At 42.8% G+C, this 144,179-nt stretch overlaps 2 protein-coding genes, 1 non-coding gene and 4 pseudogenes across 4 annotated transcripts; 4 read left to right on the top strand and 3 right to left on the bottom strand.

The window, feature by feature from the left end:
- The first annotated feature begins 11,451 nt into the window (after positions 1-11,451).
- RRP7A (ribosomal RNA processing 7 homolog A) lies at positions 11,452-19,248 on the top strand. The gene is made up of 7 exons (XM_077169070.1): positions 11,452-11,539; positions 14,081-14,223; positions 15,237-15,362; positions 16,112-16,229; positions 16,741-16,838; positions 17,190-17,388; positions 18,725-19,248. The coding sequence occupies exons 1-7, from the start codon at positions 11,467-11,469 to the stop codon at positions 18,808-18,810; spliced, it is 843 nt and encodes a 280-aa protein (XP_077025185.1). The 5' UTR covers positions 11,452-11,466; the 3' UTR covers positions 18,811-19,248.
- On the bottom strand, positions 12,211-45,155 carry SERHL2 (serine hydrolase like 2). 2 transcript variants are annotated; one of them, XM_077169068.1, is made up of 12 exons: positions 45,070-45,155; positions 44,053-44,202; positions 43,838-43,951; positions 43,418-43,459; positions 42,988-43,007; positions 42,375-42,449; positions 40,839-40,948; positions 39,887-39,966; positions 29,377-29,411; positions 21,383-21,465; positions 20,603-20,699; positions 13,512-19,631 (listed from the first exon to the last, which is right to left on the bottom strand). In XM_077169068.1, the coding sequence occupies exons 1-12, from the start codon at positions 45,071-45,073 to the stop codon at positions 19,536-19,538; spliced, it is 906 nt and encodes a 301-aa protein (XP_077025183.1). In that variant the 5' UTR covers positions 45,074-45,155; the 3' UTR covers positions 13,512-19,535. The 2 variants fall into 2 exon arrangements, with proteins under 2 accessions (XP_077025184.1, XP_077025183.1); XM_077169069.1 differs by lacking the exons at positions 20,603-20,699; positions 21,383-21,465 and having other exon boundaries at positions 12,211-13,626.
- A 738-nt stretch (positions 45,156-45,893) lies between these two features.
- On the top strand, positions 45,894-50,265 carry LOC143690419 (heterogeneous nuclear ribonucleoprotein H2-like; annotated as a pseudogene).
- Positions 47,790-47,895, top strand: LOC143642989 (U6 spliceosomal RNA). Its single transcript, XR_013156046.1, has one exon. It is a non-coding gene; the product is annotated as a U6 spliceosomal RNA (small nuclear RNA).
- An 18,862-nt stretch (positions 50,266-69,127) lies between the features above and the next one.
- On the bottom strand, positions 69,128-118,754 carry LOC143690418 (protein downstream neighbor of Son pseudogene; annotated as a pseudogene).
- Positions 118,755-121,509: 2,755 nt separating this feature from the next.
- Positions 121,510-123,632, bottom strand: LOC143690417 (small ribosomal subunit protein uS2B pseudogene; annotated as a pseudogene).
- Positions 123,633-124,956: 1,324 nt separating this feature from the next.
- On the top strand, positions 124,957-126,797 carry LOC143689585 (fibroblast growth factor receptor substrate 2 pseudogene; annotated as a pseudogene).
- The last annotated feature ends 17,382 nt before the right edge of the window (positions 126,798-144,179 follow it).

The raw sequence follows: 144,179 nt of genomic DNA, 5'->3' as shown, positions 1-144,179 counted from the left end.
ACCTTCCTGGCAACGTGGGACAGAAATCCTAGAATGAGCTGAGACTCAGCATCAAGGGATTAGGAAAACCTTCTCGACTGTGTTAGTTAGATTCAGTTGTCAACTTGGCCAGGTGAGCATACCTAGTCTTGTTGCTACGGACATAAGCCAATGGTACGTGAACCTCATCTGTTGCTAATTACATCTGCAGTCAGTTAGGAGGCGTGTCTGCTGCAATGAGTGACGTTTGACTTAATTGGCTGGTGCTTAAATGAGAGATCACAACATAGCACAGCTAAGCAGCTTGGCATTTCTCATCTCAGCACTAGCAGCTCAGCCCAGGCCTTTGGAGATGCAGAAAAAAGTCACCCTGGGGAAAGTTGTTGGAACCCAGGGGCCTGGAGAGAAGACCAGCAGAAACCATCTTGTGCCTTCCATGTAAGAAAGAACCTCAGTGGAAAGTTAGCTACCTTTCCTCTGAAGAACCAACAAAATAAATCCCCTTTTATTAAAAGCCAATCCGTCTCTGGTGTGTTGCATTCTGGCAGCTCGCAAACCAGAACATCGACCAAAAGGGGGAAGAGTGAAATGAGACAAAATAAAGTGTCAATGGCTGAGAGATTCCAAACAGAGTCAAGAGGTTATCCTGGAGGTTATTCTTACACATTAAATAGATATCACCTTGTTAATCAAGATGTAACAGAGAGGCTGGAGGGAACTGCCTGAAAATGTGGAGCTGTGTTCCAGTAGCCATGTTTCTTGAAGATGATTGTATAATAATATAGCTTTCACAATGTGACTGTGTGATCGTGAAAACCTTGTGTCTGATGCTCCTTTTATCTACCTTGTCAACAGACAAGTAGAACATAGGGAATAAAAATAAATAATAAGGGGAACAAATGTTAAAATAAATTTAGTTTGAGGGCCACGGTGGCTCAGCAGGCAAGAATGCTTGCCTGCCATGCCAGAGGACCGGGGTTCGATTCCCGGTGCCACCCATGTAAAAAACAAAAAATAAATAAATAATTAAAAATAAAATAAATTTAGTTTGAAATGCTAGTGATCAATGAAAAAGAGGGGTAAGGGGTATGGTATAAATGATTTTTTCCCCTGTTTTCTTTTTATTTCTTTTTCTGAATAGATGTAAATGTTCCAAGAAATGATCATGATGATGAATATGCAACTATGTGATGATATTGTGAATTACTGACTATATATGTAGAATGGAATGGTCAAAAGTTAAGAATGTTTGCATTTGGTGTTTTTTGGTGTTTAAACAAAATAATAAAAAAATAAAAATAAAAATAAAAAAAGTCAGGCCAATGCTTCCCTGACCAGACAACTGCATAATCACTTGGCCAAGTTGATACCAGAACCTATATTATAATATATATATAATTATACATCAGGATCATATGGGCTTTATTCCAGGGATTCAAGGCTGGTTCAATATTCAAAAATGTAATCCATCATACTAACAGACTAGAGAGGAACAATTACTTGATCATATTAACTGATGCAAAAAAAAAGCATTTGACAAAATTCAACACCTATTCATGACAAAAAAAAAAAACTCAGAAAACTAGAATAATAGAGAGGAATTTCCTCAGATTGATATAGGGATCTACAAAAAGCACGTAGCTAACATCATACCCTGAGAGATGGAATACTTCCCCCTCTCCCAAGATTGAGAACAAGGTACGGATGTCCACCAGCACCACTGTTAATCAATATAGGACTCAAAGCTCTAGACAGTGTAATGAAGCAAGAAAAGGGAAACAAAAGGCATACAGATCAGCAAGGAAGTTAGTAACTGTCCCTACCTGGAGATTACATGATGGCCTGTGTAGAAAATCCCAAGGACTCTAAAAAACAAAACAAAACTCCTAGAACTAAAAAGTAAGATCAGTAAGCTTGTAGAACTGAAAATGAATATACAAAAATCAATCCTATTTGTATATACTAGTGTGGTAGTTTGAAGCTGTTTGTATCCCAGAAAAACATGTTCTTAAATCTAATCCATTCCTGTGGATGCAAACCCATTTTAAGTTGGGCCTTCTGATGAGGTGACCTACCTTAATCAGAATGGGTCTTAATCCTTTTACAGGAATCCTTTATAAATGGATGAATACAGAGAAAGAGAGCGAGAGAGAGAACCATGAGCAAGAAGCTGAAAGCAATGAAACTTGGAAGAGTAGGTAGACACCAGAAGATGTTGCCATGTGCCGACCATGAATCTCATAGTCAACAAAATTATGTTTCAAAAGATATTTAAAGCAAGTCAATAGAAATGTCCAATCTAAGGCACCCAGGGAGAGTTACCTTGATTCAGGCAGGCCGATGAAATTCAGGTTCTTTCTCTCAAGTGGAACGGCACATAGCAAACACACTTATGGGTTTCTCTCTCGGCTGGAAGGGCACATGGCGAACATGGCATCATTTGCTAGCTTCCTCTCCAGCTCCTGGGGAGGCATTTTCCTTCGTCATTTCCAAAAGTCACTGGCTGGTGGACTCTCTGCTTCGTGGTTCTGCGGCGTTCTCTGCTGTGGCTTTCTTGTGGCTCTGTTGTTCTTCTGATCTCTCTGAATCTCTTACTTCCTCCAAAATAGTTCCTGTTTTATAGGATCCCAGGAAACTACTCAAGACCCACCTGGAATGGGTGGATTAGGTGTCTCCACCTAATCCAGTTTAACAACCACTCTTGATTGAGTCACATCTCCAGGGAGATGATCTAATTACAGTTTCAAGCATACAGTACTGAATAGGGATTAGAAGAAATGGCTGCCTTTACAAAATGGATTAGGATTAAAACATGGCTTTTCTAGGGTACATACATTTTTTCATTTCTTCCTCATTTTTGAAGGACAATTTTGCTGGATATAGAATTCTTGGTTGGCATTTTTCTTTTAGTAATTTAAATATATCATCCCACTGTCTTCTTGCCTCCATGGTTTCTGCTGAGAAATCTACGCATGGTCTTATAGGATTTCCCTTGTATGTGATGGATTGCTTTTTTCTTGCTACTTTCAATCTCTTTCTCTTTGATATCTGACATTCTGATTAGTAAGTGTCTTGGAGTACATCTATTTGGATCTATTCTCTTTCAGGTATCTGTAATTTTAAGTCTTTCATAAGAGTTGGGAAATTTTCAGTGATAATTTCCTCCATTAGTTTTTCTCCTCGTTTGCTCTTCTCTTCTCCTTCTGGGACACCCACAACACAAATATTCATGCACTTCATATTGTCATTCAATTCCCTGAGTCCCTGCTCATATTTTTCCATTTTTTTCCCTATAATTTCTGTTTCTTGTCTGATTTCAGATGTCCCATCCTCCAGTTCACTAATCCTATCTTCTGCCTCTCAAAATCTAACATTGTAGGTTTCCATTTTTTTTTTATCTCTTCTACTGTGCCTTTCATTCCCATAAGTTCTGTGATTTGTTTTTTCAGACTTTTGATTTTTTCTTTTTGTTCACCCAATGCCTTCTTTATATCCTACCTCAACTCATTGATTTGATTTTTGATGAGATTTTCCATGTCTGTTTGAACATCCTGAATTAGTTGTTTCAACTCCTGTACCTCATTTGAATTGTTGGTTTGTTCCTTTGACTGGGCCTTATCTTCAATTTTCCTAGTGTGATTTATTATTTTTTGCTGGTGTCTAGGCATTTAATTACCTTAATTAGTTTATTCTGGAGATTGCTTTCACTTCTTTTACCTAGGGTTTTCTTGCTGGATGAATTTGCTGTCTATCTGTTCTTTGACATTCATTTCAGCTTTTTCTGGACTTCTAGCTTAAGTTTTGTTTAACAGAGGAGAATTTTTCAGCTCTTGTTTTCTTGTTTCTTGCCCTGCCTATATGGTGCCTTTCCCCCCACACACACCCTGAGGAGGGTCTACTTAGGTATTATAGACCCCAGCCAGATTTTCCCAGACCAAACTGGCCTTCTATCAAGAGGAAAGAGTCACCTGCGTCGGTTTTCCCTGAGGGTGAGACCCAGCAGGTTGAAAGGCTTTCCTGTGAAGTCTCTGGACTCTGTTTTTCTTATCCTGCCCAGTATGTGGCACTTGTCTGCCTGCAGGTCCCACCAGCATAAGATGATGCGGTGCCTTTAACTTTGGCAGACTCTCCCTGCTGGGGGCGTGGTGGAGACAGAGGAGAGGTTGTAGGCTGGTTTTAATGGCTTCAAATTACCAAGCCTCTGAATTCCTTGAGGGAGGGATTCCACCTGGATAGGGCTTCACCCCTCCCCTGGGGAAGGCACAGGCTCCAGATAAGCCCCCAAAAGAGCTCACTTCTGCCTAGGCCTGGGGCAGTTGCAGCCTGAAAAGTCCTGCCGCTGTATCCAAAGGCGGTCAAGCCTTTGTAGAAACACAGCCACAAAAACCTGTTTCTTTTTTTTTTTTTTTTCTTTTCCCATCAGCCCTGCCCTCTTGGCGCCGGGATGACAGTGAGCAACCTCCGTTTTGACCAGGTTCACCTGAACTGGGGGCCTATTTTTAGTAGTCCGAATTTGTTCATTAATTCCACAATTGGCATTTGGTTGGGCTCAGACCCTGCTGCTGGTAAAGTCTCTTTCCTTTCCCCTCTGGGAAGCAGCCTGTGGGGGAGGAGCACCAGCCGCTGTGGCTTGGGGAACTCATGGTTCTGGGGGTTCACAGCCGGCCCAGCTGGTCCAGACTGGGGTACGCTGTGTGTCCAATCACTGATGTGGCCCAGGAGCTGTTCTGTACTGTTCCTGGTTATTTAGTAGCAGTTCTGGAGGACAAACTAAATCACGCACATTGCTAAGCTGCTATCTTGGCCGGCAAACCTACATACATCCTTTCAAACCAGCACAAGTATCTTTACAAATTCCTGTGAATCTATAGTTATTTCAAAATACCTTTATTATTATTATTATTAAAGAGATGTTAGAGCAGAAGCGCCAATTTAAGGTGTAAAATCTTCCAACCTATCTTCGAGAGTCCCTGGTGCTAACCAGTTTTGCCTATTTCCCATAAGGACAAGCCCAGGCTGAGGAACCTTTTTGGGGAACGGTGACTTGAATGAGCAGTGTCAATCAACAACCTTAAGGCTTGGTCCTCATTAGAGCATTTCTTTGCAGGGTAATTAAAAATGCTAAACAGGGAGGATTACTATAATTTGGATGTTTCTTACACTGATTTGGTTGTCTGCAAGCTGCTTTTGTGTGCAGGGCAAGTTCTGGGACAGTGAGCCCGAGACAAGTGTCTGATTCAGTTGTTCAGGCTGTCATCAGGTAACTGCACACACACGTGCCCTTCTGTGCGCATAGGGGTTACTCTGCTCCCTCTGGAGCCAGGAGCTGGGACCCACACTGAGAGTGCAGATTGGTACCACACCAAGCTGGGGAAGGGGTGGGGAAGGGTATCACGAGGTTTTCCTACTATTTTTAAATTGACTTTTATTTGATTTGACACTTGCTCAGTTACTGAAATCCTTTAAATGTTTTCTGGAGCTCTGAGAAAGATGGCTCTGTCAGCTTTATTTATTTATTTATTTATTAAAAAAAAATTAACAAACAAAAACATTAACATATATACATATGTTAATATATAATATACATATATAATGTATATAATATATACATATATATACACATTACTACATATATAATCAGTAATTCTTAATTTCATCACATAGTTGCATATTCATCATTTCTTAGAACATTTGCATCGATTTAGAAAAAGAAATAAAAAGACAACAGAAAAAGAAATAAAACGATAACAGAGAAAAAAAAAGATTATACATGCCATACCCCTTACCTCTCGCTTTCATTTATCACTAGCATTTCAAACTAAATTTATTTTAACATTTGTTCCCCCTATTATTTATTTTTATTCCATATGTTCTACTCGTCTGTTGATATGGTAGATAAAAGGAGCATCAGACACAAGGTTTTCACAATTAGAGTCACATTGTGAGGCTCTATCAGTTTTTGCTAGCTGTTAGAAGATTTTGTGGTGAAATGGAACCCTGCCATCTTGGTTGACCAGAAGTCCTCTCAATTATTTTATAGGTTTGTTTCTTTATATTTAAACTTATGAACCATTTGGAGCTTATTTTAGTACCTGATGGGGCAGGAATCCAGTTTAGCCCTTTTCCAGGTGGCTACCAGTTGTCTCAATACCTTTCATTAAAAAGTCCTTTACATCCACTCATTTGCGATGGTGCTTTTATCACATGCTACAATGACAGGTGTATTGGGGTCAATACCTGGACTTTTCACTTCGATTCATTGGTCTGATGTATCAGTACCATGCTGTAATAGTTTCAATGTCTGGTAAGGCCATTTCTCCACATTGCTTTTCTTTTTTAGAGTCTTCCTGGATAGTTTCACTTATTTATTTTTCTGTGTGAATATGAGTTTATCTGCTCCCTGGGGAGAAAATCCTGTTGTTATTTTTATTGGAATTGCTTATAAGTGAATTTAGGGAAAACTGACAACCTTATGATGCCAAGACTCCTTACCATGGAACATGGTGTATCTTTCCATATTTTCAAGTCTACTTTTGTGTCCTTGAGGAGTGGTTTTAAAATTCTCTTTTTACAGGTATTCAAGAATTTTGTTAAGTTTGTTTCTAGGGTCTTTGCTTTCATTGTCTTTTTTTTTTTTTTTTTTAACTATTGTTGGGTATTTTTTGTTTTGCATATATGAAAGCTACTACAATTTTGTAGCTTGTAACTTTATAGAATTCTATTATTGCTTGTAGCAGCTTTCTTGGGTTTTCTTGGTTTCCAAGTCTACAGTCAATGGCTCCCTAGTCCATTGTTCTTAGCTTTCAGCTCCATTCCGAGTTCTCCTTTCTTTTCCATGAGAAACTGCCTGTGTTTTCAACTGACTAGCTTTCTCTGCCTGCTGTCTGTAGCAAGTTGAGGGCTCTTCTAGTTTGCTAGCTGCTGGACTGCAACACACCAGAGACGATTGGCTTTTAATAAAAGAGGATTTAATTCGTTAGTTCTTCAGAGGAAAGGCAACTAACTTTCAACTGAGGTTTTTTTCTTATGTGGGAAGGCACAGGGTGATCTCTGTTGGTCTTCTCTCCAGGCCTCTGGGTTCCAACAACTTTCCCTGGGCTGATTTCTTTCTGCATCTCCAAAGTCCTGGGCTGAGCTGCTTTGGCTGTGCTATGGTGAGTTTCTCATTTAAGCACCAGCCAATTAATTCAAATATCATTCACTGCAGCAGGCACGCCTCCTAGCCGACTGCAGATGTAATCAGCAACAGATGAGGTTCACATGCCATCGGCTCATGTCCACAGCAATGGAACTAGGCACCTTCACCTGGCCAAGTTGACAACTGAATCTAACTACCACAGGGGCAGAGTCCTCTTTTCATTCTACATGTTTCTTGCCCTTTAGTTCAAGCTGATGGCACTTTCTTAAGTACAATTCTCATAAAAACTTTTGGGGTTTCTATGAAACTGGGGTTCACTCCATGACTTCAAAGCCTTGTGCAGCTCCTCTGAGACAACTGCTTTAAGCCCTTAGATGATCTTTTATCTAGCTGAGTGGATCTAGGAGGCATTGCCTTAAATTGTTTGAGGTTCTTAACAAGGTCATATAGTCTTACCCTGATCCCTCTTCATACTGATGCCCATGTCTTACGGGTCTGCTTTTGATTTGATTGCTGTTTCTTGATTTCTAATTACTTGGAGAATATTTTTCTAGGGGAGACTATTCAGGGACCTCTATATTTCCTTTAAATTCTGCTTGAAAACAGAACAGTTCTTTCTTTAGTTCCCCTATCATTTGCAATGTCTTATACACTGTTACCAGAATCTAATTGGTACTTACAATATTCCGCCTGGAAATCTCCTTAGTTCATTAGGGACATTTTTTCACTCTTCCATAATCCTGTAGATGACAATGTTCTGCCACTACATAATATGAGTCACTCCTTTTCCAGCTTCCTTCCCTCCCTGCTCTTTCCGCTTCCATTAATCATCCTCTTGTAGTGTTTCTAGCCCTCTGCTCATAAAGCCAGTGCCACAAGTTTTAGGCTTTTGATATAGCCACTTTCTACTGCTGGTTCCAATTTGTGTGTTAGTTATCTATTGCTGCATAACAAACCACCCCAGAACTTAGCTTTGCCCAATTTCCTGACCCATGAAATCATTAATTAGAATAAAATGGGTATTGTTTCTAGCAATTAATTTTTTGGGGCAATTTGTCTCACTTGATAGCTGGTGAGAACACATGGCATGCAGAATCATCACAACCATTAAGACACATCTATTCTGCATTGGGATGGAGCCTTGGCAGGGAAGGGGATGCACTGGCTTAGGCAGTATCTCTAACATCTGAGATATATTAGGGGAATGGCAATTATAAGGAAAGTGGGGTTGGCTGATTGTTGTAATGTGGCATCTATATGTTGAAGGAAGAAAACAGTGGGCTCCGAGAGCCAACTATCAACTCACGGCACAGTGTGAGTCAGAACTCCTGTTTAAACAGACTCATGTCCTGCAGCCAGAGGGCAGCCTTCTGGCCAAGGTCCTGAACCTGACTGTAAGTGCAGTGGCATCCTGAACAAGCCCTGCTACAGCTCTACAAAATACTATACTCAGGTCAAGGTCACAGAAGGAAAGGCGTGGGATAATGAGACCTAAGAGGGAAACATCTGGGTAGACCGACTTGAGAATCTTGGACCCCTAGATTTCCAGGAACCCTCTGAGCCAGCAAAAGTGGCCCACTCCCCCTTGCTAGAGGGTAGCACTTTCCTCTTCTTTCCTGTTTCATGATCTGCCCCCACTTTTCCTCGTCACTTCTAGACAAACAACTAAGATCAAGTCTCCCCATGGCCCAACTGGGGAGAGGAGAAGAGAGAAACAGCTCACCCAAATCACTGCAGAAGCTAACCAGTATGTACCAGCAGGAATAAGGAGAACATGCCTAAGGATGATCTTCAAGTTCTGGAGTGGAGGGAGTGGAATATAAAGTGGGGAAAGGAAGGGTTTATAAATATGGAGCCACTGTCCCATGACTTGGGGCATAACATTCTGGCAAGGACACCTGGGGCCAGTCCTGATACACTACTGAGATGGCTCTTTGAAGGGTAAAGAAACAGTGGGCTCCAGTGAAGGAGATGGAGATAACAGAACTATCTCGGTCGGATATCGAGGAAGATGTCAAAGGCTCAGAGAGGTGGGCGTTCCAACACAGATTTATTATGTAAGACCGGAGAACCCAGGGGACTGTGCCTCCCCACAAGAGCCACAAGAGACTTCCTTCATGAAAGCAGTAATGAATGCACCAGCAAAGGGCAATGGCATCACTGAAAAGCTCAGTGTGGGTGTCCTCTGAAGTCAGGGCTGAAGAGGGGACATACTGCCATGGATCTGGGCTCACAAGGGTCAGCAGGATAACAGGATTCCAAAGAGCAGAAGTCCAGTTGATGTAAATCCAAGGACAGGAGCAAAGCCACTGTGGAAGCCAGGGAGCTCAGACCTCCATGGTTCCGAGATGATGGCTAGTACACCATGATATTTCCAGGGCCCAGAGACACAGGGGCAACCATGACACTGCTTGACTTTCATCATCAAAAAAAGATCAAAAGTAAATGAGCGGGGGGGCTAATGCCAGCTGCTAATGGAAAAATCTGTCCCTCCTCAGTTTCCAGGTCTAGGTTAGCCCTTGGACTCAGAGTTCACCAACTGACAGGGAGGCTGAGTCCCATCTCAGTAGTATATTGGGACTGGTCCCAGATGTCCTTGCCAGAATGTTATGCTCCAAGTCATGAGACAGTGGCTTCCTATCTATAAACCCGTCCTTAACCCACCTTATATTCCACTCCCTTCATTCAAGCACCTCAAGATCATTCTCAGGCATGTTCTTCTTATTCCTGCTGGTACATACTAGTTAGTCTGTGCAGCAATTTTGGGAGGTATCTTTCCTCTCTTCTTCCCAGCTATCTCTTTCCTCTTCTCTACTCTATAATGCCACAGCAAGTATTTGCAGTGGTAATTGCCCCAAGTGGACCTACAGCCATTTTCAAGAACAGCTGTGCACTGGGAAAGGGGACTACTTAATATTTTAAGGGTTATTGGATACAGGGTCTGAGCTGACACTGACATGGGAACCAAAAAATGCCATTGTGACCCCTGTGGGTTTCTGGAGGCCGGACAAATGGAGCCCTAGGACCTCCCCTCTTCTACATGCACTCGCTGGAGAGCTCACCCTCTTTCACACCATTTAATGCTCAGTATCCACAGCCAGCTCCCAGATGTCCTTCCCCAGACCAGACTCCTCCTCTGATCTCCAATCTCACATCTGCCTGCCTGCCGACATCTCCCCTGAAATGTCCAATAGGCACTTCGATGTGGCCCACATTGAATGCCCAATCTGCCCACTCTTCACCATCCTGAGCCTGTTTCCCCTACCATCTTCCCATGTCAGTAAATGACACCACCATCTTTCTAGTTGCTCAGATCAAAACCCTGGCAGTAGTCTTGGATCTCTCTCTCACAACACATGAAATCTGTCAGCATATCCTCTTGGAATTCTTCAGAGCATACCCAGAATCCGCCCACATCTCACCACCTCCACTGCCACTCCCTTGGTGACCAAGCCAACATCTCTCCTCTGGATTATTGAGCTGGAGTCCTTGCAGTTGCCCTCACCCACCCACAGTCTAACTACCACACAGCAGCCAGAGTAATATTACTTGCACATCACTCTTCTCTGCTCAGAATGCCACAACAGCCCCCACTACACTCAGAGCAACAGCTAAAGTGCCTCTGATCTACCAGATCCCACGGGATCTACCAATCCTCTCCCCCCACCCCCTTCCCTTGATGTCTCCTGTGGCTCACTGTGCTACAGCCACCCCCGCCTGCTTGCTATTCCTCTCTACATCAGGCAGGCTCAGCCTCAGGACGTTTGCATCTGTTATTCTCTGGGCCCAGAATACTCTTCTCTCAGGTACTTGAGGGCCCTGTGTCACCTCAATGAGGCCTTCACCCTGTTTAAAATTGCAGGCCCCCGGCCCTCTTCCCTCATTTTTCACTTCGCACTTACTAATGCATATGCTTTATATTTTGCTTCTTTTTATGCTTTATATTTTGCTTCTTTATGTGTTTATCATCTCTCTGGGTTAATCTTTGCTCTCTCGTTGGAGTAGAATTGCCGGTAAGGCAGGATTTTGTTTCATGGCCCAGGATAGTGCCTTGAGCACTCACCGGTACTTGTGGATGAATGAAGGTGAACTGAATGAACGAACGAACGAATGGAAAGTTTGAGTTCACATCCGTGATCCGCCCTCTGCCAATGTGGGCATTTCCTCTGACATTCACGTCCTGCCTTTTTTCCGAGTAAACCAAGGCTGAGTCGAAGACCTCTGAGGACGTAGAGGCAGGTCCAGACCTGAGGGGGCGTGGCGCCTACGCAGCACGTCGTCATAGAAACACGCCGGCTCTCAGCGCCGCACGACAGCTCCCAGCTGCCCCCGCGACTTCCGTTGGCAAGATGGTGGCCCGCAAGAGGAGGCGTGCGGCCGGAGCCTCTGAGGAGGGGATCCCGAGCCCGCCGGGCTATTCAGGTGGGGGACCCGGGCTTCGGGGCCGGGGCCGGACAGACTTAGTCCGGGAGTGGCTTGGGATCGGCGAGCGGGGGTGGCCGGGGCCCCGGTAGAGGCTATGCGAGTGGGCGTGAGACCCGAGCCTCGGCGGGTGGTGAGTTCCCTGGGACGCCCAGGATCCGCGCAGCGCCCTTTTTCCGTCTGTCCACAGTCTCCTGGGGCGAGAGTGTCGCCATTTATACTCCCCCTAGGGGTGTCTCTGTTTCCGTCTGTCTTAACTCCCGGGGCGAATACATCTCGGACACGCTCCCTCTTGGGTGAGTCCATCTTTGTCCACCTCAGGGCGAGTCTGTCTCAGTCTACGGCCCTCCCCCCACCCCACCCCCGCCCCGGGATGTGCCTCTCCTTGTTCCCACTCCTCGTGCGAGCTCATTTCTGTGCACAGTCCCCCTGCACACTTCCCCCCCAGGCGATCCCATCCACTTCTCATCACGACCGCCATCGGCTCTCAACTGGGCTGTCAGGTACCCTTCTCATTGGTTCTCTTGTTTCTACATTTGTCCCGCCTTCTCCTCTCCCTCCGGATGCCAGAATGTTCTTTATACAGTTTTTTTTCTCTGTGGCCCAACATGTTTTGGTGCTCGCTGGTATCTCTGCCCTCATCTCCTTCCACAGTCCCACCTCCTTATAAACTCCAGCCTCCATTCCTCTGAAGTACCAAGCTCCTTCCAGCCATAGGGTTATTTAAAAAAAATATTTTTATTGTAAAACTTAACAGACATATATTCTTGACATAAAAAACATTCCCTACATGGTGTACAATTAGTGACTCACAATGCCATCACATAGTTGTGTATTCCACAGGGTTTTTGTACTTGCTGTGCTTTCTTCCTGAAATAGCACTGTTCCTAACTGTTGCCAGGTTTCATGCCATTTTGGTCCTGGCTTTAATGCCACTTCCTCAAAGAGGCCAATTCCTATGGTCTATCTAAATAAGGCCTCTGCCTCTCCCCCCTTCTCCATAGACTAACTTTCTCCTGTATGTTTCGCTTATAGTTTATATTTGATACCGTCTTGTTAAACGCTCATTGTTTCTCTTCTCTCCATTACAACTCCTGAGTGCGCGGGGGCACTGCAGCTGTATCCCCAATGAAACAGTTCTTAACTGTGAGGATTATAAATTTGTGGGAATGCCACAATTAACCAAATAAACACAGAAACATAGACTTCCTGACCGTGGGGGGAAATGTGTAGACACAGATCAGGTGGCTCTATCTTGGTGCATGGAGATGGGGGTGACAGGTTAAGACTTTCCTGAGGGAGTGAAGTTAAGCTAAACCCTGAAGAATGGGTGGAGGGAAGAGGGTTGGTGTGCCAGGTAGAGGAAACAGCTTGTGTGAGGCCCAGGAGTAGGAAGAAGGAAGGAAGTCTTATTGGAGAAATAGAAAGATAAAGCCAGAGTGGTCAGTGTCTAGAGTGCCAGTGAGAAAGGAATAAGAAGAGACCCAGAGGTGGGCAGAGGCCAGATCAGGCAGGACTTCAGTGACCCTGGTGTTCACCCCAAGAGCAGCAGGAAGCTACTGGGGGGAAGGTTTGAGATTCCCCCTCCTAGTGCTTCACACCTGTAATAATTGCCTACCTGTGTGTTCTAGTTTGCTAGCTGCTGGAATGCAATATACCAGAAATGGAATGGCTTTTAAAAGGGGGAATTTAATAAGTTGCAAGTTTATAATTCTGAGTCCACAAAAATGTTCTAATTAAAGCAATGCTATTTAAATGTCCAATCTAAGGCCTCGGGGAAGATACCGTGGTTCAAGAAGGCTGATGACATTCGGTGTTTCTCTCTCATATGGAAGGACACATGGCAAACAAGGCAGCATCTGCTAGCTTTCTGTCCAGGCTTCTTGCTTCACGAAGCTCCCTGGGAGGTGCTCTCCTCCTTCATCTCCAAAGGTCGCTGGCTGGTGGACTCTGTGGTTCTCTCGTCATCCTTTCATGGTTCTGTGGCTCTTGTTCTCAAAAGGCATTCTCTCCAAAAATGTCTCCTTTTTTATAGGATCCCAGTAGCTAACAAGACTTTTGTAGAATTGGTGGAGCCACATCTCCATCTAATTGAGTTTAATACACACGATTGATTGAGGCACATCATGATTGACTGATTGTGGAGATAGCCTAATTAAGTTTCCAAACTATAATACTGAATAGGGATTAGGAGAAACCATTGCTTCCACAAGATTGATCAGGATTAAAGCATGGCTTTCCTAGGGTACATAAATCCTTTCAAACTAGCATACTGTGGTCTACCCTTTCCCCTGTTCAGGAGATTGTTCGTTCTCTCTCATAGCCTATAGCACATTACATAGTCCTTGCCTAGAGGAGGGTTTAGTGTAGGATGAATAGACAGAGAGATGGACAAATGGAATAGAAACAGACATGAAGAAAAGGATCTGTGTGAAGGCCCAGCTGGCTCAGCTGGCTCAGCTGAGGGTGTCTCTTGTGGGCCTCAGCGTAACCTGAACCTGATGCTCATGCCACCCCTCCCCTACCCCACTTCCCTTTCAGCCATTCCAATCAAGTTTTCTGAAAAGCAACAGGCCTGTCATTACCTCTACATGAGAGAGCACAGAGTTCGAGAAGACACCAAGTCTACCTGGCCTCAGAAGCGAACCCTTTTTGTCCTCAATGTGCCACCATACTGCACTGAGGTGAGTTGGCTTGGGGGGGTCTCCAAGCAGAGCCTGCCTTTGTCTCTCAAGGGCCCCCCACCAAGTCCTTTGTGATGAGATGGGAGTAACTAACAGAAGCATAGAACCTTTTAAATTCAGTAAGTACCATTAAATTTACAGGAGGAGAAAAGCTGAAAGAAACTAAGGGAACTGCTGGAATCTAGGTAGTTTTTAAAAAGAATTCTTATGTTCTAAAAATTCCTCTTAAGTTAGAGAGAGAGGAGGAGCATCCCAGCAGATCCACTGACCAGCCAGATTGAGAAACAGAATGTCACCTGTACCCCAAAAATCCCCACATGCTCCTTCCCCGATGCTGATTCTAATAGCAGAGCTTTAACCCTATATATATTTTTTTTATCCTGGAGGTTATTCTTTTTTTTTTTTATTAATTAAAAAAAATTAACTAACACAACATTTAGAAATCATTCCATTCTACAACCCTATTTAAATGGCTGATTAAAGTAGTAAAACTTAATTGAATGTCTCAAAAAATAACACCAAAAAATATCCCCATCTAGACTTATAACTTTTTTTTTTTTTTTAACATTTAAAACCTAATCCTATTTTAGGGATCATTCTCCCAGAGACATTGATAGGTAAAGTCTATTCTTTCAGCAAAGTGGTCTCAAATTAGAAATCCCTTTTAGGAACAAACCGAATACCATGGGCACATGATTGGCTCAAGGCCTTTTCACAGAGCCAAAGAGGCCATAGTTGAGTTCAGTGGGGTACTCATCTCTGCATCCCTGAGCCCCTGGCCAGTGGCAGTGTGGCCTCCGCCCCCTCCCCCCCCCAGCTTTTTACATGAAAACTCACAAGGTTATTTTTGGGTGCCCATGGGAGGGCAGGAGTGTTGTCCTCCCTGTTATCCATGAGGACACAGTAAGAGGAGGTGGCAGCTCGCCCTGGCCCTCCCTGTATGCACTGGTTGGGTGGATGTGGTTTCCGGGGAAGGCCCCACAGGCGCTCACACCGTGCTCCCAACTTCACAGGAGTGCCTGGCCCGCCTCCTCTCTCCTTGTGGCCTCATCCGGTCCTTGGAGTTGCAGGAGAAGCCTTTTCTTGCTGAGGGCCCACAGGAGCCAAAGTCAACGTTCTTCCACCCCACGCCTGTTCCGGTAAGCCTCCTGGTACCTGGACTCTGTGAGTTGAGGGTGTGTGTGGGGGGGTGGGGGATGTGAGCAGCGTTCCCAGAGTGTGCAGGGGAGATTTTGTGAGGGGTTGGTTGTGGCGGTTGTAGAGCACTCCCTGCAGCCTTGGGTCTTGGTCTGTGGAGGGTCTTGGGGAGTGTGGCTGTCAGGTCAAACAGTCTTCACTTCTTTCCCCCACGTCCTTTAATTTCCTATCTGGCTTTTTCCATCATATCGAGTAAAGTGCAGACTATCTCTGCTCGCAGACCATCTCTGCTTGCAGCCCTGAAGGGCCTCCCGGAGCTCCCTGCCTGCTTCCCCAAAAAGTAGATTCTCAAGCACATTGGCTTCAGGTCTCAAGAGTGCTGGCCTTGGCACCTCCCCATGGCGCAGTGGAGTCTGAACCAGAGCATGTTCCCTGTGTGTCCACACCTGTTCCCTAGCTCTGTGAAGCCTGGTCTTACCACCCTGTCCTGTCCCAGGGTGAGCACCCTTTTTCATTGAGTCCCTCTCATACCTGAAGAAAGGCCCCTGTGCACCTTATCCCTCCCTGGGAAAGACGTGGGAGCAGGTGCCACTGCTAGCAGCAGTTGAATAACTAGGAAAGTGTCTGTCTTTCACCTGAGGGGCTCAGGAGCAGCCTTACACTATCTCCCTTGATCCAGCAACAGGTTAGGGCATGGCAAGTGTGGCATAGGGATGGTGGGGAGGCCATCTACACTGTCTCTCTCCCCCAGGGGTTCCGAGTAGCCTATGTGGTGTTCCAGAAGGCCGGTGGAGTGACTGCTGCCTTGGCCCTGAAGGGCCCTTTGCTGGTCTCGACAGAGAGTCATCCTGTGAAAACTGGCATTCACAGTTAGTACCACTGGTGGCCAGTACCTCCTTCCTGGGTCTGGAGTTGGCGGGAAAGCTTTATAGGGCAGTCTCTGACAATGTCATGAGCTGTGTCCATTTCTTTTTTTTTTATTATTATTTTTTAACATGGGCAGGCACCAGGAATCGAACCTGGGTCCTCGGGCATGGCAGGCAAGCATTCTTACCTGCTGAGCCACCGTGGCCCGCCCTGTGTCCACTTCTTGTGAGTAGCATGTGCAAGGCCTGAATGGGCCTGTGGCTGTGTCAGGAACATATAGCCTGCCAGGCTGTGTCAGGAACATATAGGGAAATGCTAGCCTGAACCTTTGGCATCAAGTGGCTCAGGCCTGTGGGATGCAGGGATGTAAGGGCCCACCTTCCTGTCACTAGAATCTTCCTTAGCACCAGGAAGGAGGCCCCTGCAGTCCTATGTAAGAAGATTCCCTTCTGGCAGTGGGTCCTGGGGTGGGGCCTGAGGATGCCCTGCCTCCCCTTGTTCCTTCTCCCTCAGAGTGGATCAGTGACTATGCAGACTCAGTGCTGGACCCTGAGGCCCTGAGGGTTGAAGTAGACACATTCATGGAGGCGTACGATAAGAGGGTGGCCGAGGTAGGAGATTTTGGAACCCAGTCACCTGCTGTGGCAGTGGGGCAGGTGCCTCTGGGCATTGTTGTGTGGTCCCCGGGGTAGGAATGGGCACTCTGTGGAGCACAGGCTCATGCTCCCTCTTACCCTGCTGAATCCTGGGCCACCTGGTGGTTTGGCATTGACCCTTCAAATCATCTCTGGGGAACAGCTGGCCAGAGGGTGGAAGAGGAGGCAGTGCTAATGCATCTGTGCACCCAGAGAGGGTATCCAGGGAGGCTCTCCCTGTGCGGGAGGGAAAAGAGCCTTGACAGGAGGAAGAGGCAGCTTCTGGAGCAGGGAGCCTACCTGTCAGCAGGCTCATTTTCCTTGCAGGAAGAGACTAAGGCTAAGGAAGAGGAGGGCATCCCTGATGAAGAGGGCTGGGTGAAGGTGACCCGCCGTGGCCGGCGGCCTGTGCTCCCCCGGACGGAAGCGGCCAGCCTGCGGGTACTGGAGAGGGAGAAACGGAAGCGTGCCCGCAAGGAGCTGCTCAACTTCTATGCCTGGCAGCACCGTGAGACCAAGATGGAGCGTAAGCGACTGCCCCCCAAAGTCCTGCCCTTGGCCCCACTGCCACAGCCCAGGTGGCTCTGTTGAGGGTAGCATTTATGCAGTGAGGCTTGCTGGGGTATCACCCATGGGCGAGGTTGGGGCTGTCAGCTATATGTTGGGGTCCAGTGCAGGAGTCCAGACCTGGGTAGAGTGTGGGGCTCAGAGGGCTTCAAAGTGTGGACGCTGGGGTCAGCAGCCTTGGGGGAGGGAGTCTCCTCCAGCACAGGCCTCCCAACAGGCTTGGGGGTTAGGATCCCAGCCTGACAGCATCCCCTGCTCCCCAGAGGGCCCCTGGGTTATTTAGAGCCTGCAGAGGCAACTGGGATGGTGCCCATCTACAGGTCCCCTGAAGGGTTAGTGCTGAAATCTGGCTACTGCCCAGCTGTGTGTGTGTGTGTGTGTGCATGCACATGAGTGTGCATTTGTGTGTGTGGGGGGTTGGGAGCTGTGTGGGCCGTGCAGTAGGGTGGGCAAGTGTGTTGAGATTGTGCCGTGGAGAGCGCTCCCACCTATGAGCCCCCGTTGGCCCATGTGGTAATCATGCTGAGAATCTGTCACCACGGGCCTGAGAAGGTCCTGGCCCAGGCGTGGTGTGGGAGAGCTCTGAACAGGCCCTGAAACCCCCAGTCTCCTGGCTCTCTTGCCTGCTTACCAGTCCTCCACACAACCTGTCTACCCTTGGCACCCTCACCTCTCCTTTTTGCCCCTTTCTCTAGATCCTGGGCTTACCCGACAGCAGGTCCCCATCAGCTTTCCTGGACTCCAGACCCCCACATACCCCTGACATGGGTCATTCTGTGACCAGGGCCTTGGCCTGGTTCTTAGTGCTCCTGGGGGTGGAAGCTCTTCCCTCTTTTTTGAGGTCCTCCAGGCAGGGCTTGTCCAGGGATTGCTGGGACAGTTTGGGTGGGGGGAGGGAGAGGCACCCCAGGGAGGTCCTCTGGCAACCCCCAAAGCCTTCACCTTGGTGGATGGTGTAAGGGAGCAAGTGCCTCTGTGCTTTCTCTGCATTTTTTCCTTTTCCTGGTGGATTTTCTGTCTCAAAACTCAGACATGCCATCTTCTCCCATGCTAGCATCCTGGCCTCCTCTGCTTGTTTGGAGTCTAGTTCCATTTGCTCACAGTACTCCAAGTATTTCCCCAAATAGAGCCAGGAGAACCTGAGTCTCCTGAGCTGAGAATGGGGAAGACTGGTCTGAGGGTAGCAGCAGGGTGGCCCAGCAGTGTCTGGAGTGGGTGGAGGACAACAGGGCAAACTTCAGATGGGAAGCCAGAGGTACCTTCTGACCTGACCCCCGATTCCCCTCACCTCCCAGATCTAGCACAATTGCGCAAGAAATTTGAGGAGGACAAGCAGAGAATTGAACTGATGCGGGCCCAGCGCAAATTCCGACCCTACTGAGCAGTCCTGGCCTGTGGCCTCCAGGGAGAGAGGAGGAGTAAAGGAATGGAGATGTCTGGCCAGTGGGAAGATGTGGGCCGGGCAGAGCCTGAAGCATTCACCTCTGGATGGGTGTGCCCTGGCAAGTGGACACTGTGCTAAGGACTCCTGGGCTGAACAGTCTGATCTCTGAGGGCACATGGGCTAGAAGCAGAGGACACTCACCTTTGGTTCTTGTGCTTTGGGCACTCCTAGGGGCCTAGGGCTGGTGAGGCTGACCAGTGTGAGGTCATGGCCCTCAGGAAGCCCTCTGCCCAGGAAGTGACCCCACCTGGTCTCTCATTGCCAGCTTGTCTGTAATCTTTCCTCACAAGGGGATCAGTCTGCGAGGGAAATGATGATGTGTTTGTGATATTCTCCCCTTTCCTCAATGGAAAAGCCTTGCTGGCAGTGAAACAGCCTCAGAGCAGTGCATTTTATTTTTTATCTAGCTACCCAAGTCCCTGGGCTGCAGCTCCTCTGTACCAGCACAGCCAGCTCACTTCAGATTATTAGTCACAAAAGAAGCAACTCCCAAATCCAGCCACAACCTCCCTCTTGAAGTCACAAAGCTGAAGACAGAACTTCAGCCACCTCCTAACTGGCCATGGGTTTTCTGCCAGCCCACGCTGAACTTTCAGGACCTGTGAGAGCTTGTCTTCAGTGCCTGGCTCTGCTGGGGCTGCGAGTTAGGAGCCTGGGCTCTCCTAGCTCTTTAAGAAGGTGCTAATGATGGGAGCCACGTGGTGGGGTGCATTCATGTGGATGTAGTGATTGCCGGGGAACTCCACAAACTGGTACCGCTGGAGAAAGAGAGCAACATGGGGAGTGGGCCTTGGGGAAGGTGCTGCCCCCCTCCTCAGCCAAGGGGAGAGAGAGCACCAAGGCTCCCCTGGGAAGGTGACTAACATACTTTTCCCACACAGCCTCAGCTCTGAGCTGGTGACAAAGGCCTGGTTGGGAGGGTTATGTCCAAACGTGGAATGCTAGGCAAGGCCTCAGTAGGGGTTCAAGGTTTTTCTGGGCTGTGAAGCCGTAAAGTGAGGCTGGGAAGGGTTGGAGAACACTGAGCTGGCCTGGCCTCAGCATGGAAGGGGTTGGCAGTCCAGTGCCTACTGATTCTGAGCATAGATGTTCAGCTTCCTTGGAAGGAGAATAGGGTGGGACCTTGTACCTCACACTTCAGGAGGGCAAACTGACTTTCCAGCCTGGCCCGGCCTCAGGGAGAGAACTGCCAGGCTTGGCTCCCATCTGCCCCCCTGGCCACAAACAGGTTCCTCGCTCAGGCTCTCCAAGTTTGGTAGTTTGTTATGGAATGGTACCAAGAAGTCTACAGAGAAGTATCGGGTTTATGGGTAGATGATCCTAAAAGGCCATATATTTTTAGGGGCCAAGTCACACCCCCTTCCCCAAGCCCCAGCCACCACCACTCCTGATGGGACTGGCTATCCATAGGCAGTATGAGGCAGCAAGAGGACCAGCTAAGATGTGGGCCTTACAGAACAGTGGGGCCACTTTTGGCCAGGTTAGTCTTGGTTCTGGGGTGTACATAAGAACAGAGATGCTCTCCATTTCCTGCGGTCTGGTTTACATATGACCTCAGGGGAACAGGGGCTGACCCCAGGGGGACAGTTTGGCCTGGCAGCTCCTGGGGGTCACTTGGTCCCATACTGGGTTGATGTTGGACCAGGAGCCAGCTCAGAGTTCAGGAAAGGAAATGGGTGAAGGGGTACCCTCATGCCACCTCCTGTACCCCTGCACCCAGTGCTCTTACCTCTTTTAGGATAGATTTCAGTATGCCAGTCATAAAAAGCATGGGCTCCCTGTTATCATCGTTGACTCTTCTCACATCGTAATACCCTTGAAGTGCTCTTGAAAGCAAGTAGCCAGGCTTATTTTAGGACAGCCTCCTTGTAATACTCTTCCATCCTGCCATGCCCTTCCACCCTGCCCTGGGCACTCAGCCTCCTGAAGAGACCAGGCCTAGGGTCCCTCCATGCTCCCCCAGCCAGGCCCTTTCTGACTCAATTCAGGGTCTGTCCATCAACTATTAACTAGGCCCCTCACAGGGCTCCCCAGGGGGCCAGGCACTGGTAGAGGACTTCCATGCAGCCCTGTGGCCTGCCCAGTCGCACAGCCAGCAGGTGGCAGAGCCAGAACCTGGGTGGGATCAAGTCTGAGCTCCCACCCCCTTGCTGGGGACACTGCCTGCCCCTGTGCTCTGTACCAGAGCCACAGACATGCCCCTGGAAAGTCACCGTTCCTGTCTTGTGAAGGTCACAGAGCAGGGTGAATGTAATGGAGTGGGGTCTGAGCCACAATAAGGGGTGTACCCCGTGTATGCCATGGGGTCCCCAAGCAGCAGGGCTGCCTCTGACCAGGTGCTGGAGGCAAGAGCAGAGGAGGAACTGCAGAGGGCCCCTGGCTGCCCCTGCTTTCCTGCAGTGCCCTCCTCTGCTGCCCAAGTCCTCCCGTCCAAGAAAGGTCACGCCACTGGGAGCCTCCAAATGGGGGCATCTCCTGGGGATCCCCAGGTCTGAAGCCTCAGGCTTACTTGATGAGCAGGACTCGGGCCTGCAGCTTCCTGATGGAGTGCACGAACAGCTCCCTGCTGATGAACTCAAAGCAGTGCTCTGGCTGCAGAGAGACAGACCATGATGTCACGCCAGGAGGCACCTGGCCCTCCTGGTGCCACGGCTACCATCTTCACCCCAGGGTGGAGCTCCACTTCCTCAGCAAAGGCCCTTGGGCTTTTCTCCCAAACCTCTTCTCTCTTCCTTCTGCCCCAGGGCTGCTCAGCCAGGCTGCATTTCCCAGCGCCCCTTAGACCAGGTGAGGCCAGGAGACTAAATCCAGGCTTGGATTTGGAGCTGAGGTGAGCCCCACCTACACACATCCCCTTTCCCGGCCCCCAGGCCTCCCGGCCTCCAGGCCGCCCAGCCCCAGGCCCTGACTTTTCACCAAGCAGAGCCTTGCTGTCTCTGCTGGACTGTTCCCACGAGAAAGAAATACACTTTGACATTGCTTGGCTGCAGGGCAGAGTCGGTGCTCCATAGTGGTCCTGGCCCCAGCTGGCCCCCCATGGTGCCCATCACCCTGTCTCATTAGTCTTACTATTAACATGTCTAGGTCAGTGCCTAGGTAACCGCCAGCTGGTGCAAAATGCACACTGGATTTTGACGATGGTGTGGAGAAAATATAAAATAACTCAGTGATCGTTTTTGTATCGATTACATGTTGAAATGACACTTTGGATCTACTGAGCTAAAATATAACTAATTTCACCTGCTTCTTTTTGTGTCTTCATGTGGCTTTGAGAGAGTGTAAAATGGCACATGCAGTGCCCCTAATATGTCCTCTGGACCGCAGGCTCTGTGGGCGAGGGCTCAGATGTACAGTGCCCAGCATGGGGCAGTAACACAGGAGAAGCTCAATAATACATGTTAAGTGGATTGACTCGTTAGGTCGGGCCCACACCCCACACCATCGTGGAGAATATCAAACGTCCACGGGCGCACCCAGCTGTGGTCACTAAACTGCCAAAGTTCAGTGTCCTGAATCTACCCCAGTCAGCCCCTGCTTCCCAAACTAAAATGACCTTGGGTGCTATTCCGGGAACACAGATCTGCGATGCCTGATGAACTTGGGAAAGAGGAGAGCTAGTTTCCCAAGGACCCAGGCGTGTCAGCAAGGGAGAACAGGGAAGCAAGGCAGCCCCGTCCACAAGGCACCTGGGTCCGTGCCTGCATGTGGGAGGGGCTTATTTGGTACGGTCTTCCCCCAAAATAGTCTCCCTTAAAATTCACATCCATCCAGAACCTCACCATATGACCTTACCCGGAATGAAGGTTTTTACAGATGAAATGAAGATGAGGATGGAGGAGAGATCATACTGGGCAGGGTGGGCCTTACTCCAACAGGGGGTTCTTATAGGAGACCCGGGGGAGAGACACAGAGGAAAAGGCCACGTGGTGACGGAGGCAGGGATGAGCCCAGGAGTGCCAAGGACAGCGATGGGCACCAGAGGCCAGGAGAGAGGCCGGAGGTGGGTCAGCCCTCCTGGTACTCGATTTTGGACTTCTGGGCTGCAGCACTGAGAGAGCTCGGTGTCGTGGAATAAGCTCCAGGCCCTGTGGTCCTTTGTTGCAGCTGCCCAGGAGATGACTGTGCTTGGGCACTGGCGCTAATGCTTGTATTAAAAGTAAGTGCTTTCTGGAGGAGGGGGTAGAGGTTTGGAAAGGCTGAGTAATTGTGTGGCAGGCAGCCGGTGACAGGAGATGGCGTCAGCACCCAAAGCCAGGCCTGGGCTTCCAGGCTAGCTTTACCCACTTGGAGCTTTGCTTTATTACCCAGTCCTGGCCAGGAGCTCACCTGCGGGCTTGGTCGGATCTCAACTAGAGTAAGTCTGGGCCCCTGAGGCACGGGCGGAGAGGCACCCACTGCCCCGTGCCTCCACAAGACAGCGTGAGTCTGAGCTTTGCAACAATTTCCTGAAAGGCGACAATGTGGAGCTCTTTTTGCCCAGAAGGTGTATAAGTGACAGCTGCGGAATGTGCCCTTCTCTCTCTTTTCATCTTCTCTTTTTTTCACTCTTCCTCTACATCTCTCTCTCTCTTTAGCTTCTTTTCCTGGTCCACCTTTATTCCCAGATCATTTTTTTTTTTTTAAATTAAGGTGTAATTTACAGCAAAGCCCACAGATCTGGTGGCTTTTACACCTGGATACAGCCCCGTGACATTGTGCAGAGCTCGGCACGAAGCCCAGCTGGGGCCCACAGGACCCCTTGTGCTCCTGCTGCTCAACCCTCTCCCAGGAGACTGCTATTCTGACCGCTATCCCCAACAAAGTAACTCTCCCTGTTTCTGAACTTCATAAAAATGAATCCTATGTGCGGACTCTTTAGTTCCTGTCTTCTTTTGCTCCGTAAGTGTGTCTGTGAGATTCTTCCAAGTTGAGGCATGTAAAATAGTTCCTTATTTTTCACATATTGTGTAGTATTCCATTCTGTGAATACATGACAGTTTATACATTCTATTGCTGATGGACCTTTGGGTTATTCCCAGGGTGGGAGGCTATTAGGAATGGAGCTACTGTGCACTTTCCCATATACGTCCCTGGTGAACACAGCACCCATTTCTGCTGGGCATGGATCTGGGAGTGGAGGTGCTGGGTCAGAGGGATTGCATTCCGTTTTCCAAAATGGCTGTATCACTTTACACTTCCACCTGCAGCGTGTGAGAGTACTGCTTGCCCCAAGTCCCTGCTGAGATTGGTGGGGTCAGGCCTTTCAGTTTTACCTATTAGTGTAGGGAGGGAGATGCAGAGGTAGTTGCTGGATATGGATTTGCATTTCCCTGATAACTAATGATGAGCGCCTTTCAGGCACACTGGCCATTTTCATAGCTCTTTCAGGAAATGCATGCTCCAGTCTTTTGCAGGATTTTCAAAATGAGGTTGTCAGTCTTTTTCTTATTGATTTTGTAGGAGTATGGGTATGAGGCCTTTAGCAAACCTATGCATTCAAATAACTTCACTCATTTCGTGGCTTGCCTTTCATTCTCTTAATGTTGTCTTTGTTTTGTTTTTAAAGAGTATTTATTTATTTATTCTTTTTGGGGGGCTGCATGGTCTGGGAATCGAACCTGGGTCTCCTGCATGGAAGCGAGCATTCTACCAGACCTGTGCACTTAAGACGTGTTTCTTTTTAGTTACAAAATATATATTACAGTGCTATGAAAAAATATATATATAACAAAAAATCATTTTAACCATTTAAGTGAACAATTCTTTGACAGTAAGTATATTGACAGTACTTCATAGCTTTCACCACTGTTTCCAGACTCTTTCCATCATTCCAAACTAAAACTCATATTCATTTAGTAATAACTTCTCATTCCCCTACCCCACCCCCAACACCTGGTAACCACTATTCAGCTTTCTCTATATATGAATCTGCTTATCTAAGTATTTCAGATAAGAGAAATCATACAATATTTGTCCTTGTGTCTGGCTTATTTCACTCAACACGATGTCTTCAAAGTTCCCCAGCACTTCACTTCTTTTTATAGCAGAATACTACTCCATTGTATGTGTGGACCACATTTTGTTTATCCATCCATCTGCTGATGGACACTTGGATTACTTCCGCCTCTTGGCTATTACGAATAATGGTGCAATGAATGTTAGTGTACAAAAATCTGTCCAAATCACTGCTTTCAATTATTTTGTGCATATATCTAGGAGCGTTCATATGGAAATTCTGTTTAATTTTCCGAGAAACTGCCAAACTGTTTTCCACAGCAACTACACCATTTTACATTCTTCCCAACAATGTACAAGGGTGTCTATTTCTCCACATCCTTAACAACACTTACTTCAGTTTTTTTTAACCATTTTAAGTGGACAATTCTTTGATATTAAGTACATCAACAATACTGTGTAATTTTCACCACTATTTCCAGACTCTTTTAAAAATTTTATTTAAAAATAATAGTCATCCTATTGGGTATGAAGTGTTAGCTCACTATAGTTTTAATTTGCATTTCTCTAATGGCTAATAATGTTGAGTATCTTTTCATATACTTATTGGCCATCTGCATTTCTTCTTTGGAGAAATGTCTATTCAAATCCATGGCCCATTTTTTAAATTGAGTTGTTTGTCGCTTTGTAGTTGAGTTGTGGGATTTCTTTATATATTCTGGATATTAAACCTTTATCAGATAAATGGTGTCGAAATATTTTCTCCCATCCTGTAGACTGTCTTTCATTTTCTTGATAATGACCTCTGATGCACAAGTTTTTTAATTTGATGAAATCTATTTTATCTATTTTTTCCTTTGGTGCAAAATCTAAAAATCTACTGCCTACTACAAGTTCCTGAAGATATTTTCCTGTTTTCTTTTAAGTGTTTTATACTATTAGTTCTTACATTTAGGTCTTTGATCCATTTTGAACTAATTTTTGTATAGGTGACTGGTAAAGGGCCACATTCACTGTGAAACTACTCTTTCACCCTTGCATGGACTTGGTATCCTTGTGGAAAATCAAGTGGGCTTAAATGTGTGGATTTAACACTAGACTGTCAATTCTATTTCATTGTTCTATATGCCTATCCTTAGACTACCACCACACTGTTTTAATTACTGTAGCTTTGTAGTAAAATCAGAATGTGTGACTCCTTCAACTTAGTTCTTTTTCAAGATTGTTTTGGCTATTCGGGGTCCCTTGCCATTAGATATGAATTAGAGGATCAGCTTTTTCATTTCTGCAAAAAAGGTTGCTGGGATTTTGATAGGCATTGCATTGAATTTGTAGATGACTTCAGGCAGAGTTGATATCTTAAGACTATTAAGGCTTCCAATCCACGAACACGGGATGTTTTTCTCATTATTTAGGTCTTCTTTAATTTCTTTCAGCAATGTTTTGTAGTTTTCAGTATACAAGTCTTTCACCTCTCTAGTTAAACTTATTCCTAGGTCTTTTATTCTTTTAGATGCTTTTGTAAATGGAATTGTTTTCTTGAATTCCTTTTCAGATGTTCATTACTGGCATACAGAAACACAACTCACTTTTGCGTGTTTATATTATAACCTGCAGCTTTGCTGAATTTTTATTAGTTCTAGTAGTTTTCTTGCAAATTTGTTGGAGTTTTCTCTATGTAGGATCAGGTGATCTGAGAATAGGGATAATGTGACTTCTTCCTTTCCAATTTGGATGACTCCTATTTCTTTCTCTTAGTACAAAGTTGAATAACAGTGGTGACAGTGGGCATCCTTGTCTTGTTCCTAATCTTAGTGGGGGGAGCTTTCAGCCTTTCACCATTGAGTATAGTTGCTGTGGATTCTTTATAAAACCCTCATATTGAGAAAGTTCCCTTCTTGTCCTAGTTTCTGAGTATTTTTATCATGAAAGGATATGAATTTTGTCAAATGCTTTTTCGGTCCCAGTTGAGATGATCTGTTTCAACATGTATTTTTTTGGTACATCTATTAATGTGGTATAGTACATAATTTTTTTTAATGTTGAACCATCCTTATATTCCTGGAATAAACCCTACTTCGTCACGGTGTACAGTCTTTTTAATATACTGTTGGATTGGGTTTGCCAGTATTTTTTGAGGACTTTTGAAGCTATATTCATAAGGGATATTGGTCTGTGATTTTCTTTTCTTGTGCTGTCTTTATCTAGCTTTGGTATCAGGGAAATGCTGGCCTCATCGAATGAGGAAGTAATCCCTTCTCTTATATTTTTTGGAAGAGTTTTAGAAGGTTTGGTGTTAATTCTTCTTTAAATATTTGGTAGGATTCAGCAATAAAACCATCCATCCTGGACTTTTCTTTGTTGTAAGGTTTTTAATTACAGATTCAATCTCTTTACTTGTTATAGGTTTGCTGATACTTTCTATTTCTTTTTGCATCAGATTAGGTAATTTGTGTATATGGGGGATGGTAGCCACTTCATGGAGGGTGAAATTCTCCAATATTTATGCAATTTACCGGCCTCTTCCTCCAGCTCATCTCTGCATGCTGCACAGTGAACCACCTCTCCAGAGTTTCAAAATAGTTGATTCAGACAGTTCCTGCCAGTTCGACAGTTGTTTTGGTGGAGGGACTGATTCCTGAACCTTTCTACATTGCCCTCTTCCCCCAGTCCTCCTCCTAATGTTGTCTTTTGACGTACGAAAATGCTAAATTTTAATGAAGCCCTATTTATCAATATTTTCTTTGATTGACAGCATACAAGTGTGTATGTGCGTGTGTGTGTGTGAGAATTCTATTTTTAAAATCTTTGTCTACCTCAAGGTCATGAAGATATTCTCTATGTTTTCTTCTAGAATCTCTCCCATTTTGATATAAGATCCATTTTGAATTAATCTTTGGGCATGTTGTGAGTCAAATATCTAGGGTCTGACTTTTCCATATGAATAACCAATTGCCCGGCCCTCTCTGAGTTGAAATGGCACCTTTGTTTAAAAGCAGGTGATCCCAATTCATAGTTTTTACAAAGAAATCCCCAAAGTATGCTACAAATTTAATGTAATCCCAATGGAATTTTTAACAGAAGTTGGTAATTCTAAATTTCATCTGAAAGAAAATGTGCCAGAATAGGAAAGGAAAATCTGAGAAAGAACAAAGGGTGTGGGCCTGCTCTACTAAGTATAATAATGTTTTGAAAGACAGGATTAAAACAGGAATCTGGCATGGCTCAGATATTGACAGACAGATCTGGAGAACCAAGTCAAGAGACTCATTTTGGCCTCCAGAATTCCTACTAATGGTAATCCGGAAATAAGCTCAAAATCTAAAGATCCACACGCGCCCATGGAGACCAACACCATGCATGGGCTACAAGGGGAAGGAGGACCACCCAAGTGGCACTGGAATAGCTGGATAGCCATCTGGGAATCCAAATGACAAGCGATCCCTACCTACATCGCACCACACTCAAAAACCAACCGCAGATGGATCAGAGACCTGTCCCCGAGGCGGCTGCCTGGTTCCAGGTCTCTTCTGGAAGCTGGCAACGGCTCTCAGGGGTTCCTCTGAGGCCAAGGCTTCCCCACCGCTACAGAGTGTCCTAAATGTGTAAAGCATCTTACTATTTTTGAAAAATCGCATTAACACACATCCATGAACACCCGTGGTGCCTGCCCTGTGTGAGGTGCCTGCGGCTTCAGCCAGTTCTCACAACCACCTACCTAGGCGGAACAGGTGGCACCTCTAAGTATCCATTAAGGAGTAAATGAAAGAATGAATGGTCTTTCTTTCTGTATACGTGGTAGCAGAGGAAACCGAGGCTCAAAGTAGGTAAGCACCTTGCCCAAGGTCACATAGCCACCGAGGGGTAGACAAGCACTCCGCTTACAAGTCACACACCTCCATGCCTTCGGACTGGCCGCTGATTTTTCCAACCCTTTGTTATATGCCCCCTCCCTGTTCTTTTCATCTTCACCCCTCCATCAAGAATCTCCCTCTCAACAGACTCAGCTGGCTCCCAGCCTTGCCCTGGGCGGTTACCACCACATGGAAGGCCATTCCCTTCCCTCCCCACCTCCATCCCACCCACTGGAGCCCAGCACAAGTGCCACCTCCTCTTGGAAGTAGCCCCTGATTGTCCCTCCCCAGCTGCCACACCCCTTTCAGCTAATCCATTTCAGCATTGAGTGGCCTTGGTGATTTGCTCTGGGCACACCAGCATGGCCCTCGTGGGGGTTCTAATTGTTTGGGGACTGACTGTGGCCTTGGGCCAGCTGTCTAGCCTCCCTCTGGCTCAGTTTCCTCCTCTGAGATGTAGATAAGAAGAACCTACCTTCAGGGCAAATGAGCAAAGGCAGGGGAAAGCCAGGGTCATGAGGAAGCCTTTCATGAGGAAGCTGTCCTCCACCTGGTATAACTGCAGTTCTCCAGCTGGAGCGCAAGCCCTGGGACCCCTGCCTTACCCCGCTCGCCTGGGGACGCACTGATTCTTGGGATTTAACTGCCTGGTGGCCCAGCCCTCGCCACAAGTGCACAGATGGTTGAAAAGGGGCCTGCAGACAGCGGCACTCACCAAGGTGATCCTCCGGTCCCTGTTCAGCAGCAGCCCTGGGGGTAGAAGCACAAAGAGGTGGCTGCAGGCCGGGGGCTGAGTGTCACGTCCAGGCAAGGAGCCGCGGCTCAGCTTCTGGGACAGCCCACCCGCCCCAGCCGGGGCCCTCCCAGCAGGGCTGCACAGACCCAGCCTGACGTCCTCAGCCCGCCCTGGCTCCCCCTCAAGGGGTTCGGCCGGGCGCAGCTTGTTCACAGCTACTGGCCACGTTCTCTAACTGGTACCCCAAAGCTCCCACCTCTGAGGTCCTTAAAATGTTCTTTCTGCTCTTTAAGCCCCAGGAAGAAGCAAATAACTAAGCCTCGTGTCTCCTTTTGTCAAAGAGAAACTGAGGCAATTTGAAAGACCAGGGTGGCCACCAGCTTCAGGCGGGTGCTGGGTTCTCTGCCAGTGAGCCCCGGGGAGATCAGGGTCATGGCCCCGCAGCTCCTCCCCTGGGCAGCGTGCCCGCGGAAGACGTGGCAGGCACAGGGCTGCCAGCAGCCATGAGAGAACACTCACTGCAGCGCTGCAGATCGCCGCGACCCAATGTCAGGGGATGTGCTGGTCTGAAAGGGTGTATGCACCCTAGAAAAGCCATGTTTTAATCCTAATCCCATTTTGTAAAAGCAGCCGTTTCTTCTAATCCTTATTCAGTATTGTATGTTTGTAATTAGATCATCTCCCAGGAGATGTGATTTAATCAAGAGTGGTGGTTAAACTGGATTAAGTGGAGGCATGTCTCCACCCATTGGGTTGGGTCTTCATTAGTTTACTGGAGTCCTATAAAAGAGAAAGCATTTTGGAGGAAGCGAGAGAGTCAGAGAGAGCAGAACGACACAGCCACGAGAAGCAGAGTCCACCAGCCAGTGACCTTTGGAGATGAAGAAGGAAAACACCTCCCGGGGAGCTTCATGAAAGGACGTCAGGAGAGGGAGCTGGCAGATGACGTCATGTTCGCCATGTGCCCTTCCAGCTGAGAGAGAAACTCTGACCCTGTTTGCCATGTGCCTTCTCACTTGAGAGCGAAACCCTAAACGAAGGGATTTCTTTGTAGAAACATAGTATAAAATATATGTCTCAGCTTCCTCCTACTATGTGGACAGCACTCACCACTCTGTCCCCGTCCCCACCCTACTGCTTAGCACCTCGACTGTAGGACATGATTCCTATTAGCTCTACTGATTTTCTTCAGATCCTGTCCTTGATGGGATTGTTACTGCTGCCCCACATGACTCCATTTCTGCTTTTTACTTGGTCCCCATGCTTACTGCGCATGTTGCTTAAAGCAGGTGTTGGGACTCAGGAAGGCTGCAGAAATCATGCATTCAGGAGGCCTCCATGCCCTTGAAAAGGAGCATTTCACCCACCTTATGAAAGCAGTCAGGAGATAGACCCATAGGTTTGAACTTCTACATCCTGATAACCATACACTAATGGGATCAGGGTTTAGGGGTCCTAGCAAGTTTTAAAAATAGTGAAATTGAACCTCTGTCTTTGTCCTGCCTTTTTATCTAGATTCTCTTCATTGTCCTGCTTTTGTAGTTTTCTTTCTGTCTTTCAGGCTACAGCATTTTTTTTCTCTCAGACAATAAGGCTATTCCTAGGGCAAAAGGTTATTTAAGGAATATTTTTACTGATTTTTAAAAACACCCAATAGCTGAGAGTCATTTCATGATCACACTATGTATTAAGAATGAGTTTGAGTTTGGACTTTTTAGCACAAGGCCCAAAATGCAAGACTTGAACATAAGCAGCAGTGGACTATTCACTTCATGTTGGTTAAATTTATTGTTGCAAACTTTGTAATGAGGGTGTTAAAGATTATTTGCCTTAGTGGGTTTGTTCCAGTAACCATTTTTAACGAGAAGGTTTGTGCTCACATAGTAAAAGACCTATCAGTGTTTCCATCATGCACTTCTATTACGGGGGGTTTACTCGTATCAATCTTACATTCCTACTAACATCTGGGCTCTTTTTAGATTACGTTTCATGAAGATTGCAGCACGGGGGAATCTTAAAACTTCAGCTTTGATACTTTATGAAATATAACTTCTCTCTAATATATTAATCTGTGCTAACATCTCTGATTATATGTACATACTTTACAGGTAATCATGTCTTTTAGGTTACTTGGGTATATTCATTTGGGCTTTTTGTTTGGAGTTCCTTTTTTATTTTTTATTTTATTTTAATTTATTTTTTTAAATACCAAACAAATGCAAACATTCCTATTTTGATCATTCTGTTCTCTATATATAATCAGTAATTCACAATATCATCACATAGTTGCATATTCATCATCATCATCATTTCTTGGAACATTTGCGTCTATTCAGAAAAAGAAATAAAATGAAAACAGAAAAAAAAATTATACATGCCATACCCCTTACTCCTTCCTTTCATTGATCACTAGCATTTCAAACTAAATTTATTTTAACATTTGTTCCCCCTGTTATTTATTTTTATTCCATATGTTCTACTCGTCTGTTGATAAGGTAGATAAAAGGAGCATCAGACACAAGGTTTTCACAAGCACACAGTCACATTGTGACAGCTACATCATTATACAATCATCTTCAAGGAACACAGCTTGGAGTTCCTTTTTTAAAAAAATCACTCAGATGATTACCTGGGTGACTTAGATTGGGCACTTCTATAGATTTGTTTTAATTGGGATATTTTCTTGGCCTTAGAACTGTAAACTAGCAACTTATTAAATTCCCCTTTTAAAAGCCATTCTGTTTTGGGTATGTTGCATTCCAGCAGCTAGCAAACTGGAACAGGGGATGACTTGTAACCCCAAAAAGAGATGCTGAAGTACTGATCCCCAGGACCTCAGAATGTGCCCTTATTTGGCATCAGTGACCCCATTACAGATGGAGCTGGGCAGGTTAAAATGAAGTCCTACTGGAGGAGGGCGGGCCTCTGACCTAAAGTGACTGGTATCCTTACAACAAGAGGAATCCTGGACACAGACAGAGGGGAGAACGTCACGGACTGCTGGCAAGCCCTGGCTAGTGGCCAGCAGGGTGGGGGGGACAGACAGACTCTCCCCTACGGACCTTGACACCCAGCCCCAGAACTGAAGGACACCTCATGGGCTGCTTTCAGCCACCCATTTTTGCGGCACTTTTTTTACAGCAGCCCCAGGGAAGAAGACACAAGGTGGGGAGACTGAGCAAGTCGGCTGTGGGGTCCTTCCCCTCTGGGCAGGAGCTGCTTGGTGTCAACCAGGCCGAATCCCACAGGCTGACGCCCAGCTCGGCAGAGACTCACACAGACAGCACTGATCCACCTGTCATCCAGGGGGGCGCACGGGGGTGACTGTGGCTGGGAAAACCAGACTTCTTCGGCCCCTCCTCCCGGCCTTTGCTCCAATTTCGGGGACTCTCTGACCCCCTCCTTTAACATCGCATGTGCCCCACCCGGGCCCTCTCCCCCATAGCACATAGCACTTTCACAGGCACTAAATCCCATACGCCTTCCATGATGTTTGGCCCTCTTGTTCCCATCTGTGACACTAGGACCAAGAATGCGTCTGCCAACACAGTAGCTATTCAGCAAGTACTTGCAGATGGAATAAAAAGATGTTTACCCCTGGCTGGGAGGGAGAAGGATGCCCAGCTGTGGTAGGGATTCAAAGGGATGGGAGCTGGTCTAGCATTTTAGCTGGGAGAGGAGTAAGTGGGTGTTTACTGCTACTGCTATTTTTATTTAAACCACCCAGATATGATATACCAAGGAGATTCTGGAGGTGAACTGGAACACCTGATTCTAAAGTTCAGATGGAAAAATGAGCAAGTGAGACTAGCAGGGAAACTCTGAAAAAGAACCCAGAAAGAAGACTGCCCTCCCGGATATTAAAAGACAATGGAAGGCCTCAATCATTTAAATAGCAAGTTCCCAGTAAATGACAGCCTGACCCACAGAAGAGACAGAAAGTCCAGAAACAGGCCCAAAGACAGATGGGCAGGTGGTGTGTGCTGTGGGCAGCCCCTTAAGTTAGCGATGGCAAAGGCAGACTCAGGTGATGGAGCGAGCGGCTGTCTGGCAAAAGATAAACGTATACTCCAACCTCAGCCTGTACACTAGATAAAAGCCCAATGGATCGAATATTTAAGTGCGAATCCGAAATCCCAAACAGTAATCAAACATGAACTTTTAACTACAACTTAAAGCCTGGAAGCTATTTAAAAAAAAAAGAGAGAGAGATTCAATTAATTAGAGAAAATGTCTACATTGCAAAATAAAACCCAAATACCCTAAGCAAAGTTAAAAGACAAGTGACAACCCAGGACAAAGTATTTGCACCTCTGGTGCTCCAATATATGAGGGCAGCCTGGCAATGTCCTCACAGCTCAACACTAAAGGCCTGGGCAATCACCCCGTTTTTAGGAAAGTGTCCTGCTGATTTCCCCCCACCCATGCGGGAAGGGTCCATGTCTGTAAAAAGTTGAGAAAAGATCTACAGTGTCTATTGCTGAATCCAAGAAGCCACAGGGTTGCTGTCTAAGAGAGGGGCTTATAAGAGTATATAATTGTGAAAAAAAATAGAGCATATAATTGGACTTAAAAAGCACACTATAAAGAAAAAAAAGATAACTTAAAAGTTATCTTGGGGAGGGGGTGGGGACAAGATGGATTGGAAAGGAATGACCGCTTTAAAAAAAAAAATCTTACTTTGATTTTTAAATGAGGTGATCTAGCACCTATTCCAAATAGTAATTAGTATTAAATAAAATTGAAACAAATGACTGCTGAGGGGGTCCAGGCCCTCTAGAAACTCATCACCCCGCAGGGAGGGTGCTGGGGAGGGGCGGGCCGGCGAGGCGGGTGGGAGAGGCGCTAGGTCTCTCTGCTGGAAAGCTGATGTTTGAATACAGTTGTGGCTTTTCCAAATGGAAACAAATTATGGAAATGTTAAGGAAAGCTATTTTTTTAATTATTAGGTTTTTCCCTCTAGTTGGAGATTAAGAAAATTTTGGATGATAAATTGATAAATATAATGTTTTAATTGCCAATATGGTTTCTTACTCAGGCATTTACGACTCAAAATACTTCTAGGGACCGTGTAATTGGAAGTATCTTCGGTCATTTCAACCTTATGGAGAGGAGACCAAGGCAAAGAGGCATCTAGGACAGCCACGCTCTGGCCAGACGTTCGGTGCAGAGCCAGGGGTGACCCTGGAGCCCCCACCTGGGGACCCCCATATGCTGTTCTCTCTTCCCCGGGGGCCTCGGCTCCTTCTCACTGACCCGGTCTTCCTGTTCTTCCAGAAAGTCATTCCACCGGGCCTGGAGCCGCCCTGGTTCTTTGGGCTCCCTCAACCGCAGGCTACCCCCCATCTAAGATCATTCTTTGCTTTCCTGTCTGCCTCCCCTGTCAGACAACCAGGACCTGGGTCTTACTTCTCTCTGGATTTCTCAGCCTCACCAGCCCAGTGCAGAGCAGGCTACTCAGGAAAAGTCACTTAAAGAATCTGCTATCTAACCCAAGAGCAAATGGCCACACCTCCTGCAAGGGACACCCACATTTCTGGAAGCAAGAGGTTGGTGCACTGTATCTTTCTCAGCTGGATTCAGATTCCACAAACACTGAGTGCCAAGGAGCCGTGCAGCAGTAGCTTTGTGCTAACTTGCCTCAATTATTTCTCTCGACAATGCTAAGGAACATCTCTATTCCACCAAGAAGTGCTAAATCCAGGGTCGGCCCTGGAATCTGGTGAGGCCAGCTCAGCCTGGAGTTTGGATTATTCACTGGCGCCCTGACTTCTCACGCTGGTCTGGCCGGTGACTGAGGGAATCCCCCTCCCCCAAGAGTTTCCACATCCTTGAAAAGCTGCACGAAACATTTTGCATTAAGAAAAAAGTTTTGAATGCAGGAGATGCTATTAAACTGGAGACTTCTTCCCCTGCCATAGCCAGTAATTAGAAACCAAAACATTTTCCATCCCCAGGGCCCCTGCTCTGGTTCAGGCCACAGGACCTTCTCACCTCTGGCCCCACTTGGCACCTCCAACCCCTTTTCCCACAGCTGCCTGAAGGACTGTTCCAGAACTCAACTCTGCCAAGTCTCACTGTTGTGCCCACGGCCCTACAGTGGCTTCTCTCTGCCTTTAGAATAGACACTCAATTCCTCAGCACCGCCCACGAGATGCTCCCTTCTGTGGCCCCACAGGCCCCGCACCCCCGCCCGCAGCCCCCTCCTGCCTGTGTCTGGAATGAGCTTCCGGGCAGCAGAGCACCTGGAAGCCAGCCCTGGCCACCCCATCTCCTCTAGTGTGGATGCTGGTAATGGTGTGCTCAGAATGAAAGAAAATGATGGCAAAGTAGACAATCATTTTCTAATTTGCCTGTTTTCTAGAAACTTGACCTTCCTCCTGGGCCCCCAGGAATAAGATGAAGATACCCCAGACGCAGGGACACCACAGGTCAGCACCAGTGGGTCCCCTCGCTACCCCCAGTGGAGGGAAAAGTCCATCTCAAACACTCTTGGAATTTCCCCAAAGGAATGTGGAGCTTTCAGATACCCCCAGCAGAAGATCTGTTCCACTAAATCCTAGTGGCTCCATAAAAAAATCCTCAAGAATAGCAATGATGAAGCAGAGAGCCATGGAAAGCTCCCTTGGTCCCTTGTCGCCTTGACTAGTCACCTGGGCTGGCACCAATGCCTGAGCCAGCCTGGCCCTGTCACCTATTGGGCCCCACCTTGCAGCCCAAGGCCAGTTTGGAAATGCAAAGTTGACCACCCCTGCTCCCTCGAGTTAAAATCCTCCAAGAGCTTCCCATTGGTTTTCCAATAAACAGTCACTGACATGGCTTGCTAGGCCCTGCTCGGGTGTCTCCCAACCATGACCCTTCACTGCAAACCACTCCCCTTTCCCCCCAGGCCTCCACGCTCCCTCCTCCTCACCTCCCTGGACACAGCCTCACTGACTAGGGCAGGGGTTACCCCTGGGCAGGGACCCCACAGATCGGGTGCCCCTCGCTCCAGGAACCATCAGGTGATTTGGCTTTACTCTCTGGGAGAGCCACGTGAGCTCCTGGCCCATGGCATGTGGAATCTGTTCAGTGCGCAAATGAGTAAATGAGTTGGGAGGAATGGACAGCCGTAGGATGGGAAACTAAGTCGAAAATGAAGGCCCTGGGTTCTTTCGGGCCTCAGTTCCCTCATCTGCAGAAGGGGCTCTGATCTGGAGGGCAGAGAGACAGCCAACTCCACACCCTGCGCCCTTCATGGGGCGCCCCCCCGCCCTGCCAGCCCGAGAGTCAGGCTGCAGGATGACAGAACTGGTGGGCTCAGAGCAGACAGGCCTGTGCTCCTGCCACCTGAGGGCACTGAGCCGTGCTAGCACATTCCAGCTGCCCAGGCCTGAGTACCCGGGCTTCCTGATGGACTCAGGAAACCCTAAGGACAGTGGGATTCACCCTCCTTGATACAAATGAGCCAAGCAGGTTGCCAGAAGGCATCGGTCAGTGTCAGCCTGGAGTTGGCAGCTTGGAAAGCTCTGGGCCCCACCACTCAGGCCTCCGTGCTCCTTCCATGTGCTCAATCAAGCTCAGGCCTCAGGGCTGTCCTAGGGGCCTGCAGGACTGACACCCTCCCCTGCAATCTGGCTCAAAAGGCATTTTCTCTTTGAGACTGAGGGGAACTCTGTCCTACCTCCTGGTCCTCTGACCCAGCTCTACTGCCGACTCTGCCCCCAGAAAGAACAGGAACCCCGCGAGGCTGGAATTGCATGTCTTGTCCACCGGTGAATCCCAGGCCACTGGAGTGTGCCTGGCACACGGCAGGCCCACCAGAAAGGGTTATGGGGGTGAATGAATGAATGTGGGGAGGAAAGAAGGCAGTAAGGCAGGGACACTGTCCCTGGTCTCACCCTTCCCCCAGCCCCAGAATGGAGCATGGGGTGCCAGGGGTCTCTGGGGCCTGAGGGGAGGACCCTGGGAATGCACCCTGTGGGGTCTGCGAGCCCCACTCTGTTTCTTCTATGTTAACTTGGGACTCTACAGGGCCATAATTGCTATGAAGGAGCTTGACTCAGTCACAAGGGTCTGGCCACCTGCAGTTCCCAGCACCCAGAGCTCACTTCCTTCTCAGCCCTCCCCTGTCGCTCCCCATCCCTTTCCCGACACTGATTCAGTGTCTGCCCTCCCCCCTTTATGTCAGCCCAGGTCTAATCGGCTTCCCTGACCCAGGCAGGGAGCCCGTCTCATTCCAGATTAGCCTAATTCTGCACCTGGGGCCCGGGGGCAGGCCCACTATGGGGGGCCTGCTTGGGAGCCTGGGCCCCCTGCTCTCCACTTGCCCTCTCTAAGATCAGAAATGAACTTCCCCTCTCTAAGATCATAGATGATGGCAAACAGCTCCCCACAATAAGTCCCAAGTTGACTGACCAGGGGCCAAACCAGCCCTTAGACACATTTTGTTAGTGCCTCATGGTGTGCCAGCAATTTCTGGATTAGTCACCAACACAGAAAACACACCACAGCAGACATCTAGCTTCCCTTGAGCAACTGCCCATACTAGGCAGATGTTCTCCCTGGATAACCAGTGGCTGGGGCCTCGGGCACCCTTTCCCACAGTCTCCACCATTCCCTATGGCCTCACTCCCGGCCAGCAGGATTCATTCCACACTTGCCAAGCCCCGATGGCCACCCGGATTTTTGACCCCTGCCTCGCTAAGTGTGTTATAAACTGAAGTCATATTTGCCAACTTGCTTTGTCCCATCGGCCTCTGAGCAAGACAGAGCTGAGATCTCATGTCCTTGTTTGTCAAGTGACGGAATCTGAACCCAGGGTTTGTGCCCAATTAGTGCACTTTCCATTTTGCTACAATGCCACCTCCTCTGAGTGCCTTTTTCTGACTGCTCTTTGGGGGGCCCCCCTCCCCATAAGTCCTTTATTAAACTTATAAAATATCTAACCATTGGTTTGTAGATTTACTTGTTTAAAGTCCACCTCTCCTCCAAGAATTTAAGTTTCATGCCTGGTCTCCCCTTATTCGACTCCACGGGGAGTTGTTTTCACAGAGGGCACTCAAGAGAAGGCACATTATGTGCCAGCCAGAAGTACTGGCCCCACTGCTAGCAGGAGGTACTGCCCTGCAGCACTTGCAGCTGTGCTTGTGGCAGACAAGGAGCAGAGTCTGGGTAAAGTTTTTTTTTTAATTAATTTTTTTTTTAAATATCAAAAAAACACCAAATGCAAACATTTGTAATTTTTGATGATTCCATTCTACATATATAATCAGTAATTCACAATATCATCACATAGTTACATATTCATCATCATGATCATTTCTTAGAACATTTGCATCCATTCAGAAAAAGAAATAAAAAGAAAACAGAAAAAAATGTATATATACCATACCCCTCACCCCTCCCTTTCATGGATCACTAGCATTTCAAACTAAATTTACTTTAACATTCGTTCCCCCTATTATTTATTTTTATTCCATATGTTCTACTTGTCTGTCGACAAGGTAGATAAAAGGAGCATCAGACACAAGGTTTTCACAATCACACAGGCACATTGTGAAAGCTATATCATTATACAATCATCTTTAAGAAACATGGCTGCTGGAACACAGCTCTACATTTTCAGGCCTGGGTAAAGTTTTGCTGAATGACTATATCAGAAAACAGTGAAACTGCCCTGAAGCCAAGTGTGATGGTTGACTTCAAGTGTTAACTAGGTTATGGTGTCCAATTGTTTGGTCAAGCAAGCATTGGCCTGATTGCCGCTGTGAAGGTATTTCATTGATGGATTTGCAGCTATAGTCCATAGCCATCTATGGCTAATTGCATCTACAATCAACAAAGAAGACTGCCTTCAGCAATGAGGGGAGTCTCTTCATGCAATCTATTTGAGGTCTTAAAAGCCAGAACTGAGGATTTCAGAAATCAGAAAGAAGAATTTCTGCCTCTAGTTCAGCCAGTCAACTTCTCCATGGGAATTCAACTTCACCCTCATCAGAGTTTACAACTTACGGCCTGCACTATGGAATTCAGACTTGCCAATCCCCACAATCGCATGAGCCAACTCCTATAATAAATCTCTTAATAGTATATTTCCTGTTGGTTCTCGGTTTCTCTGGATGAACCTTGACTAACAACACACCAAGGAACCACCAACTCTCGGTTTTAAAAAACCTTCCAAATGCCTTGGCACCCTGGAACATCCTGGCAACTTCCTTCCAGCACATTCACATTTCAATGCAATACACCTACCAAATCTCCCCTCGGAACTGTGGCTTTCTAGGAGGCACACGAGCCGGATCACTTTGGACCAGCTGCTTAGTCTTTCCAAATCTCTTTCTCCTGCTCTCGGTGGGATGTATACAGGCATGAGGATTAACAGACGTGCAGATCGCACAGCATTAGCATTATGTATGGGCCAAAGCAAATACTTGATAAAGGTTATCATTATCATTATTTGGAAAGAATAGTGACAAAAAACAATGGTCTTGGACAGTGGATCCCTTACCTGTGGCCACCTGTGAGGTTCCTCTCTGTAGGAGAAGTTTCCCACACTCCTCTCCCACATGAGGATTGTTCTTCAGGAACCTAGGCGAAACAGAGGGCATACGATGCCTTGGGGCGGGGGAGAACAGAAGGAGAGAGGAGGGCAGGGCAAGGGAGACTATTTGCAAGGATGTGCACGGCAGCGGTGTGTGACTGTGAGTGTGCACAGCTGAGTCTGTGCCCTCAGAGAGGTGACATGGAATAAGTGGGTCTGAAAGAAGTGCAGAAGCAGAGAGCGCAGGCTGGAAGGCAGAGTGTTGAGTTGCAGGGGACCATTCATGTGCAGAGAAGTTGTATGAGCGTGTATGTGTGTGTGTTTTCAGGCCCTTAGACAACAAATTCTCATGGAGTCCCCTCACCTCCTGGGCCCTCTGCCGAGGGGCTAGAGGAACATACATGACTAAGGCTACGTGGTCCCTGCCTATTCTCATGGGGCAGGAACAAGTGTATCATAGGCTAATATGGACCCCGTGGCTACCTACAGGGTGGAGTGGGGTTGCTCCCTGGGGAGTCATGGCAGGCTTCCTAGAGGATGTGACAGCCAGCTGAGGCCTGCAGGAGGCATGGGGAAGTTAGCAAGGTGCAGGGGAGAGAGGATCCAGGTAGAAGGAGCCTCAGGCTGGAGTCCCAGAGGGAAAAAAAGGTGTGGAAGGGGAGTGAGTGTGCTTGAGGGAGGGGCATGAAGGCACATGGAGAGGGATCATAGAGGTGAAGGCATTGCTGTAGAGGGGAGAATGAAAGGCAGAGGAGCTCCCCTGCGAGGACCCATTCAGAGTGAGCAGGCTTGGTGTGGGTTTATATAGGAGAGCCTTGCCCATGCCTCGGGGCTTTCCTTCCTTGGGTGGGGGTGGGGAGTGGGGGGATCCACGGTCCCCCAAGCCTCCCTCCCACAGGTTCGCCCTCTGGGCACCCACCCCTGCAGCATCTCCTCCGGGCTGACCACTTTGGAAGGCTTCTCAGAGGCCTCCAGCTGCAGTATGTGCTCGATGGCTCTCCGCCTGTAGGTCAGCAGGTGCTCCGTTTCCTAAGGGACAGGGATCCGCTGGTGGGCAAATGGGGCCTCAAGCCGTACCCTCAGCACCCGCTTAGCTGGAGATTCATGTAGACTAGAGATTGGCCCCTGATAGTCAGCCATCTGCTTCTGGGCCATTTCTGTCTGTCACAGCCAGTCCAGCCCTGCCTGCAGCCCGGGACACCTGGAGGGATCAGGCTGGGTGAAGGGGGGGAGGTGGGGGAGGAAATCTCTGTCTACTGCAAAGTGCTTGGCAAAGGTGCAGGGTGAGGGCAAAGGGGTCACAGGTCAGGAACCATCATGGGTCGACAAGTCCATGTGTTTCAAAGAATGCGTCATTCCTGATGATGGAGAAGAGGCAAGGCAAGGGGAGGCTTCTAGCACCTTCCCTGCGTGCCTATTTCCAGTCCTGCTCACTCCGGGAGAACAGCCTGACACTATCTACATCTATCCCCTTTGGGAGTGGAGGAGGGGGGCACCCAACCCTTACCAAGGCCCCCCCAGGAGGAACAACCTGTGGGCCCAGGGCGTGGCGACTCTGGGTGAAATACACATAGAAGGGAGCAAGCTCGTCCCCTTGCAATCTCCTGGATCTTCACCATAACCCCAAGGCCTCTGCCCCCCCATCCCATGATGATTTATTGAGCATTTACTATGTTCAGGGATTAGGGACTTGGTGACAGACAGACAGACAGACATGGTTCCTGCCCTCCTGGAGTCTGTGGTCACTTTACAGACAAAACTGAAACTGATGAGGGGACTATAACACAGTCGAAAAGCTGGGCCCTCAGTACTAGAATAACAGGATATCCAAGCAGGCAGGGACCTCTGGGGTCATCAAACCCACCAGGTAAGGAAGCCAGGCCCAGACAGGCAAAGGGACTTGACCAAGATCACACAGCAGGTAAGCGGCAGGGTCAGGACTGGGACCCAGGGATGGTCTGGGGGTTGCTGTTGGGGGTGGGGTGGGAGGGATCAGGACTTGTCCATTATTCTGCACTCAGGGTGGCCGTGGATAGGTGAGCCACATGTGCACAGCCCAAAGGCATTCCATGGGAGTCAGTGTGGGTGGGCACGCCAGACTGGGTGCTCCTTGCCTCAAGCCACTCCTTCTACCCTCTCCTGCCCTGTTCCTTGGTCCTTCCCATCTTCACCTGGGCTGGTAAACACCACTCAAGACCAACCGAGTCTGCAGATTCCAGGCCACACGCGGGACTTCCCAGGGCAAACAAAGGCCCCATGTCCCTTGCCTTGACCATGCCTAGGGGCACAAGCTGCAGAATACTGCTTCCCAGGTGGGGGACCCTGATGCTCCTTGTCCACCCTCTGTCACCTCCTCCTCCTCCTGAGCATCCACCGAAGGACATGCTGGAAGAGGGCACACCTCAGGGCCCAGGCCTGCCCCAGTGACAGCAGGGATGGACACCCCCCTTCTTACATTAGTATCCAGGACAAATGGCGATGCGTCCAGCAAGATGAGTTTGTCTACCATCTCAGGGAAGATACAGGAAAACTGTATTGAACACAAAAGAAGAGTGGTAGGGCAGTGCAACAATGGCTCAGTGGCAGAATTCTTGCTTGCCCTGTAAGAAACCCAGGTTCGATTCCCTGAGCCTGCCCGTGTCAAAAAAAAAAAAAGATGAAGAAGAAGAAGAAGTAGGAGAGGAAGAAAGAACTCCCAAGTTCTTCCCCAGGGACACAGGTGTTTCCTGGGACATCTTCCAGGCAGGGGGAAGGGTACTGACCAAAAGGCCAAACAAGAATCTTCTGTTCCTCCAGCGCACAGAGAGAGTGGAAGAAAGTCAACAAACTGTAACCTACCAAGAATCTCTCATGGTTTCAACCACCTGCCCACAATAACGATTAATGTTATAATCTATAAAGAGCCTTGCAGCTTACAAAGCAAATTGGCACTGGGCTAGTAGAAGGCTGACTGCTGAAACTTGTTGTAGAAGAGGCACCTCCTCTCCCAGGTAACTTCCCTTCCTCCCCTGCCCTGCCCATCCCACTGGGAAGAGTGCAAGGTGATCTCGGTAGAGCCATCTACTCACCATGCCGCCCACTGTGCCCCCTGTGGGATGAAAGAGCAGTCAGCTGAGACCTCATCACGACCCTCCCCAGCTCCCAAAACGGCTCCTAAAGCTCCCTCCTCAGGACCCGCCAGAAACCCACCTCCAGCCCAGAGCCTGGCCTCCTCTCACCCCCAACTGGGGTGGGAGCTTTGTACTCCCTGTCAAACTCGGAGCTCCCTCCTAAGGCTGTCACCACCCCTTCATCACCCCTGACCACTCAAAAGGCCTCATTTCCCTGGTCACATTGACTGGGTAACAGCCAAGGGCTGTATTCCCCTGGCAGATGAAGGTCAGCTCTCAGAAGCACAGGGGAAGATCAGGCCCAGAGTGCCCCCTCCCTCCCTCCAGCCCCTTCCCGCAGGAGCCCAACTGCCTCAGGTCCTGGCCAAAGAAAACTTGCTGCACTTACCGAAACTGTGTCCCATCAGGGAGAAGCGATTCCATTTCAAGGCTGTAAATACAAAAAGCCCAGAAGCTCTGGAGGGGCCTGGCCTCAGCCCCCCCACCCTCCGACCCTCTTCGGACCTGGGCTTGGGAAATTCCTTCCCAGCAGGCTGGGCTGCCCTACCCTGGAGACCAACTTAGAAGAGGCCCCAGCTCCACGGTAAAGGGAGAGACCCAGACGAGGACACGAGCTTGTCATGGCAGCCAGCCCCAGTGTCCCCAAAGTCACCCAGGAACTCTCAGCAGGACCGGGACCAGATCCCAGACCCCCACCCCCGGCCAGCATCACTCCTTCCATACCACATCCCACTCCCCCAATGAGAGAAGATGTCCCAGAGCCCCCGCCTCTTCCCACAGACCCCCCAGCCCTCTGCCTCTGCCTCACCTGCTGCAACTCTTCTAATTTCATTCACAAAGTCTTGGTAGTAATAAGGGAGACCTGGACTGTAATGGGACGAGAGCCCGTGACCCCCAAAATCCATGGCAACGTAATAGAAGTCTGAAGCAGAGATAAGGGATAGTAAGCGTCCACATCAGGTGTCTCCCCCCCTTCCTCATTCACTGCCACCCATCCCCACAGCTGCACACCCCCAGCCCCACCTTGCGGGAGAAGAGGGATGAGTCTGTCAAAGGAGTTGGCATTGTCCAGCCAGCCATGCAGGCAGAGAACCGGGGGACCCTGCAGGGAGCCCCAGGCTTTGGCGGCGATGTGGCCCCAGGGCACAGCCAATCTCAGCTCTGAGAACAGACCTGAAAGATAGAGCTGGTCATTCATTCCTTCACTGGCACAGTCCCGAGGACCCTCAGCACTGACATCGATATGGGGGGCTGGGACCCCTGCACTGCCCCCAGAGAGGCCACTGGGAAAGACCAGCCAGTTGGTGTGGGGAACATAACTGGGGAAGCTTGGGCAGGCTTCATAGGATATACCCTATTTGAACTGGGGCTGAACTTTCTAGAATGGGATGGCCAGGCGTGGTTCCGGCCACTTGCGGGCTGTGTGACCTTCCACAAGTTCCTAAACCCCACGAGCCTCGTTTTTCTTTTTTGTAAAAGTAGAGTACCAGAGCGAAAACTGCAGCTCACATTTTCTAAACTCTAATTTGCAGCTGACTCGCGGCACCCACGCGTCACTCTCACTCTCACTTCCCAGATGAGGAGACCGAGGCACCGAGCGGTGCAGTAGCTGCGCAAGGTCACCCGGGGAGAAGGAGATGGGGCAAGGGTTCAGGGTAGGTGGCAGGACTGCAGGATCCCAGCCCTGGCCAGCGAGACCGCGCTGCCTCGGCCCCATTCTGGTCAGGGCTGACCTTTTCGCCCTACTGCCTCCTGCTCCGTCCCAGCCGGGTCCGAGCTCTGCGTGCCCACCCCCCACGCGCGCGTGACTTCGCTCCTGACTTAGGGGCTCCGGGACCCCTGTAGGGCTCGTGCGGCGGTGTTGTGGGGTCCCGGCCGCGCCTGCTTCCCGGCTGCCGAAGGAGGTGCTACACCCCAGGAAGGCGGCAGGGTAGGCGCACCCTCTCCTGCACTCCCCTTCTCCGCGGTCCCAATTGGGTGGGTGAGAGGGTGACCTCGCCCCCTCCCCGGCCCGAGGGTCCCCGGAAGGGGCATTTTCACCCATTGCTCTCGTCCAGCCGCCGCGCGGTCGCCACTCCACAGCCAGGCCGGGCCCGGGCACACAGCGCGAGCGGTTCCGGGCCCCGCCCCGCCCACCCCGGTCCCACCCAGCCAATCTGTCCCTGCCTCAGCGCGGCCGGCCCCGCCCACGCCGGCCCCAAACTTTGCGGGCCAAAGGGTGGCCTGACCCCTGCCTTGGCGCTCTCCCGGCCGCTGCCGCATTGGGAAGCAGTGACAGCTGGAGAACATGCTCGGCCTAGCTGAGCTTAGCAGTCGACCCTTGGGGCTTCGCTCCCAGGCAGTGGGACCTTCTCAGTTCTGCTTAGAGGAGTGAGCCAAAGCGGGGGTCTTGAAGGCTGCACTGCGTCCCCTGCGGTCTCCCGGAGACCTGGCCCTCAGCAGTGCCAGGCACTGATGTTTGTTGGATGCGTGAACAGATGATTGAATGAATGAATGGGTGAATGAGTGAATTGGGGACGTGGAGGAACTCCAAAGTGAGGAAGGACTAAAAACAGTGTTTGAAGGGTTAAAGAACCCCAAGTCATGAGTGGTTTTTTGGAGTGAGCAGATTCGTGCACTAAACCCTACAACAAAGGAAAAAAGTGCATTCCTTGTGTCTTTGAAAGTGGCGAGTTTGAGACGAACAAAAGGAAGCCCTTTCTGTCCAATCATTACCATTTTCTAGTTGGAGGCCCCAGGAGTGAATGGAAGGTGCCCCCTCCAGGGTCACAGTCCAGTAGGGCCATAAGTGGGGGACAAGAATCCCATGGGCTGAGGGTTGAATTCCCCCTAAGGGTGGGGGTCCAAAGGAGACCCAGGCCCTGATGGCACAGAGGCACTGCAGGCTGCACAAGTTACAGGGTATGGTGCCAGGGGGAGCCATACAGCAGGAAATGTTGTCTGGGTTGGCTAGGGAATGTGGGGGGCTGGGGGCAGGGAGGGCAGGAGAGGAGGTGGCACCACACTGTGACCGGACTTGAGCGTGGGGGTACTGTGCATGGTGGGTGAGTTCTGGGGAGGGTTGGCACTGGGTGAAGGAGGAGGGTGGCAGACGAGACCATTTCCATTAGGGGGTGCAGACCGTGGTGTCGATTGGTTCAAGAAACACCGTTGGCTTTCCATGGGATGTGGGTCCCACGGGTTATACGGGGGGATCTCAGATCCTAGGATGACAGAGGCTTTGGTGACATGCCCCTGGGAGGCAGGTTGGTCTGTTTCCCCTATGGCCTGAGGACCCACTGCCACCCTCTTTCCCCAGTGATGCCGCATTTACATGCTGACCTGGGGCACCTGTTACCCCAGGCTCGTCAACCCAACCAGCACTTCTTCACAGATGGCGTCTGCATTGGACTCCTGGGGCTGCCGTAACAAAGTAACACAAAACCTGTGGCTCAAAACAGCAGAAGCTCTGGCTGGAAGCCAGAAACCAAGGCAGCAGCAGGCCTGTGTTAGGAGGTTCCTTCCTGGCCTCTCTCGGGGGCCTGGCGACCCAGGCACTCCGCGGCTGGTGGCAGCACAGCTCAGACCTGGCCTCCTTCTTTGCAGGCCTGTCTTCTTTCTGTGTCTGTCAGTGGGACCTCCCCAGCCCCCTCTCTCACCTCCACACTCACATTCCGACCATTATCCCACCATGGACTCTCCCTGCCCTGCTCTCCTCCCTGGTATTCCTGTGACCCCCAGGCTGGCCACTCACCACCCCAGGAGACCACCGATCGCTTCCCCCCACGCCACCCAGCTTTCCCTTGTACTGCCACCAGCACAGCTGCAGCTCTGATGGGGAATCTCGGGGGCCTCTCCCTGCCGGCTGCAGGGAGGTAGATTTCCTGCCCTGAACTTCGAGGTCTCTCTGAAGCCCTCTGTCCTCCTTTTATACCCACCTGCATGTCCAACTCCAGCAGTCCCCAACTGCTTGTTCTCTGCGGTGCCTGCATTTCCTACCTCTGTGCCTTTGCTTACACTCTTCCTGCAGTACTGAACATTGTTCTCCTTTGGCATTTACCATTGACATCCTACCTTTAAAAAGAGTTGTGGCGACTTACATATAACATAAAATAGGCCATTTTAACCATCTTTAAGGGTACAATTCAGAGGCATTAATTACTTTACTATGTTGTGCTGCCACTTCCGTTACTAAATCTTTTCCATCATCTGAAACAGAAATTCTTTACCCATTAGCAATAATTCCCTTCCCCACCCAGACTTGATAGCCTATAATTTACTTTCTCTCTCTATGAACTCACTTGTCCTAAATATTTAATATAAGTGGAAACATACAGTATCCTTTTCTCTTAGCATAATGTTTTCAAGGTTCATCTGTATTGTAACATGTACCAGAATTTCCCTCCTTTTTAAGACTGAATAATATTCCATTGTGTGGATATACCACATTTTGTTTATCCATTTGTCAGTTTATGGACACTTGGGCTGTTTCCACCTTTTAGCTGTGCGAATAATGCTGCTACAAATATTGATTTACAAATATCTGTTTGGGACCCTGCTCTCAATTATTTTTGATATGCATGTAAAAGAATTGCCGGGTTATATGGCAGTTCTGTTTTTATTTGTATGTTTGTTCTGTTTTTTGAGGAACTGTCAAACTGTTTTCCACAGTGGCTGAATCATTTTCCATTCTCACCAGCGATATATGAGAGTTCCAATTTCTCCACATCCTTGTCAGCCCTTGTTATTTTCTTTTTTCTTTCTATTTTTTAATAATAGTTGTGCTTGCTTTGGTGGCACATATACTAAAATTGGAATGTTACAGAGAAGATTAGCATGGCCCCGTGCAAAGATGACATGCAAATTTGTGAAGCATTCCATATTTAAATAAAAATAATAATAATATCCATCCTAATGGGTGTGGAGTGGTATCTCATTGTAATTTGATTTACGTTTTTCAGTGGCTAATTATGTTGAGCATCTTTTCGTGTCCTTATTGGCCATTTACATATCTTCTCTAGAGAAATATCTATTCAAGTGCTTTGCTCAATTTTAAATTGAACTATTTGTCTTTTTGTAATTGAATCATAGCAGTTCTTTATATGTTCTGGTTATTAAATCCTTATCAGATGTATGATTTCCAAATATTTTCTCCCACTCAGTGGGGTTGTCTTTTTTACCTTCTTGAGAATGTCCTTTGATGCGCAAAAGTTTTTAATTTTGACAAAGTCCAATTTATCTTCTTGTTTCTTGTGCTTTGATGTCATATATACTTACCGTTAACCTTTTCTGTTTTTTTTTTTTTTTGGGGGGGGGGTATGGTCTGGGAATTGGACCTAGGTCTTCTGCATGGAAGGTGAGCATTCTACCACTGAACCAGCCGTGCATGCTTCTTACTCTCTTTTTTTTTTTTTTTTTTGCATGGGCAGGCACTGGGAATCAAACCCGGGTCTCAGGCATGGCAGGCAAGACGGCATGCCATTGAGCCACAGTCGCACCACCCCTCTTACCCTTTTTTAATGTTCAGGTCATCTGCTCCAGGAAACCCTCTTCAGCCCTCCCTGGAGAAATGCATCTCCCCATCTCTTTGTTTATGCTGTTGCTAAAATGCCACTGGCTCCCTGCCTTGTGTTGCAGTCAACACAGCCTATCTGGCTGGATATCAACCCCTGAAAGGCGGGAAGAGGTTTCACTCAACTTCATGTTCCCACCCCCAGAGCGTCTACACAGAAACTTGCACTCTGTAGGGGTGCAATCATCTTCTGCCAATTGAATTAACTCAGAACTGGTAGGAACATTCTCTGTCTCTGGAGCTCTCAAAGGAAGCAGTGCACAGTGGGGGCATTCAGGGGTGATTCTTAAGGTCTTCTGTTCACACTAGGACGGTGGGCACTGGAGGCAGAGAGGGGATTGTGGTGAAGGTCTGGGACTTGCTTGGCGGATGAGGTGCAGAAGTTTTCTTCTGAAAGAAAACTTCAAAGTTGGGCTCAAAGGTATTCATTTCATCTATGCCAGAGAAGGCAGACCAAGTAGCAAAACTTTTGTTGAACTTGTATCAGAAGATGAAGTCAAACTGGCCCTGAAAATAGACAGAGAGACTATGGGACACAGACAAATCCAAGTGTTCCAGTCAAACGACCTTAACATGGATCGGGTGTTGAGCATGTGGTCCCAGTGGACCTCACATGGCCAATGGTGGCTTTGTGCATCTTGGAGGACTTCTCTTTGGACGTAGGAAGGAAGAAATTGTTCTGTTCTTCTCAGGATTGAGAATTGTGCCAAATGGGACAACATTGCTGGTGGGCTTCTAGGGAGGAGTTTGGGGGAGGGCTTTGAGCATCTTGCTTTACAAGAAATAGCTGAAAAGGCTCTAAAGAAACACAAGAATGAATAGGGCACAGGTATATGGAAATCTTTGAGAGCAGTCAAACTGAAGTTAGAAGTCACCATGAACCTCCAAGGAAGGTTCTGGCCATGCTGCGGCCAGGTCCCTATGACAGACCTGGGGCTGGCAGAGGGGGTGATGGTATTGACAGGGGAGCTGACTTTGAAGGCAAGAGATGTGGAGCTTATGACAGAGGCTAGGGAGGGCTATGATGATTATAATGGCTATAATGATGGCTAGAGATTTGGGTCAGATAAATTTGGAAGAGATCTCAATTATTGTTTTCCAGGAATGTCTGATCACAGACACTGGGATGATGGCTCTACTTTCCAAAGCACAACAGGATACTGTGCACACATGCAGGGATTAACGTATAGAGCTACTGAAAACAACATTTATGACTTTTTTTCCCCCACCGCTTGACACTATGAAGGTACACGTTGAAATTGGTCCTGCTGGCAAAGTAACTAGTGAGGCAGATGTTGATTTTGCTACCCAAGAAGATGCTGTGACAGTCATGTCAAAAGACAAAGCAAATGTGCACCACACATATGTAGAGCTCTTCTTGAATTCTATATGAGGAGCAAGCGGTGGTGCTCATGGTAGTCAAATGATGGGAGGCATGGCCTTGTCAATCTAGCCCAGCTATGGTGGCCCAGCCAGCCAGCTTCTGAGTGATGGCGCTTGAGAGCAGCATGAATGGATATGACCAAGTTTTACAGGAAAACTCCAGTGATTTTCAATTAAACAGTGCACAGGTAGCCAAGGAGCAATGGGCGGCTGCTACTGCAAGGGCAGAAGCCGTGCATCTGTGGGAGGGAGAGGGCAGTCTGGCATGTCCAGTACGAGTGGGGGATGGAGAATGGAATTGATCCTGACCACTACCTGGTCAACAGTCTTTAAATTAAAAAAAAATTATTTTATTTTATTTTTTTAAATACCAAAAAACACCAAACAAATGCAAACATTCCTATTTTCTACATATATAATCAGTAATTCATAATATCATCACATAGTTGCATATTCATCATCATGATCATTTCTTGGAACATTTACATCTATTCAGAAAAAGGAATAAAACAAAAACAGAAAAGAAAATTTATATATTCCATACCCCTTACCCCTCCCTTTCATTGATCACTAGCATTTCAAACTAATTTTTTTATCCATATGTTCTACTCGTCTGTTCCCAAAGTAGATAAAAGGAGCATCAGACCCAGGGTTTTCACCATCACACAGTCACATTGTGAAAGCTATATCATTATACAATCATCTTCAAGAAACATGGCTACTGGAACACAGCTCTATATTTTCAGGCACTTCCCTCCAGCCTCTCCATTACATCTTGAATAACAAGGTGATATCCACTTAATGCGTAAGAATAGCCTCCAGGATAACCTCTCGACTCTGTTTGGAATCTCTCAGCCATTGACACTTTGTCTCATTTCACTCTTCCCCCTTTTGGTCGAGAAGGTTCTCTCAATCCCTTGATGCTGAATCTCAGCTCATTCTAGGATTTCCGTCCCACGTTGCCAGGAAGGTCCACACCCCTGGGAGTCATGTCCCACATAGACAGGGGGAAGGTGGCGAGTTTGCTTGTTGTGGTGGCTGGAGAGAGAGGCCACATCTGAGCAACAAAAGACATTCTCTTGGGGGTGATTTTTAGGCCTAGTTTTAAGTAGGCTTGACCTATCCCTTGTGAGGTTAAGTTTCATATGAACAACCCCCAAGACTGGGGGCTCAGCCTATAGCTTTGGTTGTCTGCACTGCTTGTGAGAACATCAAGAATTCAACTTGGGGAAGTTGAATTTTCCCCTTCTCACCATTCCCCGAAGGGGACTTTGCAAATACTTTTTTATTCCCTGTTCAATTCACTCTGGGATTTATCTGGGCATCACTCTGGACAAACCAACAAAATCTCATGCCCTACTCAAGGTTCCATGTACTTATGGTATTCAATTAAGCTATCTACATAAGTTATGTTAGGAAATGCACTAGTCAAAGTATAAATTTGTACCAAATAAACATTTTTTGCTTTAGTCTCACACATAAGTTGAAATTTTAAAATATTAATTACCATCTATTATCAGCACCCTGCAGTAATGACATTCCTTCATTCTTCCTTATGCAAAAACATTTTTAAATTTGTACATTTAGTCACTATCATTATACACTCTAGGCATTCCTAGATTATACCATCTCAATCTTTATCGTGTATCTTCTTTTCTGATTTCATTTGTGCCTCTAGCCCCCCTCACTCTATCATTTTCACATTCAGCTTCATTCAGTGTTTTAACATAATTGTATTATAGTTAGGTAGTATTGTGCTATCCATTTCTGAGTTTTTACATTCCTGTTGCACAATCTGTATCCTTTCAACTCTAATTACCCAATATCTTAGCCTATTTCTATCTCCTCATGGTCTCTGTTACCAACAAAATTCTCCAAGTTTATTCACTAATGTCAGTTCATAACAGTGAGACCATACAGTATTTGTCCTTTTGTTTCTGGCTACTCAGCATAATGTCCTTAAGGTCCATCCATGTTGTTACATACTTCATAACTTTATTCTGTCTTACAGCTGCATAATATTCCATCGTATGTATATACCATAGCTTGTTTAGCCACTCGTCTGTTGATGGACATTTTGGCCATTTCCATCTCTTGGCAATTGTAAATAATGCTGCTATAAACACTGGTGTGCAAATGTCCATTTGTGTCCTTGCCTTCATGTCCTCTGAGTAGATACCTAGCAATGCTATTGCTGGGTCATAGGGCAATTCTATATTTAGCTTTTTGAGGAACTGCCAAACTGCCCTCCACAGTGTTTGTACCATTTGACATTCCCACCAACAGTGGATAAGCGTGCCTCCTTCTCCACATTCTCTCCAGCACTTGTCATTTTCTGTTTTATTCATAATGGCCATTCTGGTGGGTGTGAGATAATATCTCATTGTGGTTTTGATTTGCATTTCTCTAATAGCCAGGGAAGTTGAGCATAACTTCATTTGCCTTTTGGCCATTTGTATTTCCTCTTCTGAGAAGTGTCTGTTCAAGTCTTTTTTCCATTTTGTAATTGGGTTGGCTACCTTTTTGTTGTTGAGTTGAACAATTTCTTTATAAATTCTGGATACTAGACCTTTACCTGATATGTCGTTTCCAAATATTGTCTCCCATTAGGTAGGCTGTCATTTTACTTTCTTGATGAAGTTCTCTGATGCACCAAAGTGTTTGATTTTGAGGAGTTCCCATTTATTTATTTATTTCTTCAATGCTCTTGCCTTGGGTGTAGGGTCTAGAAAACCACCTCCGAGCATAAGATTTATAAGATATTTCCCTACAGTTTCTTCTAACAGTTTTATGGTCTTAGATCTAATGTTTAGGTCTTTGATTCATTTTGAGTTAACTTTTGTATAGGGTTTTGTATAGGGTGTCCTGTTTCATTCTTTTGCATATGGATATCCAGTTTTCTAGGCACCATTTACTGAAGAGACTGTTCTGTCCCAGGTGAGTTGGCTTGACTGCCTTATCAAAGATCAATTGTCCATAGATGAGAGGGTCTATATCTGAACACTCTATTTGATTCCATTCGTCAATATGTCTATCTTTATGGCAGTACTATGATGTTTTGATCACTGTAGCTTCATAATACACCTTAAAGTCAGGTAGCGTGAGACCTCTGACTTCATTTTTGTTTCTCAGGATACTTTTAGCTATTCGGGGCACCCTGCCCTTCCAGATAAATTTGGTTATTGGTTTTTCTATTTCCGAAAAGTAAGTTTTTGGGATTTTAATTGGTATTGCATTGAATCTGTGAATCAATTTAGTAATTGACATCTTAACTATATTAGTCTTCCAATCCAGGAATATGGTATGCCCTTCCACCTATTTAGGTCTTCTGTGATTTCTTTTAACAATTTCTTGTAGTTTTGTTTGTATAGGTCTTTTTCTCTTTAGTTAAATTTATTCCTAAATATTTTATTCTTTTGGTTGCAATCGTAAATGGAATTTTTTTCTTGATATCCCCCTCAGATTGTTCATTACTAGTGTATAGAAACACTGCAGATTTTTGTAATTACTACAGATCTTGTAATCTGCCACTTTGCTGTACTCATTTATTAGCTCTAGTAGTTTTGCTGTGGATTTTTCGGGGTTTTCAACATATATTATCATATCATCTGCAAACAGTGAGAGTTTTACTTCTTCTTTTCCAATTTTGATGCCGTGTATTTCTTTTTCTTATCTAATTGCTCTGGCTAGAACTTCCAACCCAATGTTGACTGACAGTGGTGATAGTGGACATCCTTGTCTAGTTCCTGATCTTAGGGGGAAAGTTTTCAGTTTTTCCCCATGTGAGGATGATGCTAGCTGTGGGTTTTTCATATATTCCCTTTATCATTTTGAGGAAGTTCCCTTCTATTCCTATCCATTGAAGTGTTTTCAACAGGAAAGGATGTTGAATTTTGTCAAATGCCTTTTCTGCATCAATCGAGATGATCATGCGTTTTTTTCTGCTTTGTTTTGTTGATATGGTGTATTACGTTAATTGATTTTCTTATGTTGAACCATCCTAGCATCACTAGGATGAATCCTACTTGGTCATGATGTGTAATTCTTTTAATGTGTTGCTGGATTCGATTTGCTAGAATGTTGTTGAGGATTTTTGCATTTGTATTCATTAGAGAGATTGGTCTGTAGTTTTCTTTTTTTGTAATATCTTTGTCTGGCTTTGGTACAAGGGTGATGTTGGCTTCATACAATGAGTTAGGTAGCTTTCCCTCCTCTTCAATTTTTTTTTGAAGAGTTTGAGCAGGACTGGTACTAATTCTTTCTGGAATGTTTGGTAGAATCACATGTGAAGCCATCTGGTCCTGGACTTTTCTTTTGGGGGAGCTTCTTAATGACTGATTTAATTTCTTTACTTGAGATTGGTTTGTTGAGGTCATCTATTTCTTCTTGAGTCAAAGTTGGTTGTACATGCCTTTCTAGAAAGTTGTCCATTTCATCTACATTGTTGAATTTATTAGCATAAAGTTGTTCATACTCTCTTGTCATTACTTCCTTTATTTTTGTGGGGTCAGTGGTATGTCTCCTCTTCCATTTCTGATCTTATTTATTTGCAACCTCTCTCTTCTTTTTGTCAGTCTTGCTAAGGGTCCATCAATCTTATTGATTTTCTCATAGAACCAGCTTCTGGGTTTTGTTGATTTTCTCAATTGTTTTCATGTTCTCAATTTCATTTATTTCTGCTCTAATCTTTGTTATTTCTTTCCTTTTGCTTGCTTTGGGGTTAGTTTGCTGATCTTTCTCCAGTTCTTCCAAGTGGACAGTTAATTCCTGTATTTTTGCCCTTTCTTCTTTTTTGATATAGGCATTTAGGGCAATAAATTTCCCTCTTAGCACTGCCTTTGCTGCATCCCATAAGTTTTGATATGTTGTGTTTTAATTTTCATTTGCCTCAAGATATTTACTGATTTCTCTTGTAGTTTCTTCCTTGATCCACTGGTTGTTTAAGAGTGTGTTGTTGAACTCCACATATTTGTGAATTTTCTGGCACTCTCCCTATTTTTGATTTCCAACTTCATTCCCTTATGATTTGAGAAAGTATTTTGTATGATTTCAATCTTTTTAAATTTATTGAGACTTGCTATGTGACCCAGCATATGGTCTATTCTTGAGAATGATCCATGAACACTTGAGAAAAAGGTGTATCCTGCTGTTGTGGGGTGTAATGTTCTATACATGTCTGTTAAGTCTAGCTCATTTATTGTATTATTCAAATTCTCTGTTTCTACCTTGTGTCTGATGCTCCTTTTATCTACCTTGTCAACAGATGAGTAGAACATATGGAATAAAAATAAATAATAGGAGGAACAAATGTTAAAATAAATTTACTTTGAAATGCTAGTGATCAATGAAAGGGGGGGGTAAGGGGTATGGTATATATAATTTTTTTATTTTTTAGTTTAATTTCTTTTTCTCTTGTCTTCATTTCTTTTTCTGGATTGATGCTAGTGTTCTAACAAATGGTCATGATATGAATATGCAACTATGTGATGATATTGTGAATTACTGATTATATATGTAGAACAGAATGATCATATGTTAAGAATGTTTGTGTTTCTTTCTTGTCATATTTAAAAAAATTTTTTTTTAAATTCTGTGTTTCTTTATTGATCCTCTGTCTAGATGTTCTGTCCATTGATGACAGTGGAGAATTGAAGTCTCCAACTATTACGGTAGATGTGTCTATTTCTCTTTCAGTGTTTTCAGTGTTTGTCTCATGTATTTTGGAGCATTCTTGCTTGGTGCATAAATATTTACAATTGTTATGTGTTCTTGTTGAATTGTTCTTTTTATTAATACATAGTGTCCTTCTTTGTCTCTTTTAACTGTTTTACATTTAAAGTCTAATTTGTTGAATATTAGCATAGCTAATCCTGCTCTTTTCTGGTTGTTTTTTGCATGAAACATCTTTTCCCAACCTTTCACTTTCAACCTCTGTTTATTCTTGGATCTAAGATATGTTTCCTTTAGACAGCATATAGATGGGTCCTGTTTTTCAATCCATTCTGCCAGTCCATGTCTTTTGACTGGGGCGTTTAATCCATTAACATTTAGTTTTATTACTGTACAGGTAGTACTTTCTTCTACCATTTTGCCCTTTGGATTTTATATGTTATATCTATTTTTTCTTCTTTTTACCTTTTCTGATAGTCTTCCTTTCTACACTCTTCTTCACACCTCTCTCTCCTGTCTTTTCATATCTTCCTCTAGTGCTCCTTTTAGTATTTCTTGCAGAGCTGGTCTCTTGGTCACAAATCCTCTCAGTAATTTTTTGTCTGAAAATGTTTTAATTTCCCCCTCATTTTTGAAGGACAATTTTGCAGTATACAGAATTCTTGGTTGGCAGTTTTTGTCTTTTAGTAATTTAAATTTATCATCTCACTGTCTTCTTGCCTCTATGGTTTCTGCTGAGAAATCTACACATAGTCTTATTGGGCTTCCCTTGTATGTGATGGATTGCTTTTCTCTTGCTGCTTTCAAGATTCTCTCTTTCTCTTTGACCTCTGACAATCTGATTAGTAAGTGTCTTGGAGTACATCTATTTGGATCTATTCTCTTTGGGGCACGCTGCACTTCTTGGATCTGTAATTTTTAGTCTTTCATAATAGTTGGGATATTCTCAGTGATAATTTCCTCCATTAGTTTTTCTCCTTCTTTTCCTTTCTCTTCTTCTTGGACACACACACACAACATGTATATTCGTGTGCTTCATATGGTCATTCAGTTCCCTGAGTCCTTGCTCATATTTTTCATTTTTTCCCCTATAATTTCTTTTGCTTGTCAAATTTCAGAAGTTCCATCCACCAGTTCACTAATCCTTTCTTTGCGTCCCAAAATCTAACATTGTAGGTTTCCATTGGTTTTTTTTTTTTTTTTTTTTTTTTTAAAGGAAGGAAAGACAGAGAAGGAAGGAAGGGAGGAAGAAAGGGAAACATTTTTAAACATTTTCTTGTTTTATTATATTTTGTTTGTTTGTTTGTTTTTTTACATGGGCTGGGGCCGGGAATCGAACCGGGGTCCTCCGGCACGGCAGGCAAGCACTCTTGCCCGCTGAGCCACCGCGGCCCGCCCTCCATTGGTTTTTTTTCATCTCTTTTATTGTGCCTTTCATTCCCATAAGTTCTGTGATTTGTTTTTTCAGACTTTTGATTTCTTCTTTTTGTGCATTCCTTGCCTTCTTTATATCCTCCCTCAATTCACTGATTTTTTTTTTTGGTGAGGTTTTCCATGTCTGTTCATATATTCTGAATTAATTATTTCAGCTCCTGTATCTCATTTGAATTGTTGGTTTGTTCCTTTGACTGGGCCATATCTTCAATTTTCCTAGTGTAATTTGTTATTTTTTGCTGGCATCTAGGCATTTCGTTACCTCAATTAGTTTATTCTGGAGATTGTTTTCACTTCTTTTACCTAGGGTTTTCTTGCTGTATGAATTTGTTGTCTGTCTGTTCTTTGACATTCAGTTCAGCTTTTTCTGGACCTCTAGCTTAGGTTTTGTTTAACAGAGGAGAATTTTTCAGTTCTTATTTTCTTGTTTCTTGCTCTGCCTGTAAGGTGCCTCCCCCCACCGCCACCCCTTAGGAGGGTCTCCTTAGGTATTATAGACCCCAGCCGGATTTTCCCAGACCAAACTGGCCTCCTGTCAGGAGGAAAGAGTCACCTGCATTGGTTGTCCCTGCGGGCGAGACCCAGCAGGTTGAAAGACTTCCCTGTGAAGTCTCTGGACTCTGTTTTTCTTATCCTGCCCAGTATGTGGTGCTTGTCTGCCTGCAGGTCCCACCAGCATAAGATGATGTGGTACCTTTAACTTTGGCAGACTCTCCCTGCTGGGGGCATGGTGGAGACAGAGGAGAGGTTGTAGGTTGGTTTTAATGACTTCAAATTACCAACCCCATGTGTCTGAATTCCTTAAGGGAGGGATTCCACCTGAATTGGGCCTCACCCCTCCCCTGGGGAAGGTACAGGCTCCAGACAAGCCCTCAAACAAACTTGTGTCTGCCTATGCCTGGGGAAATTGCAGCCTGACAAGCCCTGCCACTGTATCCAAAGGCAGCCAAACCCCCATAGAAACACACCCACAAAAATCTGTTTCTCTTTTTTTTTTTCTTCTCCATCAGCCCTGCCCTCTTGGTGCCAGGGCAAAAATGAGTGACCTCCACTTTGACCAGGTTCACCTGAGTGGGGGCCTATTTTTTGTAGTCAGAATTTGTGAATTAATTCCACAATTGGTGTTTGGTTGCTCTCAGCCCCCACTGCTGGTAAAGTCTCTTTCCTTTCCCCTCTGGGAAGCAACCTGTGGGGGAGGGGCACTGGCTGATGCAGCTTGGGGAATTGACGGTTCTGCGGGGGCTCGCAGCCGGTCCAGCTGGTCCAGACTGGGGTACGCTGTGTGTCTGGTCACTGACATGGTCCCAGGAGCTGTTCTGTAGTATTCCTGGTTGTTTACTAGCTGCTCTGGAGAACAGATTAAATCGCACACCTTGCTAAGCTGCCGTCTTGGCACCTCCCCAATTCATTCTTTACATTTTAAGTTTAAAGGTTCTGCAATACAAGCTTGTGATTTATGCTAACTCGAATGGAAACCAGGATTGTTTTAAAGACTTCGGGTTCAGTATTTTGGAAAATAGACATTCATCTAGGATGTAACAATGACATTTCAGCCCGTCTCAAGTTAGCCACGTTGTGGGATGTAGTTAAACAGTAAGCATATTTAGGTTAAAGCAGTTCAATTCTGTTAATTGTTGCTCTTATACCTGCAATATTACACTGAATGCTGTTTGAATGCATGTTGAAAGACACGTTTTGCTTTGTTTTTGTAAAACTCAAAACATAGGAGCTATGTCTATAGTTAAAATGAAACATTTGGCATGTTTGTTAATTCTAGTTTTATTTGAAAACCTATAAATTTAAGCGTTTTAACACTAATGGGGAAATTTTGAGATGCAATACCAATGTTTTAGAATATTTGCACTTGGTGTTTGTATGAAATTCTGAGGACTTGATTTAAATCCTTCATTGAATTGTAATTTCCTTATAGGTGTATTGTGCTGAGTGATAACTGTCAAATCTTTCTTCTGAAAACTAACAAAACAAAAGATAAGGAAAAAATGGGTAGGAGACTAAAGAGTAAAATTCATAGAACCTCAGGCCACCAAGTGATTGCCCTCAGAAGCTTCACCCAGAAATAGTGACATTATCTCCAGAATTGAGGTTATCAGCAACAAGAGAGAAGCCCACTTCCTGGGAATGGAGTACATATGTGGATATGTTGATCTGTCTCTCTTTTGCTTCAGCCCCAGGACCTGGGGTGGTTTCTTGCCATTTCTAATCTCTGGGTTATCCAATCTTTCTCTGTTGACTTATCCATGCCAACCCTTTTGTAACCCATTCCTTTTATTCAATTCCCTCTGTTGAAGTACCTAGATTTTTCTGTTTTCTTGAGTAAACACTAGTCAAAACCATTACATACCCACCAGACAAGTAAAATTTAGTCTTATGACACCAAGTATGGGTAAGATGTGAAGCAATTGGAGTTATCATACACTGCTGGTGGGACCTGTAAATTAAGACATGGTGGAAACAGTTTGGCATCAACCATTAAAGCTAAAGATTGGTACTCTGTGACCTAACAGTGCCACTTCTAGGTGTAATACCCCGAGAAACTTGTGCATGTATACACCAACATATGTGTACAAATAGTGTTGTTTGAGAAAACCCCAAACTGGAAATGATAAAATGTCCATCAACAAAGAAATGGGTAAATTATTGTGGTATGTGGTATTAATTGGATGAACTACAATACAACAATGACCAAAAAAATGAATGACTGCTACACACACTAATATAGATGAATCTTACCAACATAATGTTGAGCGAAAGAAGCAAGATACAAAAAGAGAATGACAGGGTGATACATTTTACAAGGAGTTCAAAAAGAGGTGAAACAAAAAAACTTATTGTAGTAGGAATAAAAATGCCCCCTGCCCCCAAAGATGTCTGCATCCCTGGAACACGTGACTATGCTATCTTACATGGCCAAAGGAACTTTGCAGATGTGATTAAATTAAGAACCCTAAGATGGGGAGATAATGCTGGATAACCTGGGTGGGCCCAATATAACCACAAGGGTCCTTAAAAGTGGAGGAGATGGAAGAAAAGTAGTCAGAGAGGAAGATGTGATTGGCAGAGATGCAGTGTTGCTGACTTTGAAGATGGAAGAAGAGGTCATGATCCAAAGAATGTGGGTATGTCTAAAAGCTGGAAAGAGCAAAAAACAGATCATTCCCTCGTGCCTCCAAAAAGGAAGGCAGCCTCCCCAACCCCTTGATTTTAACTTAATGAGACCTGGGTCAGACTTCTGACCTACAGAAATGTAAGATTTTTGTTTTTTACATGGCCAGGTACCGGGAAATGAACCCGGGTCTCTGACAGGGCAGATGAGAACTGTGCCACTGAGCCACTGTTGCCCGCCCAGATCTGTGTTGTTTTAAGCCACTAAGTTTGTTGTAATTTGTCATGGTAGTGATAGAGTATAGAACAAAATATAGAATATATATATATGCTAATATTTTTCTTTCTGTTATTTAGATTGGATAATTTTCATTGACTCTTTTTTCCCATCATTTGCTGTCTGCTTTATGCCCATCTAATGAATTTTTTGTTGTAGATTTTGTGTTTTCAGTTTTAGAATTTTCATGTGGTTCTTTTTCATTTCTATTTATCTGCTAAGGTTTCCTATCTTTTTTTTTTTTTTGCATGGGCAGATACCAGGAATCGAACCTGGGTCTCCAGTATAGCAGGCGAGAACTGTGCCACTGAGCCACCGTGGCCCGCCACTTCCTATATTTTTATTAATTATCAGCATACTTTCTTTTATGTCCTTGAGCATTTATGATAGCTGCTTTTTTTAATTTTAACATTTGTTCCCCCTATTATTTATTTTTATTCCATACGTTCTACTCATCTGTTGACAAGGTAGATAAAAGGAGCATCAGACAGGTTTTCACAATCACACAGTCACATTGTGAAAGCTATATCATTATTGAATCATCATCAAGAAACATGGCTACTGAAACACAGCTCTACATTTTCAGACAGTTCCCTACAGCCTTTCCATTACATCTTGAATAACAAGGTGATATCTACTTAATGTGTAAGAATACCTCCAGGATAACCTCTCGACTCTGTTTGGCATCTCTCAGCCATTGACACTTTGTCTCATTTCACTCTTCCCCCTTTTGGTCGAAAGATTTTCTCAATCCCTTGATGCCGAGTCTCAGCTCATTCTAGGATTTCCGTCCCGCGTTGCCAGGAAGGTCCACACCCCTGGGAGTCATGTCCCACGTAGACAGGGGGAAGGTGGTGAGTTTGCTTGTTGTGTTGGCTGGAGAGAGAAGCCACATCTGAACAACAAAAGAGGCTCTCTTGGGGGTGACTCTTAGGCCTAAATTTTAAGTAGGCTTGACCTAACCTTTGTGGAGTTAAGTTTCATATTAACAAACCCTAAGACTGGGGCTCAGCCTACAGCTTTGGTTGTCCACACTGCTTGTGAAAACATGATAGCTGCTTTTAAAAATCTTTGCTAACTCTGACATTCGGGTCATCTCAAGTCAGTTTTCATTGAATTGCCTTATCTTGGTCACATTTTCCTACTTCTTATGTTGAGTAACTTGGGTGTTGTGAATGATGTAGAGGCTCTGGATTCTGTTATGAATTTTGATTTGTGTGTATGAGTGGCGTTATATGTGTTTTAGCAGGCAGCTATCTTGGCTGAAATCCTACTTCAAACTTTGTCTCCTCCTTAAGGTGGTAGCTCAAATTTGAATTCAGTTCTTTTAGTCTTTAACTGGGCTGCTTGGCATCTGTGCCATGAAAGTCAGAGGTTAACCAAGATTCAAGATTTGGGAAGAATATATATTTAAGATTGATACACAGGCTCTTCCTCTTTGGAGCTCTCTTTCCAGAATTTCCCCCCTTACTTTGCAGATGCTGTGGTTACTCCACTTGCCATTCTTAGGTTCATCAATCACTAAGACTGTGAGTTTTTATCCAGATTTTAGTTGCCCCACATGGCAAAGACTGGGGCTTGCTTTTAGGCTAAACGCCATTAAAAAAATGGGAAACTCATCTCAATGTCATTCATTCTTCCCCTTCAAATGTCAACTCCCATCCAATATCTGCCTGTCCTTGGCTTTGGTTGTTTTCTGGTGCCTTCTGGTAGCTGCTTTTTATATATTTCCCAGAATTTAATCATTGTTATCTGCTAAAGGTTGGTTCAATAAGAGCCATTTGACCACTACTGGAAGCGGAACATCTACATAATATACTGTTTATGGAGTCATATATAGTGAAAAACTATTTAAAAAGTAAGGAAAGGATTGTTATTCTTGAGGAGGGGTGGGGGGGTGCAAACAAGGAGAGGCACATAGGAAGCTTGTAAGATGAAGGCAACGTTCTGGTTTCTAACCAGAATGTGTGTGGTTGTTGCATGGGTGTCTGCCTTATTTTTTATAACTCTTTAAAATATCATAGATATCTTTTTTCAAAACGTTTTTATTGTAAAATATAACATATATACAATGCAAAGAAAGAAAATAGCAGTAATTTTCAAAGTATATTTCAACAAGTACTTATGGAACTGATCCCAGAGTTTATCATGGGCTACCATTCCACCAGTTCAGATTTTTCCTTCTAGCTGCTCCAAAACACTGGAAGCTAGAAGGAATAGTAATATAGTGATTCAGCAACCATACTCATTTGTTAAATCCAATATTCTCAGTTATATCTCCTCCTCCTTTGATCCTTCTCTCAATCTGAAGGGATCTTTGGGCAATGTCCCTTCTGACATTTTCATGTTGAGAAGGGGTGTCAATGTAAAAGGATAGGGAAATGTAATTAATTGATAATCTTGGAGAGGCTGGTGTCTCTCAGTTTTAGGATTTATCTGACCCAGGAAGACAAACCTAGTGTATGAAACCCTTGTAGAGTCTCAGTTCGAGCCCTAGGTGCCCTTCAGAAGCAACAGGAGTGATGTTGGTTGGTTTTAAAAGCGATCATGCAATTAGCACTATCGAACTGAAGCTTGCATAAGAGAAGCCTCCAGAATAACCTCTTGACTCCATTTGATCTCTCTTGACCACTGATGCCTTACTTTATGACACTTCTTTTCTCCTTTTGGTCTGAAAGGCTTTGTCAGTCTCACAGTGCCAAGGCCTGACTCATCCCCAGGATTCATGCCTTGCATTGTTAGGGAGATTTTCACCCCTGAATGTCATGTCATAGATATCTTATGTACTCTTCTATATATGAGAGAAGTAAAGAAGACAATGCTAAGTGTTCTTAAGGGTGGAGCTATAGAACTGGATTCATTCGCATTGAGGTAGTGGTTTGAGGCCATGGAGATGAATGAGGTTTGCTCTGGGAGGGCACAAGGGCCGAGATGGGTAGAGCTTGAGGAATCCTAGCATGTCATATTCGGGCAAGGGGAGGGGAATCCACAACTGCAGCTGTAAGTGGCATGGCCAGACCGTGGAAGGAGAAGCAGCCCCATGTGGTCTCATTGAAGCTGAAGGAGGAGGAAGTTCCAAAAGAGAGTGGTCAAGAAGGGTCAAGAGTTGCAGTGAGAACAACCAAAAATTAGGATCGGACAGGGTTACCAGGAATGTACAGTTAAAGGTGGCTGGTTTCAGTGGTGAGAGGGGGGTGTGGAGCACCTGGTAGAGGGCATGGAGGAGGAAATGGACGTGAGGTGGGGAGGGGGGCAATGAGGCCATACTCTGGCTTCCATGGGCTAAGTCTCAGGATAGGAAGGTATACATAGGTGCCTAGGAGCATTAGAAAAAGAAAAGTGCTATGAACTCAAAGCAAAAAAAAAAAAGAAGAGGAATGATAAGGTTGGGGGTAGAAAAATCACCAAAAAAAGCGTCAAGTAAGGTCATGTACCCACCAACTTTAATAGGTTGCTTTCATTTCAGTTTAAACCGATTAGAGCTTATTTAGCAATTGGAATGGAGGGGTGGGGAATGAGGCACTTTTGTTTATTTGGGGTGATCATGTTGCAATCATGTAATTATCTATCCCGGTCACCTGTCTAGAGAGAGTGCAAAGGCTCAGGAAAAGTTCATATAGGCACGGGCTGGTTTCCACCGCGAATGGACCAGGCTGTCTCTCCACCACTAAACAACTGAGCATTTTCAGTTACTCAGCACGTTCCTGCCAGGGGTTTCCCAGCATTACCGTGGTCCCTATCCCCATCCACCTTGGCTTAGACCCTGACCCCTCCTTAGTAGCTGAGCTCTCATTTTCCATGACTAAAGATCCCCACCCTTGGCCCCACTTGCTGAGTGGCCCTGCAGCTCTGCCTGGCTCAGCATGCCATGCTTTCTCTCTGTTTCTGTCTCTGTATGTCTCTCTCTTTCTCCAGTCTTGTCACCTGTGCACCAATATTGCAAATGAACACACTTGAAAGGTTGCCTAAACATGGTCTACAGGTGGTGTTTTATTTTTTTCTTAATAACCTACATGGCGGTTTTCAAAAATTTGATGTAGATGCTGTGCCAGTTTGAAAAGATTTATGTACCCTAAAAAATTAATGTTTTAATCCTAAACAATCATGCGAGAGCAACGGTTTCTTCTAATCCCTATGCAGTACTATAGGTTGGAAACTTGATTAGGTTATCTCCACGGAGATGTAACTCAATCAAATGTGGGTATTAAACTTGATTAGATAGAGATGTGTCTCCACCCATTCTATGTGGGTCTTGATTAGTTTATTGGAATCCTATAAAAGAAGAAGTATTTTGGAGAAAGTTCCAGAATGCCACAGAACCACAAAGTACAGAGTCCACCAGCCAGTGACTTTTGGAGATGAAGAAGGAAAGCGCCTCCTGGGGATCTGGCGAGGAAGCTAGCAGATGATGCCATGTTGGTCATGTGCCTTTCCAGATGAGAGAGAAACCCTGCTGTGTTCACCATGTGCCTTTCCATTTGAGAGAGAAACCCTGAACTTCATCGGCCTTCTTGAATCAAGGTATCTTTGCCTGGATGCCTTAGATTGGACATTTCTATAGACTTGCTTTAATTGGGACATTTCCACAGCCTAAAAACTGTTATCGTGCAACTTACTAAATTCCCCCTTTAAAAAGCCATTCCATTTCTGGTATATTGCATTCCAGCAGCTAGCAAACTAGACCAGATGCCAACCTTGAAAACTTGGGAGATGTTACATAAAAATCCAGTTTTCTAGCTTCTCTTGAAGAATTGGGTGGTAGACTGCCATTCTGAATGGGGAGAATCTGGAGGGGCTGGAAGAATCCATTTTCCTGCAGAGCCCCGCAACCTAGCCCCCCCTGGCTTCCTTTAGCCTGCCTGGCCCCATGGGTACTGGAGCTTGGCCTGGACCATGAGGGCTGGTATGTTTGTTCCTAGGTGCCCTGCCTACCTGGTGGCATGCAGTCCTGAAGAATGAAAAGGGTATGGTCGGAGGTTAGAACTCTGCCATGCTTCCTAGCTTGGCGCATCCCTGAACAGGTTTATTCATGTATAAAATGGATGTAATGGTATCTTCCCTGAAGGGTGTAGGCTGTATGAAGATTTGAAATAATGGGCATGTAGCAGTGTGGAAATCTTTGGAAATCTTGTTAAGTACGAATGGGGAAAGGTGTCATTTATAAGCTGCAAGCGATTTTCTGCTTACCTGGGGTAAGTCACATAAACCTCTGTGCTGAAGACTCTTTGACTGCAAATGAAAATAAAACAGTCCCTACTGAAAAGAGTTGATGAGACAATGAAATGAGCTCATGAATCGAAACAGCCCATCTCTGTTTTTTTTAAAGTTAGTTTTTATTTTTATCTCTTATGCATACACAAAGTTTGAGTCATAGTAGTTCTACAAGGTTTGTCATAAAAAGAAGAGTCCAGCACCACTTCCTACTCCCTGAGACAACCCTTTCAGTGGTTTTAGCTGCTTCTTCGAGCATTAGCTCTAAGTGGCAGATACTCTAAGGGAGTGAGAGCCAGAAGACAGTGAAATGGTATCTTTTAAAGTGTGGGAAGATAATAATGTTAATCTATATTTCTTTACCCAGTGGATTGTCTTTCAAACATGAAGGTGGCTAAGTGAGAAGTTGCATCCTGTAACAGAAAAAAAGGATTTTAGTGGGAAAAAACTTGTGAAATCTGAACAGAAGTCTGGAGTTTAGATAATAGTAATGTACTGATAATAATTTCTTATTTGTTTTATTTCTAGGCACTTTTATTTAATTTGAATTACACATCCACACACAAATACCTATAATTTTTTTAAATACTATTTTTGCTGAGCCAGCTGAGCATACAACTCTTAGCACTATATGGAATATAAAATACCTTTTTCTCTGGGTTAACAAGCATTTTTAAAAATTAGAGATATTTGAGATGAGGAATTTTAAGTCAGTAGGAAAGAAGCTGAAGTAGAAGCATTGACAATCAGCTCAATGGATAGCACCTACATTTGTTTTGTACATTAAAAAATACGAACTTTGTGAATTACTGATTATATATGTTAATGGTTTAGTTCATTTGTTAAATTTTTAAAATAAATTAAATACATAATATATATACCAAAAAAAAAAAATACGAACCTGATCATTAGTCCTAGGTAAATTGTTAAAGTGATAAAATTTGCCCTGATACATCTGATCATAATGTCATGAGGTAAATTGCAACAGACTTAGTCTCAATTTCCCATTTGCAAGAAAACACATTGTCATAGTCAGGTTCATGATGTGTCAACCTGGCCAGGTGGTGGTGTCCATTTGTCTGGTTGGGCAAGCCCTGGCCTGTCTGTTGCTATGAGGACATTTCATGGACTTAAATCATGACCACATCAGTTGCATTTGTAATCAACTGATTGCATTTGTAATCAGCTAAGGGGAGTGTCTTCTGCAATGAGAGGCACTTAATCTAATCATCAGAAGGCTTTTAAAGAGGATTCAGAAGAGACAGTCACTCTTTCTGCTTCAGCCAGAGAGCCTCTCCTGTGGAATTCATCCAGACCCTTCTTGGAACTGCCAGCTTGTGGCCTGCCCTACGAACCTTGGACTCTACCTTTCCACAGTTATGTGAGATGCTTTTATAAATTTCATATCTACAGATCTCTCCTGCTTATTCTATTTCTCTAGAGAACCCTAGCTAATACACACATTAATTCCCTACTCAGTTTGTGGTTGTAGGGACCTAGAATTCTCATTTGAATTATTGGAAGTAGTTAAAAGGAAAAAAAAAACTGGCTTCATATTTGAACATGTAATCTCAAAAATAGTAAAAATAGAAAATGTTGATTTAAAAACTCAATCCTACTGCTCAATCCTAGTGCCTATGTAATCAAAGCAAATGTGAAAATTTTATGTTTATGATTGCCTCTGCCAGCATCAGCCATGATGGAGCTGAGAGGAGGCCATGGACCCACCACCCAGCCTCTCCTCCTTCAAGCTGCTGGCTGCCAGCCTCCTCGGGACCTGTTCCAATAACCTGCTAAAATATGGTGGGTCACTATGAAGTTCTAGGTATGAAGAGTCATGCCTCATCGGAGGACATTAAAAAAGCTTATTGTAAATTGGTGCTCAAGTAACACCCTGATAAAAATCCTGAGAATAAAGAAGAAGCAGAGAGAAAATTCAAACAACTAGTCGAGGCCTATGAGGTATTATCAGAGGCTAAAAAGCGGGACAAATATGGCAAAGAAGAATAAATGGTGGTGGTGCAGGTGGAAGTAATTTTGACAGTCCATTTGAGTTTGGCTTCGTATTCCGTAATCCAGATAATGTCATCAGGGAATTTTTTGGTGGAAGGGACCTATTTTCATTTGACTTCTTCGAAGACCTATTTGAGGAGTTATTTGGAAATCAAAGAGGCTCTGTGGAACCAGAAACAGAGTCACGGGTTCTTTTTTCTCTGTCTTCAATGGGTTTTCACCTTTTGGAGGTGGATTTTCTTTTGATACAGGATGTACTTCATTTGGTTCACTGGGGCATGGGGGCCTTACTTCATTTTCTTCAACATCCTTTGGTGAGCAGGATGGGAAACTTCAAATCTAGATCAACTTGTACTAAAATAGTTAATGGCAGAAAAATCACTACCAAGAGGAATACTGAGAATAATCAAGAAAGAGTAGAAGTTGAAGAAGGTGGTCAACTAAAGTCCTTAAGAATAAATGGAGGGTGGGCCACGGTGGCTCAGCAGGCAGAGTTCTCGCCTGCCATGCCAGAGGACCCAGGTTCAATTCCCGGTGCCTGCCCATGTAAGAAGAAATGGAAAGGGACAGCCCCTAAACTTGGGTAACAAGTAATTCAACACGCATGTTTAACAAAAGTGTTAAACTGTAACAAACACCATTTGAGGATTAACAGGAGCATTTTTTTTAAGATTTCAAACAAACTCTACTTTCAGTATAACTGTACTGAATCTAAGGTATTTATAAACAGCTCATCAGAGCACCTATTTGTCACAGACTTTTTTTTATCATAGACTTTTGAGTTTATTATTGGCACCACATTAATAGAACCATTTTTTCCTGCTTTTGTCTTTAAAATTATTGTAAATTTCTACATGCCATTTGCTTTTTTTATTAAACTTAATCCAAGGTGAATTGTGATTATTTAGTAGTGCTAGTACAAAATTATACACTAGCACCAGCATAGATCTCGCTCTGCATTTTGTTTGAAATGTGAGCCAAGAAGTTTGTCTGTTGTGAAATTAACAATACCAGCATGAATCTCCTACAAAAATAACTTTTTTTCAGTATTTAGTAGCAAAAAATATTAATCCATGGATGATTGTACATTTCTGGCTTAATACAAATTAAGGATGTTTTCTTGTCATGCATGGATGCTGGCAACTTAGTAAGCTTTGACAATTGTTTAAATATGTAATGTTAAGCTTCGTTTACAAAAAAGTAAAGCTGGTAAACTGGGTCTTTGTCATTTGCTTAAAAAAAAGAAGAGAAACGCTAATGTGTTTGGTGCATTCTTTCATGAAAAAAAGTTAATGTCTACAAAGTATAGAAATATTTTTAGTTTCATTCGTTTCTTTGAACTTCAAAAATGAATTTTAAAGCCAAAGACATAAGAATCTTGAATTTCCTTGTTAGAAGGCTTTTTTTTCTTTTTCTCTCAAAGATTCCATTTAGGCTTACTTTGATGTCTGTGATCTCCAATTACAAATGTAGTCACTCATTTCCACGTGGCATAAAGATGATTTCCGCAGTCATGGTATTTGAGAAAGTTGGTCCATAGTCTTAGGATGCAACCCACACACTTAGCAAGGCCCTTGTAAACAAGCTCCTTATCCAGTAATTTATCCACCAGTAGGTGGGTATTAAACACAGCAATTGGCTCCTGAGTATCCGGTCCTGAGAAAGGATCCCCTCTGTGAGAATTTGAGCAGCCTTGCCACAGACTATAGAGACTGAGGCACAAGCCCTGTAACCTCCCAACTATCCTTTGTACCCAGAATGAACTTGTGGCTGCACATTTGTGCCTGAAGCACTTGCATATGGAACCTCGGAAAGCAGTAGAGGGTAATAGGCTTGGTGAACTCCTGCCTGCGGTCCTTAGTTAGCAACTACATTTCTACCATTGATCAAAAAATTGAACGATGTAAATGTGTTGATTCCTTTCACCAATACAACAGACTCAGGTTTTTTTTTTATTTTACCATAACACTGAAAAATTTATTAAACAATTAGATTAAATTATTTTTAAACATTTTTATTATATATCGTAGCATATACACAAAGCAAAGAAGGAAAAAATAATTTCAAAGCACACTTCAAAAAGTAGTTACAGAACAGATCCCACAGTCTGTCATGGGCTACCATTCCATCATCTCAGATTTTTCCTTCTAGTGCTCCAAACACTCAGGGCTAGAAGGCATAGTAATACAGTGATTCGGCAACCATACTCATTTGTTAAATCCCATTTTCTCTGTTATACCTCTTCCTTCTCTTTTAATCCTTCTCCCAATCTATAGGGATCTTCGGTGAATGCCTGTTCTGACTTCTTGTTGAGAGGGCGTGTGGACACCAAGGGTGGGGAATGAAATCAATTGATAGTCTTGGAGAGGCTGGTCTTTTGGGTTTCAGGATTTATCTGACCAAGGAACCCTCCAGGAATTATGTGTTCCAGGAAGGCAAACCCACGCAAGCAACGTTTATAGAGTCTCAGTTCAAGCTCTAGGTGTTCTTAAGAGTCAATAGGAGTTATATTAGTTGGGGTTTAGCAGACCATGGCAATTAGCACAAGCTAACTGAAGCTTGCTTAAAAGTAGACTCCAGAATAGCCTCTTGACTCCATTTGATCTCTCTTGACCACTGATGCCTTATTTTATTACACTTCTTTTGGTCAGGAAGATGTTGTCGATCCCACCGTGCCAGGACCAGACTCATCCCCAAGAGTCACACCCCAAGTTGTCTGGGAATTTTTCAGCCCTGAATGCCTTGTACAAATAGTGGGGAATGTAATGATTTTCCCTGCAGCATTGGGCTTAGAGAGTGAGAGGTCACATCTGAGCAACAAAGAGGCTTCCTGGAAGTAACTCTTAGGCCTCATTATGGGTATTTTTAGCTCCTCTCTACAGAAATAAGATTCATAAGAGCAAGCCTCAAAATCCAATGCTTGGCTTGTTTTCCCAGGAGTCCGCAGTGGTTGGGAGGGTACCTGGGGTTCCTCAAATGGGAGGGTTTAATAGTTTCATATATACATATATTTTCCCCCTTCAGATCCTCAAGGGACTCTACCAATAATTTTTAATTATTAGCTCACCATAGTCTGAGATGTACCTGATATTATTATTAAGTTATAGAGAATTACAAGGCCTCATTCCATTCTGGACTCTAGGAGTTTGGATTGTTTGAATGAGCTGTGCAGAAAAGTTGATTTAGATAATGTGTTACAGAAAATTTAGGTTCTAGACACAATAAACCTCTCTGCTTTTGGTCTCAGGCATAGCTGAAGGTCTAGATTATATACCTTATCATCTTTTACCCTGAATGCTAATTTACCTTAGACCCAACCAGATTGGCTTTGTGTTAAACTCTAAATGAGGCCTGATTTCTCTTTTTTTATTATTATTTATTTATTTTTTGCCTGGGCAGGCACCAGAAATCAACCCAGTGAGAATTCTGCCTGCTGAGCCACTGTGGCCTGTCCAAGGCCTGATTTCTTTTTCAGTCATTTTAACTGTTATTATATATGGCTATGCTAACTTTTAGTTCTGCAGTCCTCCATTTCTGAGACCCAGGTGTCACAGAGCTACTCAGAGTTCCAAGAAAATACCAGTTGATATACATAAAGCTCTTTGTCTCAGAATCCATAAATACATCCACCACTCCAGACCAAATGAGACTACTATGGGAGCCCATTATAGAGGCCTTAGCATATTTGTTTTTTCGTTTCTGGTTTATTACTTTTTTTTTCCAGTGGTGAATTCTATCAAATATTTTTTTTTTATATTTTTATTCTCAACAACAAACAACCATATAAACATTCTTTGCATACAGATATTCTTGACATGGTTACAATCATATATCATCACATAGTTGTGTTTGCATCACCACGATCAATTTTTGGACATTTGTATCTCTCCAGCAAAAGAAAGAAAGAAAGAAAAACCCTCATATATGACAAACCCTTTACCCCTCCCTCTCACTGACCACTAATACTTCAATCTACTCAATGTAATGGGGAATCATTACATTCCCCACTATTTTAAACGTTGTCTCCCCTACTGTTTGTTTTTTTAATCCATATTTTTTACTCATCTGTCCATACCACAGATAAGAGGAACATCAGACACAAGGTTTTCTTTTTTTTTTGATTTTTAAAAATTTTATTCTAGTAACTATATATGACCTAAAATTTCCCCTTTGAACCACATGCATACATATAACTCAGAAGTGTTAATTACATTCACAGTGTTGTGCTACCATCATCACCATCCATTGCCAACACTTCTCCATCACTCTAAATAGAAACTCTGTACATTTTAACTCCCTATTCCCTACCCCTGTCCGTCCCCTGGTAACCTATATTCTAGATTCTGACTCTATGAGTTTGTTTATTCTAATTATTTCATATCAGTGACATCTAGCAATATTTGTCCATCAGAGTCTGCCTTTTTACAATCTGTGTGATATAATCAAGTTTCATCAATACTGTTGCATGTATCAGAACGTCATTCCTTTTTTATGGCTGAATAACATTCCACTGCATGTATATGTCACATTTTGTTCATCCATTAATTGGCTGATGGACATTTGGGTTGCTACCATCTTTGGGCAACTGTGAATAATGCTGCATGAACTCGGGTGTGCAAATACCTGTTCAAGTCCCTGCTTTCAATTCTTTTGGACGTATACCTAGAATTGCTGAGTCAAATGGTAATTCTATACTTAGCTTTCTGAGAAACTGCCAAACTGTCTTCCACAGTTCCATGGTTCCATTTTACATTCCCATTTGCGAAGAACAAGTGTCTCTATTTCTCCACATCCCATCCAATACTTGTAGTTTGCCATTTTTAAATAGTAGCCGTTTTAGTAGGTTTGAAATGGTATCTCATTGTGGCTTTGATTTGCATTTCCCTAATGCCTAATGATGGTAAGCATCTTTTTATGTGTGGTGTTTGTGTGTGTGTGTGTGCCATTTGTTTATTTTCTTTGGGAAAAATGTCTATTCAAGTCTTTTGCCCATTTAAAAAAAATTATTGAGAAATCTTCACATACTATACAGCCTACACATAGCATACAATCAATGGCTCACAATATCATTACACAATTGAGAAACAAGGTTTTCACAATCACACAGTCACATTGCAAACGCTAAATCATTGCACAATCATCTTCAAGAAACATGGCTACTGGAACACAGCTCTACAGTTTCAGGCACTTCCCTCTGGCCACTCTAATACACCATAGACTAAAAAGGGGGTATCTATATAATGCGTAAGAATAACCTCCAGGATAACCTCTCAACTCTATTTGAAATCTCTCAGCCACTGACACTTTATTTTGTCTCATTTCTCTCTTCCCCCTTTTTGTCCAGAAGTTTTTCTCAATCCCTTGATGCTGAGTCCCAGCTCATTGTAGGATTTCTGTTCCACGTTGCCAGGGAGATTTACACCCCTGGGAGTCATGTCCCATGTAGAGGGGGAGGGCAGTGAGTTTGCATGCCATGTTGGCTGAGAGAGAGAGAGGCCACATTTGAGCAACAAAAGAGGTTCTCTGGGGGTGACTCTTAGGCCTAATTTTAAGTAGGCTTAACCTATCCTTTGCTGGGATAAGTTGCATAGAAACAAACCCCAAGACTGAGGGCTTATGTTTCTGGCTTATTTTGCCCAGCCCATTATCCCCAAAGGTTTTTTCAGTTTATTGTGGGCCCCTCAATGTCCCTCCTTTTTGTAGCTGCACCAAATTCCATCATATACATGTATTGCAGTTCACTATTTTGCTTCTCAGTCATTGTATCCTTCGTCTCCCTCAATCTATTGGGCATCATGGATAATGTCCAAAATAAACAAACCACAACTTACTGAATCTTTGTTTGGTTGTACAATCATCAACAGCAGGTCTGGGATCATTTTACACTTCATGCTTCTCTTATGCAGCTTTAATGAGAGTGTTTCTGCTTTTTAAATTTTGTCTTGCATACCCATCTCTTCCAGCCAGGAAAAATTTCCACTTCATTTTCATCATGGATTGCTTGCTCCTCCTCATGTCCCAGGTTTGTTCCAGATGGTTTGTTCTTCTTATGGCCATTTTATTTTATTAAAGGCAGAGGAAATTCAATGCCTTCACTTTTCATAGCTTCTCTTAAACCTCCAGCTGTGGGAGATATGACAGCTGTGATGACATCATTTCCTGCTAATCCTGCTGCATGGAATAGCATAGTAAATGGATAGGTACAAGCATAGAAATAGGGGCAAAGTTTCGTCTTCAGCAGATTATATAGAGAAGTAAAGCTCAACGAGCAGTCACTCATTAAAATGTGTCATAGGGTTTCATCATTTTGTTGCTAGGGCTCGCTGCCCTGTGCACATAACAGCCAATCCATGACACTGAGGTTTCAAAGCGAGAAAGGGCTTTTACTGCAAAGCATGATGTGAGGAGAACCAGAGGCTTGTGAGCTTCAGATTTGTCTCCCCAACCTGGAGAGCTTCTGAGAGTTTTACAGCATCTTGGCCAACACAGGATTATGATAATGAGCACAGTGGCTTGGATGACAAGGTTCAAGATAGTTTAACTTTGGGGCACACAAAGGCAGCTGACACACTTGTTCATAAGATGTATGTAAGCAAAATGGCAGCCTAATAGATTATGGGTGAGAATTTTAGCATTACAACGAGGCTAAGGTGACTGTAGGTTGAAGTGTTTTGCTACTATGCGTGCCAGGCGGGCCAGCTCTGGTCAGGACTGGCCCAAACTAGCGCCATAAGGTAGGAATTGGGGAGGGTTGGCTCAAGTTAACGTTAAGGGGGCTGTTAACAGAATCGTAAGACTTTTTAAGTTATATAACAAAATAAATCCAGGGCCACTAGATTATCATGAGGCTATTCAGTTACAGTTAGAGAACAAGTATCAGGGCATCCAGCTACAGTTCATGAGTTATAACAGTTACAATTATTTATCTTGTGGATATGGTTACAATATGCTAGGAGGTTAATAATCATCTAAGGAAAGTTCAGTAGGCTATAATTATATTTGTTAATTCTTGGTTACAATTTGACCAAGGGCTTATCTTTCCAGCCAATTTTTTTTAAACTTTTTAAATTGTATACTATAACCTATATACAAAGCAAAGTGAGAAAAAAGCAATAGTTTTCAAAGCACTCTTCAACAAGTAGTTACAGGACAGATCCCAGAGTCTGTCATGGGCTACATGCCATCCTCTCAGATTTTTCCTTCTAGCTGCTCCAGAATATAGGTGGCTAGAGGGAATAAATAAATATATATATATATATATATATATATATATATTTATAAATATATATGATATATATATATATCATATATTTATCATCACAATAGATTTTTTTCTCTTTTTCATGGAAAATAACATAGATACAAAAACAGCAATAAATTTCAAAGCACAGCACCACAATTAGTTGTAGAACAGATTTCAGAGTTTGGTACGGGTTACAATTCCACAATTTTACGTTTTTATTTCTAGCTGCTTTGAGATACTGGAGACTAAAAGGAATATGAGTTTAATGATTCAGCAATCATAATCATTTATTAAACCCTACCTTCTCTGCATAACTCCACCATAACCTTTGATCAGCTATTTTCTATCAGCTCTAACAGGAAATACCAGTGGCAGCTCCAGAGCTCAGTGGTCAAGCTGTGTTCTGTACATTTTGAGGTTGAGTAACTTCCATTGCCCTATAGGGCTGGACAAGAGCTGGGCCTCTTCCTGAGCTTGCAAACGATCTGTCCAGGTAAAGGGCTGAGAAGAAATAAAAAGGAGTCGAGTTTTAATACCCCAGCCCACAGGTACTTTCTGAGGATGGCCTGTCAGGTTCGGACATGGATTCATGTAGAACCCTGGGGAATTCAGTAACACTTGTGCTTTCAGGAAACTTCTCTTCCCATAGCAAATCATTTTCTTGATTAGAATCTAAAAACAGACCTAGAGGCCAGTTGTCAGGTGGGCTGGGGGCTCATTTCTTATTTTTGACAGGCATACCATATAAGCTGCTAACACTAGGGAAAACTGGGTGAAGCTCATAGAGGAATTCTCGGGATTGTCTTTTCAACTTTTCTGTGAATCTAAAATTGCTCCAAAATAAAAAAAAAAGTACTTAAAAAAATGAAGGTGAAATGCTTTTTTCAGGCAAATGAAACCTGAGAGAAGTCATTGCTAGCGCTACAAGAAAGGTTAAAAGATGTTCTTCCCTCTGAGAGAAAATGATACCAGATGGAAAATTGGATCAACTGAAAATAATGACGAGAATAAGAAATGGCAAATATTTAGGTAAATATTACAATTTTTTCGCATTGTAAAATTTCTTTAAAAATTGGGACACTTATGCATTGCTGGTGGGAAAGTATAATGGCACAGCTGCTATGGAAGACAGTCTGGCAGTTCCTCAGAAAACAAAATATGAGTTGCCCCATGACCCGGCAATACTGCTACTCAGTATATACCAAGAAGAGCTGAAAGCAGTGACACAAACAGAGATTTGCACGCCGATGTGCATAGCAGCACTAGTCACAATCGCTAAAAGATGGAAACATTCCAAGTGTTCATCAACAGATGAGTGATACACAAAATGTGGTATGTACACATGATGGAATATTACGTAGCAGTAAGACGAAATGGCGTCATGAAGCACATGACAGGATGGATGAGCCTTGAGGACATAATGCTGAGTGAAATAAGCCAGACACAAAAGGATAGATACTGTATCATTCCACTTTTATGGCCTTGGTAGGGGTAAAATAAGAGGCTTATAATACAGAATATAGGGGACCTAGAGATACACAGAAGTATGAGATGGATGAACAGTTAGCTAATGAGATTGAACTTAATTGTAAGGGAATAGATAGACGTGAAGGCGGTTCTCTAGTGGGTTTATAAGTAATATTACCATATTGAGGGTGAACGGGATTGAAAGGGGTTGTACAGACTCATGTGTCCCACTGATTAACACTACAAATATAAGTAAGTTCTTGCATGAACTACTTCAAGGGTTTGATTCTTGTACAAAGAGTGTATAATTTCAGGTCTAGAGGGAAACTGCTATTGCATGCTATGGGCTATGTTTAACAGGAAACATCAGCACTACTATAGCAGTACAAGGGTGGATACTGGGGGGAGGGACAAGAGATAGGTGAAGGTTTGGATTTTCTGTTTGGTGAGGTTGTGTTTATTGGTTATCTTTCTCTTGGGAACAATGAAATTATCTAAAATTGAGAGCGTTGATGGACTGTGGACTTTGGATGTTTTAAGTCCCAGTAGATGGAGGCAGCTGGAAAATGCACGAAGAAGTAGATTGGTGAACAATGGTGTATACATATGATTGAACATTGTGCTCCATGGAAAGGAACAAAGTTGTGTGGCATGCAATGATGTAAATGAATGTGTGGGACATTTGGTGAGGCAAAATAAGCCAGAAACAAAAGAGGAAATATTGTATGATCTCATTTAGAAAATACTTATAAGAAAATTGGGGTTTAGATTGTAAACTTTTATAGTTGCCACATTTAGTCTGAAGTGGTAATTGTTATTTCTGGATTTTGAGAGGCTATTTTATACATGTAAAACCTAGTATTTAGAGATAAGAATGAAGCCAACCAGGTTAGGATTAAGGTAATTTAGAACACAATGGTAAGGAAGACATTGTCTGTATTTTAGAACTTCACCTGCTCTTTGAGACAAAACAAAGAAAAGTTTGTTTTGCCCAGAACCTAAATTTTCTGTAGCACATCATCTAACTCAGCCTGTCTGGATAGATCATTTAGACAACCCAAACACAGGGAAACCAGAATAAGAATGAGGGCATGTAATTCTGTATAAATTAATGTAACGCCTGGATACTTCCTAGAGTATATTAAGCAGATGATCAGAAAGTATTGGCAAAGTCCCTTGAGCGATGGGAGAAAAAAATATGGAGCTATTAAACTTTACCACCAGGGAAACTCCAGATAATGTGTCAAACATTAGGGACACCCATTCAATAGGCCAAGCCCTTGATCTTGAGGCTTGACCCTGTGAAGCTTCTGCATGTGGTGGAAAAGCTTAGCCTATCTATAGGTATGCCTAAGAGTTACTTCTGGAGGACCTCTTTTGTTGTTCAGTTGTGGCCCCTCTCTAAGCCCAACTCTGCAAGTGAAACCCACAGGGGACATGACATCCAGGGGTGAAAATCTCCCTGGCGGTGTGGAAGAGGACTCCTAGGGATGAACCTGGCCCTGGCACCGTGGGATCAACAATGCCATCCTGACCAAAAGGGGGAAAAGAAGTTTAACAAATAAGGTATCGGTGGCTGAGAGAGTTCAAATAGAGTCGACAGGCTACTCTGGAGGTCACTCTTATGCAAGCTTCAATTAGACATTGCTACCTATCATAACTTGCCAACCCCTCAACCAAAACCAGTCCAGCTAATCTTAAAGAATTCCTAGGGCAATATGTAAGATTCTACAAAGGTTCAATGCACTGGGATAACTTTCCAGAAACCTACACACTCCAGAGGGATCCCTGGACCAGGTAAGTTCTGAAATGCAGAGGGCCCAGCCTCTCCAGAACATCAGCTAGTTCCATCTCCCTACCCCATATTATTGACAGCCACTTCCAACATGAACAAGTTAGAATGGTCATAGCCCAGATACCCCTAAAGAGTGGGATAGAAAGATCAAAGGTGATGGTGGAGTTATACAGATAAGGTAGGATTTAACAAATGAGTATGGTTGCTGAATCATTACACTGATATTTCTTTTAGCCTCCAGTACCTTAGAACAGCTAAAAGTGAAAACCTAAAATTGTGGAATTGTAACCCATACCAAAGTCTGAAATCTATTCTACAACTAATTGCTGCAGTGTACTTTGAAATTTATTGCTTTTTTGTATATATGTTATTTTACACAAAAAAGAAAAAAAAAGAAGGAGGAGTATAAGAGAGAAGATAGTATTTAACAGATGAGTATGACCGTTGAATCATTATATTGATATTTTGTTTGGTCTCCAGTGTCTTGGACTAGCTAGAAGAAAAAATGAAAAATCATGCATTTGTAACCCATACCAAACTTTAAAATCTGTTCTATGACGACTTGTTAAAATGTACTTGGAAATTTATTGCTTTTTGTATATATGTAACATTTCACAATAAGAAAGTTATAAAAAAAAAGCAAATCACTTAAAAAATTATTTTTATTGAGAAATATCCACACGTGTACAGTCCAACCATATTATACAATCAGTAGCTCACAATATCATCATATAGTTGTGTATTCTTCACCATGATCATTTTTAGAACATTTGCATCACTCCCGGAAAAGAAATAGAAAGAAAAAAAAGAACTTAAACATCCTATACCCCTTATCCCTTCCTCTCATTGACCCACACATTTCAAGCTTTCCAATTTTTACCCTTTATCTCCCCTTATTATTTATGTATTTTTATCCTTATTTATTTATTTTTTACTCATCTGCCCATAGGCTGGATAAAAGGAGCGTCAGACACAAGGCTTTCACAATCACAGAGTCACATTGTAAAAGCTATATAGTTATACAGTCTTCTTCAAGAATTAAGGCTACTAGAACGCAGCTCAGCAGTTTCAGGTACTTCCCTCCAGTCACTCCAATGCACCAGAAATTAAAAAGGAATATCTATATAATGTGTAAGAATAACCTCCAGGATAACCTTTCAACTTGGTTTGAAATCTCTCAGCCACTGAGACGTTGTCTCATTTCTCCGTTCCCTCTTTTGGCCAAGAAGTTTTTCTCATTCTGATGATATAAAAGGCAATTGACTTTTTTTAAAAATGCTTTTTCTTGTTTTAATGGCAACCATTAGTTTATTATTTTTTTTACATGGGCAGGCACTGAGAATCAAACCTGGGTCCTCTGGCATGGCAAGCGAGAACTCGGCCACTGAGCCACCATGGCCCGCTCGGCAGTTGACTTTTTAAAAAATATTTTTATTACAAAAACTTAACAAACAAACATACAAACATTCTTGACATACAAACCTTCCATACATGGTGTACAATCAATGGCTCACAATATCATCACATAGTTGGATATTCATAAGCATGATCATTTTTTTTTTAACATTTGCATCACTGCAGCAAAAAAAAGAAAAAACTCGTACATACCATCCCCTTATTCCTCCCTCTCATTGACCACTAGTATTTCAAACAACTCAATTTATTTTAACCTTCGTCCCCCCACTGTTTATTTTTTTATCCATGTTTTTTACTCATCTGTCCATACCATAGATAAAGGAGCATCAGACACCAGGTTTTCACAATCACACAGTCACATTGCAAAAGCTTTATCATTATAAACTCATCATCAAGAATCAAGGCTACTGGAACACAGCTCTACAGTTTCAGGCACTTGCTGCCAGCCACTCACTCCAATACACCATAAGCTAAGCAGGGATATTTACATAATGCATAAGAATAGCCTCCAGGATAACCTCTTGACTCTGTTTGAAATCTTTCAGCCACTGGGACTTTATTTTGTCTCATTTCTCTCTTCTCCCTTTTGGTCACGAAGGCTTTCTCAATCCGATGATATAAAAGGCAATTGACTTTTAAAGCAAATATAATAGCACTCTGGGGGCTAATAACATGTAGATTTAAGTATATAACAAAAATGATAGAGAGGATGTGTGGAATAGTAGGAAGTGTCCTTTCATAAGGTTCTAACATCACATGTGAACTGGTGTAATATTGTTTGCAGGTAGGCTGTGGGAAGAGTCCTGAAGAGAACAGCCCCTCACCAGGCTTCAGGGCCATTTCTGCACATTTTCTGAGCGAGTGTGTGTGTGTGTGCATCCTGCAATAGCTCCCCAACTGCTCAACCAGCACCTGCCCAGCCCCCATATCAGCCAGGGGTCTCCAGAAAAACAGAACTACAGGATATAAGCACATTTAGCACCTGTATAGTACTTCATTATATGTATATTAAGTAAGAGATCCATTATTTCTAAGGAAGTGGCTTACACGATTATGGGAGCTGGCAAATCCCAATACCAAAGAGCAGACCAAAGACTGGAAATCCTGTAAAAATGATGCTGAAGTCTTGGAGCCAAACTCTTTAGGGGAAGTGGGCAGGGCTGGAAATTTCAGTAAGAATGGATGGTGTAGACTTCCGGAGAAGATGGCGGCTTAGTAAGACGCGCGGATCTTAGTTCCTCCTTCAGAACAACTACTAGGGGAGTAGAAACGATACAGAACAGCTCCCGGAGCCACAACAGAGATCAAAAAGACAGCGTACCCCATCCTGGAACGGCTGACTGGCTGAGAGAACCCACTTCGGTGAGATCGCCGAGGGGCGCGGGGTTCCCCGGGCGGGGCGGCAAGCGGCCGGAATCCCTCCCTTCCCCCTTCCCGGGCCAGCTGGGACAATTGGACAGGTGGTCCCCTCAAGCCATGGCGGCTGGCGCCCCCACCACGCGTAGTCCCCCGGACCAACTGAGAGAATTGGATCGGAAATCCCCAGGCCGCGGAGAATCCGGCTGGAAACGGTGCACTTTCCCGGGCCGCGGCGGCTGGCACCCTCCCGCCATGCTTGGCACCCCGGGCCGACTAGGAAATTCGGACGGGCGCTCTCACGGGCTGCGGCGGCCGGCAACCCTCCCAGCGTTCGGACCGCGGGCCAGTTGGCCCTCTTCCAAGCCGCTTAGGCTGGCGAACCTGCCCCACGGCGAGAGTTTTCCAAAGTTAAAGGACCCACAGCACCTTTTACTGGTGGGACCCGCAGACAAACGTGTGCCACGAGCGCCACCTACTGGGCAGGATAAGAAAAACAGAACCCAGAGATTTCACAGAAAAAACCTTTCAATTTGTTGGGTCCAGCACCCAGGGAAATCTGACTAAATGCCCAGACGCCAGCAGAAGATAATGGATCACACTCAAAAAATTGAAAATATGGCCCAGTCAAAGGAACAAACCAATAGTTCAAATGAGATACAGGAGCTGAGACAACTAATGCTGAATATACGAACAGAAATGGAAACCTCTTCAAAAACGAAATCGATAAATTGAGGGAGGACATGAAGAAGACATGGGCTGAACAAAAAGAAGAAATAGAAAATCTGAAAAAACAAATCACAGAACTTATGGAAGTGAAGGATAAAGTAGAAAAGATGGAAAAAACAATGGATACCTACAATGATAGATTTAAAGAGACAGAAGATAGAATTAGTGATTTGGAGGATGGAACATCTGAATTCCAAAAACAAACAGAAACTATCGGGAAAAGAATGGAAAAATTTGAACAGGGTATCAGGGAACTCAAGGACAATATGAACCGCACAAATATACGTGTTGTGGGTGTCCCAGAAGGAGAAGAGAAGGGAAAAGGAGGAGAAAAACTAATGGAAGAAATTTTCACTGAAAATTTCCCAACTCTTATGAAAAACCTAAAATTACAGATCCAAGAAGTGCAGCGCACCCCAAAGAGATTAGACCCAAATAGGCATTCTCCAAGACACTTACTAGTTAGAATGTCAGAGGTCAAAGAGAAAGAGAGGATCTTGAAAGCAGTGAGAGATAAACAATCCATCACATACAAGGGAAACCCAATAAGACTATGTGTAGATTTCTCAGCAGAAACCATGGAGGCTAGAAGACAGTGGGATGATATATTTAAATTACTAAAAGAGAAAAACTGCCAACCAAGACTCCTATATCCAGCAAAATTGTCCTTCAAAAATGAGGGAGAAATTAAAACATTCTCAGACAAAAAGTCACTGAGAGAATTTGTGACCAAGAGACCAGCTCTGCAAGAAATACTAAAGGGAGCACTAGAGTCAGATACAAAAAGACAGATGAGAGGGGTATGGAGAAGAGTGTAGAAAGAAGGAAAGTCAGATATGATATATATAATACAAAAGGCAAAATGTTAGAGGAAAATATTATCCAAACAGTAATAACTCTAAATGTTAATGGACTGAATTCCCCAATCAAAAGGCATAGACTGGCAGAATGGATTAAAAAACAGGATCCTTCTATATGCTGTCTACAGGAAACACATCTTAGACCCAAAGATAAACATAGGTTGAAAGTGAAAGGTTGGGAAAAGATATTTCATGCAAATAACAACCAGAAAAGAGCAGGAGTGGCTATACTAATATCCAACAAATTAGACTTCAAATGTAAAACAGTTAAAAGAGACAAAGAAGGACACTATATACTAATAAAAGGAACAATTAAACAAGAAGACATAACAATCATAAATATTTACGCACTGAACCAGAATGCCCCAAAATATGTGAGGAATACACTGCAAACACTAAAAAGAGAAATAGACACATATACCATAATAGTTGGAGACTACAATTCACCACTCTCATCAATGGACAGAACATCTAGACAGAGGATCAATAAAGAAATAGAGAATCTGAATATTACTATAAATGAGCTAGACTTAACAGACATTTATAGGACATTACATCCCACAACAGCAGGATACACCTTTTTCTCAAGTGTTCATGGATCATTCTCAAAGATAGACCATATGCTGGGTCACAAAGCAAGTCTTAACAAATTTAAAAAGATTGAAATCATACACAACACTTTCTCGGATCATAAAGGAATGAAGTTGGAAATCAATAATAGGCGGAGTGCCAGAAAATTCACAAATACGTGGAGGCTCAACAACACACTCTTAAACAATGAGTGGGTCAAAGAAGAAATTGCAAGAGAAATTAGTAAAAACCTCGAGGCAAATGAAAATGAAAACACAACATATCAAAACTTATGGGGCGCAGCAAAGGCAGTGCTAAGAGGGAAATTTATTGCCCTAAATGCCTATATCAGAAAAGAAGAAAGGGCAAAAATGCAGGAATTAACTGTTCACTTGGAAGATCTGGAGAAAGAACAGCAAACTAACCCCAAAGAAAGCAAAAGGAAAGAAATAACTAAGATTAGAGCAGAAATAAATGAAATTGAAAACATGAAAACAATAGAGAAAATCAATAAGACCAGAAGTTGGTTCTATGAGAAAATCAATAAGATTGATGGGCCCTTAGCAAGATTGACAAAAAGAAGAAGAGAGAGGATGCAAATAAATAAGATCAGAAATGGAAGAGGAGACATAACTACTGACCTCACAGAAATAAAGGAGGTAATAGCAGGATACTATGAACAACTTTACGCTAATAAATACAACAATTTAGATGAAATGGACGGGTTCCTGGAAAGACCTGAACAGCCAACTTTGACTCAAGAAGAAATAGATGACTTCAACAAACCAATCACAAGTAAAGAAATTGAATCAGTCATTCAAAAGCTTCCCAAAAAGAAAAGTCCAGGACCAGACGGCTTCACATGTGAATTCTATCAAACATTCCAGAAAGAATTAGTACCAACTCTCCTCAAACTCTTCAAAAAAATTGAAGTGGAGGGAAAACTACCTAATTCATTCTATGAAGCCAACATCACCCTCATACCAAAACCAGGCAAAGATATTACAAAAAATGAAAACTACAGACCAATCTCTCTAATGAATATAGATGCAAAAATCCTCAACAAAATTCTAGCAAATCGTATCCAACAACACATTAAAAGAATTATACATCATGACCAAGTAGGATTCATCCCAGGTATGCAAGGATGGTTCAACATAAGAAAATCAATTAATGTAATACACCATATCAACATATCTAAGCAGAAAAATCACATGATCATCTCAATTGATGCAGAGAAGGCATTTGACAAGATTCAACATCCTTTCCTGTTGAAAACACTTCGAAAGATAGGAATACAAGGGAACTTCTTTAAAATGATAGAAGGAATATATGAAAAACCCACAGCTAATATTATCCTCAATGGGAAAAAATTGAAAACTTTCCCCCTAAGATCAGGAACAAGACAAGGATGTCAACTATCACCACTATTATTCAACATTGTGTTGGAGGTTCTAGCCAAAGCAATTGGACAAGAAAAAGAAATACAAGGCATCAAAATTGGAAAGGAAGAAGTAAAACTATCCTGTTTGCAGACGATATGATACTATACGTCGAAAACCCGGAAAAATCCACAACAAAACTACTAGAGCTAATAAATGAGTGCAGCAAAGTAGCAGGTTACAAGATCAACATTCAAAAATCTGTAGCATTTCTATACACTAGTAATGAACAAGCTGAGGGGGAAATCAAGAAACGAATCCCATTTACAATTGCAACTAAAAGAATGAAATACCTAGGAATAAATTTAACTAAAGAGACAAAAAACATATATAAAGAAAACTACAAAAAACTGTTAAAAGAAATCACAGAAGACCTAAATAGATGGAAGGGCATACCGTGTTCCTGGATTGGAAGACTAAATATAGTTAAGATGTCAATCCTACCTAAATTGATTTACAGATTCAATGCAATACCAATCAAAATCCCAACAACTTATTTTTCAGAAATAGAAAAACCAATAAGCAAATTTATCTGGAAGGGCAGGCTGCCCCCGAATTGCTAAAAACATCTTGAGGAAAAAAAACGAAGCTGGAGGTCTCGCGCTGCCAGACTTTAAGGCATATTATGAAGCCACAGTGGTCAAAACAGCATGGTATTGGCATAAAGATAGATATATCGACCAATGGAATCTAATAGGGTGCTCAGATATAGACCCTCTCATCTATGGACATTTGATCTTTGATAAGGCAGTCAAGCCAACTCACCTGGGACAGAACAGTCTCTTCAATAAATGGTGCCTAGAGAACTGGATATCCATATGCAAAAGAATGAAAGAAGACCTGTATCTCACATCCTATACAAAAGTTAACTCAAAATGGATCAAAGATCTAAACATTAGGTCTAAGACCATAAAACAGTTAGAGGAAAATGTTGGGAGATATCTTATGGAACTTACAATTGGAGGTGGTTTTATGGACCTTAAACCTAAAGCAAGAGCACTGAAGAAGGAAATAAATAAATGGGAGCTCCTCAAAATTAAACACTTTTGTGCATCAAAGAACTTCATCAAGAAAGTAGAAAGACAGCCTACACAATGGGAGATAATATTTGGAAATGACATATCAGATAAAGGTCTAGTATCCAGAATTTATAAAGAGATTGTTCAGCTCAACAACAACAAAAAGGCAACCAACCCAATTACAAAATGGGAAAAAGACTTGAACAGACACCTATCAGAAGAGGAAATACAAATGGCCAAAAGGCACATGGAGAGATGCTCAATGTCCCTGGCCATTAGAGAAATGCAAATCAAAACCACAATGAGATATCATCTCACACCCACCAGAATGGCCATTATCAACAAAACAGAAAATGACAAGTGCTGGAGAGGATGTGGAGAAAGAGGCACACTTATCCACTGTTGGTGGGAATGTCAAATGGTGCAACCACTGTGGAAGGCAGTTTGGCGGTTCCTCAAAAAGCTGAATATAGAATTGCCATACAACCCAGCAATACCATTGCTAGGTATCTACTCAAAGGACTTAAGGGCAAAGACACAAACGGACATTTGTACACCAATGTTTATAGCAGCGTTATTTACAATTGCAAAGAGATGGAAACAACCAAAATGTCCATCAACAGAAGAATGGCTAAACAAACTGTGGTATATACATACGATGGAATATTATGCAGCTTTAAGACAGGATAAACTTATGAAGCATGTAATAACATGGATGGACCTAGAGAACATTATGCTGAGTGAGTCTAGCCAAAAACTAAAGGACAAATACTGTATGGTCCCAGTGATGTGAACCGACATTCGAGAATAAATTTGGAATATGTCATTGGTAACAGAGTCCAGAAGGAGTTAGAAACACGGTAAGATAATGGGTAATTGGAGCTGAAGGGATACAGACTGTGCAACGGGACCAGATACAAAAACTCAAAAATGGACAGCACAATAATACCTAATTGTAAAGTAATCATGTTAAAACACTGAATGAAGCTGCATCTGAGCTATAGGTTCTTTTTTGTTTGTTTGTTTGTTTGTTTGTTTTTTACTATTATTATTACTTTAATTTTTTTCTCTATATTAACATTCTATATCTTTTTCTGTTGTGTTGCTAGTTCTTCTAAACTGATGCAAATGTACTAAGAAACGATGATCATGCATCTATGTGATGATGTTAAGAATTACTGATTGCATATGTAGAATGGTATGATTTCTAAATGTTGGGTTAATTTCTTTCTTTCCGTTAAGTAATAAAAAAAAAAAAGAAGAAAAAAAAAAGAATGGATGGTGTAGCCTTGAGGCTGAAATTCTTCTGACCTCCGGAACCCTTAGTTCTTGCTATTAAGAGCTCCACATACATTGTGGAGGGTCACCTCCTTTACTGAGGGTCAATGGACTGCAGAGGCCAGTGCCATCTTCGAGAAACGTCTGTAGTAGCAACAAGGCCAGTGTTCGAATGAACGACAGGACTCCACAGCCAATCAAGTTGGCATGTGAACTTAGCCATCAAGGGCCTCTCTGTGGGTATCCTGGGTTGCAGCTTTCCTGGGAAAACCTCTGCACGTATTGAGACGTGTCCTGCCTTTAGGGAAGGGGCAAGAGCATAGAGGTCACTCAGCTTCAAGGTCGAATAAATGGGGCACATTTGACTTCAAAATAGAACCAACCCTATGAGCTTCCTTTAATCCTGTTTTCTTCTGTGGGTATTAAATGTAAGGCATCAGTAAGTTTTTCACAAGCTTCACTTTATAGGCTCAGAGATCCTAAAATGGGGAAGGGAAGGGCGGGAAGTGGCAATTTTGTTAACAAAATGGTGATTGAGATTTTTAGCTCTCAAGCGTGATGATTTTATGTGTCTTTATAAATAAGTACCTTGAGGTGAACTTTGCTTTAAACAATTTATGGATCCTGGAAGTGTTCCTGGCAATTTAATGGGTTATATTTGTAATGAAATCAGATTTTAAATTATCCATGGAGGGCACTACTCAAAAGTTGTGCTTATGCAATAGTTCCGGAGCTCCTGCCGAGCTGCACACCATGATACATGCTGGGGGATCAGATGTGCCCCCAAGGGATCATTGCCGCAGACAAGACAGATGTGATGACACTCTCAGACCAGTGACCTAAGTATGCATTCTCGAAGTAGGATAAAAGACAGAAAGATAAACTCTCTGGTGGATTTGTAGGGCACTAGCCTTCCCTCATCTGTTTCCTCCACCCCTTTCTACAATCACTTTTATTTTTGCTATCTCTTTTGAACACATCTCTTTTCCTAGCTTTTATTTCATCTTTTTTTAATTTTAATTTTAATTTTTTTAACAGGTTGTTAATCAGCAGATATTTTTATTGTTATATACTTCAATGCTTGTGACTTTTTTTAATTAAAAAAAATTTTTTAAGCGTAACAATATACAAACACAAACATTCTTACCATATGATCATTCCATTCTTGGTATATAATCAATAACTCACAATATCATCACATAGTTGTATATTCATCACCACGATCATTTCTTAGAACATTTTCATCAATTCAGAAAAATAAAGAAAAAACTCACACATACCATACCCCTTACCCCTCCCACTCATTGACTGCTAGTATTTCCATCTACCCAAAATATTTTAGCCTTTGTTTCCCCTATTTTTTTCTATGTCCCTTAGACATAGAAAGGGAATGTCCCTTACATTCCCTTTCATTGATCACTAGCATTTCAATCTACTATATTTATTTTAATATTTGTTCCTCCTATTATTTTATTTATTTTTAATCCATGTATTCCATTCATCTGCCCATATCATAGAAAAAGGAGCATCATATACAAGGTTTTCACAATCACACAGTCACATTGTGAAAACTATATCATTATACAATCATCGTCAAGAAACATGGCTACTGGAACACAGCTCTACATTTTCAGGCACTTCCCTCCACCCTCTCCAGTATACCTTAACTAAAAATGTGATATCTATATAATGCATAAGAATAACCTCCAGGATAACCTCTCGACTCTGTTTGAAACCTCTCAGCCACTGATACTTTATCTCATTTCTCTCTTCCCCCTTTTTGGTCGAGAAGGTTTTCTCAGTCCCTTGATGCTGAGTCCCAGCTCATTCTAGGATTTCTGTCCCACGTTACCAGGAAAGTTTACACTCCTGGGAGTCATATTGCACATAGAGAGGGGGAGGGCAGTGAGTTTGCTTGTTGTGTTGGCTGGAGAGAGAGGCCACATCTGAGCAACAAAAGAAGTTCTCTTGGGGGTGACTCTTAGGCCTAATTTTTTTTTATTAATTTTAAATTTAAAAAATATGACAACAAAGAAACACAAACATTCTTAATATATAATCATTCCATTCTACATATATAATCAGTAATTCACAATATCATAACAGTTGCATATTCATCATCATGATAATTTCTTAGAACATTTGCATCAATTTAGAAAAAGAAATAAAAGATAACATAGAAATAAAATGAAAACAGAAAAAAAATTATACATACCATATCCCTTACCCCTCCCTTTCATTGATCACTGGCATTTCAAACTAAATTTATTTTAACATTTGTTCCCCTTATTATTTAATTTTATTCCATATGTTCTACTCATCTGTTGACAAGGTAGATAAAAGGAGCATCAGACACAAGGTTTTCACAATCACACAGTCACCTTGTGAAAGCTATACCATTATACAATCATCATCAAGAAACATGGCTATTGGAACACAGCTCTACATTTTCAGGCAGTTCCCTCCAGCCTCTCCATTACATCTTGAATAACAAGGTGATATCTACTTAATGCATAAGAATAACCTCCAGGATAGCCTCTTGACTCTGTTTGGAATCTCTCAGCCATTGACACTGTCTCATTTCACTCTTCCCCCTTTTGGTCGAGAAGGTTTTCTCAATTCCTTGATGCTGAGTCTCAGCTCATTCTAGGATTTCTGTCCCATGTTGCCAGGAAGGTCCACACCCCTGGGAATCATGTCCCACGTAGACAGGGGGAGGGTGGTGAGTTTGCTTGTTGTGTTGGCTGGAGAGAGAGGCCACATCTGAGCCACAAAAGAGGTTCTCTTGGGGGTGACTCTTAGACCTAATTTTAAGTAGGCTTAACCTATCCCTCGTGGGGTTAAATTTCATATGAACAAACCCCAAAACTTGGTGCTCAGTCTATAGCTTTGGTTGTCCACACTGCTTGTGAGAATATCAAGAATTCAACTGGGGGTGGGGGGTGAAATTTCTCCCGTTCTCACCATTCCCCGAAGGGGACTTTGCAAACACTTTTCCACTCACTGATCAAATCACTCTGGGATTTATCTGGGCATCACTCTGGACAAACCAACAAAATCTCATGTCCTACTCAAGGTTCCATGTACTTATGTTGTTCAACCAACTATCTACATAAGTTATATTAGGACATGCACTAGTCAAAATATAAATTTTGTACCAAATAAACATTTTTTGCTTTAGTCTCACACACAAGTTGAAATTTTTAAATATTAATTACCATCTATTTTCAGCAACCTGCAGTAATGACATTCCTTTGTTCTTCCTCATGCAAAAACATTTCTTAAATTTGTACATTTAGTCACTATCATTATACACTCTAGGCATTCCTAGATTATACCATCTCAATCTTTATCGTCTATTTTTGTGATTTCATTTATGGTCCCAGCCCTCCTCCCTGTATAATTCTCACATTCCGCTTCATTCAGTGTTTTAACATAATTGTATTACAGTTAGGTAATATTGTGCTGTCCATTTCTGAGTTTTTATATTCAGTCCTGTTGCACAATCTGTATCCCTTCAGCTCCAATTACCCAATATCTTACCCTATTTTGATCTCCTGATGGTCCCTGTCACCAAATAAATATTCCAAGTTTGTTCACTAATGTCAGTTCATATCAGTGAGACCATACAGTACTTGTCCTTTTGTTTTTGGCAAATCTCACTCAGCATAATGTCCTTAAGGTCCATCCATGTGGTTACATACTTCATAACTTTATTCTGTCTTACAGCTGCATAATATTCCATCGTATGTATATGCCACAGTTTGTTTAGCCACCTGTCTGTTGATGGACATTTTGGCTGTTTCCATTTCTTGGTAATTGTAAATAATGCTGCTATAAACATTGGTGTGCAAATGTCCGTTTGTGTCCTTGCCCTCATGTCCTTTGAGTAGAGACAACGTATAGATGGGTCCTGTTTTTGAATCCATTCTGTCAGACTATGTCTTTTGATTGGGAGTTTAATCCAATAACATTCAGTGTTATTACTGCATGGGTAGTACTCTCTTCTACTATTTTGCCTTCTGGATTTTATATGTCATATCTAATTTTCCTTCTTTTTACCTTTACTCATAGTCTTCCTTTCTACACTCTTCTCCACACCTCTCTCTTCTGTCTTTTCGTATCTGTCTCTAGTGCTCCCTTTAGTATTTCTTGCAGAGCTGGTTTCTTGGTCACAAATTCTCTCAGTGATTTTTTGTCTGAAAATTTTTAAATTTCTCCCTCATTGTTGAAGGACAATTTTGCTGGATATAGAATTCTTGGTTGGCAGTTTTTCTCTTTTAATAATTTAAATATATCATCCCACTGTCTTCTTGCCTCCATGGTTTCTGCTGAGAAATCTGTGCATAGTCTTATTGGGCTTCCCTTGTATGTGATGGATTGCTTTTCTCTTGCTGCTTTCAAGATTCTCTCTTTCTCTTTGGCCTCTGACATATTGATTAATAAATGTCTTGGAGTACTTCTATTCTCTTTGGGGGATGCTGTACTTCTTGGATTTGTAATTTTAAGTCTTTCATAAGAGTTGGAAATTTTCAGTGATAATTTCCTTCATTAGTTTTTCTCCTCCTTTTCCCTTCTCTTCTCCTTCCGGGACACCCACAACACATATATTTGTGAGCTTCATATTGTCCTTCAATTCCCTGAGTCTCTGCTCATTTTTTTCCTTATAGTTTCTGTTTCTTGTCAGATTTCAGATGTTCCATTCTCCAGTTCACTAATCCTATGTTCTGTCTCTCAAAATCTACCATTGTAAGTTTCCATTGTTTTTTTCATCTCCTCCACTGTGCCTTTCATTCCCATAAGTTTTGTGATTTGTTTTTTCAGACTTTCGATTTCTTCTTTTTGTTCATTCCTTGCCTTCTTTATATCCTCCCTCAATTCATTGATTTGGTTTTTGATGAGGTTTTCCATATCTGTTCATATATTCTGAATTAATTGTTTCAGCTCCTGTAGCTCATTTGAATTGTTGGTTTATTCCTTTGACTGGGCCATATCTTCAATTTTCCTAGTGTAATTTGTTATTTTTTGCTGGCGTCTGAGTATTTAATTACCTTAATTAGTTTATTCTGGAGATTGCTTTCACTTCTTTACCTAGAATTTTCTTGCTGGGTGAATTTGTTGTCTATCTGTTCTTTGACATTCAGTTCAGCTTTATCTGGACCTCTAGCTTAGGTTTTGTTTAACAGAGGAGAATTTTTCAGTTCTTGTTTTCTTGTTTTTTGCCCTGCTTGTGTGGTGCTTTTTTCCTCCCACACTTAGGGGGGTCTAATTAGGTATTGTGAAGGGCCAGAAGCAATCAATCAGGCCCAAGCAAGGAAAGTCCCCACAACATTGGGGCGGAATGTCCCCAGGAGTTAAACATTAACCAATGTTAGGGAACTGAGAGAATGGAATGTGTTTTGGCAACAGCTAACGACATTGTTCTGCTTCTATGATACACTTGCTTACCAGCATCTGCAAAACCACAACATGATTTTAGCCTTTACAAGCACACCTTGAAAACCTCTAGGTGCTGCTCTCTGAATCTTCCTTCTTGGAAGATTCTGAGGCAGTCGCCAGCCAGCTAATAAAGACTCCAAATTGGCTTGCAGTTTTGAATTATGTGGTCTCTCTTTCGGTGCGCCCCCCCCCAACAGTATTATAGACCCCAGCTGGATTTTCCCAGACCAAACTGGCCTCCTGTCAGGAGGAAAGAGTCACCTGCATTGGTTTTCCTCGAGGGTGAGACCCAGCAGGTTGAAAGACTTTCCTGTGAAGTCTCTGGACTCTGTTTTTCTTATCCTGCCCAGTCTGTGGTGCTTGTCTGCCTGCGGGTCCCACCAGCGTAAGATGATGCAGTACCTTTAACTTTGGCAGACTGTCCCTGCTGGAGGCGTGGTGGAGACAGAGGAGAGGTTGTAGGCTGGTTTTAATGGCTTCCAATTACCAAGCCCTGGTGTCTGAATTCCTTGAGGGAGGGATTCCAGCTGAGTTGGGCTTCACCCCACCCCTGGGGAAGGCACAGGCTCCAGACAAGCCCTCAAACAAGCTTGTTTCTGCCTATGTCTAAGGCAGTTGCACCCTGAGAGATCCTGCCGCTGAATTCAGAGGCAGTCAAGCCTTTGTAGAAACACAGCCACAAAAACCTCTGTTTCCTTTTTTTTTTTCTTTTTCCATCAGCCCTGCCCCCTCGGCTCCAGAGCAAAAATCAGAGCTCTCCGCTTTGACCAGGTTCACCTGAGCTGGGGGACTATTTTTAGTAGTCAGAACTTGTTAATTAATTCCACACTTGGTGTTTGGTTGGGTCCAGCCCCTGCTGCTGGTAAAGTCCCTTTCCTTTCCCCTCTGGGAAGCAGCCTGTGGGGGAGGGGCGCCAGCTGCCGTGGCTTGGGGAACTCACGGCTCTGGGGGCACTCGCAGCCGGTCCAGCTGGTCCAGGCTGGGGTACGCTGTGTGTCCAGTCACTGACGTGGCCCAGGAGCTTCTGTACTGTTTCTGGTTATTTAGTAGCTTTTCTGGAGGACGAACTAAAATGTACACATTGTTAAGCCACCATCTTGGCCTAGAAGTCCTTAGGCCTCTAGTTCACCTTTACTGAACTCAATATTTTCTGCTTAGAAGTAGCAGAAAGTCTTTCCTCAGGACCAGGGCTCCTTGGAGATAAGGCTGATTCCAGGTCAGTGGCAGGGGAAGCCAAAATGAACCTGGAACAATCTTGCTATGCCTGAAAACAGGAAGCATGCAATGGATGATGGAGAAAAGGATATCTATATATATAAAAAAAAATCCAGGAACCAGCTGGAAAGGGTTCTCACCAAACAAAATTGAGAAAATTTGAGCATCAAAGAATAACATTTATTTAATTAAGTGACACCAGTCTATAAACATCTATGGACCCATAATAATATTTTAAAAAGAGAAAACCAAAATCAAAAACAAATTGCTAAAGGGTTGTGGTAGGAAAGAGAATTGAATGCAGAGTGTACAAGAAACTTTTGAAGGTGATGAAAATGTTCTACTTCTAGATTGTAATGGTAGTTACAGGCCTGTATCTTTGTCAAAATACATCAAATTATAATCTACAAAGGGTGAACTTTATTGTATTAAATGATCCCTCAATAAAAACATGTAACTTGAAAAAAAAAAAAAAACAACCCAAAACTTATTTGCTATCATCAAAGGTGGTGAAATTTATAATTAAAGGGAAAAAATTAAGCATTTGTACTGCTTTATCATTAAGAACTATAGCTCAGAGTAACCACATGGCTCCATTTAATGAGGAAAACACAGAGAAGAAATGACAGAATTTGAAAACATAATTTTTCAACTCTTACTAAAATGATTGATTCAAGTAAAGATCACCACTGAAAGCTTAAACCATCGAGTGAAATTATGATGGAGAACCGAATATACATGTGGGACCAAAATGTCAATCACGATAGCTTGCTAATCATAATGGGGGGAAAAACAAACAAAACATACCTGAGTGTGGATGGCTGCATCACCCAGTGATCAAACTTAGCATCACAACTGTGGGAGACTAGCCATTTGGGGCTTCCTGATGTCATATAAAAGGAAGAGTGTGGCTTCTACAAAGAAATATTCTTGCCAAAAATATTTTAATTGGAATTTAATCAAGCCTTTCAATTTAACTTCCAGTTTATTAGAAATACTGGAAATAGAGGAATATGGAACATGTTTGTCTCAGTTTGCTAAAGCTGCCAGAATGCAATATAGCAGACATGGATTGGCTTTTATAAAGGGGATTTTTAAAGTTATAAGTAGCAATTCTAAGGCTGTGAAAATGTCCAAACTAAGGCATCAAATAAAAGGATACCTTCACTCAAGAAATGCTGATCGTGTGCAGGGTTTCTCGGTCACATGGAAAGGTACATGGTGATGTCTTCGTCCTTCTCTCCTGGCTTCTGGTTTCAAACATCTCATCTCCTGACATCTCCTGGGGCATTGCCTTCTGCATCTCCAAACATCTGTGCTTGGTTTCATCTCTCTGCTCTCTGTTGGTTCTGAGTTCTCTCTCATAAAGGGTTCCAAGAGAGGATTAAGACCCACCTTGAATGAGTGGGGTCATATTTCCATGGAAACAACCTAATTAAGAGGTCCCACTCAAAGATAGGTCTGCTTGCCACAAGACTGGATTAAAAGCACGTGGCTTTTCTGGAATGCGTAACAGCTTCAGACCAGCACAATGTTAAATGACACCTCAAGGAATCAATCAGATAAATCCTAAATGTAGGTACAGTCACCAGCTTCTAACATGGCCCCAGAAATCCTTACCTCCTACAAGTGACAGCCTTGAGTTGATTCGATTGACACATCACCAATCAGATATCATGTAAGTGATAGCATGAAGCTAAGTCATATAAGACAGTGCAGCCTCTGCCTGGGTCCCTTGGGTCACTCACTATGGGGCATGGCCAGCTGCCATGTCGTGAAGACACTCTGGCAACCTTGTGGAGAGGCCCATGTGGACAGGAACAGAGACCCCAGGCCAACAGCCAACACTGATTTGCTGCATGAATGAGCCAGCCTGGAAGAGGATCTTTTGGTCCCAGTCAAGCCTTCAGTTGTTGACCTGGCTATTATCCTGACTGCAATGTCACAAGAGACCTGAGCTGGAACCACCCACTAAGCTACTCCCCATTTCCTGACCCGTGAAACTATGTGAAATACTCAATGTCTGTTGTTGTTTTAGGCTGTTAGCTTTTGGGTAATTTGTTATGCATCTATAGGTAACTAATTCAGTGATACTGAGACCACAGGTCTTCATCTCTTCTAAAAAGCCTGAGTCATAGGGGAAAATTAAGGGTGGGCTATTCTAGATAAAAACAGGGTTAAGAGACATCACTGAATGCAACATTTGATCTTGGTGATCATGGTTCCAAAAGAAAAAAAAGAACAACTATAAAATATATTTTATAGAAAATAGGGGAAATGTGAATGGGGCTACAATTAGATGATGAGAGGAAACTCTTGTTAATTTTATTGGATGTGATAATGGTGTGGAGGTTATATAGAGGAAGGGGGGCGGCATAGTGTGATATCCATAGTTTGCTTTGAAATAGTTCAGCAAAATGTTTGCTTATATATATATGTTTATGTGTATGCATATATATGTAAATGTGTGTCTGTGTGTCTATATGATGCAAATACGGTAATATATTAACCATCGTTGAATCTAGACAATGGGTATGTGGGTGTTCATTGTACTATTCTTCCTATGTATTAATGTTTTTATGGCAAAACATTTTTTGAGGGATCTCCATTTTTTTGTTTTAAAAAAATATTTTTATTGTAAACAACAAACATTACAAACATTCTTTCTTTTTTTTAATTAAAAAAATTTTTATTTAGAAAGGAGTCAAGTAGAGAAAAGGAAATGTAGTATAACAAAACAATGAACTAATGATCAGTCCCAGTTCTATTACCAGCAGCTGTGGTGTCCTAGACAAGGTTAATCATTTCCTTCTTCCTCAGTGTTCTCTTCTGCAAAGTGGGAGATCATAACCAATAAGTTTATGCCATAAGATGCTGTGAAACTAAAACGAGTTAAATTTGTCCTTTGAATAATATTTGAAGGACCATACCAGTATAAAGTATATGAGGCTGTGAATGAGAGGTGGTTAGTAATCCTACACCCACATGGGAGCCCCTTAATTTACAATATGGAAATTTGAGGATGGATCCCTCATTATAAAGCATGAATTCAGTACCCAACTACCAAAGGCTAGAGGTTGGCAAGACAGAAGTGTATCATATCCTCTTTTCTCCTTTTCCTCTTCCACCACTTCTTTCTTTCGTTTTTTTTTGTTTTGAAAGCATTTATTCATTTACAGTCAAAGTAATTATTAAGGAAGGACTTACTAGAGTCATTTTATCAATTGTTTTTTGTAAGTCACACCTTTTTGCCCTCATTTCTTTCAATGCTGCCTTCTTTCACATTTGCTTGATTTTTCTGGTAGTATAACATTTTTTCAAGCCTACTTAAAACTAGGCCTAAGGCTCTTTCTCCACTGGCGGTGCTCCCGCCGCCAGCCAGCCAGCCCTCCTCTCCTTCTTTCTCTGCCAGCGACGCTCCGGCCGCCAGCCAGCCAGCCCTCCTCTTCCCCCTTCTCCGCCGGCGGCGCTCCCGCCGCCATCTTGCCCTTCTCTTTCCCCTTCTGCTCTGGCGGCGCTCCATCAGCCATCTTATCCTTCCCTTTCTCCTCCTGCTTCGGCGGCTCTCCAACCACCACCGTGCCCTCTTCCTCCTTCACCAGCTCCTCTGCCACCGGCCTTGACAGCCTTGCCACCCTCACCTTTCCTCCTCCAGAACAGCTACTGGGGGAGTGGAGACGATACAGAGCAGCTCCCGGAGCAACGACGGAGATCAAAGGGACGGCGTACCCCATCCTGGAACGGCTGACTGTCTGGGAGAACCAGCTCCAGTGAGATCGCCGAGGGGCGTGGGCTTTCCCGGGCGGGACGGCAAGCGGCCAGAGTCCCTCCCCTCCTCCTTCCCAGGCTAGCTGGCAGAATTGGGCAGGGGGTCCCCTCGGGCCGTGGCGGCTGGCGCCCCCACCACGCAAGACCCCCCGGACCAACTGAGAGAGTTGGGTCGGAAATCCCCAGACCGCGGAGAATGGTGACCGGGGGGTTCCCTTCCAAACACGTGACTCCCCGGTCCAGCTGGGAACAGTGCACTCTCCCGGGCTGCGGCGGCTGGCACCCTCCCGCCACGCTTGGTGCCCCGGGTCGACTAGGAAATTCGGTCAGGCGCTCTCCCGGGCTGCAGCGGCTGGCAACCCTCCCCGCGTTTGGACCCGCGGGCCGGCTGGCACTCTTCCAGCTGCTGCGGCTGGCGAACCTCCCCCACGGCGAGAGTTTTCCAAAGTTAAAGGACCCACAGCACCTTTTACTGGTGGAACCCGCAGAAAAACGTGTGCCATGAGCGCCACCTACTGGGAAGGATAAGAAAAACAGAACCCAGAGATTTCACAGAAAAATCTTTCAACCTGTTGGGTCCAACACCCAGGGAAATCTGACTAAATGCCCAGACGCCAGCAGAAGATAACGGATCACGTTCATAAAATTGAAAATATGGCCCAGTCAAAGGAACAAACCAATAGTTCAAATGAGATACAGGAGCTGAAACAACTAATGCTGAATATACGAACAGAAATGGAAAACCTCTTCAAAAATGAAATCGATAAATTGAGGGAGGACGTGAAGAAGATATGGGCTGAACAAAAAGAAGAAATAGAAAAACTGAAAAAACAAATCACAGAACTTATGGAAGTGAAGGATAAAGTAGAAAAGATGGAAAAAACAATGGATACCTACAATGATAGATTTAAAGAGACAGAAGATAGAATTAGTGATCTGGAGGATGGAACATCTGAATCCCAAAAAGAAACAGAAACTATCGGGAAAAGAATGGAAAAATTTGAACAGGGTATCAGGGAACTCAAGGACAATATGAACCGCACAAATATACATGTTGTGGGTGTCCCAGAAGGAGAAGAGAAGGGAAAAGGAGGAGAAAAACTAATGGAAGAAATTATCACTGAAAATTTCCCAACTCTTATGAAAGACCTAAAATTACAGATCCAAGAAGTGCAGCGCACCCCAAAGAGATTAGACACAAATAGGCATTCTCCAAGACACTTACTAGTTAGAATGTCAGAGGTCAAAGAGAAAGAGAGGATCTTGAAAGCAGCAAGAGATAAACAATCCATCACATACAAGGGAAACCCAATAAGACTATGTGTAGATTTCTCAGCAGAAACCATGGAGGCTAGAAGACAGTGGGATGATATATTTAAATTACTAAAAGAGAAAAACTGCCAACCAAGACTCCTATATCCAGCAAAATTGTCCTTCAAAAATGAGGGAGAAATTAAAACATTCTCAGACAAAAAGTCACTGAGAGAATTTGTGACCAAGAGACCAGCTCTGCAAGAAATACTAAAGGGAGCACTAGAGTCAGATACAAAAAGACAGAAGAGAGGGGTATGGAGAAGAGTGTAGAAAGAAGGAAAGTCAGATATGATATATATAATACAAAAGGCAAAATGTTAGAGGAAAATATTATCCAAACAGTAATAACTCTAAATGTTAATGGACTGAATTCCCCAATCAAAAGGCATAGACTGGCAGAATGGATTAAAAAACAGGATCCTTCTATATGCTGTCTACAGGAAACACATCTTAGACCCAAAGATAAACATAGGTTGAAAGTGAAAGGTTGGGAAAAGATATTTCATGCAAATAACAACCAGAAAAGAGCAGGAGTGGCTATACTAATATCCAACAAATTAGACTTCAAATGTGAAACAGTTAAAAGAGACAAAGAAGGACACTATCTACTAATAAAAGGAACAATTAAACAAGAAGACATAACAATCATAAATATTTACGCACTGAACCAGAATGCCCCAAAATATGTGAGGAATACACTGCAAACACTAAAAAGGGAAATAGACACATATACCATAATAGTTGGAGACTACAATTCACCACTCTCATCAATGGACAGAACATCTAGACAGAGGATCAATAAAGAAATAGAGAATCTGAATATTACTATAAATGAGCTAGACTTAACAGATATTTATAGGACATTACATCCCACAACAGCAGGATACACCTTTTTCTCAAGTGCTCATGGATCATTCTCAAAGATAGACCATATGCTGGGTCACAAAGCAAGTCTTAACAAATTTAAAAAGATTGAAATCATACACAACACTTTCTCGGATCATAAAGGAATGAAGTTGGAAATCAATAATAGGCAGAGTGCCAGAAAATTCACAAATACGTGGAGGCTCAACAACACACTCTTAAACAACAAGTGGGTCAAAGAAGAAATTGCAAGAGAAATTAGTAAAAACCTCGAGGAGAATGAAAATGAAAACACAACATATCAAAACTTATGGGACGCAGCAAAGGCAGTGCTAAGAGGGAAATTTATTGCCCTAAATGCCTATATCAGAAAAGAAAAAAAGGCAAAAATGCAGGAATCAACTGTCCACTTGGAAGAACTGGAGAAAGAACAGCAAACGAATCCCAAAGCAAGCAAAAGAAAAGAAGTAACAAAGATCAGAGCAGAAATAAATGAAATTGAAAACATGAAAACAATAGAGAAAATCAATAAGACCAGAAGTTGGTTCTATGAGAAAATCAATAAGATTGATGGGCCCTTAGCAAGATTGACAAAAAGAAGAAGAGAGAGGATGCAAATAAATAAGATCAGAAATGGAAGAGGAGACATAACTACTGACCTCACAGAAATAAAGGAGGTAATAACAGGATACTATGAACAACTTTACGCTAATAAATACAACAATTTAGATGAAATGGACGGGTTCCTGGAAAGACATGAACAACCAACTTTGACTCAAGAAGAAATAGATGACCTCAACAAACCAATCACAAGTAAAGAAATTGAATCAGTCATTCAAAAGCTCCCTAAAAAGAAAAGTCCAGGACCAGACGGCTTCACATGTGAATTCTATCAAACATTCCAGAAAGAATTAGTACCAACTCTCCTCAAACTCTTCAAAAAAATTGAAGTGGAGGGAAAACTACCTAATTCATTCTATGAAGCCAACATCACCCTCATACCAAAACCAGGCAAAGATATTACAAAAAATGAAAACTACAGACCAATCTCTCTAATGAATATAGATGCAAAAATCCTCAATAAAATTCTAGCAAATCGAATCCAACAACACATTAAAAGAATTATACATCATGACCAAGTAGGATTCATCCCAGGTATGCAAGGATGGTTCAACATAAGAAAATCAATTAATGTAATACACCACATCAACAAATCAAAGCAGAAAAATCACATGATCATCTCAATTGATGCAGAGAATGCATTTGACAAGATTCAACATCCTTTCCTGTTGAAAACACTTCAAAAGATAGGAATACAAGGGAACTTCCTTAAAATGATAGAGGGAATATATGAAAAACCCACAGCTAATATCATCCTCAATGGGGAAAAATTGAAAACTTTCCCCCTAAGATCAGGAACAAGACAAGGATGTCCATTATCACCACTATTATTCAACATTGTGTTGGAGGTTCTAGCCAGAGCAATTAGACAAGAAAAAGAAATACAAGGCATCAAAATTGGAAAGGAAGAAGTAAAACTATCACTGTTTGCAGACAATATGATACTATACGTCGAAAACCCGGAAAAATCCACAGCAAAACTACTAGAGCTAATAAATGAGTACAGCAAAGTAGCAGGTTACAAGATCAACATTCAAAAATCTGTAGCATTTCTATACACTAGTAATGAACAAGCTGAGGGGGAAATCAAGAAACGAATCCCATTTACAATTGCAACTAAAAGAATAAAATACCTAGGAATAAATTTAACTAAAGAGACAAAAAACCTATATAAAGAAAACTACAAAAAACTGTTAAAAGAAATCACAGAAGACCTAAATAGATGGAAGGGCATACCGTGTTCATGGATTGGAAGACTAAATATAGTTAAGATGTCAATCCTACCTAAATTGATTTACAGATTCAATGCAATACCAATCAAAATCCCAACAACTTATTTTTCAGAAATAGAAAAACCAATAAGCAAATTTATCTGGAAGGGCAGGGTGCCCTGAATTGCTAAAAACATCTTGAGGAAAAAAAACGAAGCTGGAGGTCTCGCGCTGCTGGACTTTAAGGCATAATATGAAGCCACAGTGGTCAAAACAGCATGGTATTGGTATAAAGATAGATATATCGACCAATGGAATCGAATAGAGTGCTCAGATATAGACCCTCTCATCTATGGGACATTTGATCTTTGATAAGGCAGTCAAGCCAACTCACCTGGGACAGAACAGTCTCTTCAATAAATGGTGCCTAGAGAACTGGATATCCATATGCAAAAGAATGAAAGAAGACCTGTATCTCACATCCTATACAAAGGTTAACTCAAAATGGATCAAAGATCTAAACATTAGGTCTAAGACCATAAAACAGTTAGAGGAAAATGTTGGGAGATATCTTATGGAACTTACAATTGGAGGTGGTTTTGTGGACCTTAAACCTAAAGCAAGAGCACTGAAGAAGGAAATAAATAAATGGGAGCTCCTCAAAATTAAACACTTTTGTGCATCAAAGAACTTCATCAAGAAAGTAGAAAGACAGCCTACACAATGGGAGACAATATTTGGAAATGACATATCAGATAAAGGTCTAGTATCCAGAATTTATAAAGAGATTGTTCAGCTCAACAACAACAAAAAGGCAACCAACCCAATTACAAAATGGGAAAAAGACTTGAACAGACACCTATCAGAAGAGGAAATACAAATGGCCAAAAGGCACATGGAGAGATGCTCAATGTCCCTGGCCATTAGAGAAATGCAAATCAAAGCCACAATGAGATATCATCTCACACCCACCAGAATGGCCATTATCAACAAAACAGAAAATGACAAGTGCTGGAGAGGATGCGGTGAAAGAGGCACACTTATCCACTCTTGGTGGGAATGTCAAATGGTGCAACCACTGTGGAAGGCAGTTTGGCGGGTCCTCAAAAAGCTGAATATAGAATTGCCATACGACCCAGCAATACCATTGCTGGGTATCTACTCAAAGGACTTAAGGGCAAAGACACAAACGGACATTTGTACACCAATGTTTATAACAGCGTTATTTACAATTGCAAAGAGATGGAAACAGCCAAAATGTCCATCAACAGAAGAATGGCTAAACAAACTGTGGTATATACATACGATGGAATATTATGCAGCTTTAAGACAAGATAAACTTATGAAGCATGTAATAACATGGATGGACCTAGAGAACACTATGCTGAGTGAGTCCAGTCAAAAACTAAAGGACAAATACTGTATGGTCCCACTGATGTGAACGGACATTCGAGAATAAACTTGGAATATGTCATTGGTAACAGAGTCCAGAAGGAGTTAGAAACAGGGTAAGATAATGGGTAATTGGAGCTGAAGGGATACAGACTGTGCAACAGGACTAGATACAAAAACTCAAAAATGGACAGCACAATAATACCTAAGTGTAAAGTAATCATGTTAAAACACTGAATGAAGCTGCATCTGAGCTATAGGTTTTTTTTGTTTTTTTTTTTTTACTATTATTATTACTTTTATTTCTTTTCTCTATATTAACATTCTGTATCTTTTTCTGTTGTGTTGCTAGTTCCTCTAAACCGATGCAAATGTACTAAGAAACGATGATCATGCATCTATGTGATGATGTTAAGAATTACTGATTGCATATGTAGAATGGTATGATTTCTAAATGTTGGGTTAATTTCTTTTTTTTCCGTTAATTAATAAAAAAGAAAAAAAAAGGGCGGGCCGCGGTGGCTCAGCGGGCAAAGTGCTTGCCTGCCATGCCGGAGGACCTCGGTTCGATTCCCGGCCCCAGCCCATGTAAAAAAAAACAAACAAACAAACAAAATACAATAAAAACAAGAAAATGTTTTAAAAAAGATGTTTCCCTTTCTTCCTTCTATCCTTCCTTCCTTCTCTCTGTCTTTCCTTCCCTTCCTCCCTCTCTCTTTAAAAAAAAAAAAGAAAAAAAAAAACTAGGCCTAAGAATCACCCCCAAGAGAACTTCTTTTGTTGCTCAGATGTGGCCTCTGTCTCCAGACAACACTACAGGCAATCTCACCACCCTCCCCCTGTCTATGTGGGACATGACTCCCAGGGGTGTGGTTCTTCCTAGCAATGTGGGACAGAAATCCTGGAATGAGCTGAGACTCAGCATCAAGGGATTGAGAAAACCTTCTTGACCAAAAGGGGGAAGAGCAAAATGAGACAAAATAAAGTGTCAATGGCTGAGAGATTCCCAACAGAGTCAAGAGGTTATCCTGGATGGTATTCTTTTTTAAAAAATTTTTAAATTAATTTTTAATTAAACAAACATAAGACAAGAAAAAAATACAAACATTCTTAACATATGATCATTCCATTCTACATATATAATCAATAATTCACAATATCATCACATAGTTGCATATTCATTACCATGATCATTTCTTGAATATTTGCATCAATTCAGAAAAAGAAATAAAAAGACAAAGAAAAAAATTCATACATACCATACCCCTTACCCCTCCCTTTCATTGATCACTAGCATTTCAATCTAAGTTTATTTTAACATTTGTTCCTCCTATTATTTATTTTTATTCCATATATTCTACTCATCTGTTGATAAGGTAGATAAAAGGAGCATCAGACACAAGGTTTTCACAATTATGCAGTCACATTGTGAAAGCTATATCATTATACACTCATCTTCAAGAAACATGGCTACTGGAACACAGCTCTACATTTTCAGGCAGTTCCCTCCAGCCTCTCCATTACATCTTGACTAGCAAGGTGTTATCTATTTAATGCATAAGAATAATCTCCAGGACAACCTCTCGACTCTGTTTGGAATCTCTTAGCCCCTGATACTTTATTTTGTCTCATTTTGCTCTTCCCCCTTTTGGTCGAGAAGGTTTTCTCAATCCCTTGATGCTGAATCCCAGCTCATCTAGGGTTTCTGACCCACATAGCTGGGGAGGTTTACACTCCTGGGAGTCATATCCCATGTAGAGAGGAATGGGCAGTGATTTCATGCCATGGCGGCTTAGAGAGAGAGAGGCCACATCTGAGCAACAAAGGAGGTTCTCTGGGGGAGACTCTTAGGCATAATTTTAAGTAAGCTTAGCCTGTCCTTTGCAGGGATAAGTTTCATAGGGGCAAACCTCAAGATTGAGGGCTTGGCCTATTGATTTGGTTGTACCCACTGCTTGGGAGAATATCAGGAATTCTCCAAATGGGGAAGTTGAGTATTTCCCCCTTTCTCCCCATTCCCCCAAGGGGACTTTGCAAATACCTCTTTATTCACTGTCCAAATCACTCTGGGATTAAATAAAATAAAATGATTGCATTAAAAATAATAATTAAGACAGAATGCTGAATGAAATAATCCAGACACAAAAGGATAGATAGTCTATAATTTTGCTGTTATAACTTGGTAAAGATAAACTTAGAGGCTTATAATACAGAATATAGGGGACCTAGAAATAAACAGAAGTTAGAGATGTGTGAACAGTCACCTAATGAGGTTGAACTTAAATGCAAGGGAATGGATGGAAGTGATGGTATCTCATTAGTGGGTCTGTAAGTAATGGTGTCATATTGAAGGTGATCATGATTAAAAGAGGTTGTAGAGCCATGTATCCCACTGGCTAACACTATAAGTTCTTGCATGAACTACTTCAAAGGTATGAATCTTTTCCAAAGAGTCAATAATAGACGGGTACAGGGGGAAAACTGCAGTTGCATGCTATGGTGTATAGGTGACAGGAAGATATCAACAGTACCACAGCACTGCCAGGGGTAAATAACTGGGGGAGGAGGGACAATAGTTAAGGGGAGGTTTAGATTTTCTATTTGGTGAGGATGTGTTTATTTGATATTTTTCTCTTTGGAGCAAGTAAAATTGTCTGAAATTGAGAGTGTTTCTCATTGTACAACTAAGTGAGGATACTGAGACACAGATTACTTATTCTGGATATTATATATGTTGCCCAGTGGATGGAGGTGGCCGAAGGCTGAGAAACAGAAAGGCGAATGAACACATATGATGAATATTGTGTGGCTACAGGAAGGAACAAAGTCATGAGACATCAACAAGGTGAATGGAACCTGGGGACAGTATGTTGTGCGAAATAAGCCAGAAACAAAGGAACAAGCATTGTATGGTCTCTTTTAAGAAAACTTATAAGAAAATTGGGGCCTAGATTGTAGGTTCAAACAACAGTCACATTTACACGGCAGCTGTGTTGTGGCTAGATTCTCTGATGTTGTGCTATAAGTGTACAGCCTGTTATTTCCCTAAAACTTTGGGTGCCTGGGTGACATCTAAGACAGAGTTGGAGTTTTGCAACTCGAAAACTCAGCATTGCTACATACAACTGTTAGAGGAATCAAAAAGGACATCTGGCTTCGATTAGAGAGAAGAACAAAGGCGATCAGATTGGTACTAAGGTGAATCAGAAGACCAGGTAAAGGATGACGTTGTATATATTTTAGAACCTCACCTACCTTTTGAGACCAAAGGAAGAGAGGTTTATTTTATCCAAAACCCAAATTTTCTGTAGCGTACACTCTGACTCAACCTTCCTAGATAGCTAACTCAAGCAACCCAAACACAAGAAGCCCAGACTGGGAATGAGGGCTTGTAATTCTGTATAGCTTAATGCAATACCCAGATATATCCCAAAATTTGTTGGGCAGATAATTAAAATTAAAAAGTATTGGCAAGGTCCCTAGAGGGACTGGAGAAAAAAATTACAGAACTATTAAACTTTCCAATCTGGGAAACCTCTGATACTCACTCAAATGTTAAGAACTCCTAAGCTAATAGGCCAAGCCCTTGATCTTGAGGCTTGCTCTTAGGAAGCTTATTTCTGTAGCCTACCTAAATTATGCCTAAGAGTTGCTTTCAGAAAACCTCTTTTGTTGTTCAGAAATGACTTCTATCTCTCTAAGCCCAACTCTGCAAGGAAAGTTAGTGCCCTGTCCACCACGTGGGATATGACACCTAGGGGTGAAAGTCTCTCTAACAACATGAGACTTGACTTCCAGGGATGAGTCTGGCCCTGGCACAGTGGTATTGACAATGTCTTCCTGGCCAAAAGGTAGGAAAGAAATGTAACAAAATGAGATATCAGTGGCTAAGAGAGTTCAAATAGAGTCGAGAGGTTATTCTGGAGGGTACTTTTATGGAAGCTTCAGGTGGATATTGCTAATTGCCATTAATATATTTCCCATTAACTCTAAAGAACACCTAGGGCTCTATCTGAGGTCCTATAAAATTTTCACACACTAAGTTTACTTTCCAGAAACCTACAACCTCATGGTTCCTAAGCCAGGAAAGTCCTGAAACCCAAAGAGACCAGCCTCTCGGAACATCAACCAGTTCCATCCCTCTATTCCATATTGTTAACACCTCTTTTCAACATGAAAAGGTTAGAAGAGGCATAGCCCAAATATCCTAAAGATTGGAAGAAGAATCAAAGGAGAAGGAGGAGTTGTAACAGAGAGAATGGGATTTGACAAAGTAAGTATGACTCCTGAACCAGTATATTGATATTTATTTTAGACTCCAGTGCTTGGATTAGCTAGAAGGAAAAACTTGGAACTGTGAAACTGTAACCCACACTAAATTTTGAAATCTGTTCTATAAATATTTATTAAAATGCACTCTGAAATTTAGTGCTTTTTTTTGTATATGTGTAATGTCTCACAATTATTATTATTATTATTTTGGGGTGCATGGTCTGGGAAATGTCTCACAGTTTAAAAGTATTTTTAAAAAGTATTGCCAAAGTCCCTTGAGGGACTGGAGAAAAAACATAGAACTACTAAACTTTCCCACCTGGAAACCCCTGATACTTTCTCAAACATTAAGAACACCCAAGTTAATAGGCCATGCCCTTTACCTTGAGGCTTGCTCTTGTGAAACTTATTTCTGTAATAGAGAAGCTAAGCCTACCCATAATTATGCCTAAGAGTTACTTCCAGGAAACCTCTTTTGTTGCTCAGATGTGGCGCCTCTCTCTAAGCCCAACTCTGCAAGGAAAATCATTGCCATCCCCACTATGTGGAACATGACATCCAAGGGTGTAACTAGCCCTGGCACTGGGGAATCGACAATGCCTTCCTGACAAAAAGAAGGAAAAGAAATGTAATAAAATAAAAGGTATCAGTGGCTAAGAGAGTTCAAATAGAGTCGAGAGATTATTCTGGAGGCTACTCTTATGCAAGCTTCAGCTAGATATTGCTAATTGCCACAGTTTGTCAAACTCCGACCAACTTCATTCTATTGACTTTAAAGAATACCCAGGGCTCTATCTGAGATCCTACAAAAGTTGCATGTACTAAGTTTACTTTTTAGAAACCAAAAATCTTCAGATGTTTCCTAGGCCAGATAAGTCCTGAAACCCAGAGGGACCAGCCTCTCCGAGAACATAAACCAGTTCTTGTCCCCCATCCCATATTGTTGACACCCTGTTTCAATATGAAAAACGTTAAAATGAGCATAACCCAAAGGTCCCTAAAGATTGGGAGAAGGATCAAAGGAGAAGAAGTTATAACAGAGACGGTAGGATTTAACATATGGGTATGACTCTAAATCATTATACTCAAATTTCTTTTTACTCTCCAGTGTCTTGGAGCAGCTAGAAGGAAAAATACAAAACTGTGGAACTGTACCCCATGCCAAACTCTGAAATCTATTCTATAACTAGTTGTTAAAATGTACTTTGAGAGGGGCCAAGATGGTGGCTTAGCAATGTGCGTGTTTTAGTTCATCCTCCAGAACAACTACTAAATAACCAGAAACAGTACAGAACAGCCCCCGGAGCCACGATAGTGACCGGACACACAGCATACCCCAGTCTGGACCAGCTGGACCAGCTGCGAGTCTCTGGAACCGTGAGTTCCCCAAGCTGCGGCAGCCGGCGCCCCTCCCCTACAGGTGGCTTCCTGGAGGGAAAGGAAAGAGACTCTAACAGTAGCAGGGACTGAGTCCAACCAAACACCAGTTGTGGCATTAATAAACAAATTCTGACTACTAAAAATAGGGCCCCAGCTCAGGTGAACCTGGTCAAGGAGGAGGTCGCTTATTGGGCTAATGAAAAAGAGGAAAGAGGACAAAATGGAGGTTTTTTTGGCTGTTTCTATGGAGGCTTGGCTGCCTCTGGATTCAGCAGTGGGACTACTCAGGCTGCAACTGCCCCAGGCATAGACAGAAACTGACTGCTTTCAGGACTGTCTCCCACCTGTGCCTTCCCCAGGGGAGGGATGAAGTCCAACTTAGGTGGAACCTCTCTCTCAAGGAATTCAGACCCCAGGACTTGGCAATTTGAAGCCATTAAAACCAGCCTACAACCTCTCCTCTGTCTCCACCACGCCCCCAGCAGGGAGAGCCTTCCAAAGTTAAAGGAGCCACAACATCTTTTGCTGGTGGGACCCGCAGGCAGACAAGCGCCACATACTGGGCAGGATAAGAAAAACAGAGCCCAGAGACTTCGCAGGAAAGTCTTTCAACCTGCTGGGTCTCAACCCCAGGGAAAACTGACGCAGGTGACTCCTTCCCCCTGATAAGAGGCCAGTTTAGTCTGGGAAAACCCGGTTGGAGTCTGTAATACCTATGTAGACCCTCCTAAGTGTGGGGAGGGAAAAGGCACCTTACAAGCAGGACAAGAAACAAGAAAACAAGAACTGAAAAATTACCCTCTGTTAAACAAAACTTAAGCTAGAGACCCAGAAAAAGCTGAACTGAAGGTCAAAGAACAGATAGACAACAAACTCATATAGCAAGAAAACCCTAGGTAAGATAAGTGAAAGCAATCTCCAGAATAAACTAATTAAGGTAATTAAATGTCTAGACACCAGCAAAAAATAACAAATCACACCAGGAAAATTGAAGATATGGCCCAGTCAAAGGAACAAACCAATAGTTCAAATGAGATACAGGAGCTGAAACAACTAATTCAGAATATACGAACAGAAATGGAAAAACTTATCAAAAACCAAATCAATGAATTGAGGGAGGACATGAAGAAGGCAAGGAATGAACAAAAAGAAGAAATGGAAAGTCTGAAAAAACAAATCACAGAATTTATGGGAATGAAAGATACAGTAGAAGAGATGAAAAAAACAATGGGAACCTACAATGGTAGATTTCAAGAGACAGAGGTTAGGATTAGTGAACTGGAGGATGGAACATCTGAAATCCAAAAAGAAACAAAAATTATAGGGAAAAGAATGGAAAAATATGAGCAGAGACTCAGGGAATTGAATGATAATATGAAGTGCACAAATATACATGTTGTGGGTGTCCAGCTCCCTTTCCCCAGCAACTCCTGTCATTGCCCAATGGGCTCATGAACAAAGTGGTCATGGTGGTAGGGATGGAGGTTATGCATGGGCTCAGCAACATGGACTTCCACTCACCAAGGCTGACCTGGCTACAGCCACTGCTGAGTGCCCAATCTGCCAGCAGCAGAGACCCACACTCAGCCCCCGATATGGCACCATTCCCCGAGGTGACCAGCCAGCTACATGGTGGCAGGTTGATTACATTGGACCACTCCCTTCATGGAAGGGGCAGTGATTTGTTCTAACTGGAATAGACACATACTCTGGATATGGGTTTGCTTTCCCTGATGCAATGCTTCTGCCAAAACTACCATCCATGGGCTTACAGATTGCCTTATCCATCGTCATGGTATTCCGCATAACATTGCTTCAGATCAAGGAACACACTTCACAGCAAATGATGTGCGGGAATGGGCACAGGCTCATGGAATTCTCTGGTCTTACCATGTTCCCCATCATCCAGAAGCAGCTGGATTGATAGAACGGTGGAATGGCCTTTTGAAAACTCAATTACGCTGCCAACTAGGTGGCAAAAACTTGAAAGGCTGGGGTAATGTTCTCCAGGAAGCTGTGTATGCTCTGAATCAGTGTCCGCTGTATGGTGCTGTTTCTCCCATAGCCAGGATCCATGGGTCCAGGAACCAAGAGGTGGAGATGGGTGTGGTACCACTCACTATTACCCCTAGTGATCCACTAGGAAAATTTTTGCTTCCTGTCCCTGCTACCCTGAGTTCTGCTGGTCTATAGGTTTTAGTTCCAAAACAGGGTGTGCTTCCTCCAGGAGAAACAACAGTGATACCACTGAACTGGAAGTTAAGATTGCCACTTGGTCACTTTGGGCTACTTATGCCTCTGGATCAACAAGCCAAGAAGGGGATTACATTATTATCTGGGGTAATTGACCCTGACTATCAGAAGGAAGTAGGACTGCAACTACATAATGGAGGTAAAGAAGAGTTTTCTTGGAATATAGGAGATCCCCTAGGGCGTCTATTAGTACTACCATGTCCTGTGATTAAAATCAATGGAAAACTGCAACAACACAATCCAGGCAGGACTACTAATGGCTCTGAAACTTCAGGAATGAAAGTTTGGGTCACCCCACCAGGCAAAGAACCATGGCCAGCTGAAGTGCTTGCTGAGGGTAAAGGGAACATGGAATGGGTAGTGGAAGAAGGTAGTGATAAATATGAACTTCGACCATGTGATCAGTTACAGAAGCAAGGACTGTAATGCTGTTTGTTCATTTTATACTATTTGAGTTGTAGGATATCAAGTTTAAGAATGAATGTTGCCCAAGGATTTACACCCTATTCTGGAGAGATTTAATGTGTTTCCAGTTATATGCAGGACAGTTGAGTATTGTCAGGTAAAAGAAAAAAAAATGTGTGCGTATTTGTTTTCATTTGGAAATTAAATATGGTTTAAGGTGATATATATATAGGTGCCAAGTTGACAAGGGGTGGACTGTTATGGTTAGGGACACGTGTCAACTTGGCCAATTTGTGGTACCTATTTATCTGATTGGGCAAGAGCTGGCCTGTCTGTTGCAATGAGGACATTTCATAGGATTAGGTCATGATCACATCAGCTGCATCCACAGCTGATTCCATTTGTAATCAGCCAAAGGGGAGTGTCTTCTGCAATTAGTGATGCTAAATCTAATCTTGGGAAACCTTTTAAGGAGGCCTCAGAGGAGACAAGTTTTCATTCCTGCTTTGGCTGGTGAGCCTCTCCTGTGGAGTTCATCCAGGCCACCTATCGGAGTCGTCGGCTTCACTGCCTGCCCTGTGGATTTTGATCTCTGCGTTCCTGTGGTCACATGAGACACTTTTATAAATTTTATTTTGCAAGTGTTCCCTGTTGATTCTGTTTCTCTAGAGAACCTTAGCTAATACAATTACTAAAAGAGAAAAACTGCCAACCAAGAATTCTATACCCAGCAAAATTGTCCTTCAAAAATGAGGGAGAAATTAAAACATTTTCCGACAAAAAGTCACTGAGAGAATTTGTGACCAAGAGACCAGCTCTGCAAGAAATACCAAAGGGAGCACTAGAGATGGATACGAAAAGACAGAAAAGAGAGGTGTGGAGGAGAGTGTAGAGAGAAGGAAAATTCGATATGACATACAAAATAAAAAAGGCAAAATGATAGAGAAAAGTACTACCCAAACAGTAATAATACTAAATGTTAATGGATTGAACTTCCCAATCAAAAGACATAGACTGGCAGAATGGATTAAAAAACAGGATCCTTCTATATGCTGTCTACAGAAAACACATCTTAGACCCAAAGATAAACATAGGTTGAAAGTGAAAGGTTTGGAAAAGATATTTCATGCAAATAACAACCAGAAAAGAGCAGGAGTAGCTATACTAATATCCAACAAATTATACTTCAAATGTAAAACAGTTAAAAGAGACAAAGAAGGATACTATGTACTAATAAAAGGAACAATTCAACAAGAAGACATCACAATCATAAATATTTATGCACCAAACCGAATGCCCCAAAATACATGAGGCAAACACTGCAAACACTGAAAAGGGAAATAGACACATCTACCATAATAGTTAGAGACTTCAATTCCCCACTCTCATCAATGGACAGAACATCTAGACAGAGGATCAATAAAGAAACAGAGAATTTGAATATTACAATAAATGAGCTAGACTTAACAGACATTTATAAGACATTACATCCCACAACAGCAGGATACACCTTTTTCTCAAGTGTTCATGGATCATTCTCAAAGATAGACCATATGCTGGGTCACAAAACAAGTCTCAACAAATTTTAAAAGATTGAAATCATACACAACGCTTCCTCAGATCATAAAGGAATGAAGTTGGAAATCAATAATAGGCAGAGCACCAGAAAATTCACAAATACATGGAGGCTCAACAACACACTCTTAAACAACCAGTGGGTCAAGGAAGAAATTACAAGAGAAATCAGTAAATATCTTGAGGCGAATAAAAATGAAAACACAACATATCAAAACTTATGGGATGCAGCAAAGGCAGTGCTAAGAGGGAAATTTATTGCCCTAAATGCCTATATCAAAAAAGAAGAAAGGGCAAAAATTCGGGAATTAACTGTCCACTTGGAAGAACTGGAGAAAGAACAGCAAACTAACCCCAAAGCAAGCAAAAGGAAACAAATAACAAAGATTAGAGCAGAAATAAATGAAATTGAAAACATGAAAACAATAGAGAAAATCAATAAAACCAGAAGTTGGTTCTATGAGAAAATCAATAAGATTGATAGACCCTTAGCAAGATTGACAAAAAGAAGAAGAGAGAGGACGCAAATAAATAAGATCAGAAATGGAAGAGGAGACATAACTACTGACCTCACAGAAATAAAGGAGGTAATAACAGGATACTATGAACAACTTTATGCTAACAAATACAACAATGTAGATGAAATGGACAAGTTCCTAGAAAGGCATGAATAACCAACTTTGACTCAAGAAGAAATAGATGACCTCAACAAAACAATCACAAGTAAAGAAATTGAATCAGTCATTAAAAAGCTTCCCATAAAGAAAAGTCCAGAACCAGACGGCTTCACATGTGAATTCTATCAAACATTCCAGAGAGAATTAGTACCAACCCTATTCAAATTCTTCAAAAAAATCGAAGTGGAGGGAAAGCTACCTAATTCATTCTATGAAGTCAACATCACCCTCATACCAAAACCAGGCAAAGATATTACAAAAAAAGAAAACTACAGACCAATCTCTCTAATGAATATAGATGCAAAAATCCTCAACAAAATTCTAGCAAATCGAATCCAGCAACACATTAAAAGAATTATACATCATGACCAAGTAGGATTCATCCCAGGTATGCAAGGATGGTTCAACATAAGAAAATCAATTAATGTAATACACCATATCAACAAATCAAAGTAGAAAAATCACGTGATCATCTCAATTGACATAGAGAAGGCATTTGACAAGATTCAACATGCTTTCCTGTTGAAAACACTTCGAAGAATAGGAATACAAGGGAACTTCCTTAAAATGATAAAGGGAATATATGAAAAAAACATAGCTAATATCATCCTCAATGGGGAAAAACTGAAAACTTTCCCCCTAAGATCAGGAACAAGACAAGGATGTCCACTATCACCACTATTATTCAACATCGTGTTGGAAGTTCTAGCCAGAGCAATTAGACAAGAAAAAGAAATACAAGGCATCAAAATTGGAAAGGAAGAAGTAAAGCTATCACTGTTTGCAGATGATATGATACTATATGTCGAAAACCCTGAAAAATCTACAGCAAAACTACTAGAGCTAATAAACGAGTACAGCAAAGTGGCAGGCTACAAGATCAACATTCAAAAATCTGTAGTGTTTCTATACACTAGTAATGAACAACCTGAGGGGGAAATCAAGAAACGCATTCCATTTACAATTGCAACTAAAAGAATAAAATACTTAGGAATAAATTTAACTACAGAGACAAAAGACCTATACAAAGAAAACTACAAGAAACTGTTAAAAGAAATCACAGAAGGCCTAAATAGATGGAAGGGCATACTGTGTTCCTGGATTGGAAGACTAAATATAGTTAAGATGTCGATTCTACCTAAATTGATTTACAGATTCAACACAATACCAATCAAAATCCCAACAACTTACTTTTCAGAAATAGAAAAACCAATAAGCAAATTTATCTGGAAGGGCAGGGTGCCCCTAATTGCTAAAAGTATCTTGAGGAAAAAAAAAAATGAAGCTGGAGGTCTCACACTGCTTGACTTTAAGGCATATTATGAAGCCACAGTGGTCAAAACAGCATGGTACTGGCATAAAGATAGATATATTGACCAATGGAATTGAATAGAGTGCTCAGATATAGACCCTCTCATCTATGGACATTTGATCTTTGATAAGGCAATCAAGCCAACTCATTTGGGACAGAACAGTCTCTTCAATAGATGGTGCCTAGAGAACTGGATATCCATATGCAAAAGAATGAAAGAGGACCCGTATCTCACACCCTATACAAAAGTTAACTCAAAATGAATCAAAGACCTAAACATTAGATCTAAGACCATAAAGCTGTTAGAAGAAACTGTAGGGAGATATCTTATAAATCTTATAATTGGAGGCGGGTTTATGGACCTTACACCTAAAGCAAGAGCACTGAAGAAAGAAAGAAATAAATGGGAGCTCCTCAAAATCAAACACTTTTGTGCATCAAAGAACTTCATCAAGAAAGTAAAAAGACAGCCTACACAACGGGAGGCAATATTTGGAAATGACATACCAGATAAAGGTCTAGTATCCAGAATTTATAAAGAGATTGTTCGATTCAACAACAAAAAGACAGCCAATCCAATTACAAAATGGGAAAAAGACTTGAACAGACACCTATCAGAAGAGGAAATACAAATGGCCAAAAGGCACATGAAGAGATGCTCAATGTCCCTGGCCATTAGAGAAATGCAAATCAAAACCACAATGAGATATCATCTCACACCCACCAGAATGGCCATTATCAACAAAACAGAAAATGACAAGTGCTGGAGAGGATATGGAGAAAGAGGCACACTTATTCACTGTTGGTGGGAATGTCAAATGGTGCAACCACTGTGGAAGGCAGTTTGGTGGTTCCTCAAAAAGCTGAATATAGAATTGCCATACGACCCAGCAATACCATTGCTAGGTATCTACTCAGAGGACTTAAAGGCAAAGACACAAACGGACATTTGCACACCAATGTTTATAGCAGCATTATTTACAATTGCAAAGAGATGGAAACAGCCAAAATGTCCATCAACAGATGAGTGGCTAAACAAACTGTGGTATATACATACGATGGAATATTATGCAGCTTTAAGACAGAATAAACTTATGAAGCATGTAACAACATGGATGGACCTTGAGAACATTATGCTGAGTGAGACTAGCCAAAAACTAAAGGACAAATACTGTATGGTCTCACTGATATGAACTGAAATTAGTGAATAAACTTGGAATATGTCGTTGGTAACAGAGTCCAGAAGGAGTTAGAAACACGGTAAGAACTGACATTAGTGAATAAACTTGGAATATGTTGTTGGTAACAGAGACCATCAGGACATAGAAATAGGGTAAGATATTGGGTAATTGGAGCTGAAGGGATACGGACTGTGCAACAGGACTGGATACAAAAACTCAGAAATGGACAGCACAATACTACCTAACTGTAAAGAAATTATGTTAAAACACTGAATGAAGCTGCATGTGGGAATGATAGAGGGAGGAGGGCTGGGGACATAAATGAAATCAGAAAGAAAGATAGATGTTAAAGATCGAGATGGTATAATCTAGGAATGCCTAGAGTGTATAATAATAGTGAAATGTACAATGTACAAACTTTAAAAATGTTTTTGCATGAGGAAGAACAAAGGAATGTCATTATTGCAGGGTGCTGAAAATAGATGATAATTAATGCTATAAAATGTCACCTTATGTGTGAGACTAAAGCAAAAAATGTTTATTTGTTACAAAATTTATATTTTGAGTAGAGCATTTCCTAATATAACTCATGTAGATAGTTTGATTGAATGTCATAAGAACTTGGAATCTCGGGTAGGACATGAGATTTTGTTGGTTTGTCCAGAGTGATGCCCCGATGAATCCCAGAGTGATTTGATCAGTGACTGGAAAAGTATTTGCAAGCCCCCTTCGGGGAATGGTGAGAATGGGGAAAAACTCAACTTCCCCAAGTTGAATTCTTGATATTCTCACAAGCAGTGTGGACAACAAAAGCTATAGGCTGAGCCCCCAGTCTTGGGGTTTGTTCATATGAAACTTAACCCCACAAAGGATAGGTCAAGTCTCCTTAAAATTTAGGCCTAAGAGTCACCCCCAGGAGGGCCTCTTTTGTTGCTCAGATGTGGCCTCTCTCTTCAGCCCACATGAGGAGCAGTCTCACCGCCCTCCCCCTCTCTGCATGGGACATGACTCCCAGGGGTGTGGATCTTCCTGGCAGCATGGGACAGAGATCCTGGAGTGAGCTGGGACTCAGTATCAAGGGACTGAGAAGGACCCTAGAATGAGCTGAGAATTAACATCAGGGGATTGGGGGAACCTTCTCAACCAAAGAGGGAAGAGTGAAATGAGACTAAGTGTCAATGGCTGAGAGATTCCAAACAGAGTGGAGAGGTTATCCTGGAGGTTATTCTTATGCATTAAGTAGATATCACCTTGTTGTTCAAGATGTAGCAGAGAGACTGGAGGGAACCGCCTGAAAATGTGGAGCTGTGTTCCAGTAGCTATGTTTCTTGATGATGACTGAACAATGATATAGCTTTCACAATGAGACTCTGTGAATGTGAAAACCTTGTGCCTGATGCTCCTTTTAGCTACTATATCAACAGAAGAGTAGAACATATGGAATAAAAATAAATAATAGGGGGAATAAATGTTAAAATAAATTTAGTTTGAAATGAAAAAAAGGGTACTTTGAAATTTGTAGCTTTTTCATATACATATTTCACAATAAAAATGTTAAACAAAATAATTAGTTCAGGGTGGGCCATGGCGGCTCAGCAGGCAAAGTTCTCACCTGCCATGCCAGAGACCCAGGTTTGATTCCTGGTGCCTGCCCATGCAAAAAAAAAAGAGGTTAATTAATTAATTAATTAATTCAAAAGCTACAGGCCTCCTTTCTTCCCCTGCATCTGTTCCTCTGTGCACCAAATGTCCCCAAGGACAGCTTTAACTTTAGCAAATGACAATGCCTCTTGTTTTCACAGAAGATCTGCTCCTCTCCCCTCTCCAGCTGGCCTTTCTCCCCACCTCAGGCCCAGAGGAAGTGGAAGCACGTGGGGACTGCTACACCACCCTGCCCCGGCTTTCCCTCTCTCGCCAACTCTCCCCAACTCTCCAGCCTCTCTCCAGGAGCTGTTCCCTCGGGCCCTCTAATTCTCACTAGTCTCCAACTTTAGGAAAAAGAAAAGGTCTTCATTAAAGAGAAAGAGAGAGAGAGAGTACTTTTCATTTGACCCTTGCAATTTCTGTAACTCTGCTCTACTCCTGATCCTGGACCAAAGTACAAGGATGCCAACTTCAGCACAAGTAGCCCTGGAGATAAACACTCACCCCATGTCATCACTGACAGCTGCAGGCCATGCCCTCCAGGGCTGCCAGCTTCCTGCTCTCCTCTTGTTTCCGCAGTCATGAGGATTAGGCTTCTAATTAGGCAATAAATAACATAGGCCAGAATTCTCCAAATCTTACCAGATTGCGGGAGAAGCTGTCTTTTTCCTTTTTGCTCAGTTGATTGTATAAGGGTCAACTTCAACTCTGGTGCTTTATTCAATATCTCATCAGCACATCTTCTCGGGCTCACATCACCATAGGTCCTACATTCAGCTTTGCTCTTACGTGTTCTTGGTCATGATGCTTTGTGTCTATGCCGGTGGCTGAATTTGTGAAACTCGTGTGGGTTCCCTCTGTTTGTGGAGTGTGCTGGTGAATTAGTGAGTAATCAGTGGACCAATCATTTAGGTCTGCTGATACTTTAACTGGGTAGCCCACCCTCGCCCTGCACCACTGTTTCCCCTGCCCTGATTTCATTTCTCCAAAGCAGGCAGGAGGCTTGCTGTGATGGGGCAGGTGGCCCATGGCCTTGAGCAGTGAGTGCTTGGATGGACACATAATGGAAGCTGTGCCGTGCTGCCCGGATCCCCTTACCCCAGGACTGAGGGCTTCTTCCCTACCTGCTGGGAAGGTCACCGGCTGTCGGTCCTCTCTGGCAATTGTCCTTGATAGATAAGAGCTGCCTTACCCAAGGTCTCACCCCTTCCTGGAAACAACCTGTCACCGGTGTTCAGCCAACCCCAAAGGTCCATCCCAGCCTTGGACCTTTCCACAAGCCCTTGGTGAGGCTGCACCGCAGTCTGGCTTCTCTCCTACCTGCTGCTGCTGCTTTCCCTCCCCTGCAGGGATGCCTGAGAGCATGCCCAAGAACCTTCCTGAACCCTCATCTCCATCTCAGATTCTGCTCCCCAGGGAATCCAACTAGCAACAGGCCAATTTCTTCACACCCTCGATGGCCTAACAGGCATCAAAACAGCCCCAAACCCCACCCCCTGGAGCTCACAGTCTAGTGGTGGAAGGGGCAAATAAAACAGATAAGAAAAATATATGGTATGTTACTTGGTGCTAAGGACTGTGGAGAAAAATAGAGGAGGCAAAGTGGAGAGTCTGTGTCTAGGGGTAAGGAATTGTATTTTTTAAATGGGGGTGGAGGGTCAGGGAAGGCCTCACTGAGTGTGTGACATCCAATTTGAGAAAAGATCTAAAATACGAGGGAGGTATCCAGAAATCAGAAGTGAGGGCTGGCAAAGGGACAGCAAGGACAGAGGCCCTGAGGGGGAAGTGGTGACAAGACAGGCGGCCAGAGTGGCTCAAACAGAGATTAGAGGAGGGTCGTAGGACGTGCGTTCACGGCTGTCATGGCAGGATGGGGTGGGTTCAGGCCACGAAGAGACCCGGAGGCTGTCAGAAGGATGTGGCCTTTAGTCTGCGTAGGATGGAAGCCACTGGAGGGTTTTGAGCAGAAAACTGATCCCAGTGCTCTAACTGGATTCCCCTGGCTGTCCCGAGAAGAGGTGGGGGGTGAGGGGCGGGGTAGCGGGTGGGATACCAAGGCCACCCCAGGGAGGCCAGGTAAGAGGGTGTTACTTGGACCAGTGCAGCAGGAGCCGAGATGCCCAGAAGAGCTCAGATGCGGAATCTGCTTTGAAGGAGGGGCTGACAGGGTGAGCTGACACATATGGTTTTGGAAGTAAGAGGAGCAGGGGAGAGGCCAGGGATTTGGGCTGCAGCGGCTGGTGGAAAGGAGTTGCCACCAGCTCAGGGACCCAGCCAGCGTTTGCCCCAGTGACTGCCTCTCATCAAGTGCCCAGCAAACACCCGTCAGCCCTTCAACAGAGGTGCACGGGGGCCTTCAAAGAGAGAGCCTGCCTGCTTTGCTGCACGGGATCAACCATCCTGCCTCTTCAAAAGCTTTGCAAAATCTCTGCTGGATGGTACTGTGCATTGTGTTAACTCTGTGGTTTAACTCTCAGAAGGAAATTTATTTCACAGCTAGAGCCACATGTGTCTACTCAGAAAATGGTGACCTCCTCCATAGACTCCTGACATTTTACTGCTGGGGGTTTCCAACCTCAGCCCAGGCTTCTCTACTGACGAGCAAAGCTTTTACCTGATCCCGCTCTGCTACCTTTGATGATTCCAAGACTTGTTCAAATCTTTCTCTTTTTAGAGATAAAAAAGCAATAATAATTAAAGAAAAAAAAACAGCTTTACCTCTCTCTTCAAGCTCTATTTCAGCACATGCACTCACGCTTGCTCTGCAAAGGACCTTGTCTGTCACTAGGCAAGTACCAGTACCTCCACCCCCCAAACCTGCCTCCCATCCTGCCAGTTTATAAACACATGCTCAGGACTGTAGCCCAGGCCATGCATCACCATCTCTTGACTGTAGTGATCATGGGTCCCAGATGCTTCCTAATCTCTCAATCGCTAACATCCTTCAGCAGCACTATCCAACAGAAATGCAATGCGAGCCCCAGATGCAAGTCTCAGATGTACTTTTCAATGTTCTAGGAGCTACATTTTTAAAAGTAAAAAGAAACAGGTGGATATGATTTTAAATGTTTTTTATTGTGAAATACGACATACATGTAAAGAAGAAAGAAGAAGCAATAATTTTCAAAGTAACATCAAAGTAGTTACAGACCCAATTTCAGAGTTTGTCTTGGGCAACCAGTCCACTATTTCCGATATTTCCTTCTAGCTGCTCCAAAACACTGGAGGCTAGAAGGAATATTTATACAGTGATTTCAGTTGTCAAACTTGGCTGTAAATCCTATTCTCTCTGTTATACCTCCTCCTTCTCCTCTGATCCTTCTCCAAATCTAGAGAGAACTTTGGGCAAGGCCCATTCTGACTTTTTCATGTTGAGAAGGGATGTCAACACTGAAGGATAGAGGGATGTAATTAATGGATAATCTTGGAGAGACTGGTCTCTTTGGGTTTCAGGATTTATCTGGCCTAGGAACCCTCCAGGAATTATAGGTTCCAGGAGAGCAAATTTAGTGTATGAAACCTTTATAGAGTCTCACTTTGAGCCCAGGTGTTCTTTAGCTTCAACAGCAGTGACAGTGGTTGGGGTTTAGCAGACCATGGCAATTAGCACTATCTAACTGCAGCTTGCATAAGAGTAGCCTCCAGAATAGCCTCTTGACTCTATTTGTTTTCTCTTGACTCCTGATGCCTTACTTTATTATACTTCTTCTTCCCCTTTTTCTACCAATCCTTTAAAATTATGAGCCTTCCATGGTCTGAGATGTATCCTGGTATTACATTAAGCTACACAGAATTACAAGGCCTCATTGTAATTCCTCAATCCCAGACTCCAGGAGTTTGGGTTATTCACATGAGCTATCCACGCAGGTTGATTTAGATTATGTGTTACAGAAAATTTAGGTTCCAGACACAATGAACCTCTCTGCCTTTGGTCTCATACAGTAGGCAGAGGTCTAGAGTACACATGCTATCAGCTTTTACCCTGCATTCTGATTCACCTTAGTCCCAGCCAGATAGTCTTCATTGTTTTTATTTATTTATTTTTAAATAGAAACTTGTTTATTTTCTGGCAACCTGATTTCCCCTTTCATGTAAGAGCCTCTGGAAGAACAGCTTATCGTCATCCACTGATTGCTCCTACCCACTCAGTGCCCTGAGCAGTGGGAACTGCCGACCAGTCTTCAGTAGGGAGCTGCTGGGCAGGCACAGAGGGGACCTGTATGCCTGCAGACCTGTCTGCAACCTCAGCTTGAGTAGCAGTAAATTCAAGGAACTGCAGCAGTCCATTCATCTTGAAATTCGCTTTTTCAGCAGCAGCCTGCTCTTCCTTTTCAGTCTCTTCAGGATCTCTGTAGATGTAGAGATCAGATATGACTTCCCACGGGTGCTCACGGGAGATGGTGCAATGCATGTGCAGAACTTCCTGGGTCAGCGTCCTCCACATCAGAACTTCCCGGGCCAGCGTCCCCCACATCAGAACTTCCCGGGCCGGTGTCCCCCACAACAGAACTTCCCGGGCCGGCGTCCCCCACATCAGATGAGAGTTTGTGGTTGCACGGGATGGCGATGTCCACATGGCGCAGAGGAGAATCTCTGTTATACAAAGCAAAGGTGAGCAGGTTAACGTAGGCTGCTTCTCTGAGAGGCTGGTGGTCAGCCCTGGGATAGGTCATCACCAGAAAACACGGCCCCCAAAAGGCTGCCTGAATCTGGTTGGCGAAAGTTCCAGGAGTGAATCACCCAGCAATAGGAGTTGCTCCATTGGCAGCAGCAAACTTGAGCACAGCCTGCTGGCTGCTATTCCCGGAGGATATGACACTGACGTCAATGCCAACAGTGGCACGCATCGCCAGCAGAAGCTTCTCCCAGGCCCTCTTCAGATTTATGAAGTGGATGCCATCACTTTTGCTTTTGTAGATGTACCCTTCCATTTGGAAGTCAAGGTTGGTGCTGCCTAAGTGGGTTTCTGCTGCAAGGAATTTGAGGACATCCTTTTCCTTCATCCACGAGACATCAAGGGCTCAGACAGGGTTTAAGCTTCCCTTTAAGTTACAACAGGAAACAAGGACAATGCCATATGGACCCTCTCTGAGTAGCACAGAAAGGCTTTTTTTTTTTTTTATCATTTTCTATTGTATAGTATAACATATATACAAAGCAAAGATATAAAAAAAAGCAATTGTTTTCAAAGCACTCGTCAACAAGTAGTTGTAGGACAGATCCCAGAGTTTGTCATGGGCTACCATACCATCATTTCAGATTTTTCTTTCTAGCTGCTCCAGAACATAGGAGGCTAGAAGGCTTAAATATTTTTTTTGATCATCACTTTTCCTTCTTTTTTTTTTTGTGAAAAATAACATATATACAAAAAAGCTATAAATTTCAGAGCACAGCACCACAATTAGTTGTAGAACATATTTCAGAGTTTGACCTGGGTTACAGTTCCACAATTTTAGGTTTTTACTTCCAGCTGCTCTAAAATACCAGTGGCTAAAAGAGATATCAATTTAATGATTCAGCATTCATATTCATTTGTTAAATCTGTCTTCTTTGTATAACTCCATCAACACCTTTGATCTTTCCATCCCTCTGTTCAGAGGTGTTTGGGCTATGGCAATTCTAAAATTTTTCATGTTGGAAGGTCTGTCACTAATATGGGGTAGGGAGATGGAACTATCTGATGTTCTGGAGAGGCTGGGCTAGGTTTCAGGACTTATCTGGACCAGGGACCCATCTGGAGGTTGTAGGTTTCTGGAAAGTTACTCTAGTGCCTGGTAACAGAAAGGCTCATTTTTAACTCTAATTGAGGCCTGGTCTCTTTTTTGGTTCCTTTAACTGTTATGATATATAGCTATGCTAACTTTCAGGGCTGCAGCATTTCTGGGTCTTAGGTGTCAAAGAGTTCCTCAAAGTTTCAGGGAAATACCAGCTGATACACACATAGCTCAGTATCGGAATCTAGAAATACATTTTTAACTTCAGACTAAGTGGGGTTGCTATAAGGGCTTATAAACGAGGCTCCACTTATAAGTATTTTATAAAGACGACTCTAGCATATTTGTCCTTTTGCTTATGGCTTATTTTGCACAACACATTGTTCCCAAGGTTTATTCAATTCTTTGCATACCTCTCCACAACCTTCCTTTTTGTAGCCTCACTACATTCCATCATATAAACGTATCACAGTTCGTCATTCTGCTTCTCCGTCGTTGTACCCTTCCGCTCCTTCCATCTGTCGGGCATCATGGATAATGTCCAAAGTAAACAAACCATTTCTTACAGTTAACCTCACTTGGCTGTACAATCAGCAGCACTCTCAAATATAGACAGGTTTCACTGGGCCATAACAACTAAGAGCCAATAAACACCAACTATTGAATCAAACCTACCCCTTATCACTTGTTTCACCTGCCTCCCCCGCCCCCCCAATGAGTTGCCGCTCATGGTGCTGTGGTACAGCTGATGTCCACCTGTTAACTATTGGCCAAGGCATGGATTTTTAGCTTTTCCCCTATACCTCTCTACTATTGACTCTTTGTCCAATATCAAACCTTTGAAATAGTTCATGTGAGAACTTATTTATAATTGTAGATTTAATCAGGGGGATACATGGCATTATACATCCCCTTTCAATTTTATTCACCTTGACTATTGCAATGTTACTTATAACCCCACTAATTAGTTACCATCACTTCTATCCATTCCCTTGCATTTAAGTTCAACCTCTTTGGGTAGCCTTTCCCCATCTTTAGCTTCTGTGCCCCTCTAGGCCTGCTAGATTCTACAGTGTAACCACTGAGATTACTTTTACCGGAGTCATGATAGTGAAATTATCTGTCCTTTTGTATCTGACTTTACTCAGCACTATGTCCTCAAGGTTAATGCAGGTTATAATATGCTTCAGGACCTCATTTTGTCTTACTTGTGCATAATATTTCATATATGTATATACCATATTTTGTTTATTCACTCATCTGTTGATGGGCATTTGGTTAGTTTCCACTTTTTGGCAATTTGGCCAAGTATTGTATTGCCAGGTCATAGGACGACTCGATATTGAGTTTTCTGAGGAATCGCCAAACTGTCTTCCACAGCGGCTGTACCATTATACAATCCTACCAAAAGTGAGTAAGAATTCCAATTTCTCCACATTCTCTCCAACATTTCTAGTTTTCTGTTTAATAGCAGCCATTCTTATAGGTGTGAGATGATATCTCATTGTCATCTTAATTTGATTTCCCTTATAGCTAATGTTCTAGTTTGCTAGCTGCCAGAATGCATATACCAGAAATGGAATGGCTTTTAGAAAGGGGAATTTAATAAATTGCTAGTTTACAGTTCTAAGGCCCAGAAAATGTCCCAATCACAACAAGTCTGTAGAAATGTCCAATCAAAGGCATCCGGGGAAAGATACCTTGGTTCAAGAAGGCCAATGGAGAAGTGTTTCCCTAGGTTTGGGCCGGAGAGAGGCCTTGTAGGCACAGCCACTGAGGCTCGATCGGCTCCGAGCTGGGGCAGCAGCTGGGGCCGGAGCGGGGGTTCAGTGCCCGCCGACCCACGCGCCCGGGCCTAACGGTATTTACCAAATGCTTACTTTATGCTAGAGGATGAAGAAGTCCAATAAGAAATGACCATTAAGTAGATACCCATTTGTAAAAGAGATGAAACAGTCAACTTGTCATAAAGAAAGATGCAGCTGAAGCTTTTCAATCAGATTGGAACAAAATTACATCTGTTTTTATCAGAAGAGAATTCCACAAGGTTAAATCAGCAAGCAAAGAAAACATGGTATTTTGAAGTATGATTAAACTCCTGATGCTGCAGCAGAGGCTAAGAATATTACTGGCCAGATCTAGAGCTCACATGGTCTTCTGAAGAAGCCATGGGTAGCTGTTGTAGCTGTCCAGATAAAGACACTGTCCCGGATAACCATCGGAACAAGTTTAAGGTTATTAATGTGGATGATGATGGGAATGAGTTAGGTTCTGGCATAATGGAATTTACAGACACAGAACTGATTTTATACACCTGCAAACGTGACTCAGTAAAATGGCACTACCTCTGCCTGCGACGTTATGGCTATGATTCAAATCTCTTTTCTTTTGAAAGTGGTCGAAGGTGCCAAACTGGACAAGGAATTTTGCCTTTAAGTGTGCCCGTGCAGAAGAATTATTTAACATGTTAGAAAAGATTATGCCAAATAATAGTATAAATGTGGTGGAAGAGCCAGTTGTAGAAAGGAGTAATCATCAGACAGAATTAGAAGTTCCCAGAACACCTCGAGCACCTACAACTCCAGGGTTCACTTCTCAGAACTTACCTAATGGATATCCCCCATATCCCTCATTTGGAGATGCTCCGCCCCATCCTTCAAGTAGGCATCCATCTGTGGGAAGCGCACGCCTGCCTTCAGTAGGTGAAGAATCTACGCATCCTTTGCTTGTGGCTGAGGAACAAGTACATACCTATGTCAGCACTACCGGTGTGCAAGAAGAACGGAAAAGTCGAACAAGTGTGCATGTCCCAGTGGAGGCAAGGGTTTCTAATGGTGAAAGCAACACACCAAAAGAAGAACCAAGTAGTATTGAGGAAAGGGACCCTCAGATTCTTCTTGAGTCAGAAGGAGTCAAATTTGTTTTAGGACCAACCCCTGTTCAAAAACAGTTAATGGAAAAAGAGAAACTGGAGCAACTTGGAAGAGATCAAGTTAGTGGAAGTGGTGCAAATAACACAGAATGGGACACTGGATATGACAGTGATGAACGAAGAGATGTACCCTCTGTTAACAAACTGGTATATGAAAATATAAATGGGCTATCTATCCCTAGTGCCTCAGGGGTCAGGAGAGGTCGTCTGACATCCACAAGTGCCTCAGATACCCAGAATATCAACAACTCAGCTCAGAGGAGAACTGCGTTATTAAACTATGAAAATTTACCATCTTTGCCTCCTGTTTGGGAAGCCCGCAAGCTAAGTAGGGATGAAGATGACAATTTAGGACCAAAGACCCCATCTCTAAATGGCTACCATAATAACCTAGATCCAACACATAACTATGTAAATACAGAGAATGTAACAATGCCAGCAAGTGCTCACAAAATAGAATATTCAAGACGTCGGGACTGTACACCAACAGTCTTTAACTTTGACATCAGACGCCCAAGTTTAGAACACAGGCAGCTCAATTACATACAGGTTGACTTGGAAGGTGGCAGTGACTCCAACAACACTCAGACTCCAAAAACGCCTACTACTCCCCTTCCACAAACTCCTACTAGGCGCACAGAGCTGTATGCTGTGATAGACATTGAAAGAACTGCTGCTATGTCAAATTTGCAGAAAGCACTGCCACGAGATGATGGTACACCTAGGAAAACTAGACATAATAGTACTGATCTGCCCATGTGAGCCTGGAAAGCGTTACATTGTTTGCACCTTTGTGAATTTTTTAAAAATGAAGATGCAAGTGCTTCATTTTCATTTCTAAACACTAACTCCTTTTATAGACTAACTTTTTTCTGATTATTTCATGTGCTTCTTTAACTAAAGGGAATTAATGTAGAGCAGGTACTCATTAAAGAACACTAATTTCATTAAATATTGCTCATTGTACAGCAGCATTCCCATTTTCACAGTGCCTATTTAAAATGAGAGTTGAAGTGAGTGACATGCTGGTTGGTTATCAATATTCTGGACTTATGCATATCATTCTAAGTTATGGTTGGTGTTTAGAACATTTTATAAAGCCTCTTGATAATGTGTATTGCTAACAGGTAACTCTAGGCTCTGAAAGTAATATTTGTAGATTCACTATTCATGGTATGTGGCCTCCAGCATGCAACATGAGGAATCCTTTATTTCATAAATTAATGGCTTTTTCACTTGAGCCAAAACATATGTACAGGAAATATAAGTACCATACCTCCTTATATACCAGATAGCTCCTTTGCCTTCAGTGTTAGTAGAAAGAGTACTGTGTTCATGAATATGGTTTGCTGTTGGTGTGTGTTGAAAAGGCAAGAAAGAGATAAGATTTTCTGTTTACTCATCTCATCATGTCATTTGAAGGGCATGTCCAGTATCTTATTCAGAATCTTAATAGGCTCAAGAATCAGTCTCAGGTCATACTTTACCCAAAAACTTTTGAAAATCTGAACCATGAGTTATTGAGAAATTTTTCCTGTATATTATTAACATTACCATAGTTTTCTGGAGGCATTTGTGCTATTAGATTCCCATTTATCTTCAGGTTTTTTCCTTTGGTGTTTGGGATGTCTTATTTTGTTGGTTAATGTCTTTTTGGATTTTAAGTTGCTTAAAAGTTTGTATATAGTTTTAAGATGGGTGATATGTTCATTGTTTGGTTTGCGTTTTTGTCAAAGTATGGTTTTGAAGGTTCATTTGGAACTTACTGTTATTCTATAACAGGGTTGCCCTTGTCCAGTATATATTTATATGCTGTTTACTTTTCAAGTTGATAAAAAAACATTCTCTCAATTTTAAATTTCACTTGTGTCCATAGGTGATCTTTTAGCAGCTGGGGAAAAAAAAGAAGATACTTTTAACATACAAAGTTCCTAAAGGTACTATGTTTTCTCTGTGGGCACTCTACCCAGCACTTTAGCAGTGATTCACTCAGTTATATGGCTGCAGTCGTACCCTGCCCACTGTAGTGTTCCTCAGCTCTGCTGTCCTTTCATTCATTCATAGCTGGATCTTTGATTATCCCTTGACTTCAAAAGAATGTGCATATTGTTACAAACATAGGTACAATGTAAGTCTTGTAGCAATGAAATTGTATCATAATTTAAGGTTTAAAATGAGCTGAAGTTTATATGAAATGATGAGAGTCCTCATGTCAAATTCTAGGAACATCAAGAATGCCCTAGTCTTCCAAACACTAGAGAACACAAGAGAAGGTAGAGTGGAGAGAAAAATCACCTTACAAAATATTTTGTTTCTTCTAAATATGAAGAACTTTTAGATTATGTTCTGGATATACCAGATATAACTTAATTTGGCAAGAAAAAGTTTCAGTCAAATAGCAGCCAACCTATAAAATAAATAACCTAATGATAGGACATTGAATGGATTAACAGAACAATAGAGTTGGGACCATTATAAAGAAAATAAATTATTAAAGTTGTCTGTTGTTTTTAGTGCCATTGGTTTATGTGCATAGCAGAATTCTCTTTTTTTTCTCTCTCTTTTTTTTTCCCTGTGAACTTGGTGCTTACTAAAGTGTTTGCTGTTCTCCAAAAAGGAGAACAGTGGTATACATGTGCAGTTTCCCTATTACAGTTTGCAATTTTAATGTATTTTTCCAGTTATACTTTCTTCTGAGTAGATTGCTAATTGTGCCAAATTTATGTGATGGCTTTTGTGATGTGGAATAAGAATTATGATGGAAAGAGTGCACGTGTTTTTTTCTGAGAACAAGCAGTCAACACAGGACACTAACCTCTAAATGAAAGGGCTGACTTATTTATTCGTTACGGGGGTTGGATACTTTCTTTTCTTTCCCTCCTTATCATTTTTCCTCCAATTTCAAGTTAATTTTTATATTTTTAGATAGCTCCAATATCATTACAGTTTATGCTTTATAAATATTATGTGCTTTAAAAAATGAAAATGGGACCAATTTGTCTGCTAAGAATTTGATTTTAGGTACTGTATGAATTTTTTAGGAAGATGTATACAACTGGTGTTAATATTTAGATGCCTTCTAGAAATCACCTGTGTTCCTATTTAATAAAATAATTTAGAACACTGAAAAAAAAAAAAAAAGAAGGTCAATGGAGTTCAGGGTTTCTCTCTCAAGTGAGAAGGCACAAGGCGAACACAGTCAGGGCTTCTCTCTCAGCTGGAAGGGCACATGGCAAATATGGCATCATCTGCTAGCTTTCTCTCCTGGCTTCCAGTTTCATGAAGCTCCCCGGGAGGCGTTTTCCTTCTTCATCTCCAAAGCTCACTGGCTGGTGGACTCTCTGCTTCATGGTGCTACAGCATTCTCTGCTCTCTCTAAATCTCTTATTCCCCTTAATGTTTCCTCTTTTATAGGACTTCAGAAACTAATCAACACCCACCCAAATGGGTGGAGACATGTTGTCCCTTAATCCAGTTTAACAACCGCTTTTGACTAAATCACGTCATCCAGGGAGATGATCTCATTAAAGTTTCAAACATACAGTATTGAATAGAGATTATTCTACCTTTATGAAATGGGATTTATATTAAAACATGGCTTTTCTTAGGGGGCATACTTCCTTTCAACTGGCACAGCTAATGAAAATGAGCATCTCTTCGTGTGCTTTTTAGCCATCTGCATTTGCTCTTCAGAAAATTGTCTGTCCATATCCTCTATCAATTTTATAATTGGATTGTTTTTCTTTTGTTGTTGAGCTGTATAATTTCTTTATGTACACAGGATATCCAGCCTTTATCTGATATGTGGTTTGCAAACATTTTCTCCCATTGAGTTGGCTGTCTTTTCACCTTTTTGACAAAGTCTTTTGAGACACAGAAGCTCTTGATCTTAAGGAGATTTGTCTATTTGTCTATTTTTTTTTCCTGCTGTGCTTTGGGTGTAAAATTTAAGAAGCTACCTATTACTAGATCTTGAAGATATTTTCCTGCATTCTCTTCTGGAATTTTTATGGTACCGGCTCTTACATTCACAGCTTTAATCCATGTTGAATTAATTTTTTATAGGGGTCTTCTTTAATTTTTTGGCTATTGATATCTAATTCTCCCATGCCCACTTATTGAAAATAATATTTCGTCCCAGTTCAGTGGATTTGAGGGCCTTAACAAAGATCAATTGTCCATAGATTTGGTGGTCTATCTCTGCGCTCTTGATTCTATATTGATACTACTATCTTTGTGCCAGTACCATGCAGTTTTGATTTACTGTGGCTTTATAATAATCTTTAAAGTCAGGAAGTAAAAGTCCTCCTGCTTTAGTCTTCTTTTTAAGGATATCTTTAGCTATTTGGGGCCTCTTCACTTTCCAAATAAATTTGATAACTAGCTTTTCCAAGTCTTCAAAGCAGGTTGTTGGGATTTTGATTGATACTGCATTGAAACTGTAGATCAATTTGGGTAGAATTGAGATCTTAATGACATTTAACCTTCTTATCCATGAGCATGAAATGTCTTTCCATCTATTTAGATCATTTTTATTTTAGCAATGTTTTGTAGTTTTCTGTATACAAATCCTTGACATCACTGGTTAAGATTATTCCTAGATACCTGATTCTTTTGGTCACTATTTTGAATGGAATTTTTTCCTTAATTGTCTCCTCAAATAAAGACATTGTTGATTTTTGTGCATTAATCTTGTATCCCACCACTTTGCTGAATTTGTCTATTAATCAAATAGTTTAGTCATAGATTTCTCAGGGTTTTCCAAGTATAGGATAATGTCATCTGCAAATAATGAAAGTTTTCATTCTTCCTTTCCTATTTGAATGCCTTTTGTTTCTTTCTCCTTTTTAATCACTCCAGCTGGGACTTCTAGTACAATGTTGAATAATAGTGGTGACAATGGGCATCTTTGTTTCCTTCCTATTCTTAGGGGGAAAGCTTTCAATCTCTCACTTCTAAGTATGATGCTAACTATGGGTTTTTCATATATGCCCCTTATGATATTGAGAAAAGTTCCTTCAAGTACTACCTTTTGGAGTGTTTTTATCAGGAAAGGATGCTGAATTTTACTGAATGTTTTTTCAGCATCAAACGATATGATCATGTGATTTTTCCCTTTCGATTTGTTAATGTGTTGATTACATTGATCGATTTTCTTGTGTTAAACCATCCTTGCATTCCTGGTATAAACCCCACTTGGTCGTCATGTATAATTATTTTAATGTGTTGTTGGATTCAGTTTGCTTGTATTTTGTTAAGAATTTTTGCATCTATGTTCATTAGGGAGATTGGTCTGTAGTTTTCCTTTCTTGTAGTGTCTTTATCCTGTTTTAGTATTAAGGTAATGTTAGCTTCATAAAATGAGTTAGGTATTTTCTTTTTCCTCAGTTTTTTTGAGGACTTTGAGCAGGATTGGTGTTAGTTCTTTTTGGAATGTTTGATAGAATTTCCCTGTAAAGCCATCTGGTCCTGAACTTTTCTTTGTGGGAAGATTTTTGATGACCAATGAATCTCTTTACTTGTAATTGGTTTGTTGAGATCTTCTATTTCTTCTCAAGTCAATAAAGGTAGTTTGTGTGCTTCTAGGAATTTTTCCATTTCACCTAAATTATCTAGTTTGTTGTTATATAGTTGTTCATAATGTTCACTTATAATTTTTAAAAAATTTCTTCATGATCCATGGTAATGACACACCTCTCATTTCTGATTTTGTTTATTGCACCCCTTCCCCCTCTTTTTTTTTTTTTTGGTCAGTCTAGCTAAGGGTCCATCAATTTTATTGATTTTCTCAAAGAACTCACTTTTGGTTTTGTTGATTCTTTCTATTGCTTTGTTTTTCTCCAGTTTGTTTATTTCTGCTTCAAACTTTGCAGTTTCTCTTCTTTTATTTGCTTCTGGGTTAGTTTGCTGTTCTTTCTCTAAATTCTCCAGGTGAACAGCTAAGTCCTCAATTTTTTCTCATTCTTATTTTTTAATATAGGCATTTAGGGCCATAAATTTCCCTCTCAGGATTGCCTTTAATACATCTCATAAATTCTGATATGCTGTATTCTCATTATCATCCATCTTCAGATATTTATGATTTCTCTAGCAATTTCTTCTTTGAGCCACTGATTATTCAAGAGTATATTGTTTAATATACTAAACAGCATATACTCCATATATTTGTGAATGCTCTGGTTCTTTAGTGATTATTAATTTCCAGCTTCATTCCATTGTGGTCAGAGAAAGTGCTTTAGATATTTATATCCTATTAAATTTATAAAGTCTCATTTTTTGTGTCAGCATATGATCTATCCTGGAGAACATTCCATGTGCACTTGAAAAAAATGTGCACCTTGGTGTTTTGGGTGTAATGATCTCTATATATCTATTAGGTTCAATTTGTTTGCCCTATTGTTTAGGCTCTCTGATTCCTTGTTGACCCTCTGTCTGGTTGTTCTATCTATAGTGAAGAGTGGTGCATTGAAGTCACCCACTACTATTATTTAAATGTCTATAGCTCCTTTCAGTTTTGCCAAGGTTTGCCTCATGTACTTTGGAACTCCTTGATCGGGAACATAAACATTATTTGGTCTCAGTTTTCTATTTTTAAAAAGTGGCATGTGAAAAAAGAAAGTGGCATGCGTTCTTTTGTATTTTATTTTCTCTTATTTTATTTTAAAGAATCTAGTTGTAACAATCATTACATCATGCTCTCACTTTTATCCAATAATGTTAAGGAAGGTGCAAACATATCCTGAGAATCCAAATAAAGTTATATCAAAGAAATTAAACAAGTGGAGAAAGACATATTTGATTTGCAAATAGATTTCAGGCAGTAGCAACATAACAAAAGCACCCAAATCTCATGACTGTTTGCCAAACAACCATTATTAGTATTATTACTGGAGCATAGACATTTTTATTGTTATTTCTTCTTGTTTAATTGTCCCTTTTATTAATATATAGTGTCCTTCTTCGTCTCTTATGACATGTTTAATTCAAAGTCTATTTTATCTGACATTAGTATAGCTACTTGTATTAGTTACGGTTCTCTAGAGAAACAGAATCAACAGGAAACAATAGTAAATATAAAATTTATAAAAATGTCTCATGTGACCACAGGAACACAGAGCCCAAAATACACATGACAGGCTGCGTGTGAAGCCGATGATTCTGATGGAGGGTCTGGATGAACTCCACAGAAGAGGCTCGCCAGCTGAAGCAGGAAGAGAGCCTGTCTCTATGAATCCTCCTTAAAAGGCTTCCAGGGATCACTCATTGCAGAAAACACTCCCCTTGGCTGATTACAAATGGAATCAGCTGTGTATGCAGCTGATGTGATCATGATTTAATTCTGTGAAATGTCCTCATTGCAACAGACAGGCCAGCACTTGCCCAAAGAGACAAACAGGTACCACCACTTGGCCAAGTTGACACATGAACCTGATCATGACAGTCCACCCCTTGTCAACTTGGCAGCTATACATATCACCTTAAACCATACCTAATTTCTAAATAAAAAACATTAAAACACACATTTTTTTCTTTCACCTAACAATACTCAACTATCCTGCATATAACTGGAAAAACATTAAATCTCTCCAGAATAGGGTGCAAGTCCTTGGGTAATATTCATTCTTAAACTTGATATCTCACAACTCAAATAGTATAACAGGAACAAAACAGCATTACAGTCCTCGTTTCTGTAACTGATCATGTGGTTATAGTTCATATTTCATCACTACCTTCTTCCAGTACCCATTCCATGTTCCCTTTACCCTCAGCAAGCATTTCAGCTGGCCATGGTTCTTTGCCTGATGGGTGACCCAAACCTTCATTCCTGAAGTTTCAGACCCGTTGGTAGTCCTGCCTGGATTGGGCTGTTGCAATTTTCCATTGATTTTAATCACAGGGCATGGTAGTACTAAAAGACACCTTAGGGGATCTCCTGTATTCCCAAAAAAAAAACTCTTCTTTACTTCCATTATGTACTTGCAGTCCTATTTTCCCCTGATAGTCAAGGTCAATCACCCCAGACAATAATGTAATCCCTTTCTTGGCTTGTTGATCCAGGGGCGTGAGTAGCCCAAAGTGACCAGGTGGCAGCTTAGAGTCCAGTTCAATGGAATCAATGTTGTTTCTCCTGGTGGAAGCACTCCCCCTTTTGAAGCTAAAACCTGTAGACCAGCAGAGCTCAGGGTCGCAGGGATAGGAAGCAAAAATTTCCCTAGTGGATCACTAGGGGTAATAGTGAGTGGTACCATTCCCACTTCCACCCCTTGGTTCCTGAACCCATGGACCCTGGCTACGGGAGAAACAGCACCATACAGCGGATGCTAATTCAAAGCATATACAGCTTCCTGGAGAACATTACCTCAGCCCTTCAAGGTATTGCCACCTAGTTGGCAATGTAATTGAGTTTTCAAAAGGCCATTCCACCATTCTATCAATCCAGCTACTTCTGGATAACGGGGAGCATGGTAAGACCAGAGAATTCCATGAGCACGTGCCCATTACCGCACTTCATTTGCTGTGAAGTGTGTTCCTTGATCAGAAGCAATGCTGTGTGGAATACCATGATGGCAGATAAGGCATTCTGTAAGCCCACAGATGGTAGTTTTGGGAGAAGCATTGCGTGCAGGGAAAGCAAATGCATATCCATAGTATGTGTCTATTCTAGTTAGGACAAATCGCTGCCCCTTCTATGAAGGGAATGGTCCAATGTAATCAACCTGTCCCTGGCCGGTCACCTCGGGGAATGGTGCCATATCGGGGGCTGAGTGTGGGTCTCTGCTGCTGGCAAATTAGGTACTCAGCAGTGGCTGTAGCCAAGTCAGCCTTAGTGAGTGGAAGTCCATGTTGCTGAGCCCATGCATAACCTCCATCCCTACCACAATGACCACTTTGTTCATGTGCCCATTGGGCAATGACAGGAGTTGCTGGGGAAAGAGGCTGACTGGTACCCACAGAACAGGTCATCTTATGCACTTGATTATTAAAACCTTTCTCTGCTGAAGTCACCCCCTGGTGCACATTCACATGGGACACAAATATGTTCATGTTTTTAGCCCATTCAGAAAGGTCTATCCACATGCTTCTTCCCCAGACCTCTCTGTCACCAATTTTCCAATTACAATCTTCCCAAGTCCCTGACCATCCAGCCAAACCATTAGCAACAGCCCATGAGTCAGTATACAAACGCACCTCTGGCCAGTTCTCCTTCCAAGCAAAATGAAGAACCAGGTACACTGCCTGAAGTTCTGCCCACTGGGAGGATTTCCCTTCACCACTGTCCCTCAAGGACACCCCAGAACGGGGTAGTAGCGCTGCAGCTGTCCACTTTCAGGTGGTACCTGTATATCGTGCTGAACCATCTATAAACCAGGCCTGAGTTTTCTCTTTCTCAGTCAATTCACTGTAAGGAACTTCCCAAGAGGCCATAGCTCTGGTCAGGGAAAGAAGGATGTGACAGGAGTGGAGACCATAGGCATTTGGGCCACTTCTTCATGTAACTTACTTGTGCATTCAGGACCTGCTCTGGCCCTATCTCATATATACCATTCCTATCTTAAAATAGAGTGCTGCTGTGCATGCCCTACTTTATGGCCTGGTGGGGTCAGACAACACCCAGCTCATGGTAGGCAACTCAGGTCTCATGGTAACTTGGTGGCCCATGGTTAAGCGTTCAGTCTCTACTAAGGCCCAGTAGCAGGCCAAAAGCTGTTTCTCAAAAGGAGAGTAGTTATCTGCAGCAGATGGTAAGGCTTTGCTCCAAAATCCTAAGGGTCTGCGTTATGATTCTCCTATAGGGGCCTGCCAAAGGCTCCAGACAGCATCTCTATTTGCCACTGACACTTCCAGCACCATTGGATCTGCTGGATCATACGGCCCAAGTGGCAAAGCAGCTTATACAGCAGCCTGGACCTGTTGCCGAGCCTCCTCTTGTTCAGGTCCCCACTCAAAATTAGCACCTTTTCTGGTCACTCAATAAATGGGCCAGAGTAGCACACTCAAATGAGGAATATGTTGTTGCCAAAATCCAAAGAGACCAACTAGGTGTTGTGCCTCTTTTTTGGTCATAGGAGGGGCCAGATGCAGCAATTTATCCTTCACCTTAGCAGAAATATTGCAACATGCCCCACACCACTGGACACCTAGAAATTTCACTGAGGTGGAAGGCCTCTGTATTTTTGTTGGATTTATCTCCCATCCTCTGACATGCAAATGTCTTACCAGTAAGTCTAGAGTAGTTGCTACTTCTTGTTCACTAGGTCCAATCAACATGATATCATCAATATAATGGACCAGTGTGATGTCTTGTGGGAGGGAGAAACCATCAAGTTCCCTGTGGACAAGATTATGACATAGGGCTGGAGAGTTGACATACCCCTGAGGTAAGATAGTGAAAGTACATTGCTGACCTTGCCAGCTGAAAGAAAACTGTTTCTGGTGGTCCTTACTAACAGCTATTGAGAAAAAAGCATTTGCCAGATCAGTAGCTGCATACCAGATACCAGGGGATGTATTGATTTGCTCAAGCAATGATACCACATCTGGAACAGCAGTTGCAATTGGAGTTACCACCTGTTTGAGCTTATAATAATCCACTGTCATCCTCCAAAACCCAACTGTTTTCTGCACAGGCCAAATAGGAGAGTTGAATGGGGATGTGGTGGGACTCTCCACCCCTGCATCCTTCAAGTCCTTAAGAGTGGCAGTAATCTCTGCAATCCCTCCAGGAATCTGGTATTGCTTTTGATTTACTATTTGTTAGGTAGAGGCAGTTCTACTGGCTTCCATTTGGCCTTTCCTACCATAATAGCCTTCACTGCATGAGTTAGAGAGCCAATGTGGGGATTCTACCAGCTGCTCAGTATGTTTATTCCAATTACACAATCTGGAACTGGGGAAATAACTACAGAATGGGTCCAGGGGCCCACTGGACCCACTGTGAGATGGACCTGAGCTAAAACTCCATCGATCACCTGGCTTCCATAAGCCCCCACTCTGGTGGACCAGAGTGACATTTTGGGTGCCCTGTAATTAATGTCACTTCTGAACCAGTATCTAATAATCCCCGAAATATCTGATCATTTCCTTTTCCTCAGTGCACAGTTACCCTGGTAAAAGGCTGTCGATCTCCTTGGGGAAGGCTTGGAGGAAGATTAACAGTATAGATTTTTGGCAGTGTAACAGGGTCCTCCCCCAAAGGGACCTGACCTCCCCTTCATTCAAGGGCTCTGGGTCTGTAAACTGTCTCAAGTCTGAAAATTGATTAAGGGGCCGTGGGTCTGTGTTATTGTAATTCAGGTTAGACTTCTGTTCACTTGATCTAGAACTCTTTTGTTTACACAGCTTGAACAAGAATTTAGTAGACTGCTGTTCTATTGTATTTCTAGTTACCCCATGATTTACTAGCCAATGCCACAAATCTCTGAGAGTCAGATTATTTTGACTCCTGCTTTGAGTTTGCTGTCTATTATAATAGCCACGTCTACCCTGTCTTTGGTGATTAATTGCTGCCACCTGGCTTCTGCCAACTCGGAATCTGGTCATCCCCATTGTGTTTAAGGATTCCAGCTCAGTGACAGCAGTTCCTAAAGTAATATCTGACCTACAGAGAAGTGCAACTACAGAGCTCTTCAGGGATGATGGTGCTAGTCTCACAAATTTATTTCTCACTGTTCTGGTAAAAGGCACATCCTCCAGACATTCCTGGGGTGTAAGAGCAGGCTTTGCATGATAAATCCACTCTAACATTCCAATCTCTCTAAGCCTCTGGATCCCCTCATCTACATTATACCAGGAAGTTCTGGCATTTCAACCTCAGGTAACATCGGCCACCTTTTGATTCATGTTCCAGCCAACCATCCAAACAAACTGTAAATACCTTTTCTAACCCCTCAAGATTCTGCATAACATTGAATGCAGAATCTCTGCTTAGTGGGCCCATATCAATAGATTCAGCCTGATCCAGCCTTATATTCCTCCCACCATTATCCCACACCCTTAAAATCCATTGCCACACATATTGCCCTGATTTCTGTCTATAGAAATTGGAAAACTCACACAGTTCTTTTGGAGTATAACGTACCTCCTCATGTGTGATACTTTGTACCTTACCTTTAAGGGACTGTTGGGACTTTAGTTTAGTTATAGGTCTGGAAGAAATGAGGGGCGGTGAGGGTGGGTCATGAAAAGAATTAGAAATATCTTCCAAGCCATTTGCTTCAGGGCCTTCATTTGCAGTTTCATCTAGTGAAACAGGATTGATCACTCGAGGGCTAATCCCTTCAGGAGGAAGTTGGGTGGCCAACTCCTCAAGGCAGGCTGAAGGTGGGGCGGCTATGTCAAAGGAGACTATTATAGGGTTGTCTAGAGAAGAATCAGCATGATCTAGGGTTTCAACCTCACCCCCAACATCATTATCAATCCATATGTCACCATCCTATTTTTCAGGGTCCCACTCCTTTCCAATCAATGCCCTCACTTTAACGGCAGACACCACGCAACATTGAGATTTCAGTTTATGTTGTAAAGTTGCTACTCCAACAATAAGATTCTGAGTCTGATTTTCAGAGACCTCAAGTCTACGGCTACAGGAAATAAGATTTTCCTTCGGGATACTCATAGAAACTTCTACATCTGTTAGATGGCGCTTAAGCTTCTCGTTTGAAGCCTTAAGACCATCCCTTTCACTCTTAATGAATCCAGTGTATCAACAACCAGCCAACATCTCTATACCTCTTATTTCCACAAAACTCTGTAAAGGCGTCAAAAACTTTATCCCCCAGAGCCTGACTTTGTACAAGCGAAGCATTAGGAGAATCGAATGGTGATATTTTGACTATCTCTTTTGCCAACTCACTCCATGGATTGGCAGTGTCATTCTGATTATGGGAATCAGAATCCCTAATGCCTTTGAGTCCAGTCAGAGTAGAAAACCATTCACAAAAACCCATTTTTAAGGTTCTGTTTCTTAAGAACCACTGCTGGTACCAAATTGTATTAGTTAGGGTTCTCTAGAGAAACAGAATCAACAGGGAACACTCGCAAATATAAAATTTATACAAGTGTCTCATGTGACCGCAGGAACGCAGAGTCCAAAATCCACAGGGCATGCTGTGAAGTTGATGACTTTGATGGAGGGTCTGGACAAACTCCACAGGACAGGCTCACCAGCCGAAGCAGGAAGAGAGCCTGTCTCTTCTGAATCCTCTTTAAAAGGCTTTCAGTGATTAGATTAAGCATCACTCATTGAAGAAGACATGCCCCTGTGGCTAATTACAAATAGAATCAGCTGTGGATGCAGCTGACATGATCATGATTTAATTCTATGAAATGTCCTCATTGCAACAGACAGGCCAGCACTTGTCCAATCAGACAAACAGGTACCATCACTTGGCCAAGTTGACACATGAACCTGACCATGACACTACTCCTGCTATTTTTTTTGGTTACAGCCTGCATACAACATCTTTTCCATACTTTCACTTTCAGTCTATTTGTGTCCTTGGATCTAAGATGCATCTGTTGTAAACAGCATATAGATGGATTATATTTTTTAATCCATTCTTCCCATCTGTATCTTTTAATTGATAAATTTAGTCTATTAATGTTTGAAGTTATTAAGGTAAAAGCAATTCTTGAATCTACCATCTTATCCTTTTGTTTTTATTTGTTAAATCTCTGTCCGCCCCCGCCCCCCTTCCCTTTATCCTTTAAATTACCCTAACCGGTATTCTTCAATTCATATCTCCCTCTCCTGTCTTTTTTTTTTTTTTCAGCCTACAGGACTCTTTTTAGTGTTTCTTGTAGGGCAAGTCCCCTGGTAGCTAGTTTTTGTTTTTGAAGATTTTAATCAGTTCCTGAATTTTGAAGAACAACTTGGCTGGTTAAAGAATTCTTGGCTGGAAGCGTTTCTTCTTCAGGATCTTAAATATATCACACCACTGACTTCTTGCCTCCAGGGCATCTGTTGAGTTTTCCCTTCTATGAAGGAGATCGCTTTTCTCACCCTGCTTTCAGGACTATCTGCTTCTCTTTATAACATCTGGCGGTTTGATGAGTATGTGTCTTGGAGTAGGCCTATTTGGATATATTCTATGTGGGGTTTGTTGGGCCTCTGATTTGCATATTTATGTCTTTTATAAGGGTTGGGAAGTTTTCCTGGATTATATCCTCAACCAACCTTCCCATCCCTTTACTCTTTTCTTTTCCTTCTAGGACACCAATGATTCTTGTATTTGTACATCTCTTGTTGGCCATCATTTCCCTAAGATCCAGTTCCGTTTTTTCCATCTTTCTTCTCATTTGTTCTTTTGTGCTCTCTAGTTCAATCGTTCTGTCTTCTAGCTCACCTATTCTTCCTTCTCCTTCTTTGAATCTGCTATTGTGTGTCTCTAGTATATTTCTAATTTGGTCTACTGTGTCTTTCATCTCCGTGACATCTGCCATTTTTCTCTTTAATCTTTTGAATTCTTCTTTATGCTCTTATAGTGTCTTCCTGATATCCTTTATTTCTTTACAAATATCCTTGAGTAGTTGTTCTATAGTCTGTCCCCTCCAATGTTTTGATTTAGTTGTTTGGCTGGGCCATTTCTGCTTGGATGTTCATGTACTTCATGATTTTCTGTTGTGTTTGGGGCATTTGGTTACCTTAATAAGGTTATTTTGTAAGTTGATATCCTTCACTCATCTAAAGTTTTGTATTTACTTGGTTTTATATTGAAGGTTCTCTTTTGCACTTGGTTTGTCAGTAATTCCCGTCAAACCAAGGCCCGGATCTTATGTTGGAGATAACTATTCTACTTGAAGGCCTAATAAAGGCTAGGCAGGGGTGCCTGAGTTCAGTGGCAGAAGGCCCGCCCACCATAGGTGAGACCTGGGCTCAATTCCGGCCCATGCACCCAAAAATGTAAATAATAAAAATAAAATACAATTTGTTTAAAATATGAAAAAACACACCTCAATAGTAGTAGGCCCCAAAATCAGAAGGAGACAACTCAAGATATATTGTGAATGAGCTCAGACTGGTGCCCACAGAAGGGAGAGAAAAATTTTTTTAAATAAATAATAAGAAATAAGAAATGAAAAATAAAAGTCATCATATATATGATGTATACAAATATAATAATAATAATAACAACTTAAAAATATATATTTTTAAAAACTAGGCAGATAGGAAATTCGCCAGACTACACTACCACTTCTTCCCAGCAGGTGGCACTCCTGAGGCACCTCTTCTCCTCAGGTTGGTCCCTCCCAACTGCAGCAGCTGGCTGGGAAGATGGGGGGGGGGGGGCGGGGGGAGTTGCTCCTGACACAGGATGGTGAGCCAACAGCAGTGCTCAGGGGAGCAGACGATCAGTAGTGCCTGCTGCCCAGCAGATGTGCTATTCACCGCATCTGATGGGACAGCCACTCACAGCACCTGGCTGGGCAACTGATCCCAGCACTCCAGGGTGTGGCTTTAGATGGCCAGGTCTGCCTCTGGGCTCCCCAGGGTCACAGTTGGCTGCAGAGCCACTCGGGGAGGCCTCCCCAACCAGCAGTTAGGGCAGACTGGAATAGAGGGACAGTCAGTTCCCTCAGATCCTGACCTCCCCGTGTGCCACCGCCTGCCCCTGTGGTCAGTATTTTTTGACTGCTCAGGTCAGAGTATCTGTCCTCGTCTAATTTTAATAATGTATTTTCTTTAACCCAATGTATCCAATATATTATGCTTTTAATATATCGTCAATACAAAAAATTATTGAGACATATTGCTTTTTTTCTTATTAAGTTTTCAAAATCTGGTATTTTATATTTAGGATGCATCTCAGTTCAGACCAGCCACATTTCAAGGCTCAAGAGCGACATGCAGCTGGCAGCCCCTCCACTGGACAGCTTAGTTATACCTCTTACTTCCAGCCTGGGGGCCGTGGATGAGTGGCAATTGCCACACCTGGAATCTGGCTAGAAATGCAGACTCTCTGGTCCCATCCCAGACCCACTTAATCAGAATCTGTTTTTAACAAGATTCTCAGGTGATTTGCAAGCATGTTTAAGTCTGAGAGTACAGGTCATCATGGTCTCGTTTGTTCTTGAGAGTATCCCTGCATTTTTCAGACCATGTGTCTTAATTTTGGCTGCCAAAGCACGAGCACCTCACCAACAATGGGATTCATCTCAATCCTCAGAGGAAGGGGCGGGCATTCCTTCACCCATTCCATGGATGGAGACATCATAGAAGCACCAGGGGCTGCTCACCATCTGTTCACACCCCTTACAGGACTGCAGGACACGTCTCCCTCCCAGGTCCCCTTTGCAGTTCCCTCTGCCAGCCCTGCAAGTGCTCCCTCTGAATTTCTGTTTCTACCTCTTCTTCCTCTTCTTCAGTTCTATCCATAACCATCTCCTTCTCTTCCTCCTTCTTCCTCTTCTTTGTCCTCTTCCTTCTTTCTCTTCCTCTTCTTCATCTCCTTCTTCTCTGTCTGAATTTCTGCAAGTTGCTATAACAGATATCATGGGCTAGCGGACCGAAATAATAGCAATTTGCTGTTTCATGTTTTTGGAGCCTAGAAGTCCAAAATCCAGGTGTTGGTGGGGCCACGGTTTCTCTGGAGTCTTAATTCCTGTGGTGGCTTGTCCATGTCCATATTGAATGTAGAGTCTCAAAGGGAGATTTCATGTATAAGGTTTGCCTTTCTGGAACCTATAATTCCCAGAGAGTTCCTGGGTCAGATGAATCCTGAAATCCAGTGGAACCAGCCTTTCTAGGATTAACAATTAATTACATCCCCCCATCCTTTAGTGTAGACACCCCTTCTCAACATGAAAAAGTCAGAATGGGCCCTATAGATTGGGGGAAGGATCAAAGGAGAAAGGGAAGGTATAAAAGAGAAATAGAATTGACCAAATGAGTAAGACTGCTGAATCACTATATTACTATTCCTTCTAGCCTAGTGTTTTGGAGCAGCCAGAAGTAAAAATCTGAGGTGGTGGAATGGTAGGTAGCTTCATGACAAACTCTGAGATCTGTTCTGTAACTCCTTGTTGAAGTATGCTTTGAAAATTATTGCTTTTTCTTTCTTTGCTTTGTATATATATTATATTTTACAATAGAAAATGTCAAAAAGAAAAGAAAGGCTTTTTATTCTCCCTTGCCTTTCTGGGGCTAGAATATTCTCACTTTGTAAAATAAGAGATTGGCAATTCTAGGTCTTAGTGAGAAAAGTATTTATAAAATTAAGCTTTTATTGAAGTAGAACATAATATAGAAAAGTACATAAAGTCATAAATGTACAATGTGATGAATTTTCACAAACTGAACACACCTCTATCCCTTGTACACTCATAAAGGAACAGAAAAGTCCCAATGCCCCTAGAAGTTTATACTGGTTTGAAGCTGTCGTGTACCCCAGAAAATCCATGCTCTTTAATCCTCACTTATTATTGTTGGCTGGGACCTTTCTGATTGTTTCCATGGAGATGTGACCCAAAAGTGGGGTTGCTTACCCTTTAAGAGGGAAGCATTTTGGAAAAAGCTCAGGACTACCAGAACTGACAGAGGCTACACAGCCAGAGACCTTTGGAGCAGAAAGACGTCCCCAGGAAGCCTTATGAAATGAGGAGAGAACACTAGCAGACGTCGCCATGTGCCTTTCCAGCTGAGACAGAAGCCCTGAATGGCACTGGCCTTCTTGAACCAAGGTATCTTTTGCTGGATGTATTTGTTTGGACATTTTGATAGCCTTGCCTTAATTCAGACATTCTCATGGCCTTAGAACTGTAGACTTGCAACTTAATAATTCCCCCTTTTAAAAGCTACCCACCACCTAGAGCAAAGCCGTCCACGTGTTTCTCTCTAGTCCCAACCTACCTCTTTCCTAGGGTCCCTGCTAACCTTCTGGCAGCATAGATTAGTTTTACCTGTTTTTCTGCTTTACATACATGGAGTTGTATAGTATGAACTGTTTCAGGTCTGGCTTCTTTTATGGGACCCAGCCTGGCTCGGTGACATCCCCTCACCTACCAGGCTCCAGGCCCACAGGCCTCCCTGCTCTGCCTCCAACTTGCTGTCACGGCCTTTGTGGGACCATTTCAGACCAGCTCCCTGACCTGTCCATGCATGGAGCCCCACCCTCACCTGCCTTCCAGCTTTATCTGTCCACGAGC

Source organism: Tamandua tetradactyla, chromosome 7, assembly GCF_023851605.1.
Source record: "Tamandua tetradactyla isolate mTamTet1 chromosome 7, mTamTet1.pri, whole genome shotgun sequence".
In the NCBI taxonomy this organism is placed as follows: Eukaryota; Metazoa; Chordata; class Mammalia; order Pilosa; family Myrmecophagidae; genus Tamandua; species Tamandua tetradactyla.
The sequence above is the reverse complement of the archived record's forward strand: the minus strand, read 5'-3'. Positions and strand labels throughout refer to the sequence as shown.

Excerpts from the sequence above, each read along its gene's own strand:
- SERHL2 (XM_077169068.1), bottom strand. Across the intron at positions 39,967-40,838 it reads CCGGAGGAGATGCTGCAGGG|GTTCCTGAAGAACAATCCTC; the intron begins GTGGGTGCCCAG and ends TGTTTCGCCTAG. Across the intron at positions 19,632-20,602 it reads TGAAATCTATCCTAAAAGAG|CGGTACCAGTTTGTGGAGTT; the intron begins GTAAGAGCACTG and ends CTCTTTCTCCAG.
- RRP7A (XM_077169070.1), top strand. The coding sequence starts at position 11,467 with ATGGTGGCCCGCAAGAGGAGGCGTGCGGCCGGAGCCTCTGAGGAGGGG. Across the intron at positions 14,224-15,236 it reads TGCCACCATACTGCACTGAG|GAGTGCCTGGCCCGCCTCCT; the intron begins GTGAGTTGGCTT and ends CCAACTTCACAG. Across the intron at positions 16,839-17,189 it reads ACGATAAGAGGGTGGCCGAG|GAAGAGACTAAGGCTAAGGA; the intron begins GTAGGAGATTTT and ends TTTTCCTTGCAG.